Source organism: Euprymna scolopes, chromosome 6 (genome assembly GCF_053919585.1).
Source record: "Euprymna scolopes isolate OS-2025 chromosome 6, ASM5391958v1, whole genome shotgun sequence".
In the NCBI taxonomy this organism is placed as follows: Eukaryota; Metazoa; Mollusca; class Cephalopoda; order Sepiida; family Sepiolidae; genus Euprymna; species Euprymna scolopes.
The window spans coordinates 143,185,774-143,316,080 of NC_136487.1; the positions used below are offsets into that span (position 1 = coordinate 143,185,774).

Below are 130,307 nucleotides of genomic sequence, written 5' to 3' on the forward strand. Positions count from 1 at the left end.
GTATTTTTTGTTCTTTTTTTTTGTGTGATTCGCACAGTCTTCTATGTAGAGCAGTCCTCTGCCGCCGTCTTTCCTTTTCACGTAGAGTCTGTCAATATCGTCCTTTGGGTGTAGTGCATTGTGCATGGTCATGAGTTTCCTGGTCTTCTGATCGAGCTGTCTCATTTTTATTTAGTCCACTCTATAAACGGTCAAGAGTATTTTACTAGTGATACTATCCATGTATTTATACTTTTTATTAGGTTTCTGCCATATATTTTCGTTTCCAGGAGTTTTCTTGTTCTCTTGACGTATTCCTTTCCAATTCTCTCTTTCATTATTAATATTTACTATATTGAGGGCGTGTCCGTAAATCATAAAAAAGTTCAATCTTCAGGGATCACTAAGGTATATATTTTTTAAATATCTTAGCTTCGGACCGTAAGATTGAACTTTCTGTATGATTTACGGACCCACCCTCAAACGCACGATCCGAATACTTGCAATGTAGAGCTAGCCCCTTATTTCCTTAATAGAGAAAAGAAAACCTGGATTTAAAACCTGAGGAAGATCGTAGGTTACAACGACCAAAACGTTGTGCCAATACCACCCAAAATGAGAATAATTATTCGAGTAACCAAAACAATACAAACGTTCACATCTTATTTCAAAAATTCAGAATTGAATTAAAAATCTTATTTCGCGGAACATACAACTCATTTAAGTAACCTTTATTCTGTTCGAAATTTATTTCTTTGTCACTATCTCGGTATTAATTCACACCGTTGATTGGATACGAGGGGCGTCTGAAAAGTATTTTTATTCCACGCGAATTGATTAAAGTGGATTGAAAATTATATGTTTATAATGACTGAACTCATGCATACTTGACCTGAAATATTTATCTCTCTGTTGCAGATATTGACGATTTGAGACTAAGAAAGCAACTCCTTGTCATGAAGCAGATATGCATCACTGAATCCCTGGATTAAGTGTATAAAGAATGGTTGTGACAATGCAAAAATACATTTTAAAGCACTTAAGGTCTCCTATTTTAAAGGTACAACTCCCATATCCGTGCCTCTTTAACTTTTAGGGTTAAAAAATCGGAGTAATTTACTTTTTGAAGGCCTTCGTATATTAATATTTCGTATCTTTTGATATTTCTTTCTTTAACTTTGAATACATCTTTTTATATTTTCTAGTTGGAGATTCGTTGCTGATATATCTTCCAGCCTATGCGGAAAGTATTGGACTGAGCAGGGAAGAAGGAGCTTTGAATATGTCAATCTTTGGGATCACTTCCACCATCATTCCGATTTTAGTTGGATTCCTCGCCGATGTCTTACACATCCCCATTAGTTATCTTTTACTGACGTGTTTAATTGCAATGTCGTTTAGTATACTAGCTTTACCCTTTTGCAAAACATTTGTAACACTTGCCTCGAGTACAGTCATCCTTTCTATCGGTTATAGTAAGTATTTTTTTACTCACGTTCACCCCTAACAAGGCATATAGACACTTGGACGTAAGCGACTACTATTTGGGATCATGCCTTGGAAAGATTAACACGATGTTCGTTTACGTTACATTTAAACTTCTACATATCAGTAAAGGCAGGAAATCAGATAGAAGGAAGAGAATTCCAAAGTCTAACTGTTGGAGGGAAGACACTGTTAGATAGGAAGTTTTCTGGCATTTAGAGGCATCAACAGTGAAGGAGTGTGATTTTGTTGCTAAGCGGGTTTGTCGAGGATATGTAAGATGGTAGTGTGTGGGCAAAATGGAAGAGATCAATTGTGTCTGCTTTTCTCCTGCGGTCGCCTGTTCTCTGGTTGTCTGGTTGTCTCTCTTTTATTGAGAGGAATGACGTCAGAATATTATTCCACTTTTTTTTTTTTTTTTACTGCGTATCTCATTTATTCTCAGTTATTGCCGGCGAACCTCAATCAAGGACTGTTGCCCTGACCGACTTTCTGGGTCCAGCTTCTATTGACGTCACCTTCGCAAGCCCAGACAGCCGATTGTCCTCTCCAGAATTACCTCTGCAGTTTGCAACCCCCCTTGTAACACTTCTACTCGAATGGGACATGGATTAAGGCTTTAATATGTATATAAATGTAAAAAATAAAATACCAATGAGAATTTTCAAAGACAAGTAAATTTATGCTGTTCTTCTTAACAAAGTTCATGAGAGCTATTTGTAAAATGAGGAAAAATACGCTTAAAACTTGCAAGAATAAAATAAATCTTTAATGAATCTCGTCTACAACGCTAAGCATGACAAGCTGTCGTCTGAATAGCGATACGCTTACGCAATTATAATTAGCTTGAAAATGACAAAATTTTCGATTTCAATATTATCGTTATGACATCAGCAAATGACGAGAGTGTGGCTGCAGTGAAGAAAAATGTGTCAGTTTGCCGGTGGTCTGTGATTCTCCTCTCTCCCGTCGTTGTCTACTGCCTTTATTTTATTGGCACAGATAACGGCAGAACATTCCACCACATATTGTCTTGAAATGTCGGCTAGTCCCGTTCACCTAATCTCTGGGAATCTCACGCCCCCAATTTTGACTTCTTTGATGCAATTGCTGGGACAACTTGATTCAGAATCTGACCGACTTTTCTTTGACGTCATTTCCGGAAGCCCGGACACAGTCGACCGTTTTCTCTGCCACCTGCACCATCCTCTATTACACTGAAATGGGTGACAATTTGGGAACACCAAGCGATATATCTTCTCCGTGTTATCTCGGAGTTGTTTCCAGGACTTCTCCTTGCCATTGGATTCATTCACCTGGGATTCACCACTTATCAAGACCCGAGGACGACTTGAGGATAAGGAATAATGAAAGTAAGGTGATAGTGTGGTAATCGTCAATGGTGTAAATTGAGTAGAATTTGATTATTTCTGGGGACGGCTCAACAAGAACTTGTTCATATTGGATTTGAACGCTATCATATCATATTTAACCGAGAAGTATCCCAGCGGAACAGTTTTCCAAAAGCGGGCATTTGATTGAATCTGCTTGTATTCTTTATGCATAATTTGTTATTTTTGCAGGTTTTGGAACTTCTCTTCGCATTGTAATGATTGCAGGAATAACTGGAGTTAAAAAAATGTCCGAAGCCTACACTATAATGACAATGTTAATTGGAATTGGGTATACTCTATATCCCATCATTAGTGGTGTGTACTGATTAACTATTCATTTTCAATAGTTATTTTTTTTGTTTGTTATTAATGATACGAAATGACTTCAATAAGTTTTCAGACTTTTTTTACAGGCATTTAAAATTGTCGTAGATTCTTGAAAATACATTATGTTATTACTATACATCTTCTGAGATAACTAACCAATTTTTGTGATTTCAGTTTCAAATAAACAGTCACAGCAGGAATTGGAATACATCCTACTAAAGTCTGATTTTACAGCTGATGAATTTCAAAAATGCAATCTGGACGTGATGACTCTTTAGAAGAAAGATATGCAATCAAAATTCTGTTTTAAACTTGGAAAAATGTTACAGAAGCGTATGGGATGTTTCAGACTGCTTTTGGACCATTTTGTATGAATCGTGAATCAGTTTTGGAGTGCATAAGGCATTGACAGAAGGCAGGGTCTGTGAGGGATGATGAAAGGTGTAGAAAGATTAAGAAAGTCAGAACAGCAAAGTTCATTAGCCAAATAAAGAATTTCATAGAGAAAGACCGCCGTGTGCATATAGAGGCAATAAATGCACAGTTTGATGTCAGTTTATAAGATGTACACAATTATTCTCGAGGAAGTGAAAATGCGGAAGATTTGCATAAATGCACTAGTTCACAACTCCATCCTTGTCACAGACTATTGGCATTAAGACAGTGCCTCGCCCTCCCTATATTCCAGACCTTGCTCCCTGTGACTTTTGGTTATTCCTTAAGCTGAAGGAAACCCTTAGAGGCTGTTGTTATTAGACAATTGAGGAGATGAAAGAGGTTGTGACTAGGGTCATTGAAACGCTCACACAAGAGGACTTGCATGGGGCCTTCCAGAAGTTGATGGAACGGTACAACATGTGAATTGCAGCCGAAGGAGATTACTTCGAAGGGGACTAGTGGTTCACGTGTGTACTATTAATAAAATTGCTCATATGAAAAAGTCTGGAACCTTATTGAAGGGACCTCGTACATGCTGTTGTGAAATAGCGCTTAATTTACGCTGTTTACGTGAACATATCACATAAATGATTCATACTTGCTTAAGAGTTCAACTTCTCTCGTCGATAATAAATAGGGGCAGCTGCACAAAGCATCAGTAAATGTTATAAAACATCCATATTTTTTGCTAATTTACATTTTTTACAGTCGTTCCAAATGTAGTACATCCTATTTTTAACTAAAAAATGTTGAAGAGCTACAGAGACGTGGAAGGAATCGAGTAACATTTTGTGTTCCAAGATTTATGTTTTTACATAGTCACCACCATTCTCAATGAATTTTTGTTAGTGATGAGGAGGTGGCTGTGCATGGGCGTCTGGAGCGCACTTTGTTACTCACATCTCTGTCGCCACTCTGAAATCGACGGACCCATCTCCTAACTGGGCTGACATCAACCGCATTGTTTCGTAAACGTTCAACAGGTTCCGGTGAATGCTGATCGATTCAATTTTTTCTGCATATACGAATTCTGTGACGCGTTTCCCCTCTTAATGCACGTCAGTAAAAGGGGTAGCTTTTTTAAAAGGTTCAAACCGTCAATATCGGAAACAGAGTGATGAAACTTTCAGGTCATAACAATGCAATTTTTAATCCCCTCTAATCCATTCATGCGGAATAAAAAAAATAGGAGGCATTACTTTTGGAACACCCTTTGTAAATCAACATTTACGGCATGAGAACCTAAAGTCATTTAATTATCAGCGATTGATGGAATTCATAGTATAAATTAATGAGAAAATTGATTTAACCAACATCAAATCGCTGGAAACATAGGGATTCCACTTTGCATTTACTACGTGATTGTTCAGTTCATCAGAAAGCTAAAATGAATAATATGCCAATCCCATCGTCATCAGAGTAGTGACGGGAAAATTATTCCCAACTAGCATTAAGGTAAAATGCTTTTCCATATACATAATTTAATTAGTTCTAAAGTATCACAAACAAAATATAGAAATAAATTTTATCTATAAAATGTTATAGATGAAATGATGAAATGGTTATAGTACTCGCGGGGATAGGTTTAGACTTTGAGGTCATGGTACTAAATCTCGACAGGTTAAGCCTCGCTGATGAATCGTAAATAAAGAAGCATGTGTCCTAGGATAATTAAATCACACACACACACACACACACACACACACACACACACACACACATATATATATATATATATATATATATATATATATATGCTGTTGGTTTTTGTTTTTTTTGTGTTTTTTTTTGTATTTTTCAAACGATAGAATACTGTTTTAAAAATAATAAAAATAAATTTTAAAAAAGTGTTATATATACGTCCAAACAAATTATGGGCGACTTTCTAAAATAAATAAACAAAAAATCGAGCTTCGAAGCGAAGCCAATATTAACCGAATCTATCGTTTGAAAAAAAAAAAAAAAGCGAAAAAAACAAAAAAAAACAACAACAAATCTAAATTTATAAGCGATAAAAATAAACAGTAAATTCATTAGGTTCATGGCCTAACGGTTAAGGCGTCGGACTGTGAAAACATTGTCTGAAAGAGTTGAGCTACGCTGATGAGAGTTAATTAACTCGAAATACGCGTGTACGTAGATTACTGTTTTAAAAATAATAAAAATAAATAATAAAAAAATGTTTTATATATATATATATATATATATATATATATATATATATATATATATATATATATATATATATATATATATATATATAGTAGCATCCAAAAGTCAAAGAACGATCGATCATTTTTTTTTAATGGTTTCTAACTTTATCTATGAAAAAGAAAAAAAAAAGTTTTTAATGGTTTCTAACTTTATCTATGAAAAAGAAAAAAAAAAGTTTTTGGTGAATTTTCCAATGTTTAATAATGGTAGTTAAAGGGAAAAAAAATTTTTAATTTTGGATTTTAATACACATTAGTTTTTTTACATATAAATAAATTTAATTAAACTACAGGCGTCCAAAAGTTTAGGAACGCAGAAAATTAATACAAACGTTAACAATTTTATTAACAACAACAAAATGTCGACTCCGAATATTCGAAAAAGGCTATCTGTACAAGAAAAACAGCTTATTTGTGACCATTATGATGAAAAAAAGTCCTAAGGGGAGATTGCTAAAATATTGAAAAGGTCCAAAAGCGTTGTTTTTCGGATTATTGAAAATGGAAAGAAAAGTTTACCATTGACTGAAAAGAAAAAATCGGGCCGACCCCGAATAACAACTAAAAGGGAGGATAGAAAAATCACTCGATCATCTCGTTCTGATCGCTTTAAAATTATAACTGCGGCTTCGATATCCCGGGATTTTACATTCGAAACTGGACACAAGATTTCCCGACAAACGATCTCACGAAGATTAAACGAAGTTGGATTATTTTCAAGAAGTCCATGCTCAAAGCCTTTAATTTGTATTAAGAATAAAAAGGCCAGATTGTTATTCGCCGAAAAACATTTGTTTTGGGAAGAACAAAAATATGAAAAGGTTCATTTTACTGATGAATCTAAATTTAATCTTTTCGAATCAGAACAAAGACCACATGTCAGAAGAAAAAATGGAGAAAGACTGTCCCCTAAGTGCGTTAAAAGTACAGTAAAATTTTAAGGCAGCAGTATAATGGTATGGAGCATGATATCTTCAAAAGGAACTGTCCCCCTTGTGAGAATTCATGGAAAAGTTTATGCCCGAATGTACAGAGAATTGATTAGAGAACATGTGGTACCTAATCTTTCTAATTCTGATATCTTTATGCAAGACAACGCACCGTGCCATAAAGCAAAAATAGTTTTAGAAGAGCTAAATAGATCCAATATTTGCGTTATGGATTGGCCAGCTCAGAGCCCAGATCTGAATCCAATTGAAAATGTTTGGAAAATTATTGGTGATAAGATCACAGACACCCCCCCCCCAAAAAAAAATCTTGATGATTTATGGGAATGTATAAAAACATCCTGGAATAATATTTCACCTATAACATGTGAACGATTGGGTCTGTCTTGCAGCAAAATATGCCATAGTGTGATTGAAAACAAGGGGCTTTTCACTAAATACTGAAAAGATTCTTTAGTTTTTCATAATGAATTTCCCTCGTTCCTTAACTTTTGGACGCCTGTAATTTAATTAAATTTATTTATATGTAAAAAAAAACAAACTAATATGTATTAAAAATTAAAAAAAAAATTTCTTTAACTACCATTATTAAACATTGGAAAATTCACCAAAAATCTTTTTTTTTTCTTTTTCATAGATAAAGTTAGAAGCCATTAAAAAAAATGATCGATCGTTCCTTAACTTTTGGACGCTACTGTATATATATATATATATATATATATATATATATATATATATATATATATATATATATATATATATATATATATAGGTAGTTATTTTTGTGTATATCCATTAGAAGCGTTGAGTGAAATTTGAAGAATAAAACATGTATAAATACATTTGAAGCCAAAACTGCAACGCGAATTTTTTTTTTTTTAAATAAACAGGTGTTTATTTTTAAAGAAATATATTTCGGAGTAAGACTCCTTTATCAATCTTTTTTTTTTCCTCTTCTTCCTCGACATGATGTAGTGGAAGATAGTTCGATGAAGAGTCCACGCGATGTTTTCAAAATTCGCGACCACGCGTCACCTATCCGGCTTCATAAAAACCCTGCAGTTAACAAAATCACGTGGACTCTTCATCGAACTATCTTCCACTACATCATGTCGAGGAAGAAGAGGGGAAAAAAAAAAGATTTTCCAATTTCCAAATATCGTTTTTTCAGTTCGTCATTTTTTACGTTTTAAATAGTGGCCATTTAATCTGCAAGTTTATACTGTTATTATTATTATTATTATTTGTTTATTCTCGCTGAAATCAAATCACATTCAGTCTCTCCAGATTATTTTGTTTTTCAATTTCTCACACATTTCCGAGGCAGTTGTTTACTTTTCCTTTGAGTTTTTCAATTCACATTTACCATCACACCATTCACTTTGTTTTAACGTAATTTAGTCTAACGCAATACGCATTCTTTAAACTATTAGTTAAATTTCAAATGAAAGGGGACGTAATTCAGGAATTTATATGTGAATTACGTCCCTTGATCACTTTTGAATCAATAACTAATCTTTGATATGTCTTTTGGATATTAATAAAATTCTTTTAAACGTCATCCTTCTAGTTTTAAGTTAGTTTTGTTAATAATATTTATTTTTCATGATTAAAAGTAACTCCAATACTTATATATGCACATCAGATCGCTCTATCATTATTTACTTACTTTCTTTTTTTTTTTTATTTAATAATTTTACGATAGTTTTCTTTTCCACGCAATCACATTAGTTAAAACCAGACACGCTCCTTTTATATTATGTATATTTGATATGTTCCTAAAGATAAGGGAGGTAATTCCTGTAATGTATATGTGAATTTATCACTTTTTAATTATTTAAATTTGTATACTTTTACGATACTAATAACTTATTTTTATGTTAATTTCAGGAATTGTTTACGATGCAACGCATTCTTTTCCCGTGATCTTCTACATGGATTTTGCCTTGGCCTTCTTAGGCGCCATTTTATCATGTGGAACCATCTATGCCCAAAAGACGGGAAAATTCGTCGAATAGTCAGTTGTGGTCAATTGGGGTCAGTTGTTAATCTGAAAAAACGACGAATTTAGGCTGTTAACTAGAACGATAGAATCGTAAACTATAATCTTATTAGCCTCTTCGCAGTTGTTAAAGAAATATCCTGCCTGAATTTTTTTTTTTAGGTGATTCATTATCACTTATCAAGACTCGACAGCCACTCGAGTATAAAAGGTAATGATCAATTGATGCATATAAAACCAAATTTAAATACATCTATTTAGTAGCAAATATATGTTTTTTTTAAAGCGCGAAAATTTGCGAGTGTTTCGATAATTAATCATGTTCTATACGCATGTATAACAACTACAATTCCATAAATAGTTTCGAAAACGTTTTGTTTCCGAGTTATAGATCATTGGAAGAAAACAAATGACCATTTCTAATTGTAAGCGTCTAACTTGTCTACTCTGTGTAATGGTAACAGTAATAAATAAATATATATTTCCGCTCGCAGAGAAATGTCCCTGCTAGGTGATTTGGTTACGCACTGATCAATCAGTTTTCAGGACACATTGACTTCATCTGTCACCTGAACAACTGCTTCTGCCTTTTTGATAATCAGGGTTTGTCAGCAGAGAGGCTCTGGAAATCTACGAAGAAAGAATTCCGCCTCACACTCTCTTTCTCCCATTCTCTTTCTCCTTTCGGTGATAAAAATATGCCTATTTTTTCTATTCTTACATAACATTTTGTAACTAAAATAACTTGTCTGACAGTGATTTATATAAATACTAGCCCGGGTGTGTTAAGGTGTGTGTTGAGCAAAAAAACAAAGAACGTAGTAGTAGGCAGGCAGTATCGAACCCGTGACGCAAATGCGGAAGAGAAAGTGAAAAACACCTAACATCTTACCGCTATTCCATGACGCGACCGGAAGTTCGGACGTTGAAATTAAATAAACTCATTCCAACCGATATGATGATTTGCAAAAATGGTTACGCCCTCCCGGTAGAAAAGTGCCTAGTTGAGGGTGAAAGAATTAATGTTTTTTGGCCAATTTTTAGGTATTTGTCGCCTGAAAGGATCAAGCTTCAAAACGATACCTATCTCGTGAGATACATACATACATGATGATTGCAACGTCTTGTCAGACGAGTGTCACTCCCTCAGACATTTAAAGTCAATGAGCCCAAAAATGACTTCTATCGCCACAGAACCATTTTAATAGACAAATGCCTGAGGGAGTATCTATACACAGATGATGTTACAGAGTCTTAGCTTTGTACGACAGCTAAGTCTTTCTCTCGGTTCAAAATGTTGAGATCCAGCAACAAGCAAGAGCAAGATAGCGAGCAACAAGTTAAACTACAGACCAGCTTAATGCGGGTACTGGTCTCCCGTTTTATGGTGTTTTAAATCAGAGATTTGCTTCTCCTAGAAAGGTTGCCTTCATCACAGCTTACGGAAGCCCTCTCCACCTCAACACACACACACATACACACAAACACACACGGTGCTAGTCGGCCGTTTAACCCGAAAAGGGATTAATTCGCCCTTTGGAAGGTCTTGTTTTTAATCCTTCAGGGAGACTAGCCACCCTACTCACCAAACAAGTCTGGTGGGGGAACCAGTTTAGTCGCCGGTAACCCGACGATGAAGCAGGTAGTACTGGGTTACATTGTACCAGTAGCATATGGCATACATACATACATACATACATACATTTAAATTTATATTATAGATATCTTAATCAGAAGCTTCTCAATTTCAAAGCATTATGTAATTCAGAAAACCTTCAAAAATTAGAACACCGAAACCATAGAGATTTTTTCCACGTAATACTTCGTATGCATTTACGCGTTTCAGCGCGGACCTCATGACTAATACATTCTAAAAACATTACTCTTGTACATCACACGGATCTTTTAGTCACAATATACTACGTAAAAAATGAAAAAGATAAAAATATTTTAATTCTTAAAGAAGATATATAAACGTCGAAACCTGACGTTAAATAAATTTATTTGTTTAAAAAATCCAATTAAAATCTGTGACATTTTGTGAATCATGGAAATATATTTTCTTAAGAGGAATAGAAACAATTATTTTACAATGAAATTGCTCCCTCTACCGATAGTCTAAAGACCCGAAATTTGAAGTAATTCTCAATCAGCAGGTTCTCAAAGCGAGGCTGATGTATTACCTTTTTGTGAATGATGTTTGGACCATTCAATAGTTTCCAGGGGGGATAATCGATGCTATACTTGTGAGAGTTTTGTGCGTTTTTCTTTATTCAATAAATCACAACGATAATCTACTTACTCATTTTCACTGTGTTTCGTCTCCCTTGATTAATCCACTGATCACTGACACAAATTTTATAATCCCAACATAAAAAAGTTCTAAAACAAACCTTAACCTTAAACCTAGTTGCCAAACTTTTAACGTGTAATTAACTAGCACAACAATACCACTATTTGCTAAGGTTCTTTTTCTTTTATGTCGTCCTCCTTCATCGTGTCTTGGGGGAGGGACAGGGATCTCTCACTGACATCTGCATCCCTGGATATTGCACTATTCTAGATTTAGGGTTTGTTGGAGGTTTTTTTCTGTGGACAGTCTGACGTGAGATGGCCAATTTCGTCACAGTTCCAGCAGGTTGACCGCCTGCCTGCTACAATGATCTAGAGCCTCTCCTTCCCCACTTCTAGAAAGAAAGGAATGTTTGAGAATTTTTCCTTATTTAATAAAATGTCGAAAGACCAAATTCCGTGGAATTCATCGCATTGCACTGAAATGATTTCACCAAATTTTAGTAGGAAAGCGCAAATATGCTCACCTTCAACGTAGTGCCGAACATAGAACACCGAACCCGTGGTTCTTCTTTTCCCCATATATTCGCTTCTTAAAATTTAATTAGTTATGATTATTTCTTTTTGGGAAATTGACAGACAATCATCCATTGAGCTGAACAGAGCATTCCAAGTGGTGTAGCCTTACACTTAATTAAACGCTGGAGTCTAACATCTGCTGTTGCCAACAAATTAATTATTTTCTCTGAAGTGACTCTTATTACTTTTTTTGGATTTTGGATCAACAAAAAAGTACTAAGCATCTTTTTTTTATTTCTTCCAATTTGGGGATATCCACAATTAGTCCAGTATTAGTCACAAAATTAAGGCATTGTTTCGCCCTCTCTAGGAACTCTGAGACGTTTATTTCTACTTTGGTTGGGTTGCTCCAGGTGTTGATGCTTGGTGAAGCATCCCGATTCGATATGATCCATTTCAATAGGCGTCTGGCTACAGAAGTCAGCCATAGCCAAACCGTTAAAAAAAAAAAAAAAACGGTAAAAATAGTTAAAAAATAAAACTGTTAAAAATAACAGTGAAAAAAGAAATACTGGGTAAAAAATCCGGTGTCGAAGATAAGTCAATAACAATAACAGTAACAACAAAATTAACGGCAATAACAACAATAACATTAGCAATATGGAGAGCCAAAGGGAAATACTGTACAGCAAAAGACTAATAATGGGGGTAAATATTTAATCGCATACACACAATGTGGCACAAGGCCAAAAAAGGGGCTGGGGGTTAATGTTGGCTTAACTAACATATTGTTAACTAAACTAGACTCTTTCACCAAAATACCAGATTCACTCCATGGGAATCCTAATTAAAACCCGAAATGAGATATAAACACATGATATGGGGAGTTGGAGATAAAATTCTTATTTAGAAAAATCGAATGAATATATACAATAAGAGCAAAATTCTTTGTTAGTTTAAGAACCCTTACTAATAAATGTGTCAGATAAGTAGTTCTGTCAGTCGAAAAGGATGTTGTTCCCCACGAAAACTGACTTTATTTAAACATCAAAGAAATGGGTCAACATCACTGACAAAACAGCCTATCATTTTTCTCAGGGAATAGTGAGTCGAGAATGGGACTGATTTTTTTCTTTTTTCTTCTCCTCAGCAAATCTTTTTTCATCCAAAGAGTCTTTTGATTTTACGAGCTCTTTAAATTTGTTGCTCCCCTCCCTAGGTCCTTGCTGGTCCTAATTTACAGTTTTTGCTATTTGGTGAGGGATTAGGTGTAAGATTTGTGAGGGGAATTTTTAATGGGAAAAAGTTTCCAATCGTCTTTTTTTTGTGGAGATTGTTTTTCCATGTTACACAGATCCTCGAATTCTTCAGGAGAGACTTCAGTTGGCGGAACAGAATCTTTTTTTTTTTTTGTAGGTGTATTTGATGTCGAGGATTTGTGTTCAGTTGCTTTGGGTTCCAAATGTCCAACGACATAGTTTTTGATGTTCGGTTTCGTAACTGGTTGTTTTTTTTTTTGTTTTTTTTTTTTGGTGGGGGGCACGTATATTTAAGGTGCCCCACTTCAGCACATATCTAACACACAGGTTTTCTCCCGGCGACGACGATAGGCAGTTTATCTCCCCCTGCTTCCTTGTCATAGGAGATTTTAACGAAGGCCTCTTTATTGAGTAGGATTTCAAATGATAAAACCCCGTTGTAATGGTCGACACTAATTCCTGTTATATCACTGAATTTCAACAGATATGCGTCTAAATACTATCCATATACCACGCCAGGTACTTAAAATATTGGGACTGTGGTCCGTCTCCTTCCCATATACACCATTTTTAGTATATGCTTCGCGGTTATTATCTCGTTCTTGGACAGAGCGATGCAGTCTTCTTCACATTTAAAAAGTGCATCCCACGTGTTATATCCTCTCGTCTTGGTAATTCTCTCGGCCCTTATGCCTACTCTTGCAATAAGATTTGTAACAGTCTCTTTGGTTGATCTGATTAACTTTTTGGACTTCCTGTCATTAACGAAGACCGAAATTGTTTTGTTTTCTTGTTTTTTTGTTTTTTTTTGCGAATTCTTGTAGACACGGCTGCTCCAAAGTGATTCCTGTTTTTGTGAGGTACGTCAGACATTTCCTTGCTTCGACAAGAAATTCTTTAACCTTGATTTGTACTGTCGGTGGTTTCTTCCACTCTACGTTGTCAGTACTTGGTTTGTCCTTTGCAGAATCCGACGGCACACAGGTTGCAGACATCATGGCCAACGGGAAGCAAATGAAAAAAAAACCTAGCTTCAATAAATATTGACGACGGGGGAAGAGAACGAAGAATAATAACAAAGTAAACAAGGAAGCACCACCACCAACAACAACAATAATAACAACAATAACACTACTACTACTACTACTACTACTACTACTAATAATAATAATAATAATAATAACAACAACAACATATAACGTTAGAAAGCGCAGTAGAACAAAACCAGACTAATAATGGGGGGATTTTATTTAATGGTTGGCCCCGACTCCGGCATTATCTACTATCAGCGCCTCATTTTGGGCCAAAGACACTTAGGCACAAGGCTAGTATGGGGAAGTGAGGGTCCGGGGTCATTTAACTACCTTGCTAGTCAAAAGATTTATTTGTTGACCCTAAACTAAGCACTCATTCTTTCTATTGCGTTTTCCTACTTAAAATATCCCCAGCTTATGCTTTGGGTTTATATACAATTCTGCAAGAAAAGAAAAAGCATGTATGTACAGCAAAACAAAATAAAAATTGTTTTTACAAACTTAAATTTTTCCCTTAAAACAAAAACTAAGCAAACAAAAAGGGCTGAGATAAAGAGAGGAGGAGGGCAAACTAAGATACGCCCAAAAAGAAAGAAAAAGGAAACAACTAAATAAAATGCCTATGGGGGCGGGTTAGTAAGGGACCCTCCCAACCTAATTCTAAGTTTAGAACGCTCATTATTTTCCGGCTAACGTCGAAAACAAGCAGGTCGTTCCCTAGTGGGAAGTGGGAGGGGACAATATTTCAGAAAAATAAATTAAATAGGGATGTGAACGCAGGGAATGAACGGCGTCTTCCAAGAAAAATGACTGTATAAGGGCAGCAGACCGGGGACAAAACAAAGGGTGGACCGGACATCTTTGGAAACTCGAACCTAACACGAACGAACTAACGGACGGACGGAGAGACGACACCAACAACGATATATAACGTTACAAAGCACAGTAGAACAAAATCAGACTAATAATGGGGGTATTTTATTTGGTTGTTGGCCCCGGCTCTGACATTATCTCCTACCATTTGGGGTTAAAGACACTTAGGCATAAGGCCCGTAGATGAAGTGAGGGTTGGGGGTCATTTAACTACCTTGCTAGTCAAAAACTTTATTTGTTGGCCCTAAACTAAACACTATCACCAAAATACTTATTCTCTCCATGGCGTTTACCTACTTAAAATATCCCTTTGGATTTATATATGCTTTGGATTTATATATGCTTTGGGTTTATATACAATTCTGTAAGAAAAGAAAAAGCATGCATGTACAGCAAAACAAAATAAAAATTGTATTTACAAACTTAAAGTAATTTTCCTCCTAAAACAAAAACTAAGAAAATAAAAAAAGGATGAGATGATGTGAGGGGGGGGGGGGCAAACTAAAATGCGCCCAAAAAGAAAGAAAAAGAAACAACTTATAAAAAATGCCTATGGGGCGGGTTAGTAAGCCTCTCCCAACCTAAGTATGGAATGGTCACTGTTTTCCAGCTAACGTCGAAAACAAGCAGGTCGTTCCCTAGTGGGATGTGGGGAGGGGCCTAAGTGCAATATTTCAGAAAAATAAATTAAATAGGAATGGGAAAATAAGGAATGGGCGGCGTCTTCCAAGATAACTGAACGTATAAGGGCAGCAGACCGGGGACAAAACAAAAGGTGGACCGGACATCTTTGGAAATTCTCCAAGTGCTGATGAAAAATTAGACAGGAAGAGGATCGACTTTCATAGTCACAACAATCTCGCACCTTATAAAGTTTCTCCAGTCAAATTGGTTACACCCTAATTAGCCTAACTCTAGAGAATACTTTGATCGATCTGGGTTCCGCAGAACTTGATCAATACACTAGGGTGGGAAAATAAACTCAAACCTTAAAGTAAGCAACCAGATCCCGATCCGAAACAGATCTAACCCCGTGCACTATGTCTAAACGCGTAACCCACGTAATTAATCTAGCTACTGCTAGGATTGCGAGAAACACCAACAGTTTCTTTCTAGTAAAAAGCGGGCCTATATTGTCGACAACGTATGCCAAATCAAGGGGCACCAACCGCTCGGTGTCGATGCGAGCTGTTACTTCTCCAACATACTCCCGATCCTAACTCCCAATATAGCCTCTTCGAAAAAAGTGCGACTCAGGAAAGCCAACCTTTCAGCATGTCGAGCACACTTCAGATAAGGTATCCCCAAGCCTCCATCGCGGAGACTTCGTATAGATACGGAAAAACGGCTTGCCCCTCTTCTAAAGAAGCAAGCAGTCAGAGGAAGTACAGACATACGGTAAAAGATCAATGGAAATACGAAAGTGGCGCACGTTTCAGCACGACCCTTTAACGACAATTTTTCCTGAATGTAAGTCCCCAGAGAGGATTCAACCTTAGCGTGTACCTTCGACCAATTATTATCCAGCTGAAGGCTCGGTCCGAACCATACTCCAAGAATCCGAATTGGGCCGTCGGTTCAACTGAAATCGCCTGGAAATGTTGTGTCTCCTGACCAGGCTCTCAACTGCAAGCCAACGGACTTGCTACAGTTGACAACGGTCCCTATAACGTTTTCATAGCGAGTGCCTTAGTCACTGCTTCTATTTCGTTGCCTAGGAAGCCGTATACGCTGATATCATAGGCGTACGCGGACACCCTGGTACGTTTTTAGTCAGGTAGAGCTACGCCGCACAGGACTGGTCTCAATACCCTGTCCCTTAACTAGCGAAGGAAGGGATCCAACGCCAGGACATAAAGCAGAGGCGACAGTGGACAACCCTAACTCACGAACCGAGAGATCCTAAACGACCAAGTGCCTACCGTTTACTTGCACCACTACCGCGGGATTGCGATACAGAACGGAGATCCACTTGCAGAAATCCGGACCAAAACCGGCGGCCTCTGTAACAGATTCCAAGAAACCATGGTCGACCCTATCGAAAACTTTGGACTGATCCAAATTGATCAGCGCCCTTCTGCATCGTCTTTTAACCCCTCTAAGATCGTGCGCACCAAGTGCAAGTTGTTTTGAATAGATCGACCCTTCACAGCGTAGTTCTGATCCGGTTCAACCAAATCACTGATAACAACTTGCAGTCTATTTGCAAAAACGCGGTACAAAATCTTCAACTCTGTGTTTAGCAGAGTGACGGACTAACAGTAATCTATGTCCTCCGCACCATGCAGATCCGCTTTCTCCAGTAATGTGACCACTCAGTTGGTAACTCGCCCAGAGATGGATCCCTGGACAAACCAGTGGTTAAACACACCCTTCAGAATAGGAACAAACATAGTCGACAGCCTCAAATACATTTCGTAGGGCAGGCCATTGAGCCCTGGGGATTAGTTATAGTCAATCTGCTTCAATGCAGTAATGACCTCACGCTCCATAACCATCCCATCACAGCTTGCTGCTCGGGCTGCAGTAAGGCGGGACGAGCCAGCTAAATAGCTGCCAAACTCCTGGCTGCGGTGTAAAGTGCTGAGACATTATGTTGAACAAAGATGGCGGCATAGTTCAGATCAGATCATGAGTGTAATTGACAGTAACCAAGATGGTGGCCATGAATCAAATGCGGTCCGTGACGTAGTTAACGGCGAACTGATTGAATCCAAAATTCGACAATTTTTATAGTAACTTTGAAAAATTTCATTGGTTGGTCTAGCACAGCCGGTGGTTTTAAAAACGATTGGAGAATTCATTGGTCTCATACCCCCACCAGTTCGTCTGATGGAGAAGGTCTCCTAGCGGCTTCGGCTGAAGGGAGACAGGGTAGACGTACTCGTCAATGATTCCTTACTTGACACTCAGCCCGACAGGTGAGGGGCCGGGAACCGGACCAGCACCTGTCCGATCGAGGTAAACCGCTTGGGTAATACCTAGGAGGTTCATCCTCCCAGGCCTTGCCACCGGGCTTTCCGGTGGAGAAAGTTCATTGCTTACTGCCCGAGGCGCCCCGACCGGGGAATGCCGACGGGGTTACTCATGCAATTTTTACAATTGCAGGAGTGCCCTCCTTTAGGGGAGCCTGCTGGATCCCCACTTTCCGGCTTTGTGCCACATTTTGTTGAGGTGGACAGCAAATAAATCTCTACCCCCCACCAGGAGTCAAAAACAGTTTACACATACCTTTTTTGATATAATGGAAAAATCCCCTGGCGTCTTTTGTTGTTAAGGACATCAAGTTAGTTCCTTTTCCTTCTGATCCTTTTCTTCTCCAATCTTCTGAAGTGCTGGCCACACTTTTTCCAGGTTTAGCAAGCCTTTGATGTCCTCGTCATCCCAGGTGAGTGACAGGTCTACTGACTGCCACCTACTCAATTCCTTCATCTCCTTCTTTGGCTGCTCTCGACCTGGAGACCTTTGTCCTTTGCTTCGTCAATTTTCCCAACCCACAACTAAACGAGAAGTGCTGCTGCTGGGTGTTTTAGAGACATCCCATCCTCATGGCACACTAGGCGTATTGTACACACACTCTGACTAAGTACTTCCGGGTGTACTCACCGGACTGGGAGAGACTCGGATATGGCTCTCCCCGCAACGGCCACAGACACAGAAACTCCTCCTGCAACTGAACATCCAGGCGACGCATAGGTTGCTCTCGTAACATGGCATTTGGGCGTAGCCTTTGGTTTTCCTGAAGCTATGCCTCCAGGCGTAGCGACGGTTGCTCCCGGAACTTGACCGTCTCCGAGAGTAGCGTTGAGGGTTTCCTCTTGTTTGGGAAAAAAGGCAGCCTGGTCCATTCTGTTGGCCTTTCAACCAAAAAGAGACCCACCGATTTGGACACAGGGAGACTGTCGCCTAAAAAGGTACGTAAGCCTCCCCGAACCTGCCGGCTATTTTAGTCCTGCCGAGTGCTAGACTATCTGGAAAAGTAGGAAAAAAAAACAGTTAGTGATGCTCTAATGGGCTAACAGTTGCAAAAAGAAAACTAAAAAAAGTCTCTGCGGGTTCAACACCCAAAGAAAGGGGCCGGTTGTTGTAGAAAAATGCTGACTTTTAAAGAAGACCAAGGAGTCAGATTAAGCACGCACATAGTTCAAACTGCGAGTATGCTTTACCCGTCATCCAAAGATAAATAATTGGGAGTATGACTCCAATCATTTGGATTATCATTTTTATAACTATGGTTATGACAATCAGCTTATGAGCTGCTTCCGATGTCATTATAAATTATCGAATTTTGGATTTAATTCAGTTCGTTGTCAACCTCTGTCTTGAAATAACTGAACCGTGACTGCATTGATTCTTCGCCCCATCTTTGTTACTAAGAATTACTCAACACTCGAGATCGTGACTGCATTGATTCTCCGCCGATTTTATTAACTGCTGCATTTTGTTCAACATAATCTCTCAACGCTTAACAGGTTATGCGCCCAGCCACCGACTTTGCTTTGGCGGATCGGAATCTAAATTCGAATTGTAGCAGGTAAAATTTCTGGGGTATTTAAGGATACGAAAACTACATAAAGTTATACAATTTCCACCAGAGAATCCTAACGACCCCGAATTTATCGAAAAGAAGGCGACTGTTTTTGCAGAACTGATTTAATGCTTAGACTATAGAAGATTGTCTCTGATTATAAAAGATGCCTTGGATGATGGACAGAAAGCCTTAAACATATCAAGAGAGAATTATTTATCAAAAGGGAAACCAAAAATTATATCCCCATATACAGAACTAACGTCTCTAAAACGTAACGAAGAGGAGACTATTACTGAGTATATTGTAAGGACAGAAACAACCGCCAATGCCTTAAAACTCTCGGTTGAAATAATAAGCATTTATAGAAAATACCCGTAAACTAAATATCAAAAGCGATAAAAGTATGTTCGTAGATTACGAGAAAAGTAGACCGGCACATTTAATCTGCTTTCCAAACCAAAGTGCCACAAAAAGGTTAAATGTGTAAAATTCAATGAATTTAAAAAATGAAGAACCAGTGGACGAAAACCGTGAGGAAATATTACCTAGTATTATCATTGATCATAACGAAAATATTTTACTGGTGACAATTGCAGTAAAACTACTGACGTAAATATTAACCGGACACGTCGATACTCGATAAGGGAGCGAAAAAGGCCAAACTTCTTAAAAATTCAAAAGATCCAAGACTACGCAGTAGATTACTGTTACTCGTTGAAAAGAGCACCAGAAAGTTATAATGAGGCGATTAATCCAGAAAATCACCAAGAATGGAAACAATCTATGAAATCCGAATTGAAAGCTTTATCTGAAAATAATACATATGAAATAATGGCAAAACCAAAGGATAAGAATATAATTCCTTCTAGTTGAGTTTTCTCAAAGAAAAAAAAAACACAGCTTTTGGCAGTGAAACTTTTAAAGCAAGATTTGTTGCAAAAGGTTTTTCACAAATTTCTGGAGTGGAATATTTTGCCACATTTTCACCAGCGACAAATTTAACGACAATTAGAATTTATTGCAATTTGCTGCTCAATACAATTTAAAAATACATCAAATGGATGTAAAAAATGCTTATTTAAATGCTCCGATTTACTGTGAGATTTATATTTACCCCACCCCCACTCCAGGGGGATTTAAAATGAAAAATAAATATTTCGTATGGAAACTGAATAAGTCACTGTACGGTCTAAAACAAAGCGCTCACAATTGGAATTTAACACTCCATAATTATTTAATAGAACAAGAATTCAAGCAATGTCCCGTAGATGTGTGCATGTATACCAAAAATATAGGTAATAAATTATTGATTTTGGTTTTTAAGTTGAGGATATATTACTCGTCTCAAATTCACAACACTTTTTTTTACATAGGCATCACCACTTATCAAGGCCCAGAGGCCACTCGAGGATAAGGGTTAAAGAGTGTGCAGTAGTCAATTGGACAATGTAGTAATCGATAGTAATTTAAATTCGATAGATTTGTTAACTTAAGTGGAACGGTTCATTAAAAACTTGTTCACGTTGGATTTGAAGATAACCATATTGTAGTCAGCTGGAAAGCAAAAAAAAAAAAAAAAAAAAAACGGAAGACGGTTCCACAGGCGTGCAGTTCTAAGAAAGAAGCTTTGTTCATGGAATCCACGTTTACGTTTAGGCACAGATAAAAAGTGAGGCGGATTATTGATAGTGTTTTCAGCTAGACGAGTGTTTCTTGTGAAAGTTTGGCGAGGAGGGACCATCAATTGAACCTCAGTCGAGCACTTGCCATGAAACTAACGATAAAGCAAAGACAAACTCGCAACATTTCTTCTGTGAAAAGAGGTTGCAGCGAAGAGAAAAGGACATCTACGAGGCTACGAAGTTTATTTTGAACTCTATCAAGGCTGAATGCCCTTTCTAACAGCTCCTGCCCAGATGTGACAACAATACTATATCTTGGGACGTACTTGGCTCTTATATAAATAGAGAATTGCATCAACAGTGAGATATTTACTATGCTGATAGAACGACCCCACCATTTTTCCAGTAGCCTTGGCAACAGATTTGATGTATACGTTCCATTTTAGATCAGGAGTAAAGGTCAAGCCCAGAAGCGTTTCAAAACATGAGGTCTCCCCAAGACGAGAACCATTCATTTCAATTGATGCCAGATCGGGATCAGAGTGTTGACGATATAAAGATAAAAGCTTGGTTTTTGATGGATGAAAAGTAACAAGCCACCTCTTTTTCCACAGTACCATGTGCTCAAGATCAGAGGTGAGAGAATTTTTTTTTTTTTTTTACACAGTGATCACCACTTATCAAGGCCCGGAAGCCACTCAGGGATAAGGGTTATTGCAAGTACATTAAGTTAGTGAGGAGATTTGCTGAAGTGTTTACTTAAGGGGGCGGTTCATTAGGAATTTGTTAACATTGGACTTGAAGACATCCAAGTTGTAGTCCGGAGGGAAGCAGGCAGACGGAACAGAGTTCCACAGGCGTGCAGTTCTAAGAAAGAAGCTTTGTTCATGGAATCCGCGTTTTGATTTAGGCACAGATATAGAGTGGGGGAAATTTTTCACAGTGGATTCAGCTAGACGGGTGTTTTTCGTGAAAGATTGGCGAGGGGGGACCAGAGATTGGAGTTCAGACGAGCATCTGCCATGGAAATAACGATAAAACAAGGACAGGCTCGCAACGTCTCTTCTGTGGGAGAGAGGTTGCAGGGTAGAGAAAAGGGCATTCCCCACTAAGCCACGAAGTCTATTTTGTACTCTGTCAAGGCAGGATAGGCTGTTTTTAGCAGCTCCTGCCCAGATATGGCAACAGTATTCCATCCTTGGACGTACTTGGCTTTTATATAGATAGATAATTGCATCAGTAGTGAGATATCTTCTGGGGCGGTAGAAGGATCCCACTATCTTTCCAGCGACCTTGGCAACAGACTTGATGTACGGAGAGAACTTGGTCCTTTACGGTCTTAGATGTGCTACCATAGATGGTAGTGTCATCAGCATAAATGTCTACGAATGATGTAAGGATGTGATTAGGAAGATCATTAATGTAGATCAGGAAGAAAGTTGGCTTAGGACGGACCGCTGAGGGACTCCAGAATTAATACTGTGAGCTTCTGATTTCTGCTCATCAGCCACTACTCTTATGAAACTATCAGAGAGAAATGAGAGGAATATTCTGTGTGGCTTAATTACCCTATATATTTTCATAACTTATTACATAATTGATAATTATATATATATATATATATATATATATATATATATATATATATATATATATATATATGATATAAAGCTGAACGTCTTTGTGTGTGTATGTATATATGTGTTTATGTGTGTGTGTGTGGTCACGAATAGGCTCCTATATGGTTGACGAATAGAAAACTGATCATATATAATGATAGAAGATGTATCGAGACACAGGAATGGGTATGTTTGATCTGGCAGAACGGTGGTTCATTAAAATTGTGGGGTCTGCATTCGCGCCTGGTCCACAAAGTATGGAAATATAAAATTTAAAAATGAAAAAAAAAACGTTTACAAGTGTTTTTGATATAGATGTAAATAATAATTCTTTGATAAGTATGTTTTAACTTAAATAGAGATGGTATAATAAAATTGTGGGGTCTCCATTCGCGCCTGGCCTCCATAGAATAGAAATAGGCACACACTTTAATAAAGACGTTTCATATCTATTTGCTCAAGTATACTTTGATAATTATGTTCCAGTTTAAAGAAATGTCTCTATATAAATAAAATGGACTCATTTTTTCCCGTCTGATTTTGACCTTAATAGGATTAAAAATCAAGATATTTCATGCAAATATAATATGCACAAACGGCACAACAATATCTGAGGTGTGTTATAGGCTTATTATTTCTCAAATTCCTCGATAATCTTAGATTTCTATACTTTTTCTGCTGAGAAGTCACGGCCAAAATCGGTTAAGATCAATGGAATAGGTAAAATATTTTCTCTCTAATAAATTCCTCCTCCCCCTGCCACCACTTAACACCGTTTGGGAATCGTTCACAAGGAACAGCTGAGAAGAGAACACCGGTTTGGCTTCGTAGTTCTTTCATGTGAAGTTATTTAAAATCACTAAACTAAGCTGCAGTGCTCTGTGACGTAGTGGTTAGCGTGCTGGACAATTCACATTATATTTTCACGTTCGCGCCGACCTACCGTAGTCGTTTTTTTTTTTTTTTTTTCCTAAACAACTGGAATGGACTTTTCTTGGTGGCCGAACTGTTAACGTTGCAGATGTTTTTTGTTTTTTTTCACACTTTATTTTCCTACTTTTACTCATGACTCCGGGTTTGATCCTTCCTACTTACCAACCATAACATTTTTTAAAACTCCCCCCCGTCCCGGAAACAAACACTCGGGCAACGCCGGGTACCCCCGCTAGTTGTGTAATAAAATTATTGGGTGTTCTTTCACGCCTGACCTCTATAGAATGGAAATATGTCGCAAAGTTTAACAAGTTTTTTTTTTAATATAGATCCACAAAATATTGTGATGTGTTTCAGTGTGAACAGGTATGGTATAATAAATTATGGGGTTTATCTATTTTATTCTTACTTTCATCATATTTTGCTTTGGTATTGATACCCCCAAATTCGAAACTATCTCTTTACAACCCTTCCTTTTCATAACCTATCATACTTTCATAAATAAGAGTCCATTTTCTGTAGGTTGTTTTTAACCCAGTCAAATACGGGGACTTTTGCTAGTATATATATATATATATATATATATATATATATATATATATATATATATATATATATATATATATATATAAATTACAATAAGTTTTCCAAGGTAATCAAAATGGTAAACTTAAAGTATATTATAAATATTAATATGTTAATATTTACAAGTAAAATAAACTCAGCCAGATGTAAAAGCTCAATAAAACCGAAAAGGAAATAGAGCTTATAATATGAACAAATGATTAATAAAACATGTTAAAAGACATATTGAAAAAGAGTTAAAAACATATTTAATTTTAAAAAAGGAAGCACAAGATAAGTGGATAGTCCTTAATCCGCGGAGTTTCGAAGAAATAATCTCTTTCTCATCAGAGGGCAGGAATTAGCAAAATGCAAGATCGGATTTTGCATATAAAATATTTAATGAAACTACAAGTAAGTCACAGATCTTACTTGGTTAAAAAAAAGGGTGAGGTAAGGGGAACTGGAGGCAAAAGAAAAATGATAAAATGATTTCACATGAATGGATAGTCCGGTGAAGGGTAAAAATCCAAAAATGGTAAATCCAAAACGGTCGAATTTAAAATTCCAATCCAATGGGTAAATTCCAAATGGTCCAAAATAATCCAAAAGGCAGAGCTCCTTGGAAAAAAGCGCAAATGGAATGAATTCCAAATCACTAAAAGAAAAGCATTGGAGATAAAATTTAAAACACGTCTGTCAAGGCTGGATGAATCAAAAAAGTTAAGGTTTAAAAAAAAAAAAAAAAAAAAACCCGAAAAGCGGTTAAAGTTTAAATTTGAAAAGCAAGGTCAAACTGACCCAGACAAAAAGCGCGAAAGTTAGCGTTAATAATTAGGTCAGCTTAGATATGCACGTGAAAGTCCCGAATTAAATTAAGAAAACTGATCAGAAGAACAAATAAATGGCCAAGTTTAAGAAATGGGGCGTCTGTTATAAAAAAAAAATTGAAAGTAAATAAATAAAAAAATATAAATAAAAAATAGAAACTTATATATATACACACACATACATATATATACACATAGATATACATACATACAGACACACAAATGCACACATGCATGTATATACATACACACACGCATATAAATATATATACATATATGTATGCATATACAATAACACACACACACACATATATACATATATATATACAAACACACACGCATGCATAAATACATACACATATCCAAAAACATATAGAAGTTAAACAAAAACATACATACTTACATACAAAATAAGGGGAGGGAAAGGCCGGTATCTACAAACTCCGGAATAAGCCAAATAAATGTGTATGTAAATGCATATAGTGAAATATAAGTAAACAAATACATAGAATAAAAATGAGTAGGTTGATGTATATATTTAATTAATAGGTATACTTATACAATAAAACGGAGACAGCAGATGGAAAACCGGCCAAAGAAATAAAGAAAAACAAATAAAATTAAAAATATAAAAAGCTTAGAAGGTAAGATTATTAAAAAAAAATTATGGGAAAAGATATATATTTGAAGGGTTAAATTAATAGCTATGTGATTTCAAATTTACCATATTTAAACTTGGACATATGTTTGCTATAGGAGATCAGTTCGTTTTTAGAGTTCATTATATTACTACTTTGAGGGGAGGTTATAATAGTTATAGCAAAAGTAGTAATATAATAAACTCTAAAAACGAACTGATCTCCTATTGCAAACATATGTCCAAGTTTAAATATGGTAAATTTGAAATCACATAGCTATTAATTTAACCCTTCAAATATATATCTTTCCCCATAATTTTTTTTTATATATAATCTTACCTTCTAAGCTTTTTATATTTTTAATTTTATTTGTTTTTCTTTATTGATATATGGTTTCTATAGAAATGTACGCTTTGCAGATATTTTCTATTCTTTATGTATGTCGATTTTTTTTAATCAAAAGTTCGATGTTTTTAAAGATATAATAACAGAACATATATAAATAAATAACGTTTTTGCTAGATTCTAAAGTTCAAGGCTGTATTTTCTTACTAATCATTTTTTCAAAATAAAAATGTTTGATACCTAAAACAAGATGGCGTCTCACTCTAAATAGTCCAATGTGAATTGCTTTTTGTTCTGAATTTTACATATTACATCGCTATTGGATTGGGGTGAAATTATAATTCTTTCATTCTAGAAGGATTTCTCCATATCACTGACCAACGACAGAGTAGATAAAGTGTAATATCAGAACAGTTTATCAAGCTTAAGTTTGAACTAAGTTTTTGTACTACGCTTAAGTTTGGAATAGTATTTTATTTTATCTGACATGCTTCAGTTTAAATTTAATTTGGTCCTTTATTTGCATCCCAACAAGGACAGACTTAGATTGGGTTTCAATGTGGGTAAAATCCAGTTGACCAAAAGAGGAACTCTGCATTAGAATAAAATAAAAAATGTCCTTAATCTAGAACTCCCCCATCGCCAACTGAAGACAGAATAGATGAAATTTAGCGCCAGAACAGATACCATACTTTGCTCCTAGCTAAAAGACAAAGGAATGCAAGTTTGGGTTCAATTACACTCTTATAACGAAATTCGGAAAACGAAAGAAATCGATTAAAAACAATAATGAATGATATCTACTGAGATTTTAACAACAAAAAAAAACAATATCTATTTAAGTGGCAGATCAGAAATATTTAAATATTAATGAATTATTTATAAAACACGAGTTATTTTTTTATCTTTATCGTAAAAACCCATTCGCCACATTCTTTGGGAACACATGACATACTAACAATGATCATATATTATTATCATGATATTCGGAAATAAGATTACATTAAAGGGAGGTCACTCTCATATTCTTGTCCAAGGTTGCTAAATTGTCCTATTAGGGCCAAATTGTGTTAATTTAACTTTTAAAAGTATTATTTAGCCCTTATTCGAAGCGTGACGTACAGGCACAACCACCACTTGAAATATATATATGAACATCTCATACCGGTTGAGCATTGTAGTACTTTAAAAAATTAATCAATCATCTACAAGAAGCCAACGAATAAATAGCCAGAGAAGTTGACTGTACTATTTAACAATGTATGTCATCAAAAACATACTGCTCATTTATATATATATATATATATATATATATATATATATATGCTTATACGTATATATATATATATATATATATATATATATATGCTTATACGTGTAAAACCAAGTAAACCATTAAAACCAAGTAAACCATTATCGTATACAACGGGTTTTCAAGTTTACTTAAACATTAATGCTGAATATAAAAATTGTCCAATTATCAGATATTGGTTTTGAAAACCCATGAGATGAAATGTTCACAAACAGATTCTATCAAAAATTAGTTGAAAATGGTCTTAGTAGTTGCTAAAATCATAAAATCAATGTCACACAGAAATAATTTTGTGTGACCAAGGACGATTTCAAAAACCGATATCATGTCTAATTTTCCACTCGAGGATTGGAGTAAGTATTGAAAGATTTGTTTTATGAATAGTGCGGAGATTATTAAAGTCTTGAGGAGACTTATTGCGATTCGTATACAAGACAAGACCAGCGATCCTGGTCAACTAGAAACCAATGATAAACGGCTGAAGCAATAAACAAAACAATTAGTAAATTACAAGGAAAGGAGCAGATTATGCTGGAAATCGGATAAGACTTGCTGTCACTCAAATTCCATGGAATACCACATGTTATTATCGGTTAAAGATCACCGATAATGCCACATGTGAAAACACCTGAGTAAATATATATATATACATATATATATATATATATATAGAGAGAGAGAGAGAGAGAGAGAGAGAGATTAAGCCACTCTGATGAGTCATAGACGACAAAACACGTGTCACTAGATAATTATATTTTAAAAATAATACATATGCCGCTCCCCACGTGAGGGTACCAATTTGGTTAAAGGGAAAATTATTCCCATCTCGCATTTAGGTAAAAAAGTGATGGTTGTGTAGTTCCAATGAGAGAAAAAATGTATATTTAAAAAAGTGTAGTCATCAAGAATTGCGGGGTTTTCAGCCTTTTATCATTTTTTTATTTTGAAATATTTTTATTTTATTTTTATAACGCGTTTCAAGCCTTGTCCAGCTCTCTTCAGATATTTTTATATAAAGTTTTTTTTAAGTGAAAGTTTGACATATTATTTTGGAGAACATTTTAACTCCGACAACACTGAATGTGTTTTTCAGAGAAATAACAATCTCAGACTTTTTGTCACCAATATTCAGTGTATTCCCAATCCAAACACACATAGATGCAAGTACTTGGTCACCCATCCATGAGTACACGCACACACATAAACAAAAAGGGAAAATAAATAACAGATGATATATACGCACACGCAAGCACACACAATCACACACACATACATATACATACACACACATATATATATATATACATACATGTATATATCTACACACGTACATACGCATGTAGGCACATATACACATACGCATATACACAGAAATACATGCAGGAGCATACATATATACACTCACCTACATATACACATATACACACACGCATACCTCCACCCACCCATATATATAAATACACACACACACATATACATACACACGTACCCCCCACACACCCAATAACGCACCACACATATATTGATTAAAGTTTTCTTTGTCTTTCCCAATCCAAACACACATACATACATAATACATGCACTCAGTCAGCCAAACATAAGTACACGCACACAGAAACAAGATGGAAAATAGATAACAGATGATATATATACACACGCACACACACAATCACACACATACATATACATACAAACACATATATATACATATATGTATAGACACACTCACATACACACGCATATGCATGTAGGTACATAGGCACATACACGCACATACGCATATATACAGAAACACTTGCAGAGGCATACACATACACACACATATATATATACACACATACACAAAACCATACATCCAATCACCCATATACATACACATACACATACACACACATGGACTTCACTCTGTTTGAACTCTACAACAACACACTGAATATTGGCGACAAAAGTCTGAGATTGGCATTTCTCTGAAAAACACATTCAGTTAAAATATTCTCCAAAATAACATTTCAAACTTTCACTTAAAAAAACTTTATATAAAAATACCTGAAGAGAGCTGAACAAGGCTTGAAACGCGTTATAAAAATAAACTAAAAATATTTTAGAATAAAAAATTATAAAAGGCTGAAAACCCCAAAATTGTTTATTGCTACATATATATATATATATATATATATATATATATATATATATATATAATTTCAAGTGTTTAGTCCCAAAATTGGCAGAGGAGTTTGGTAGAGTTCTGAAAAATCAAATCGTTGAACTTTGACCCCTTAACAGCAAAATTTCTAGCGGAAAACCGATCACAAATATTTTCCCAAATTTTAGTACCATGTATATCAAATTTCGAGACTTAATATTGACAGAGTTATCGCGTAGGGAAGTGTACACAGACACACACACACAGTCACACACACAGACACGTTCACTTTTATGGATATATGGATAGATAGATAGATAGATAGATAGATAGATAGATTTGATGCAATACATAGTAACGATTTAAATAGAATATAAAAAAAAGACTCATGCGCCACCACCGAGAATCTAAACCAAAACGTTCAGCTCACGATTTATTTTGCCTCTGCCGTCAATGACTGGGCTATGAAAAGATGTTTACTGCAAGGCTAAAAATTAAAACATGAACCAATAGCTACTACGTTATGCATTCGTAATGCCTTCACCTGGCAAATTTCAATTTTTTTTAATTTTCACACTTTTGCACCGATTTTTTCAGGCTAAACCACAAATATAAAGTTTTCTATGGATTCAAATACTTTATATATGAAGTTTCATGTCCGTAGAGAAAAAACACTAGGAGGTATTTAATAGACAAAATTTGTTAAACAAAAATATATACGTATACATAAATATATATGAAAACAATTTTGTATTTACCGTAAACTTTTTACGCAAATATTATGCAAGTATAAGTCATGTAGAATATCTGCATGAATATAATTACACGTAATAGTTAACTAAAGATGATTATCTCATTAGAAAACCGAAGCAACCAATAGGGAATTAATTAAAATGACTGTTTATAAGAATATGAAAATTAGCTAGATTATTTACTACTGAATGTAATTCCACAACCCATATATGAGAAAATTGTACTTACTTTTTAAATGAATAGAAATTTAATATAAATATCACAAAAAAGAAAAACGAATTTATAGAAGTATAAATAGATTGACTAGCATTTTAGCCCGGCGTTGCGCGGGTGTTTAGAGGTGTATGTTAAGTAAATAAAAAAGCAGTCAATTTTTGAAAACTTTGACCCTTATTATGACCCCTTAAAATTAATTGTTTTGGGCTGAAATCTAACTATTAAGTTAGATCAATATCCAATGAACCTATATCTAAAATTTCAAGTGTTTAGACCCAAATTTGTCGGAGAAGTTTGGTAGAGTTCTCAAAGGTCAAATCGTTGAACTTTGACCCCTTAACAGCCAAATTTCTGGCCAAAAACCGATTACATAGATTTCCCCAAATCTCAGTACCTTGTATATCATATTTCGAGTTGGTAGATTAAAAATTGACAGAGTTATTGCGAAGGAAATGTACACAGACAAACACACAGACAGACACACAGACACACAGATACGTTCACTTTTATAGATATACTAGCATGGGTTCCCAGCGTTGCCAGGTATTTGGAGGTGTATGTTGAGCAAAAAAAAAGCGGTCAATTTTTTTACTTTGACCCCTATTATGACCTCTTAAAATTTATGTTTTTGGGCTCAAATCAAGTTATTAAGTTAGATCCATGTCCAATGAACCTATATCTCAAATTTCAAGCGTTTAGACCAAAAATTCTCGGAGAAGTTTGGTAGAGTTCTCAAAGGTCAAATCGTTGAACTTTGACACCTTGACAGTTAAACTTCTAACCGAAAACCGATGACATGGATTTTCGCAAATCTCAGTACCCTGTATATCAAATTTTGAGCCTGTAAACTTAAAATTGACAGAGTTATTTCGTAGGGAAATGTACACAGACAAACACACAGACAGACACACAGACAGACACGTTCACGTTTATATATATATATATATATATATATATATATATATATATATATATATATACTAGCATAGGTGTCCGGCGTTGCCCGGGTGTTTGGAGGTGTATGCTGAGAAAAAAAAACGGTTAATTTTTTAAATTTGACCCCTATTATAACCCCTTAAAAGGTATGGTTTTGGGCTTAAATCAAGTTATTATGTTAGATCCATGTCAAAGAAACCTATATCTAAAATTTCAAGCATTTAGACCCCAAATTTTCGGAGGAGTTTGGTAGAATTCTTAAAGATCAAATCGTTGAACTTTGACCACCTAATAGCCAAATTTCTAGCTGAAACCCGATCACGTGGGTTTTCCCAAATCTCAGTACTCTGTATATCAAATTTCGAGTCTGTGGACTAAAAATTTACAGCGTCATTGCGTAGGATAATGTACACATACACAGACAGACAGACAGGCACGTTCACTTTTATATATATATATATATATATATATATATATATATATATATATACTAGCATTTCAGCCCGGCGTTGCCCGGGTGTTTGGAGGTGTATGCTGAGCAAAAAACAAAAAACAAAAAAAATCAAAAACGGTCAATTTTTTAAATTTGACCCCTATTATGAACTCTTAAAATTTATTGTTTTGGGCTCAAATAAAGTTATTATGTTAGATCCATGTCCAAGGTTCCTATATCTAAAATTTCAAGTGTTTACACCCCAAATTGTCGGTGGAGTTTGGTAGAGTTCTCAAAGGTCAAATCGTTGAACTTTGACCCCTTCGCAACCAAATTTCTGGCCGAAACACGATCACATCGATTTTTCCAAATCTCAGTACCCTGTATATCAAATTTCGAGTCTGTAGACTGAAAATTAACAGGATTATTGCGAAGAAAAATGTACAAAGACACACAGACAGAGAGACACACAGACGCGTTCACTTTTTAATATATATATATATATATATATATATATATATATATATATGACCTTTAATCCTAGAAATTTTCAAATACAGTATAACGCCAATAATTTGAACATCCGCTTCGTACAAATTAGAGGATGTTGTCTACGTTTCGTGATAAAAAATGTGCTGGAGTTAACTTTAATTTTCTTAGAATTAAGAAATAGTAAATGAAATTCATTGCTATATGATACTTCAATATATATTGAGTTGAGTTTACGATATATTGCAAGTAAGAATTATTACATATTATTACCTGGAACAAAAACATTGAAAATAAATTAAATCTACTCTTACTTGTTAGGTATTTATTACCTAAGTTATCATCTACAGAAATCATACATTTATGTAAAATACAGTTTTTTTAGTCATTCATTAAATGAGTCTCATTGCAGTTTCATCGATTTTCATTGATTGAACTCTCGGGCGCTGCCATTGTATTCCGTAAGCGATCACGAAAATCTACAATTTCTTGGTTCTGTAGCTTCTTTATGATTATATCTCTTCGGAATGACATTGCTTGGAAAACGTATTGTCACTAAAGTAAGGATTTTTTTCTAGAAATTTTATAACCGTCTCCACAGACTTTTCTGCATCATCCATGATATTACTTCATCAGAGTGTTCTTTGTTATTTACATTAGGGCCAAGAGAATGGGAGCTGCGCTATTTTCATCACCATTACTGCCTTCAGGATATTGATTAGTAGTTTCCTCATATTGTTGCACTCACATTTCAACATCATTTGTGATTTAGGAACAGCGTGGTTGGTCGGTAACCGTTTGGTTTCAAGAATTTTTTTAGACCAGATGTATTCTCTGATTCTTTCACTTCAGAAGCCTTTGGCGTTGGGCATAATTTACCCCATGCTTTTGTTAATGCGCGTTCCTGAACTTGATTCCGTGCACTTGCTAGAGAAAATATGGCATCTTTGATAATAAAATGGCGCTGAAAATCGCTTATACTCGCGGTACTATTTATCATATTCATCATGACATCATTTATGTAGAAACATTATAAGTTCCAAATAATCCCTTGATCCATAGGTTGGATGAGAGAAGTCACATTAGGTGGTAAGTAGCACACAAAAATATTCCCGCAAGATGACACTAGTTCTGACTCAGGAGAATGTGCTCTACAATTGTCCAACAGAACCAAGCAATTTGAATCAGGTTTACCTAATTCAAGAAAACGCCTCTAGACAACTGGCACAAATTCTTGCAAAAAACATTTTTTAAGCAACTGTTGATTCATTCATCCATTTCGTGAATAATAATAGGATACTGGCAAAGGCGAAACTCCTTTCAATACCCGGGGACACTTTTATTTGCTGATGACAAGAAGCTGAAGTTTATGAGTTCCAGAAGCATTAGCGCATACCATCACTGTTAGTCTTTCTTTATTTAATTTGAATCCTTTTATTTTCTGCTCCTCGGATTCGGCTAATTTTTTTGTAGATAAGCACTTCCAATTTTCGCCACTTTCACTAGCGTTGTAAACATCCTCTGGTGTTAAACCATAATCGGCAATTATCGTCTTGAATTTGTCACAATAATTTGATGCTGCGTGTGTATCAGCAGACCGTTGTTCGCCTGACATTGTTAGTTGTCTTATACCATGTCTACTCTTAAAGCTCCTAAGCTAGCCTTCACTGAATTTCATATGTTCTGCGATATTCAACTCTTCCTTAAGATATTTTGCTTTAGCAATTAACATGGGCCAAGATATTGCTACACCTTCATTCCATTTTGCTGCAAACCACTCATGCAATATTCGATCTAATTCAACTTGCTTTGGTCTGTGAAGAGTCCTTCTTTTGATATGTCTTTTATTTGGAGAGAAAGGAGCAGCCTTCAATATTTCCTCCTTTTCCTTTTGGATGTAAAACAGTGTACTCCTTCCAATCTTATAATCTCTCAATATAACGCTATTTTCAACTCTAGCATCTAATTCTTCTATAATTTGACGTTTTTCGAGTAAAGTCCGTGTCACTTGTTTTCTTTTAGAGTTGCAAGCCATTGTGATGGGTTGTTTTACACTATTTTAAACATAGCAATCTGAAAAAAATTACAGTTAGTGTAAATTAATTATTAATAGCTAATCTACATTAATTACATAGTACCAATATTAACATTTCTGTGCAATATGTGACTAAACCATGTAAACAGTTTTACTGCAACTCCGCATCAAATATGCTAATACAATTTCAATGAGGAGACAGTTCAAGTTTAGAGAAAGTCCAGGTTTAGAAGAAGTCCAAATGAGAGGAAGTCCAACTTTAGAGGAAGTTCAAATAAAAGGACTTTTATTGTACATCTTTAATAAATTAGTTTTTATTATGTATTACTCTAAACAGTTTCCATGTTTTTAACCAGCTTTTATCTTCTTTAATTAAAGAAAATCTTAAACTGTTTTTTTCCGAAGAACATATAAACTGTCTCTGATGAGTTGTTTGGTATTTCGTCCGCTATTTATCGAAACCCATGCAACACACAATAAAAAATATGATAGAATAATGTGAATATATATTTGGCTTTGAAATGTTGTCTACAAATATATATATATATATATATATATATATATATAGTAATTTATAAAATATATATGGCGATTAAGCTACACTGAATATTCTGCGTTTCATCCAACTATAGGATTCGTCAGGCTTATGCGCGAATTCTGTCGTTGCTTCTTGTTTTTATATATGTTGAGGATTTCTAGTCGGCCAATCAGCTTTCTAGTATCCACCGCGCCCCTTCCTACCAGCCAATGGGCATGCATTTTATCAAACAAAGGATCTGTTTTAGAACTAGGTTAGTGGTTTTAGGTAGTCGTTCTCTTTTTTTTATATACATATAAATATACCTATGTGCACAAACAATGCACAGACATATACATATATACACACATATATATATATATACATATATATACATATACGTATGTGATCGTTTATGTATATTCATGTTTATTTAATTTATTTATTTGTTTTTCCTATTGTTATTGTTAGTTTTAAAGCTATTTTGTATCGCTATCCTAGAGTAATGATTGGCCGACTAGAAATCCTCAACATATGTAAAAACAAGAAGCAACGACAGAATTCGCGCATAAGCCTGACGAATCCTATAGTTGGATGAAACGCAGAATATTCAGTGTAGCTTAATCGCCATATATATTTTATAAATTACTAACTAGCTCTACCTACGTATTGAGCACTTTTGAAGTAAATACTTAAAGTTTACGCATAAATCTATACTTTCGTATATTAAATTTATGCGAATAAATGAAGTAGTTATATATATATATATATATATACACACATACATATATATACGTATATATATACGTATATATATATATATACATATATATACGTATATATATATATATATATATGTCTCTGTGTGTGTTTGTATATTTTGGCATAAGTCATTATTCAAGCATGTCAGATTGAAATAAATAAAATATAAACTAAAAAAAGTAAAAATAAATAATTCGCCCCTACCCGTCCTGCACCCACCTTTATAACCAATATAAAATAAAAAAAAATACAACTATAAATACACCAAGCATCAATAAAGAAAAGAATGACAACAACTACTCCTAAGAGCTACAGGTACCAATAGAAAGTGCTTGATAAGAATATGACCGAACAACAACAACTGAGTGACATAATATACAACTCGCTAGCCGAAATAAGCTCGGAAAAAGAACTCAGCCGTGTTAAATTTGATATGCTTCACTATATATATATATATACATATATATATATATATATATATATATATAGTCGTAAGTTATATATATATATATATATATATATATATATATATATAGTCGTAAATTATAAAATATATATGTCAATTAAGCTACACAGAATATTCCGAGTTTCATCTACGCAAGTATTCTTCAGGCTAATGCGAAGAGTTGTGGTTATCTCGCTTTTCTATACATGCACATTCTATTGAGTTTTTAGTTAGCCAATCGCCTTCCTATTTTCCACCGCGCCCCTCCTAATCAGCCAATGGACAGGAACTTGCAGGACAAAGGCCCAGTTGACCTTAGGTTCAACTCTTTTGTTTGTTTTGATATTTTACCATTACAGATTGAAGGCCTTCCTCTAGTGTTTTTGCCATTTTCTTAGATATGTGTTCATTTGTTTTCCCCTCTGCCTGTTATAGAGTGTCGTCAGCAAATATACTCATCTCAGAAATAATTTTATCAGGGAGGTAATTCATGAACATTAGGAATAATAAAGGTCCAATGATAGACTTCTAAACTATACTCGCAATTATATCATATTGTTTAGATGTACGACTGTCGATGAAGAACTGCATTCTTCTCCTATTTAAGAATAATTTATGTGAAATATTCGTCCAGTGATACCGTAAGATCTGATTTTCCTGATAAGACTATCGTACCCAACCATGTCAAAAGCCTTAGATATATCTCCGTCCAGTGTGTAGTATATACGTTCCGAGTTTACAGTAAGGATATCTGCCGTAGAACGAGCTTGTCTAAATCCATATTGTTGGTCAGTCAGAAGTTTACCAGCTGTTAGGTGATGAACTAGAGCTTGATTAATTATAGACTCAAATATTTTAGTGAGAAGCGGAAGGAGGCTAATGGGGGCGATAATTTGATGGGCGAGTTCTTTCGCTAAACTTCTTGTAAACTGGTACTACAGAAGCAGTTTTCCAGCAGTCAGGAAAGTAAGATTCGTTGAATAGTTTGGAGAGGACTGGAGCAACTTCAGCGGATCATTTTTTCATTAGCACTGGCGGAATGAGATGGGTTCAAATGTTTTCGAGCTTTCTAGGATTTTTATGATAACATGTACTTGAAAAGGAATGATTTTCAGATTATCAAGTTTGGCATCTGTCCACAAAGGAAAGTCAGGGAGAGAATGGTTTGCTGGGCCCAATGTGGAGTTTGAGCAAACCCGACTGGTAAGTTTGTTAGCTATCTCGGTTTCCGTGCAAACAATCTCATTATTATTGGATAGTGGGGGAATTGTCGAGTACCTATTATTTACTACACTGTTGTAGATTTTCCAGAAATTACGGGTTCCTAATTTCCGTGCTTCGATGCGTTTTCTGGTGGTTTCATTATATTCTCTCTTAGCTGTCGCTATTTCTTTCTTATAATTATTTCTAGCTTCTAGAAACTTTTGTCTGTTTGTACTGGACTTTTGCCGGTTTAATCTGTGATTGCCTTTGGGCAATGGCATCTGCACAAGTAGAAGTAAATCATTGAGGAAAGTGGAGTTTGCTATACAATTTATGCGTGGGAACGTGTGCTTCAATTGCCGTTTTGACTATTCAATGGTCTCATTAGGCACTCTTCAGCGGGAAGAGAAAAGATGTTTCCCATGGGGCATCTGTGATGAGATCCCTGATAGCTTCCCAGTCAGGCTTCTTATAATATTTTGTCGTTTTGAGCAATAGCTCTTCAGTTTTGGATCAACGATTTAGGGCGATTTCTTCCATTATCACGGCGTGATCAGCATTCCCGATTGGGCTATGAGCATTCGGTACACAATCATCTGGAACTGTGTACAGAAATAGATCTATTAGTGAGGCATGTTGATATTGCTGATCTGGGAATCGCGTCGGAAACGTAACCGTCTGTGATAGGGAATGTGATATAAAGAAGCTATATACGTTATGCTACTTACTATTTGATACAACCGAGATGGTGGAAATCTTAATATTTCGAGATAACATCACTTTTTCAAAAGCAGAGAGTCAAAAGAAGGTCCTTAAAAAAAGAAAAAAACATTGAAATATTGTGAAGGCTAAAATAGTCGTACAATTTCTGAAAATGAGTAAATATTTGTGTATCTACCCCTATTAACGTGATATCGTAAAAGAAAATGATAACGTATATATATATATATATATATATATATATATATATATATATATAAAGCTAGCAAGGTACAAAGATATAGATAGACAGATAGATAGGTAGATAGATAGATAGATAGAGAGAGAGAGAGAGAGAGAGAGAGAGAGAGAGAGAGAGAGAGAGAGAGAGAAAGATTTATAGGAATCCACACCTACGAAAGTGTCCAATCAAATTCTACACTTTCTGCCTATTCGTCTTTGACCGTTTCATAAAAGAAAAGGCGACGTCCGTATCTGTTGATAAGACGAACCGGAACATTAGTGAAAACTTGTCGAGTGTGTTTAGAAGTACGAAATCGAAGTCAAGAAATGCCCCCTAACCCCACCACAAAAGAGAGAGAGAGAGAGAGAGAGAGAGAGAGAGAAAGATCAATCTTTAACTTGGCGCGGTTTTCGTTAGCTGAATATAACCTGTTGCATCTGTAACTTCAGATTGCCGTTAAAAACGCTTCGGCTGGCTGTATGCAATTGCACTACGCCTTCAAGTCATAACAGTAAAAGAAAAAAAATAAAGAGAGAGAAAAAAAAACGATAAAGAAGAAATACATAAAGACGACTCCAGACATAGAAAGGTTCAATCCAGAAAGTTGACTGTGTCTAATTACGGGATTACAGTTGGTACAATTACATTTTTAGTAATAGCGTCGTATCGTCTGGTTCGCCTTGAGAACGTAAATTGCTGTCGATTTTAAGGTAATTATTCTTTATTTATTTACAGCTTCATTAACATCTGTGTTATAATCATTTTTGTTCAGGTCTCTCTAAGAAGAGTATGGACTGTACTTTTAAGAACAATTATTGTATTACCTAAAAACGTGGACTCTCACAGAAAATAATCTATATTTATAGGACATTAGGTATGTTTATATGTTTATATATTTGTATGTACATTATTCCATTCTAAACTATTTAACCGATCATTATGGATTATAGAACAATGTTACTATGTTACGTAAGGAGTGGTAAGTTGGGATATATTTGGTTTAATTTTGTTTTATTGAACAGATATAAAAAGATATATTAGTGCAAAAATAATGCCTTTTTGGACGTTCTACTCCCTCTCTCTCTCTCTCTCTCTCTCTCTCTCTCTCTCTCTCTATATATATATATATATATATATATATATATATATATATATATATATATATATAAACGACATTATTTTTTTCATCAAATAGCAATGAATTAATAAATCTGTCTATATTATTATAAAACTGAACGACCTTGTAACGAGTGTTGTAACCAACATCCCGTTTACGACTTCCGGTTGCGCATGCGTACATGAACATAAACCCATAACAGCGTAAACAAAGAAACACAAATCGCTACTCTTGCAGAATTTGACCTGCTCACTAAAATATTAACGTTATTATTTATAAATTATTTAATATAGGAAGGTTGAGGATGTTTTGCAACTATTCTTTATTACAAGTATACTGTCGCAATTTTCTTACAAATAAATCAATTTTTACCCATTGACAACGTATTGTTTTACTGCGTACATTTTCAGCATCCGAATTGGGTTTTTTTCGCGTTTAAATTATCTAAATAATTGTTAATACTTTCTGCATTTTTTTTACACCGTTCATTTCTGTATTACATTTAAGTTACTTTAACACAATTTTCTTACAAATAAATCTACTCTAACCTTTGACAACCATAAGAGCATTTTACAATGTATTGTTTTACTGTGTACGTTTTCAGTGTCCGAACGGTTTTTTCGCGTTTAAATTAAACGATATATCACATTTTGAATAGTAAAGATTTACCTATAAGTATGGCAAACCACTTATAATTCAATGGATGTAAGTTTTTTTTTCAAAAATAAACAATTATAAACAGAAGGACTCATAGAAATCTACCTATATTCTTTTTTTCATTTTTAATATACTTTCATAGAAATGTTTCTGTTATGTCACAAAAACTATTTTCTTTACATCACAAGTGTCACGCTCATACATTAATTCCATGGCTAATATAACATACTGACCCAACGGGTCACGGGTAGTCTAGTATAATGATAAAACTCTGTGGACATTGCGTACTTGTTTGAATCTTGTCTTCACGATCTGGCGATTCAATCTTTTAAAAAGGGTAGGTGAATTTATGTATATATATATATATATATATATATATATATATATATATATATATGCATTTATGTATATATATATATATATATATATAGTCTGTTAATTATGCAAACATTATTGTTTACATATGTACATACATGTTTCAGTGAATCCTAATTCAAAGAGACCACGTCTTACATTCATTTTTATAGGACATTCGGGTGTGCTTTCCGATTTGGAAGCAAGTGGGGTGTATACTTTGTGGATGTGAGCAGTAGTGATTTTGGAGGGAGGTGTGGTGAAATACGGAAGTAGAGGTCAGGGTTGAGGGAGGAGGGGGAAGTACGATCTTTGTTTTCTACCTGTAGCAGCGGGGGTATTGGTATTTTTTTTTATTTGGCGGTTGTTCATTAGCCTAAGTTTTCGGTTTGATCTGAGGTAATATTATGTCCTCATTGCTGTTAACTTCCCTATCTTTGGTTTCTATCCTTGTTCTTTTTTTCTTTTCTGGCGGCGACTACATTATCTATCTATTTTACTGTTAAGTTATATTTATATGTTTATGTTATTCCTCGCCTCTTTTATCCGTTCATTTTCTTGTCGTTTTTTTAATTATTTACTAATTTTTTTTAAATGGAAATCTTTTAGTTTTTTTGTTTGTTTTTTTTTAACGCGTGGTTTCCGTTTGTTTTGAATCTTCAACGTAGAATGAGTCCGTGTGTCAATATATTCCGAGGATTTTTTTTGATCTTATAAAATGAGGCTTAACGTTTTTTTTTTGTCGTTGTTTTTTTATATTCGCATTACAATATTGATTCGCCATGAATTCCATAATTCTGTTTATCATTATTGTCTATTAACTAGTTCTCACACAAGTCACCATCACAGATTGCACACTGAAAATAAATGGTTTTCCTTAGTGTCTGAGTGACATGTCCTTACAGATTCCCAATAGGCTCCATTTCTTTTAATAACCTTTGTAAATGACATGTGTTTTCGAAACAACCGTTTATCATTGACTTTCTTCTGACATGTATTGGTCTTCACTACAATTTGAATCGCAATAAACGTCCTCAATATCTCAGTTCTCTCCGCACTGTTTAAGTGGAGGTCTAATTAGTGCTCACAATATATATATATATATATATATATATATAAATATATATATATATATATATTTATATTTATATTTATATATATATATGTATATATATATATATGCGTGTCTGTCTGTTTATCCTCCTTTACATTTACAGCTATTTTGTGTGATATCAGCTGAGACTAATATCTTGCAGTTTCAGTTCACAAGGATTTGTTTTACTTCTGTTGTAGTTTTCTTAGTGTTTATACTTTATGTGCGTTGGTTGCTGCATTCGATGATTTTTCTTTAGGAGTTCAGTTGTTTTTATATCCTTGCCTATAGAGTCTTAGACTTTCCTTTAGTTCCAATTTCTCCTAGTTTTTTCCTACTTATTTTGGGACGATTCTTAGTATTCATAGCATTACTGGTGTTTATATTATACTGACACTCATTGCTCCATATTTCTTTGAATTCTTATTAGATAAGACTATTATTATTATTACTATTAATATTATTATTATTATTATTGGCACTCAAGAAGCTTTCACACAGGTTATCAAAGATCTCATTGAAAACAGCCTGTGGTGTTCCCTGGAAGCTGAGTGACAACAAGTCTCCCCAGATTCTCCAGTACTCTCCACCTTTTTCGATACCATTTGCCGGATGGAGAGTGGTGTCAAAAAGGTGATAGAAGCGGGGTACGAATCAAAATAACAGTTCTCCCCAGGTGGAGAGAGAGATTTAAAAAAGTGATAGTAGTGCAGGGGAGGGGAATCAAAACAATAGTAGGCAGCCCGGGGGGGTGTTAAATTTAAGAACTTTTTTTTTTAATATAAAAACATGTTCAGTTGTGTTTGTACTGTAATTGCTTGAGGTATTACCGTCTGTGAATTACTAGATTAAAGAAAATAATCATGTCATACCAAACAGTTAGTTTAAAGCAAACTTAGTTAAAAAAAAGTTTTATTTGAAGTTTTATTATTTTAAGTGACTTGAGTGAAATTCAAATGTATTTTTTTCTACGAAGAAATCATCTTTGCTGAGTTTACAATATTGTTTTTTCTATAATCAATTATGAAGTTTAATTAAAATACCGTAATATTCCAGTTTCATATTGTAAAAATAATAAATATTCTTAAAATATACACGCACATATAAATTTTCCAATCTTATAAATAAACTTCCTTCCATTAAACGAAAAAAAAACATTAAGAAATCTATGTGCGGGGTTTGAACCTGGACCACGTCATGCAAAATTAAAAAAACAAAAACAAAAAAAAAACACATAAATTTTCAAGTCTTATAAAATTCTTTGCAGTTTAAGGACAAAAATATTAAGAAATTTAGGTGCGGAGATTGAACCTACAGACCACATCACGCAAAAACTAAATATAAAACACTCACTATCAATTTACCCACAGTAGAATTTCACTGCCCATTGTTCTATCACTGTTGCTGTACGACTACATAGAAAAACATTTACCGATGATAGATAGGCCAATGGTACAATGTTCCACATGCGGGTAGTTTTAGGAAAGACGCCTTGTTCATGGAATTGGCATTTAGATTTAGGCACAAATAAAGAGTGGGGGAAAATCTTGATAATGGTTGTAGCTAGTCGAGTGTTTTTGTGAAAGTTTGACAAAAGGGGACATAGATTGGAGCTCAGACGAGCACTAGCCATGGAAATAGCGATAGAGCCGAGACAGACTCGCACTGTCTATTCTGGTGGAAAGAGTTCGCTGAAAAGCGAAAAGGGCATCACCTACTAGGGTTCGAACCTGGTTAGATGTGGCAACAATACTCTATGAATGGGCGAATTATGATTTCATAGAGATACAGAATACTTTTTGATACAATCAGTATCCTCCACCCCCAGCTTTGTGAAGTGGGGGAGTAGCAGTGTCAGGAATTAAAATAATGATTATCGGTTATTATCGGGGTTATTCTGAGACAAAACTCAACTAAGATTACTATACACTAAAGTTCTGTAAATTTTAAAGAAAGTTATTTCAGCCGTTTCGGAGTCTATCAGAAACGATCTCACACACAGAGACACAAAGTTGCATTTATATAATTGTAGAGTAGATAGATAGATAGATAGATAGATAGATAGATAGATAGATAGATAGATAGATATTATATATTACGTGGAATAATTGGACAAATTAACTGAGAAAACATAAATTAAAGAATAATAATAATAATAATAATAATAATAATAATAATATCGTTCATCGAATTTCGTCTGTGTTTGTTTACAATATCACGTCAGCTGATATTTGGGCTTGACGATGAATGCTCTAGAAAAGGTACTTCTGATTAATGTTTTAAAGCATTCTAACGAAGAATGATTAGTGGCGATTTGGTCTCCTTTTATTGTAAATTGAACTCATTAATAAGAAAAAAAGGGCACTTCTGTTCACCGTATCAAAAGCCTTAGTCAAATCAACAAAAACCTGATAAAGCGGAACACAGTGTTCAGTAAATTTCTCCTGCAACTGCCGAGCAGAGAAGATCATGTCCGTGGTTCCTCTACCCGGACGAAAGCCACTTTGGCTTTCTGGAATGACGGATAGACAAATATACTTTAACAATCTATTGAGTAGAACTCTGGAAAATACTTTGCCAACTGCTTCCAACAAACTTATCCCACGATAACTTCCACAGTCGGCCCTGGGCCTCTTTCCCTTGTACACTGATATAAGAATTGCATCAACCCAATCCTGATGAACGGGAACACCCTTCCAGACATCAGTGATAAGATGAGGAATTTCATGAACAAGTTTATCACCCCCACGTAAGAGGGCTTCCACAGGAATACCATAAAGCACTGGCACCCTCCCAACGTTCACTTCCTTGATTGCATCGCTAATTTCCTTCTCAGATGGGAATGCAGACATTTCATGGATAAGCTTCTGTTGTGATAAAAATTCATTGATGACGTCCTCATCAACATTAGCGGGGTTGTCAAAGAGATCAGAATAATGCTCGTCCAACGAAGGAGAATCTTGTTAGGATCCTTTTTAAGGGCAATTCCATCACTTGATAGTAGGAGAGATGTAGATAGTGTTTGAGGACCAAAAGCTTTTTTAAGCAAATGGTACAATCAAAAACCATCTGTCTTTGGTTGGCGAGTTTAGCCCACCACTGATTCTTCATTTTTCGGAGTCGCTTTTGGAGAATACCCTTGTTTGCTTTAAGTGAGTGTTGGAGGGACTCTCGACCTTCATGAGAGGCAGACAACATCTTATGGTGCAACACATTTTTAGCACTTAAGAGTTGAGTAATTTCAGAATCATTATCATCAAACCAATCCTGATGTCTAGATTTGCGGAAGCCAAGAACATCTACACTTATTTCATAGATTGTATTTTTAAAATTCGCCCACGACCCATCAAAATCAGCAGAATTAACTACGGACCGAAGCCTTTCACGTACACTTGGATCACTCAGCCAGGACAAATCAACCCGCCTGGGAATCCCAACACCACCCAACCTACACTTCCTCATTATACAGATTTTCAACTTCTCGCGTACCAAAAAGTGATCTGTGCCGCATTCAGCTCAACGCATAACATGCACAATACAGACGCCCCGCAAATCTGCCTTCCTGGAAATAATGTAATCAATCAAGTGACCTTGTTTTGAACGAGGATGGGTCCAGGTAAACCTATGGACCTCTTTGTGGCTGCAGAAAGTGTTATAGATACCAAGATCAAACTGAGTGCATAGATGAAGAAGATACAGACCATTACTGTTGACCCTACCTACACCAAACGGACCGAGTGAGTCCCAGGTATGATGGTCCTTGCCAACTCTTGCATTTAGATCACTCATGAGTAAGATCTTCTCAGATAAAGGAATATAGGAAATGGTACTGGTACGACTGAAGTCTCGGTAAAACGCCGTGATGGTGTCTTCATCATGCCCAATGGTAGGGGCATACACAGATAAAATCGTCATATACCTACTGTGTGCAAGACGGAAGCGCATCATCATAATTCTGTCACTTACACAGATTGGCTGTTCAATCTTCTTCACCAAATCAGAACGCACTGCAAAGCCAATTCCACCTTCTCGTCTCAGCCCCGATGGTTTTCCTTTCCAAAAAAAGGTGTATCCCAAGCCCACTTCCACCAATTGATCCTCACCACTCAATCGTGTTTCAGACAATGCGGCAATGTCTATGCTGTACATAGCGAGCTCTCTTGTAACAATAGCTGTCCTACACTCAGGTCGTTCATCATCCAGGACATCTAGCAAAGTTCTCACATTCTACGTAGCAACAGTTAGGTTATTCCTCTCCTGATAAAATATTGATTTTCCTTGTTTATTATTTTTCTTCAACTTTATCTTGTTTCTCCTGCAAATATAGAGCAGCCGTAGACCGCAGGAAGCCGACCAGCTAATAAAAGAGTAGACAATTTATAGGTCACCTTTTCTAGACCTTTCGCAAATTCATGGGTGAACAGTGTATCTCTAGAAAAGGCTGCTCAGCCGCTAGATCAACCACCGAAGTTGCTTCCACCCTGTAAGCGATTTAGTCAACGATGTTAGATAAATCACTGGCCGCCTATGTGCAGATTTGCAGCTATGCACTTCCAGCCCGCTAAGCCTGTGCACGTCGCCACTCACCTATCGCCACAGGACTTTACTTTTTTTTTCTTCGAAAGATATCTGCACATAACGATCGCAACAAAGCATACTTGTGCTACACATATTGTACCCTCTCGCACCCTACCACTGGTTGTACACTGACAAACTAATATAGTGAGATGACTGAGCAGTGGCATAGTTTGCATGGTTTATTATCACGGAGTTTTAACCTCTCCGGCAGCTGGACATATACACGCACATACACATAAGAAAGCAAGCATGCATATATATATATATATATATATATATATATATATCCCTAGTTCTCACAATATAGTAACCCTCCAGAACTTGAAAGAGAGGCTAACAGGTACTACACCTTGCCCAAGGGTGACCTGAAACTATGCAAGGCAGAGTCGTTCATCTCTCTGAGGTAGTAGGTATACCCGCATACCCAAACATACATACATACATGCATACATACATACGTACGTACATACATACATGCATACATACACACATTTTCGCTTTTATATATATAGATGGACCAGTTTTCTTACCAACCAAAAATGGACGAGTTTTCCATGGGCTAGTTTTCCGTGGATGTGTTTTCTGACAACCTAGAAAACATTCTGAAGATTTTCTTAATTAAACAGGAAATTATATCAACATTGAAACTTATACATATACCCCAACAAGAAAAATTGGGTTATGGACAGTTATTACTCTTATTAGCAGAAAAAGAAGAGAAATAATAAACAAATGTGCAACAAATAAATGTTACCAAAGGCAAGACTCTTGTTGTTGAGAAAACTTGAAGCACTTACCTGCGACTCTCAGGAAGAGTGGCAGCAAAAACCTTTTGTGTGGGTGATGACTCTTTTTATATTGGTAGATGTTACATTTAACTTATTTGATTGGCTAACTGGATTATAAGAGGGATGGAGTGAACTGAATTTTGGTTGTGATTTCAGTTTGGGATTGGAGTTGAAGGAAATTGAATCGTTACCCTTATTACCAGACCGACAAGGTTCTACAATTTTTACCTGATCACAGGTCTCAACAAACCATTGTTGCAAAATCCTTGTTAACCTCGACCTTTCAGTGGAGAAAGTTTCCACACTACATACCCGAATAAGTTTATTTGTGTTGAAACTGCATTTAAAGCGTTATTTCGGTTAAAAAAAAATTATTGCCTTCAATTTGAAAATTATTGCCTTCAAATTAGAATTTGAAAAATGGCTGCCCAATAACCCTATCAGAAAGACCATTGATATCTGCTTAAAATTGAAAATTAAACAAACGTTGCAGAAACACATAAAACAATGTTAACAATCACTTGAAAATGTTATTCTGTACGAGTATTTTGTTTCATTTTCGATTTTTATGCGATTGAGCAAGAATGGGCCGAAAATGGGTATCATTTTATGTTAATTTTATGTGCGAAACTGTTTCCCGTGAGAAATTTTAAAAGAATTACGTTTTTTTCTTTTCGCCACATAATCATTTAAAAATGTAGAATCCCATTTTGGGGAAGTGATTTAGTTAAAGGTATTAATATATTTGCTGCTTCTGTTATTATTATTATTATTATTATTATTATTATTGTAGTAGTAGTAGTAGTAGTAGTAGTAGTAGTAGTAGTAGTAGACTATAGGTTGAAACCTTTTTTTACACAGGAATCACCACTTATCAAGGCCCGGAGGCCACTCGAAGATAAGGGTTAATGGGTATACATTAGTCAATATGATTATAGCGTAGTTAACATATGTAGTGCGAATTTTGTAAATTAGATTACTAAGGGGGAAGATTCATCAAAAACTTGTTTACATTGGACTTGAAGACAATCAGATTGTAGTCATCTGGAAAGCAAGCAATAGGAAGAGAGTTCCACAGAACAGATGTGCAGTTCTAAACGAGTGAAGCTTTGTTCATGGAATCTACGTTTAGGTCTAAGCACAGATAAAGAGTGTTGGAAATTATTGATAGTGGTTACGGCCAGACGAGTGAAAGTTTGGCGAAGGGGGGACCACAGATTGAAACTCAGACGAGCACTTGCCATGAAAATACCGATAAAAAAGATACAGGCTCGCAACGTCTCTTCTGTGGGAAAGAGGTTGCAGGGAAGAGAAAAGGGCATCCCCCACTAAGTTACGAAGTCTATTTTGATCTCTGTCAAGGCAGGATAAGCTGCTTCTAGTGTTACGTACTGGCCGGTATTTTTCGAAGGTACCAAATATGAGAGTATGTTTCGTTGTTCTTATCTACATGACGACTTATATATTTGTTGTTGTTCATGTTAGTAAGAGTCTTAGTGTGTCACCGAGACAGTCTTAGGAGTGTTCATGTTGTTGAGTGTTCATATGTCTTAAGATGTTCATGTTTGTGGAGATAGCATATTGGAGACATAAACAGGGTATATATAGAGAGACAGTTCTCATATATAACGAGACAGACAGGGTACAGATTACTACAGGAGAGCCGACGGCATGTAATACAAAAGGAGAGATTTGATATATAGATAAATAGACCGAGAGATAGTGCGTTTGGCATTTACGTTTGACAGTTGTATATATAATATAACACGTTACCTTTTTCGTTGTAATGATGAACACAGAAAGACGGCAGTTATAAAAACATGATGATCATTTAGTTCTTCTTCGACCGGTCGAATATGATTCTGAATTTCAGGGATTCAAAGAGGTTACCTCTAAACCTTTCGCTTCCTAGAGGGTGCCTTGACTCTAACGGAGAATCGGTCTGATCTTCCTCTGCTTCTTCGCACTGACTGATCTAGTTCCCTCTACCTAACTTCGAACTCTTTCCTATATTGAGAAATCACACGTATGTCTAATCAACGTTACCATAACTCACGTGTTTCAAACATGCGCGATTTGCGCATTTTGAAACCATTTCTGACGTCCAGGAAATTTCCCATTCTCTTTGTTGTTTTACGAAGGAATTTAACCTACTTGTCTAATTCTGTAACCGATATTTTTATTATGCATTCTTTCTAAGAATGTGAATAGTTTCCAGCCAAATTCGTATTTATTAAATATTTTAACAGTATCAACAATTTAACTAGACATTCCATTTAACCTATTGTTCTTTAAGACTTATCTACAGGGTTCAATCCCCGCTTATTCTGATATCATTTTCATTTAACTAATTACCTATTTTTTTACTCACATGAAAAAGAGGAAGCCCTTATCATGTAACACTAGCAGCTCCTGCTCCGATGTGACAACAGTACTCCATCGTTGGGCGTACCTGGCTTTTATATAGGAAGAGACTTACATCAGGAGTGAGATATTTACTGGAGCAGAAGAAGATTTCCGCCATTTTTCCAGCCACATTGGCAATGGATTTGATATACGTGTTCCATTTCAGGTTAGGAGTAAAGGTCAAGCCCTAAAGCTTGTCAAAACATGAGGTCTCCCAAAGACGAAAGCCGTTCATTTCAATTGATGCCAGATGGGGATCAGAGCGTTGATGATGTAAAGATAAAAGTTTGGTTTTAGATGCATTAAAACTAGCCAGCCACCGTTTACTCAACTGTACCATGGACTCAAGATAAGAGAAGAGAGAATCAGAGAGAACATGGTCGTTTACGGTCTTTGATGTGCTACCATAGATTGTAGTGCCGTCAGCATAAATGTCTACGAATGATGTAAGGATGTGATTTGGAAGATCATTAATGTAGATCAAGAAGAGAGTTGGGTCCGGGATGAATCGCTGAGGGACTCCAGCTTAATACTGAGAGCTTCTGATTTCTGCAAATCAACCACTACACTTATGAACCTATCAAAAAGAAATGATTTAATGATTGAAAAGACATTTTCAGCTATACCATAGCTGGAGATCTTGTGAAGTAGACCTTTATGCCATACCTTATCAAAGGCCTTTGTTATGTCAAGAGCAATTGCCTTAGAGAGATAGCCTCTGTCGAGAGATTTGCTAATCCTATGAGATATAATTGTAAACACGTCTCTTGTAGATCTAACAGAACGGAAACCATATTGCATGTTACCAAGAAGGTTATTTTTGCTGAGATGGTAGATTACTTCTGTATTTAACACAGATTCCAGCAACTTACTCATGACGCATAGGAGACTTATTGGTCTGTACTGAGAGGGAGATGAGTGATCACCTGAATTCTTAAATACTGGTCATAGTGATAAGATTTTCCAAGGTGTTGGGAAGCATTTCTCCTAAAGACAATGCTTAAATAACTTTTTAAGTATGGGCGGTAGTTCTGGTTGAAGCTTTTTGGGCACTATAATTGGTATGCCGTCAGCGCCAGTTGTTATACTGGAATCAAGGTGTATGATTAGCTTGGCAACATCACGTACAGATATTTGTAGGTCATATAGCGTGTTTTCAGAAACACGAGGAAATACTGGGGGTTGGTAGCCTTGTTCGTAAAGGGTAAAGTTAGCTGCAAAGATCTTGGCAAAGGGTTTGGCTTTGTCTGATGCTGATGAGATTACCTCAGGTCCATTGATGATTGTTGGGATAGAGCACACGCTAATGTTCAAGATTCTGTTTGCTATTTGCCAAAACTGATGGGAACCAAGCCGCTGCTCAGCTACTTTGGACTTGACAGAATGAGCATATCAACTCTCTCGCATGTTTATTACTTTTTGCAGTAGTTGCTGGCGGCCCTGAAAGCGGCTTTAGTCTCAGTATATCTATTACTTTGGACCAAATGCAAAAAAGTGATTTCTGTGCACAATGTGAGCAGAAAATTCGAGAAAGAACCACGGTTGGCTGTTAGGTTTTCATTACTCACATAAAATTAATATACGAGAGTATAAATTTATGCGTAAACTTTAAGTATTTATTTCAAAAGTGCTCAATACGTAGATAGAGCTAGTTAGTAAGTTATAAAATATATGTGGCGATTAAGCTACACTGAATATTCCGCATTTCATCCACTCTAGCACTCTTCAGGCTTATGCGCGAATTTCGCGCATAAGCCTGAAGAGTCCTAGAGTGGATGAAATGCGGAATATTCAGTGTAGCTTAATTGCCATATATATTTTATAACTTACTATATATATATATATATATATATATATATATATATATATATATATATATCAGGGATATCATCAGAGACGCCCCATGGCGAAATATCTTTTCATTTCTTGCTGAACAGTGCGCAAATGAGACTACTGAGTGATTCAAAACAGCAATTGAAGCACATGTTCCCACGCAGAAGTTTTATAGCAACTTCACACTGGACCCTGCTAACCACACCCTCCCTAACTTTCCTCACGACTATCTGGAAATGACTCATTCTCAGGTGCCTGCTATGATAAAAAATCTTGACACTTTAAAAGCATGTGGACCTGATCTCATCACGGCTGTGCTATTAAAAAAGTTCTCCGCCAAAGTAGCTTCAGTTTTCTCCAAACTTTACAACAAATGCCTTAATGAATCTTGCTTTCCGGACTGCTAGAAAACTGCTTCCATGGTACCAGTTTTCAAGAATTCTGGCGAAAGAACTGACCCAGTAAATTACCGCCCCATTAGCTTCACCAACTTTTCGCTAAAATATTTGAGTCCAAAATTAACAAAGCTCTAATCCATCACCTTACAGGTGCTAAACTTCTGACCGACCAACAATATGGATTCAGGCAAGCTCGTTCCACGGCAGACATCCTAACTGTAATCTCTGTGCGCGTATATACCATTCAGTTGACAAAGCAGGGAGGGTAGAGCGGTAGCTCTAGATATACCTAAGGCTTTCGACAGGGTATGGCATGAAGGTCTTCTCAGGAAAATCAGATCATACGGTATCACTGGAAGAACAATACTTAACATAATTATACCCTTCTTAGATAAGAGAAAAATCCAGGTTGCCCTCGATGGTTGTACATCTAAGCAATATGATATAAATACGGGAGTGCCCCAGGGGTCTATCCTTGAACCACTATTATCCCTGATATTCATAAATGACCTCCTTGACAAAATTGTCTGTGAGATGGGTATATATGCGGATGACACCACGCTCTATAACAGACACGACAGGAAAACAAATGAACTCATATCTAAAGAATGGCAGAAAAACTAGAGGATGCAATCTGTAGTGAAATGGGGACAAAAATGGATGGTCACATTCAATGCTGCCAAGACTAAACTTCAATTACTACAAGAAACCTTCTCTACCACCAATAGAAATGGCCAAAGACTCTTTATCTGAAAGTACATCTTTAAACTCCTCGGCCTAACGTTCTCAGGAAACATGAGTTGGAAAAATTACATTGAGAGCATTGCCAGGACCGATGCAAAGAAATTAGGTTCTCTCTACCGTGCTAGAAAGCTACTAACGCCCGAAAGTATCCTATACCTCTATAAGGCCACCATTGCCCATATATGGAGTATTGTTGTCATATTTGGGCTGGTGCATCTGCCACAAGTCTCTAACTCCTAGATAAGGTTCAAAAGAGACTCACCAACCTAATAGGTCTTGAACTGTCATCTAAGCTTCAGCGTCTGTCCCATCGACGAAATGTAGCATCCCTCTGCCTTTTCTACAAGTACTTTAACGGTGAATGCTCCGACGAACTGCAAGTACTCGTACCCCCTCGACGTAAATACCCCCGACAAACACGTCAAGCAGCAAAATCCCACCCCTTCACAGTTGAGATCCCTAGATGTAAGAGAGCTTTCTACTTCAGTAGTTTCCTCCCCAGAACCGCTAGACTTTGGAATTCCCTTCCGAGTTCCTGCTTCCCCTAGTGTACTGTCGTTGAAGGAGTATGTGGTTAGAAGTGAGGAGAGGATACTTAAGGTTGTGGCCAATGAAGTGGAGGTATGTGAGATCAAGGCTGATTATATGAAAAGTATAGATAGAGAAAGGGCAGAGGAACTAGCTAGGAAGAAAATCTACTGAAGGTTCTTCTAGGATATAGCAGAAGTGGCTGATGAAAGATCATGGCAATGACTTAGAGCTGTCTATCTGGGTAAGAGGACTGAAGCTTTTGTTTGTACAGCACAATAGCAGACTTTAGGAACACGATTGTTCAAAAAAGTGGTTCTAGGAGGGGAAGTTGCTGCAGAATGCCGGATTTGTGGTAAGACGTCAGAGTCAATTGCGCACCTTGCAGCAGGGTGTAGTGGATTGGTCCAGAGAGAGTACCGCAAAAGACACGATATGATTAGACCTACATGGTAACTTATAAAAGTATATTGCAATTAAGCTACACAGTACAAATCATCATTAAATATATATGCATGTAACTCATAGCCAAAATAATGATCATATGTATGCTTTTCTACGCACACACACACACGCACATATATATACATGTATATACGCATAATATATATATGATATATACATGTATATACGTATAATATATATATACATATATATATGATATATATATGTACAAGAGTATATATATGATATATATTATATATGAAAGCTAAGTTTTCTCTCGTATAAGCTGTATCGCCTGAAGAGATCTCTAGTTACTGGTAACTAGCTGACCGAAACATGCTCATGATTGTGTAGCAACATATTTCTGCTTATTTAATTCCAACAAAGAGTATACCATACTCTACTTCAGTGCCCAGCAGATAAACAATTTTCTATCTTTGTACGTTATTGTTAATTAACTTGTTCCTTAACCGGACCTCGACTTGATTGTTCTTATTTTCACTGTTGTTCCATACCACAACAGATTGGCGACAAGGAATCGAAATGACCGTCACTGCAGAGAATCATAAAAAGTGATTGGAATAAAGATTCGTAAAATCTTTACGGCAGAATACCTTCGTCATTTCAACAGATATTTGGATACGCAAGGATTAACAGCGAATTAATTACTACAATAGAATTTGGTGACGGGGGGAAAAAACTCGCTACCACAATCTACAGCGAAAAACACGAATGTTGTCAATTATTTAATAATTGAACACACTTACCAAGTGTTTTAGAAAGGGAAAAAAGGTTCATTTTTTTCTTCATCAGAAGCCATTTTTCTTCGGCAAAGTTAAATGTCCAAAACACGTTTTCATATCTTTGTACATTATTGTTAATACACTTGTTCCTTAACCGAACATCGACGACTTGATTGTTCTAACTTTCACTGTTGTTCCACAACACAACAGTTACTTAACCTCTAGAAATCAATAACCTCAGCTTATAAATATATATATATATATATATATATATATATATATATATATATATATATAAATATATATATATAATCTAAAGAAGGTTTTAATTTTTTTAAAATGTAAAAAAAAATATGCAAAAAAATAAATAAATAAATAATGCAGTTTAAATTCCCGGAAGAAAAAATATATATTAATTTTAACCTATCGCAGACTAAGCACCTTAATGACAAAAGAGAAGTCATTCATATAAGGATGGAAAAAAGCCTTAACTAAAATTGTTAAATAGAAATAGACTTAGTACTTGCATAAGCCGATTTCGCAGAAGTCTTCAATTTTAAAACAGAATTTAACTACATAAGAATGAAAAGAGAAAACCTTAACTAAAATTTTGTGAATAGAAAACGGGGATCATCAGCTGTGTACCATGTAGCTGTTAAATGACATGACAGCTGTTAAATACATGGCTCTCAAGTGGATAATAGCAATTCCACAATAAAAAAAATGTAAAATAATATGGTTACTATTTTTATTAATATATGAAAAAAATGGATAAATGAAATAAAATAAAAAATAAAAAGATAAATTATTAATAAGTACATTTAAGATTACAAATCCATTCTGCGATATGTTAATTAGCATATAAATTTTACGAGAATAAAAATGCATAAAAGTTTATATACCTTAGGTACCAGAAGGCAAATAGATAAGAGGAAGGAAACCTAGCCATACATACATACATATACATATATATATATATATATATATATATATATATATATATATATATATATATATATATATATATATGATTACTTCATGTAATCACATAAATTAAATATACGAAGATATAATTTTATGCGTAAATTTGTCAATATTTACTTCAACAGTGCTCAATATGTAGGTAGAGCTTGGTAGTAAGTTATGAAAATACATATGCCAATTAAGCTACACATGATGTTTCGCGTTTCATTCTGGTTAGAATTCGTCAGGCCTATCATTATATAAGCCTGAAGAATTCTCACGAGAATGAAACGCGGAATATTCTGTGTAACTTAATTGCCATATATATTTTCATAACTTACTATATATATATATATATATATATATATACTGCGTGTCAAATTATTAACAAGATAAAAAAATTTTCCCAGTTTTAGAATCTTAACGTTGGCAATACTTAGCTGCGCGCACTGTGAAATTTTCGTACTGCTCTGCGCAATGTAAAAAAATTGCCATCGTAATTGCTGAATCCACGGTATTTGAGGCGTGTCAAATTATTAACAAAGCAGTTTGTTTCGTCAATAAAATGGGCCGCAAAGGTGGTTTGAGTAGTTCTGAAAAGAGTACTATTACAGAACAGCTAGCAAAAGGTAAAACCCCCTCGAAATATCGAAAATGATTGGAAGGTATCATCAAACTGAAAAGAAATTGGTCAAGGACCCTACAAAGGTACGTGAGCTGATAAAGGTAAATCTAGAGTTGTTTCACGCAGTTCTCTACTCCAAATTAAACGTGAAGTGATTACGAACCCTGGGCAGATAAGTTGAGAAATCTTTGACCAGGCAGGATTGAAGAATGTCTAAAATAGTACTCGATGTCGCCTTCTGAAAGAAGTGGCAAGGTCTGTGAAGCCTGTAACAAAGCCTCCATTAAAGCAACATCACCTACAAAACCGATTGAAATGGGCAGAGGACAACATGAAAACGGATTTTTCCAAAGTTTTGTTAACGGATGAAGTGCGTTTCACTCTTGATGGCCAATATGGCTGGATCAAGGAATGTGTCCTAGATGGACGACATCGTCATCAGCATTTAAGGCGCCAACAAGATGATGGTAGGATAATGATTTGGGCTGAGATTATCGGACGTACTTTAGTTGGCCCATGGAGAGTCCTAGAAGGCGTAAAAATGACGTCAAATGCTTACATAGCTTTTCTGAAGGAGCACTTTGAACCATGGCCGAAGAAGCAAAGGTTGACGTTCAGAAGAACCATTATTTTTATACAGGATAATGCTCCCTCGCATGCAGCAAACAAAAGCAATGAGTATTTGCAATAACTGGGGTTCTCTGGGCTACGGAAGATAGAGTGGTCTGCGAATTCACCGGATTTGAATCCAATTGAGAACTTTTGGATTATCATGAAGCGACGACTCTATGCAAATGGACGCCAATTTAAGAGCAAAGGTGAGTTTTGGGATGCTCTCCAAGAGGTATCACGAGGAATAACTGTTGACGAAATCAAAATTTGACTAATTCTGTGGACTAACGTCTTTTACAAGTCATTCATAAAAAAGGATCGCATATTTCCTACTAATTATGTCAACGTAGAAATTGCTACTATTGTGTTCTAAGGATTGTTCCTAGTTCATTTAATGTTTGAAAATTATTTCACTAAATAAGTTACGGATTATATTGTTTTTTTTTTCTCAACCTCGTTAATAACTTGACACACTGAAATCAACAGATATGCTTATCTCCTTCCATAGTTACGCTAATACTGCTTTAAATACTTTTATTTTCTGACTGGAGTAGCTGAATAGTATTGTAAGCACTTTCTTAAAGTTTCGTGGATTTTTATTCACTCGTTTCTTAAATATCTAAAAAAAAATGTAAACTCGTTAATAATTTGATACGCAGTATATATATATATATACATATATATATATATATATATATATATGCGCGCGCGTGTGTGTGTGTGATATAGTATTTATATTACATACAGTGTATATATTTTACCTACGTGTATATGTCTATAGTTTAGGGCTGAGGAATGTTATTCATTATCCTATTTTCTAACTGGTGATTGTTATCGTGACACTTGGATAGTTTTAAACTTCCTTCTGTTTGAGGTGTCTTGTGTCGAAGGGCTAATTCATGTAGCAATGGGTGTTAGTAGTTCGCATTCTTTGACTTAGATCTTGTGGAGCGTAAAATCTGGCTGCTTTTGTTCAGTATTAAAACTCACGATGTGAAAATGATCAGCACACTACAGCTAACGCCCGAGTCACATCAACCATTTGTCTCTTTAATAGATTGTGTTACAGAAGATAATGTTTCTGAAGTCTCAAGATAGTTATTGTGGTTAAAAGGACCAACGCGCAAAACAGTTGAAATATAGTGACAACAAAAACAGGATCCAGAAACGAACTAAAAAACTGTAAATAATAACACACGCACATGCCGACTGTCAAAACGACGGCTCTAGGTTCAATCCTTGGCTTGGGAGAGATGCTAGTCTAGCGACACTGATGAGTTGTGATACAACGAAACAGGACTGTATGTCGATGACTATATATATATACATATATATATATATATATATATATATATATATATATATATATATATATATATATATATATAGGCGAAATTTAAATTCACAACTTTACTTTTTTTTAATTGCAGATTTGGCAACTATCGGTTATTTTGAGTCCATCTTAGTTTTGGCACTTAATCATGAAGGACACACAAGTAGCGTTTGCAAATTGAAAACCATTCGGCTAATTTACTGAAAATATTTGATGAATGAATAATTTCACGAAATTGACCTGTTCAACTGACAGCATCATTCGTGCACTTTAAATGTCATAAAATTATAATCTTTGGGGATATTTAAAGTCCCGTCTTCGATGATAAAATAGACGCAATAGACAACTTGGAAGACAACATTCGACAGGTTCTTGCCAAAATACAGCCTAATATGATGCATAGAGTTTGTGAAAATTGGGCCTCTTGATTACGTCATATTTGAACGAGCCACGAGATTTATAGGCCTATAATTGTATTTTAATTATAAATGACAATAACTAATATTTGAAATAAACCAAATATTTATATAATAAAACTATTTTACGGTCATTTATTTTAATTTAAATTTGCCGTCAAAATTTACCCTTTATATATATATATATATATATATATATATATATATATATATATATATATATATATATATATATATATTTCTATCTCTACTGTTAAAAAGTGAATTTTGTGTGTTCGATTTCGTCCCCTATGGACTCAGAAAACGACTGACCCAATCTTTATAAAATTTCACACGAAGTTAATTTATCAGCTTGGCAGTGTTCTTAGATAGGTTTTGTATCGAAATTCTTCTATAAGTATCGATAATCGATAATCGAAATAATCCGATGAAAGAAGGAACAGGCGAGTTGACAAAAGTTAACACCTTACACAGCCAAACATCACAAGTGCACCTGAGAAATTTTATTATCACAAAGACCGAAAGGTTCGACATATAAAATGAACACTAGGTCCTTTTATATATCAGGGGCGCGTTCGAAATGAATGTTTCTGTTAAGAACGCGATTGAAACATGACACTTGATTTTTGCATTTTAAACTTTAATGAAAGCGATTATGTATTAAAAGTATTGTAAAACCAACAGTAGGTTCTCTACAGTGTATGGCGATTGCCGGGAGCTGGTGTCTTGTTGAAGTAGGAAGTGCGAAATACAGAAATAAAGATTGCTGAACTCACACAAGAATTGGAGAAAATTATGTATATTAAATTGAAAATATTACAAAGAAAAGGTTCTTGCAAAACTAATTGTGTTTGCGGCTTTAGAAGTCCAATAAAAAGTTCTTTATCGTCCAAAAGTCTTGGACGGCTCCCTGAAAAAGTTCAATCAAAATTCGGCGGCAAATTTAGGAGAGATTTTCCATAGTTGTCTATAGGCCGACGATTGATTCAAAAAGAGGGCGAATCTGTTTTTCCAGAATTCTGCTTATATTAAATGTTTGTTGATTGGCCAAGGAGCTTCATCCTAGCCAATCAAAATAGGGCTTTCAGAAAGGAGAAGTGGTCGATATAATTAGTTTGAACAAAGGGAGGTAACTACTTTTTTTATAAGTGCAATGTAGACTACAAATCATTGTGAATTAAGTCAGTGCAAGAGGCATGTGAGCTTCCACCCGGTGTACGCGATTGGGCCCCAACTTGAGCAAGTATTCAATCGATTTGACTGAAAATGGGCGATTTCCCTCATTTCCCTCGAAGATATAATTTTAGCTAAGTACATTTTTTCTTTGCACACTTTATTTTATTTTATATTTTATTTTATTTTATTTTTACTTATTTATTTTATTTTATTTTATTTTATTTTTTTAAACCAAACAAATCTAACCCTCTTTTTTTTCGTTTGTGCTCATATCATTCTATGTAATTTTATTTTATTTCTCACACATCTTGACCATTCTTGATTCACTTATTTTAAAACAATTTCCTGACAAATTTTTCTTTCTTTTTACCATGTCACATCGACGTAGTAGTGGGGAGGGGGAATCCCTATTTAGCTTATTTATATGACAGAAGAACTTTATTTAAGTACGATACTTAATATTAACAGCCATGATAAGGTGCAAAAAAAAAAAAAAAAGAGTGCCGCCCAATTTAACTTTCACTATTCGTAACCTAAATATGCAGTATCTTAGCTGTGATACTATGGCTATTCTTCCTGAGTGGATGCTATGCTCTGTGCGTGACCTTAATGTCTGCCTATAAATACAAAATACGAATTTCCGATTCGCCGTGAACTAGTTCTTGTAACTGGAAAAAACACCTAACTGCTAGCTACGAAATCCCAATATACATTTTACCTCCAAGACGATTACCTCTGTCTAACCTGCATGCGCAAAAAAAAAAAACTTACCTGCCACTCTAAATCCTAATGTAGATCTGTTTCTTGTAAATTAATAACCCCTGTCTCTTGAAGGCTAACAATCTGCTCCTTCCCACCAAACCGCCACTTAACTCCTACATTTCACACCGTTTTGTACTGGAATCTTTAACTTCCAGCCCCTAACCTTCACATGCTAACTGCTTAGTCATCACTAAACATCTATACAATTCTACCCTTTAGACATGCATTGGAGTTCATTCCTAATCCAGTTAGGTATTTAACAGCCAAAGTATGTACTCGGAAGCAAAGCACACCGCACTGCATTACACAACTATGTATCCTCTTAGATAGCTTTGCAACGCTAATACGAAACTGAACCAATGCTTCTTGCTATGCTAAATTTCCTTAACTCTTACTTGAAAGCTGAAAACATCTTCTCTCAATAATAGAAACTCACTTTGTACCTTCAACTTTATTCGCACCTACTAAAACCAGCCCATATATCTATTTACCAAATTACACATGACTCAAAACTTACTGTTTTATCCGTACTATATTGCACTCGCATCTCATGCCCTGCTGTCATCTAAAATATAGTTTGGGCACAACTCGTAGTTCAAATCTTAACACCTACTCACACTTTAATGTTATCCTAGACCCAAGCTAACATGAATAAAAAAATAATAATAAAATATATATATATATAAAAGGGAAAACCTCGAACCACATTATCTCCTCCTAACAAGCCTCCTTACAATCATAGTTGCTTACACTGCATGAGTTCTACTCAACCCCTTTATCCAGTAACAATGAAATAACAATATCCCTAATTCACTTTGAGGAGTGTAACTATTAAGCAGATATATAACCTCTACAAACTAACTTTTCAGCAGATATATAACCTCTACAAACTAACCCAATAACATTAACTAACCTCGCGGGGTCGCAGAAATACCTGGATTAGAACCCAGGCGCGGAGCAAACCCTCTCAGTGGTGACGGACCCAGTAGATCTGTCCAGATCCTCCGTCTAGGAGAAGGAAAACTCTGAAACTAAACCAAAGAGGAGGGAGGCCTCTTCAGTCTTGGATGACAACCTTCCTAGAGCTGGTGACTCAAACAAATTACCGGTTTGCAAACCTAAATTGCTTAAGGAGTAGATAGGTCCTGCCTATCGCCCGGCTTCCATACTCCTTCTTTGCCTATTAGTCAGGCGCAGAGGTACTATCACAGTGATTCGACAGAAACACCCAGTGGTAGATCTTGTTTCTTGTCTAGGGCAATGAACGCCGTTTCCCCTCTCCCGACACACCCCACCCCTAAAGCTGGGCACTTGAGAATGCTTGAGTACCATATATGCCTGATCAATTAGATTGGATTGACCTTCCTCTGATGGGTTGAGGGTACCGGATTGACAGTTACTGGCTGCTGTTTCCGACTGGTAGTACAGGAGCCCTAACTCTTTGGTAGCGCTTAGAGCGGCTGCTCCATCAACAGTTGTATAATATCGGGATGTTGGCAGTGCCATGGGGCGCATGGAAAGGGACCCTGCACTCATCCCCGGTGGGCTTTCCTGAGGCCACAGTCCTAGTTGATGGAGGGTCAGCTGATGGTCTACTTGTGATGCATGTGTGATATTCTGCATAACCTCCTGTTCGGCTCCCCCTAACCTAACTGAAACTCGTTAAAAAATATGATGACAGTACAATCTAAAAATAAGCTTAAACCAGGCTTAGGGTCAAACAAATCCAACTTGCCTCCTCCCTTGAGGCTTGCATTCACAAATATCCGTGGGCTTAGAACTAATTTAGCTGATGTTGAAGCATTTCTCCTAACAAATACCCCGGATATCTTAGCACTAAGTGAGACTAACCTACACTCCTCCATCCCCTCTAACTACTTTAACATGCCTGGATATCTCCCACTCTGCCGTAAGGACTCTGACAGACATATGCACGGACTTGGAGTTTACATTCGTAATACCCTTCCCTTGACTAGAGAAACAAACCTAGAAACGGATGATCAAGCCTTTATGTGCTTTAGACTAATCATGCAACACAACATTAGCTACTTTTAATTTCTCTACCGCTCTCCCTCGACCCAAGACTGCACCATAATAAACAAAGTATCTGACAGCATAGACACGGCACTCTCCTTCGACACTAGCGCCCAAGTACATGTATTTGCTGTCCATCACAAAAACTGGCTTGGATTCTCTACTTACGCAGATGCAGCAGGCAGCGCAACTCATAGCTTCTCTGTATCTCACTTCCTAACGCAAATTGTTACTTTTCCAACCCGTTTCCCTGATCAGGAAGAATAACACGCATCACTATTAGATCTGTTTTTGACCACAGTTCCTGATGATTGTGTAACGAAAGCCGACAGCCCACTTGGGAACGCTGATCATGCAGTGATAATGGTTGAAATCGCCCTAAACTCTAGACCCAAAACTGAAGAGCCAGTGCTCAAAACAACGAGATATTATAAAAAGGCTGACTGGGAAACCATCAGAGATCTTATCAGAGACGCCCCATGGGGAAATATTTTTTCTCTTCCTGCTGAACAGTGTGCAACCGAGACCACTGAATGGTTCAAAACTGCAATTGAAGCGCATGTTCCCATGTGGAAATTCTATAGCAAGCTCCACTCTCCCCAATGGTTTACTTCGACTTGCGCAACTGCCATTGCTCAAAGGCAGCATGCATTCCGCAGGTTTAACTGACATAAGTCCAGTTCAAACAAACAGAAGTACATAGAAGCTAGAAGTAACGTTAAGAAAGAAATAGCGACAGCTAAGAGGGAATTTACGGAAACCACTAAAAAATGCATCGAAGCACAAAAACTAGGAACTCGTGACGTCTGGAAAATATACAACAGTGTAGTAAATAATGGGCAATCAACAATTCCCCCACTAACCAACAATCACGAGGTTGTTTGCTCAGCAATCGAAAAGGCTAACATGCTTGCCAGTCGGTTTGCCTCAAACTCCACACTGGACCCTCTAAACCACCCCTACCTCAATTTCCTATGCGGACAGACGCCACGCTAGACGATCTAAAAATATCCTCTGCTCAGGTGCATGCTATCATAAAAAACCTTGGCACTTCAAAAGCATGTGGACCCGACCTCATCCCAGCTGTGCTATTAAAAAAGTGCACAGCCGAAGTAGCTCCAGTTCTCTCCAAACTCTACAACAAATGCCTTAATGAATCTTGCTTTCCGGGCTGTTGGAAAACTGCTTCTGTGGTACCAGTATTCAAGAATTCTGGCGAAAGAACTGACCCATTAAATTATCGCCCTATTAGCCTCCTCCCACTTTAATTAACCATGCTCTAGTCCAGCACCTTACAGATGCTAAACTTAATTAACCATGCTCTAGTCCAGCACCTTACAGATGCTAAACTTCTGACCAACGAACAATATGGATTTAGACAAGCCCGTTCCACGGCAGACATCCTCACTGTAATCTCTGAACGCATATACCATTCACTGGACAAAGCGGGAGAGGGAAGAGCGGTAGCTCTAGATATATCTAAGGCTTTTGACAGGGTATGGCATGAGGGTCTCCTCAGGAAGATTAGATCATACGGTATCACTGGTAGAATACTTAATATAATTAAATCCTTCTTAGATAAGAGAAAAATCCAGGTTGTCCTCGACGGTCGTACATCTAAACAATATGATATAAATGCGGGAGTGCCCCAGGGATCTATCCTTGGACCTCTGCTGTTCCTGATATTCATAAATGACCTCCCCGACAAAATTGCCTCTGAGATGGGTATATATGCTGATGACACCACACCCTATAGCAGGCACGACAGGAAAACAAATGAACATATATCTAAAGTAATGGCAGAAACACTAGAGGATGCCCTCCAATCAGTAGTGGAATGGGGACAAAAATGGATGGTCACGTTCAATGCTGCCAAGACTAAACTGGTTTCATTCAATAATTACAAGAAACCTTCTCTACCACCTATAGCAATGGCCAACGACTCTTTATCTGAGAGTACGTCTTTCAAGCTCCTTGGCCTAACGTTCACAGGAAACATGAGTTGGAACAATTACATCGAGGGCATTGCCAGGGCCGCTGCGAGGGAGGTAGGCTCTCTCTACCGTGCTAGAAAACTTCTAACACCCGAAAGTATCCTGTACCTCTATAAGGTCACCATTCGCCCATGTATGGAGTATTGCTGTCATATTTGGGCTGGTGCATCAGCTACTAGTCTCTCGCTCCTTGACAGGGTTCAAAAGAAAGTCGCAAATCTGATAGGCCCTAAACTGGCATCTAAGCTTCAGCCTCTGTCCCATCGTCGAAACGTTGCATCCCTCTGCCTGTTCTACAAGTACTTTAATGGTGAATGCTCTGATGAACTGCAAGCACTTGTGTCCCCACGACGTGAACACCCTCGACAGACCCTACAAGCTGCAAAATCCCACCCCCACACTGTAGAGACCCCTAGATGTAAAAGATCTTTCTACTCCAGTAGTTTCTTCCCCAGAACTGCTAGACTTTGGAATTCCATTCCAGGTCACTGCTTCCCCAACAGTACTGACATGCATAAGTTCAAGTGCAACGTGAACCAACATCTTGCTGCCCAAATCCCTACATAGTACCCCAGTAGATGTTTCCCCTGATAGTAGCCCCCTACACCAAAGTGGCAATGTGCCTTGTTTGGGGTGAAAATGTAATAAAAATAAAAAAAAATTTGATGACAATAAAAATATGGGAGTGTGAAACATTCGTTGATCATCATTCAATCCTAGCCAACGTGGGGTCACCCTGCTTATATATATATATATATATATATATATATATATATATATATATGTGTGTGTGTGTGTGTGTGTGTGTATAAAGAGTAAGTAGTAAATGGTAAAAACACCCAAAGAAAGTGCTCAATACTGCTGTAGAGAAAAATATGTTTTTATTACCGTTTTTAAACTGCTTGGTTAGACATGTTTCGATTACCGAGTCGTGTATACGATCCGGTAATTTTATCAGACTTCATAGAAATAAATATTTATTATAGTGAGAAAAAGAGATAAATTAGAAAATGTACGAATTCGAATAAAAAACCCCAGCAGCAGCAGCAGCAGCAGTCAGTCAATTATAAAGTAAATGAGATTTGACAAGGTGCGAGGCAGGGGAAGTTAAAATATCAAACCAGACGTCGATAGGAATAGAGAGGGGAAGAGAGAAAAGTGAAAGAAAAATGCGAGATGGGTAAATAATAAAGATAGAAATAGAAGAAATAAAAAAGAAAAGAAAGAGGCAAGATGTTGTCCTACTATGTTAAACTTAACTTCCCAACCCTCATACACTCCACACTCTTCTCCTCACTCCATTTTCCATTCTTTTATATATTTGCCGACGCTGTCATATATGTGCACTTATCTGTTGTGTATTTGTATAGAAATGATATCTATATACCCACCTTCTTTATGTGTATGACTCTTTTATGCTTGTCTTTGTATGTCCATGAATATATGAGTATATAGGTGCATACTTATGCTCTTTATATTGTTACACTGAGAGATGGATCGACACTAAGCAGTCATATGTTGTATAGTGGGTGAGATATTGTTCTTATAACGACACCAGATAATCGAATAATTTGTTTGCATTGTGGTTTAGCTAGGGGATATAATATCGACGCATAAACTGAGTCATGTATTGTCAGAGATTTATCACGCGGTAGATATTACAGTTCATAGATACATAAGGTACACTTTTTTATACGAATAATAATATATGATTAATACCTTTCTTTCTCCAAGAGTGTTTCTATCCTCATTCCTGAGCTCCGTGATGAAACATGAAATGACCAACGCTATAACCAATTGAGACCTCTGTGCTTTCTTCTTTTGTGAAACCACAGAACAACACTATATTTTTATAGTATAAACTTATTTCACCTCTGTCGAATGGTCTTCACCAAGAGTCTGCATTTCGTGTCTGCATGCTTGTTCTTCACAGCCTCGCTTCCTGGCTTGAGGTACGTCTGTTCACTTCCGTAACCCAACTCAAATGTTTCGACTGACTAAACCTTCCGACCTTTTGAAAGTAAACAAAGATGCCGCTAATGAGGTATCTCTTGTTGATCCAAATTTCTCAAATCTTCAACAGAAATGTGGATATCCTTTTTTATGCCCTTTCAGTCTTTCACTTACTCTAGCGACCAAGTCAGCATCAACCTTATGAGATGTCCCTCTTGACCATGTACTTGGCTAAAACTTTGTAGCTTCTTGAGGATTAGGAGTCACTGTTTTGGTTTCACCTCCTTCAAGATTTCTCAAAGAAATTGACTGATTTGTTTTGAATAGCTTGTCGTCGTTAAACTGCTGAGCTATGCCTCATAACCTTGGAAGCTTTTGCAATAATCTGGCTTTCAGTTTGTATCGTCTATCCAAATTTTCTTTTTCTCCTTGTTTGCATTTTTCCTCTTGAACCATACCTGAATTCGACTAAGATCTTTTCTTAACATCATAACACCTTCTATTCTCCTTCTCCAATATGGTTCTTTTTTTCTCTTTCATTTTGGGTTCTTCCGCACATACCACATCACCAACCAATACAGCTCCTGCCTGCAAAATATCTCTGACATCTGTTATGCTCTCCAGTGACACCTTATTCATTACCCTGTTCACTTTATTTGTCGCATTCTTTAACTTTGGTCAACATTTTTGCAATTAAAAGTCTTTATTACTTCTAATTAGTTCTTTCAGTCTAACCAGCAAATTTAATTCATCATCTGTTATTTCTGCACTGAAAATAATACTATTATTAAGTAATCTATCCCCCTCATTTTTAACTATATCATTATCTATCATTCCCATAATGTCATTTCTACTTTCTTCCTCTATCCTTTGGCACACTTGAGACATTTCTGGAATAGTTTTAACAGGATCAGATTCGAGCAAGATTTCAGCATAGTCAATGCCACTGGCTGATGCACTGTGCGATTGGCTGTTTACTATCCTCCTCTTGATTGATTTTATTTCAACTGATGGAAGCCATCCTTTTCTAAGTATTGTTATTATCTGATTCATCAGCTTGATTTTCGTAATTTCAAACATATCTCCATCATCAGTGTCACCTTTCCAATTTCTCTTGCATGACTATCCAATTCTGCTCTTAGTTTACAATCCACTGCAAACTTGTGCTCTTCCTTGTTCCATTTTCCTTTTACGACAACAGATCTTTTCGCCAATTTCCGACTAGTGTGATATTGATTTTCTTTGATTTAAGTCAACTCGATGCTCCTGTGACAGAAGTGCTGCCCGTTTGAACTTCTGACCCGGGGGGCGGGGAGTCCTGCACTAAAGATGCAGTCCTCCCCAGATTCAATTCATTTGTATTTGTATTTATCATAAGAATATTTGTGGAGTTTTTTTTGTCGAGACACCATCTCTAGAGGATTGCCAATCAAGGCGAACGAGCACTTCACTTGGCTGTAAAACTCGGTTCTTCTTCTTCTTCTTCTTCTTCTTCTCCTTCTTCTTCTTCTTCTTATTATTATTTTTGTTATTATTATTATTAGTAGTAGTAGCAGTAGTAGTAGTATTCTCACAATGGTCATTAACAGGTCACTACTGATCATTATATATATACGGCATAATCACGTTGACACACCGGTTCTCGTCAGATCACCAAAGTTAAGCAACGTTGAACCTGGCTAGCACCAGATGGGTGACCATTTGGGAATTCTAGGCGCTGTATATGCTTTCCGCTTATCTCGGCATTGTTTCCAGTCGTCCTGGACCTCCACTTGCCACTGGGATTCAACAATGTCGAATCAGGAGAGCAACTTGCCACAAAACTTTCCCGCACAGACACCCTTACTGTGGGTATCCATAGTCTGTCAAGACTGAAGGAAGCCTTCCTTACTGATCATTAATACTGATTACTCACTGATAATGACCAGTAGTGACCACTAGAATTTTGGTGACAAAAAGTCAATTCGGATTTCTAGTGACTATTTCAAATGATTTTTCCTTATCGTCGCTTATCATTGATTTTTTTTGCTGGCAACAACCATTAGTCTTATCTGTGATTTACGTGGGAATAAGTCTCCACAAATTTCTGTTATTTTCTGCAGTTTCCCATTGAATTTTGTGCTTTCCTCCTAGGTCTTTCCATTTATGTAATGCTTCACAATTATTTTTTTTGTAGTATCAGCGCAGGCCGATTATTTTAAGGGGTATACAGTTTATAACGTTTATATCAGTTTCAGTTCTTTTGGTTTCATGTGATGGTCCTTCCACGGTTTTGTTTTACTTCTCTTGCAATTTCCATTGTGCTGGTTAGTGTTTTTTCTTTATGTGTGTTATTTCTCGCATTCGAAGATTATTATTATTATTATTATTATTATTATTATTATTATTATTATTAGCAGGACCCGTTAACCGGCGTTGCCCACTGGAAGCCTCTCCCATCCCTCGCAAAAAAGTAAACTACGTTTGTTGATAACCTGCATGTACTATTTGAATCTGAAAAAAAAACAAATAAGGGAATGCATAAATCCGTATGCAATAATGAAATTAGGAAACTCCCCATGTTAAGAAGAGCTTTCGGAATAGACACTGGGGTGGTAGATACATAAAACCTCCAAATTTAACCATGAAAATCGTAGGCAGCGTACCCACCCGTAAATGATATGGTTGGTGACTGTGTCGATAGGAGAAAAGTGGATTTTGTATCGCGCGCGAGTATGAATCTGCCAGGCATGGGTAAATGTCGATATCAGAATACCCTGTAAAATCATCGCTAAAAATCGTTCGCGTCCATAAAACTAAAAAATCGAACTGGAAACTCGAAAAAAAAATGAAACGAACTTTATTTTCATTATTACCAGAATAGATGCATTAAAACAAAATGAAACTGAATTTATTTTTTTATTACCAGAAAAGATGCGTTTTCCCTGTTATTATTTTAGTAATAACGAATTATTAATCCGTTATCTTTCTTACTAAAATGAAACATTATTATTTATTCTTTTATTTTTTTCCACTACATAGTTCAAAGAAAAATCTACTTCAAATAACAGAAATAAATAACACGATGTCATTGGTCAAATAGCACTACAAGTAAGTAATAAACAAGAATTATGTGATCTTGGCCCGAATCTCCCAAAACTATCAATGTTCTAATTAAATTAGAATTTGCTAAGAATTTTGAACCATGACTTTTTAATCATGACTTTTTACCTATTTCGTTTATTTTTTTTGTAAACGAAACCACTTTAATCGTTTATTAATATTTACTTTATGACTCCTCAAAAGCCTTTAAACTGTCGAATTAGAGGTCATGGCTTTAAAATTCTTAGCAAATTCTCATAAAAAAATAAAGGTCGTTGCATTTTTTTTCGAGTTTCCGATTAGATGTTTAACTATGATGGACGTGGACGATTTTTTTTATCGGTGATTTGGCTGGGGGTAATCCGATACTGACAATCATCCGAACATGTTTACATTTGTAAACCATGTATGTGTTCAAATTTGTTTTGATATTTCCCGACGTAGTTAACTGTGCGTTTTTGAGTGGTTAATAGTTTACATTTTCTTTTTAGTGCTCACTAGTGTGCCCTGTAGATAGCGACAGAAGCGTAGGTAATGAATGTAGAAAAGTACGACCGTAGTTATGTAAGTTATTACACATGACTGACTGTTGCGTTATATGAGGCTAGCAATATGTAAATGTCGGATTCTGAGGTTAATATTGTTTAAGTGATGTTGTTTTTAGCCCTAGTGTCTCCTGTGGAGGGAGACATCATGTTTGGCAACTTTTAGAAGTATTCGTTTATGTAGGAATTCGGTTCATACTGGAATATGAGAATGTCCGGTTTCAGCCAATCGTAATAGACGGAACATTGTCGAGGAGATGTTATTAATTTCGAATTGGATAATCGGAGGGAATATGTTAGTTCTGTGTATGTAAGTATTCAGTTATGGAGGGTATAATCTCACTGTAGTAGTAAAATGGAGAATAGTACCGAGTGATAACTGGTAGCAGTGCTAGGACAGAACATATATATAGAGAAAAGCAGGGACTCCTTCCACTTATAATGTTGCGATTGTTGTTCTCCATGGATCAAATGCAGTATTTTAATATCACGACTGAATGTGTATGTAACGTCGGTCAAAATTTACAAAAGACGGTGGGTTTAAGCATAATAAATTTGTATATTGAATCTGTTATTGCAAACCTACGGTAATTTGATCCAGATGGGAATTTCTGCAATCAAAATATTATATACTGGATTATTATCATTAGTAGTAGTAGTAGTAGTAGTAGTAGTAGTAGTAGTAGTAGTAGTAGTAGTAACAACAACAACCTACTTTCAGTGATTGCAAGAGAAGAGATTGAATGGATGGTTAGGAATGAAATGAATAGCGAAAGTAAAATTGATGAAACTAGCTCTGATGAAAGAACTAAGAGAAGGGAAATGTAAGCGATGATGGGAAGCGGACAACCGAGGAGGTATGGAATCTTATGGTTAGGGGAAGTAATGAGAAAGAGTTTGAAGGATCTAAGGCAGATGAAATCATTGACTCTGAGACAATGGAGCCAGTGTAAAGAGCAGATGTATGGAGAAGTGGTGATGAAGTTCGAACTTTGACTTCTGTAGAAAAAGAAGTACTTCAGAAGTTAAGAGAGGTTCTTCTTAGAGACGATATCATAGAGATTCCAAGTATGACGAGTAGTGATAGGCGGAAGGTGAAAAACGAGGTAAAAATAATTCAAGGAGTAATTCACAACATCATAAGAAAGAACATATCGATTACGGAACTTAACAGACTTCTGTATGCAGCGTCATACGTTGTTGCGAATTGACTTGGCTTACACAAAGTTAAGGACGAGCTTGAAAGCAGGTATAGATTGCTGGAAAAGGGAACGATAAACGTTCTAACAATGTTGAAAGAGAAGGTCCACACTGGTGGTATAAAAATTAGGAACTTTGTTGGAAAAAGTGTTGCATTTCGGCAAAAAGTGTTGCATTTCCAGAACAATCAGTCTCAGCTGTATAAAGAATTAAATGGTAGTAAACAGGCAGGAAATAACAACACTCCAAATGCAAAAGAGGCAAAGAAGTCCTGGAGTGGGATTTGGTCCGTCGAAGGGCGATATAATGAGAAGGCTAGCTGGTTGGGAGAGGTCAGAGAAAGGCTATCAGAAATGCTGCAGATGAAGAACGTTGAGATAACCATCGATGACGTTAAAGCTGGCATACGAAGGATGACAAACTGGAAGGCACCTGATCCAGATGGAGTGATGGGTTTCTGGTTTAAACAATTCCCATGTCTTTATCCACTTATAGCTGCTGCTCTGCAAAGGGTTGTAGAGTCAGGAGATGTCCCTGATTGGCTTGTGAAGGGAAGAACAACACTGATTAGGAAAGATCCTGCAAAAGGAACAGATGCCAATAATTATAGACCAATTACATGTCTGCCATAGATATGGAAACTGTTGACTGGAATATTTGTGGAGAAAATTTATGAACATCTAGAGAGTAATGGTGTTGTTCCTGACGAACAAAAGGGGGTACCGGAAAGGCTCGAGAGGTACTAAAGAACAACTACTAATTGATAAAGCAATAATGCAGGATGCGGAGAAGAAGAGGAAGAAGAAGAAGAAGAAGAAGAGAAATCTGAGTGTAGCATGGATCGATTACAGAAAGGCTTGTGCCATGGTTCCTCATTCACGGATACGTGAAATGCTATTGATGATGAAGGTTGCTGAGAATGTGGTAGGGCTTTTGGAGACAAGTATGGCTCAATGAAAAACGGTCCTGACAGCAAGCAGAGAGGAGATGGGGCAAGTTGGCATTAAATGTGGATTATTTCAAGGAGATTCGTTATCGCCACTTCTTTTTGTAATGATAATGATGCCACTGAGTATCCTCTTGAAGACAGAAAAACTGGGATATAACTTTGGATCAACCATCTACTGTTTATGGATGATTTGAAAATATTCGGTAGAAATGAAAACGAAATGGAGAGACTGGTAGAACTCAAAAGATATTGGGATGGAGTTTGGGATTAGTAAATGTGCGGTGCTGCTGATGAAAAGAGGAGTAAAGGTTCATTCGAATGGAATAGTGCTGCCAAATGGAGAAATCATGAAAGAAATAGAAGATACAGGATATAAGTATTTGAGAGAGCTGGAGGGTGTAGGCATCATGAACAGAGAAATGAAAGAAAAAGTCAGGAAGGAGTATCTTAGAAGAGTGAAACTAATTGCTAAGTCGAAATTGTATGGAGGAAATCTAATGAAAGCAGTAAATGTATGGACAATAAGGGTTTTGAGATACAGTGCGGGAATTTTAGAATGGTCTGACAAGTATTTGCATGACATGGATATCAAAACCAGAAAAGTTTGAACAATGTTTGGTATATTTCACATTCGAAGTAGCGTAGCAAGGCTGTATCAAAAGAGGAAAGATGGTGGGAGAGGATTGAAAAGTGTAAAAGATTGTGTTAGAACCGAGGAGATGTCGTTGAAGGATCATGTGGTTAGAAGTGAGGAGTGGATGCTTAAGGCTGTGGCCAATGAAGTGGAGGTATGTGAGACCAAAGCTGATTATGTGAAACGTATGCATAGAGAAAGGGCAGAGGAATTGGCTAGGAAGAAAATGCATGGAAGGTTCTTCCAGGATATAGCAGAAGTGGCTGATGAAAGATCATGGCAATGGCTTAGAGCTGGGTATCTGGCTAAGAGTACTGAAGCTTTTGTTTGTGCAGCACAAGAGCAGGCATTAGAAACACGATTGTTCAAAAAAGTGGTTCTAGGAGAGGAAATTGCTGCAGAATGCTAGATTTGTGGTAAGACCTTAGAGTCAATTGCGCATCTTGCAGCAGGGTGTAGTGGACTGGCCCAGAGAGAGTACCGCAAAAGACACGATCGCATGGGACTCCGGATATATTGGGAGGTGTGAAAGAGGGTTTGGGTGAAGTGTGCTGGAAAATGGTTTGAGGAGGTGCCTGATGAAGTGAGAACAAGTGAGGATGGCAAGGTAGAGGTATGGTGGGACAAAAGTGTCATAACGACCAAGCAATTGGAACATAACCGTCCGGATTTGGTCGTCATTGACAAGGTCTCAAAAAACTGGCAGATTGTAGACTTCTCAGTACCCTAGGGCAGGAATGTGAGAGAGGAGGAGAATGAGAAGTGGAGCAATTATGCTCCATTGGCCTTGGAGATAAGGCGTATACACGGGGTTAAAACACAAATAATCCCGGTCGTAGTTGGTACACTAGGAGTAGTATCAAGTCGCCTGGAAGGATAATTGAAAAAATTACAAATCCCCGATGTATTAGGCAGCTTTCAAACCTCTGCAATTATAGATACCACCAACATCCTTAGGAAAACCCTTGATCCTTGAAGCTCCTGGTTTGAAGCCGGGATCAAGGGAAATCCTCTGGAAATGAATCCCATCCCTTTCCAAAGAGACGTTCATAAGCGAAATCAGAATTATTATTATTATTGTTGTTGTTGTTGTTGTTGTTGTTATTGTTGTTACTATTATTATTGTTGTTGTTGTTGTTACTGTTGTTGTTATTATTATTATTATTATTATTATTGTTGTTGTTGTTGTTGTTGTTGTTATTGTTGTTATTGTTGTTACTATTATTATTGTTGTTGTTGTTACTGTTGTTGTTGTTATTATTATTATTATTATTATTATTATTATTATTTCTCTTTAAGGCCGTATGTGGCCCGATCAAATGGAAGATAAGCAGACAACAGCGGAAGTTGTTCTGACACCAGAAACAGAAATACGACCCCCAGATGGTGGTTGGGGATGGGTCATTTGTTTCGCGACTTTTATGACGAATTTTACAACATCAGGAATGGTGGTTTCAAGTGGAATACTTCTGTTAGGTATTATTGACCTTTACGAGGAATCTGTGGCGAAATCATCCATCGTCGGTTCAATCTTCACCGGTTCTACAATGTTTGGTGGTATGTACTTTATTAAAATTATTTTCTGTTTTCTGGTTAAAAAATGTAATAGTACTAATGATATTATGTATGTATTTTATTGAAATTATTTTCTTTTTTCTGATTAAAAAATGTAATAGTATTAATGATATTATGTATACATTTTATTGAAATTATTTTCTTTTTTCTTAATTTTTTTAATTAGCATATTATATATTTATTTTCTTGAAAATATTTTCTTTTTTTCTGATTAAAAAATGCAATTACATTGAAATTATTGTTTTCTGATTAAAAAAAGCTAAGTATATGAATGATGTATTTTATTGAAATGATTTTCCTTTTTTTCTGATTAAGAAAAATGAAGTAGTATTAATGATATTATGCATGTATTTCATTTGAATTTTTCCTTTATTCTGATTAAAAAAACTGTATTATTGAAATTATTTTCTGTTTTCTGGTTAAAAAATGTAATTATATTAATGATATTATGTATGTATTTTATTGAAATTATTTTCTTTTTTACATAGGCATCACTACTTATCAAGACCAAGAGGCCACTTGAGGATAAGGGTTAAAGAGTTTACAGTAGAAATTGGACAATATAGTAATCATTAATTATGGAAATTTGTTAACTTTTATGGAGCGGCTCACCAAAAACTTGTTTATGTTAGACTTGAAGACAACCATATTGTAGTCAGCTGGAAAGCAGAAAAACGGAAGACATTTCCATAGGCGTGCAGTTCTAAAAAAGAAACTTTGCTCATGGAATCTACGTTTAGGTTTGGGCACAGATAAAGAGTGCGGGAAATTAGTGATAGTGTTTCCTGCTATACGGGTGTTTCTTGTGAAGGCTTAGCGATGATATAGTTTGGAGCTCAGCCGAGCACTTGCCAGTAAAATTACGATAAAGCAGAGACAAGCTCGCAACATCTATTCTGTGAGAAAGAGGTTGCAGGGAAGAGAAAAGGACATCCCCTACAGGGCTACGAAGTCTATTTTGAACCCTATAAAGGCAAGAAAAGTCCTTTCTAGCAGCTCCTGCCCAAATATGGAAACAGTACTCCATTCTGAGGAAAACCTGGCTCTTATATAGATAGAGAATTGCATCAGCAGTGAGATATCTACTTTATCTCTAGAAGGATCCGACCATTTTTCCAGCGGCCTTGGCAACGGATATTATGTATGTGTTCCATTAAGATTTTCTGATGAAAAAATGTAATAGTATTAATGATATTATGTATGCATTTTATTGAAATTATTTTCTTTTTTCTGATTTAAAAATGTAATAGTATTAATGATATTATGTATGTATTTTATTGAAATTATTTTTTTCTGATAAAAAATGAAATTATATTAATGATATTATGTATGTATTTCATTGAAATTATTTTATTCTTTCTGATTAAAAATATATAATAGTATTAATGATATTATGCATGTATTTTATTGAAATTATTTTCTTTTTTCTGATTAAAAATATTTAACAGTATTAATGATATTATGCATGTATTTTATTGGAATTATATTCTTTATTTTTCTGATAGAAAAATGTAATAGCATTAATGTTATTATGTATGTATTTCGTTGAAATTATTTTCTTTTTTCTGATTAATAAAAATGTAATAGTATAAATATATTATGTATGTATTTTATTGAAATTATATTGTTATTTCTGATAAAAAATTTAATATCATTAATGATATTATGTATGTATTTTATTGAAATTATTTTTTTTACTGATTAAAAGATTTAATAATATAAATGTTATTATATGTATTTTATTGAAATTATATTCTTTTTTCTGATTAAAAATGTAATAGCATTAATGATATTATGTATGTATTTTATTGAAATTATTTTTTTCTGATTAAAAGATGTAATAATATAAATGTTATTATATGTATTTTATTGAAATTATATTCTTTTTTCTGATTAAAAATGTAATAGCATTAATGATATTATGCATGTATTTTATTTGAATTATATTCTTTTTTTCTGATTAAAAAATGTAATGGCATTAATGATATTATGGATGTAGTTTCTTGAAATTTTTTTTCTGATAAAAAAAAAATGTAATAGTATTAATGATATAACTTTTCTGAATTTTTGAGATGAGGATTAATTTTCGTATTACTTTAATTATTTGAACTACTGTTCTCATTTTGAACGTTTCTTCATATTGTTTCGATCGATGTAACCTCCGAGCGTCTTCAAGTGTGTATTTTCGGACTCAGGAATCATTCTGTCGAACTTAAAAATCTTTCTTCTCGGACTCAGAATCTTTCTATCGAACTCGGGAATCTTTTTGCCGAAACTGTGAAAGTTGGCTTTCTACATAATGACAAGAAGTAAGATTGTGCATCCAGAAGGCAAAACAGGTCCAAGGCTCCTCAAATTCTAACTAGAATTGTCTGCAATGACAAGTGGTGTAGTGTAAAAACTACTTGGTATTATTTTACTGTAAAGTTAGACTCTTTTGAAAGTTCAATCCTCAATGCGGGCGACACTAGGAATGCAATTTCGAATTACTTATGATTTTTATCCTGGCATGGCTGACGGATCGAGAACATACTACTAATATTGAATTAAATAAAGGGTTTCGACCGAAATTCCATGTAGATTCCAAATTTTGACATAGAATAATACTCAAGTTTAATACACTAGTTCGAAAATCCAAATAATTTGTATATCATTGATACTTGCGTTGCTACGATTATGAAGTGCATTCAATTTGTATATTTCATGAGTCAACGTGTTCAATTTTTGATTTGTGACTATTTTACATAAAATGCGACATTAGAGTAATAATCTCACGATAACTTGTTTTTGATCATTAGTTTTCGCATTTTTAAAGTCTTATTATATTTCTATCATCTGTCTGTCCTTATTTTCATTAACTACTGGAATGATATGACTAGACTTTAGTATGAACCTTTGTTTTTATAAGTTTCAGCAAACAAAGTATTATGGTATCCGTTTGATGCGTAGTTAAAGTTAATGGATTATAAATTTTAGCCGGTTTCAACGGGATAAGAATTCTAGTATATATATATATATATATATATATATATATATATATATATATATATATATAGATGATGATTGCAACGTCTTGTCAGACGAGTGCCACTCCCTCAGACACTTAAAGTTCATGTGCCCAAAAATGACTTCCATCGCCACAGAACCATTTTAATAGACAAATGTCTGAGGGAGTATCTATACACAGATGATGTTACAGAGTCTTAGCTTTGTACGACAGCCAAGTCTCTCTCTCCCTCTCTCTCTCTCTCTCTCTCTCTCTCTCTCTCTCTCTCTCTCTCTCTCTCGGTTCAAAATGTTGAGATCCAGCAACAAGCAAGAGCAAGATAGCCAGCAACAAGTTAAACTGCAGACCAGCTTAATGCGGATGCTGGTCTCTCGCTTCATGGTTTTTTAAATCAGAGATTTGCTTCTCCTAGAAAGGTAGCCTTCACCACGGCTTACGGGAGCCCTCTCCACCCCAACACATACATACACACAAACACACACGGTGCGAGTTGGCCGTTGACCCCGAAAAAGGGTTCATTCGCCCTTTGGAAGGTCTTGTTTTAAATCCTTCAGGGAGACTAGCCACCCTCCTCACCAAACAAGTCTGGTGGGGGAACCAGTTTAGTCACCGGTGACACGACCATGAGGCAGATAGTACTAGGTTACATGGTACCAGTAGCATATGACATGATATGACATGACCTGACATAGATAGATAGATAGATAGATAGATAGATAGATAGATAGATAGATAGGTTAATCATTAACTTGAAACGTACTCGGTTTGTATGTCCCAACCGTAATGGATTAAAAACTTGTTGGTTACATGATATCAATTCAATGTCTGCTCTAAAATGTAAATATTGGCTTCTATTTAACATTTAAAATGCAAAAGTATCATGGTAAAATCTTGCTCTAAATATTATAATTCACTTTGAACGCGCCCTTGTCTTATCAAAGAACCGACTATTGAGTTTATATGCGGAGCTTTCTTTCGACTTGTGCGGCGATAAAATTTCTCAAATTAACTTGTGATGTTAGGATGTATAAAAACGTTAATTCATACTTACTGCTTTAATCGTATTATTTAATAATCGATTTTCGATATTCATCAGAGTGATTCTGATACAAAACCTTTGTAAATACACTCCAAGTCTTATTAAGTACTATTCGTGTGATATCAAAAAATCGTGTCAGCCGTTTCCAAGTCTTAAGGTAACAAATTCACACACCCAGAGACAAAATTCCCATTTATATAAAATAAGATAAATATAAAGGTAGATTTTTGCTAATATTCTCTTTTTTATAAACATTATGTCAATATTAACATTTTTATAAACATTATGTTTATATTATCTTTTTTATAAACATTATGTTAATATTATATTTTTTATATAAACATTATGTTAATATTATCTTTTTTATAACCATTATGTTAATATTATATTTTTATATAAGCATTATGTTAATATTAACTTTTTTATAACCATTATGTTAATATTATATTTTTATATAAGCATTATGTTAATATTATCTTTTTTATAACCATTATGTTAATATCATGTTTTTATATAAACATTATGTTTATATTATGTTTATTTATATAAACATTATGTTAATATTATGTTTTTTATATAAACATTATGTTAATATTCTCTTTTTTATATAAACATTATGTTAATATTCTCTTTTTTATAAACATTATGTTAATATTACCTTTTTATAAATATTATATTAATATTCTCTTTTTTTATAAACATTATGTTAATATTATCTTTTTATAAATATTATATTAATATTCTCTTTTTTTATAAACATTATGTTAATATTCTCTTTTTATAGATATTATATTAATATTCTCTTTTTTTATAAACATTATGTTAATATTCTCTTTTTATAAACATTATGTTAATATTATGCTTCTTATAAACATTATGTTAATATTAACTTTTTTATAAACATTATGTTTATATTATCTTTTTATGAACATTATATTGATATTCTCTTTTTATATAAACATTATGTTGATATTCTCTTTTTTTATAAACATGATGTTAATATTATGTTTTTTATGAACGTTATGTTAATATTCTGTTTTTTATAAACTTTATGCCAATATTATCTTGTTGATAAACATTATGTTTTTATTATCTTTTTTATAAACATTATGTTAATATTATCTTTTTTATAAGCATTATGCTAATATTCGCTTTTTATAAACATTATATTAATATTCTCTTATCTTTTTATAAACATTATGTTAATATTCACCTTTTTATAAACATTATGTTAATATTCTCTATTTTATATAAACATTATGTCAATATTATCTTTTTTATGTAAACATTATGTTAATATTATCTTTTTTATGTATACGTTATGTTAATATTATCTTTTTTTAAATAACCATTATGTAAATATTATCTTTTTTATGAAAACATTATGTTAATATTATATTTTTTATATAAATATTATGTAAATATTAACTTTATTATATAAACATTATGTTTATATTATCTTTTTTATAAACATTTTGTTAATATTATTTTTTTATATAAACATTATGTTAATATTATCTTTTTTATATAAAGATTATGTTAATATTATCTTTTTTATATAAACATTATGTTTATATTTTCTTTTTATATAAACATTAAGGTAATATTATCTGGTTTTAATAAAAATAATGTTAATATTATTTTTTATATAAACATTATGTTAATAACATCTTTTTTACATAAAAATAATGTTAATATTATTTTTATATAAACATTATGTGAATATTATCTTTTTCATAAAACATTATGTTAATATTACGTTTTTTATAAACATTATGGTAGTATTATCTTTTTTATATAAACATTATGTTAATATTCTCTTTTTTATAAACATTGTGTTAATATTCCCTTTATTCATATAAACATTATGTTAATATTATTTTTTATATAGACATTGTGTAAATATTATCTTTTTCATATAAAATTATGTTAGTATTCTCTTTTTCATATGAACATTATGTGAATATTCTCCTTTTTATATAAACAGTATGTTTATATTATCCTTGTCCTATAAACATTATGTTAATATTCTCTTTTTTTCATAAATATATTCGTATTCTTTTTTCATATAAAAATTATGTTAATATTATGTTTTTATATAAACATTATTGTAATATTATAGTTTTAAACATTATGTTAATATTATCTTTTTTTATAAACATTATGATAACATCGTTTTTATATAAACATTATTTAAATATCATTTGTTATAAAAAAATATGTTAAAGTTCTCTTTTTATATAAACATTATGCTAATATTATCTTTTTATAAAAACATTATGTGAATATTATCTTTTTCATATAAACATTACGTTAATATAATTTTTTCATATGAACATTCTGTTAATATTATCTTTTTCAAATAAACATTAGGTTAATATTAGTTTTTATTATAGAAACATTATGTTAATATTATCTTTTTAAAATAAACATTATGTTTATATTACCTTTATTATCAACAGTATGTAAATATTATCTTTTTCATATGAACATTATGTTAATACTCTCTTTTTTATAAACATTATGTTTATATTTCCTGTTTAATATAAACATCATTTTAATATTATTTTTTTTCATATAAAATATAAACATTATGTTAATATTATTTTTTTATAAAAATATTATGTTAACATTCCCTTTTTTATAAACAGTATGTTACTATCTTTTTCATATAAACATTCTGTTAATATTCGCTTTTTTATATAAACCTTTTGTTAATATTATCTTTTTTATATAAACATCATGCCAATATTTTCATAAACATTATGTTAATTATCTCATTTTTCATATAAAGACTATGATAATATCATTTTTATATAAACATTATGTTAATATTCTGTTTATTATAAACATTATATTTATATTATCTTGTTTATATAAACATTATGTTAATGTCCTTTTTATAAACACTGCGTTAATATTATCTTTTTATATAAACATTATTTTAATATTATTTTATACAAATGTTAGGTTAAAATTATTTTTTATATGAACATTATGTTATTATTATCTTTTTCATAGAGTCATTATGCTAATATTATCTTTCTCATATGAACATAATGTTAATATTATCTTTATAATATCAACATTATGTTAATATTCTCTTTTTCATATAAACATTATGTTAATATTCTCTGTTTCATATAAGCATTTTGTTAATATTATTCTTTATAAAGATTATGTGAATATTCTCTTTTTCGTATAGACATAATATTAATATTATTTTTATAAAGTTTATGTGATTATTCTCTTTTTCGTATAGACATTATATTAATATTATTTTTTCATACAAACATTATCTTAATATTCTCCTTTTTTTAAACATTATGTTAATATTATCTTTTTCATATAAACATTATTTTAATATTCTCCTCTTTATTTAAACAATATGTTAATATCATCCTTTTTATAGAAACATTATGTTAATATTTTTTACATAAACATTATGTTAATATTATATTGTTTATATAAATATTATGTTAATATTTTCTTTATTTATAAACATTATGTTAATATTCTCGTTTTTTATAAACATTATTTAATATTCTCTTTTTTATATGAACGTTATGTGAATATTATCGTTTTCATATAAACATTATATTAATATTCTCTTTTTATATAAACATTATGTTAGTATTCTCTTTTTTATATAAACATTATATTAATATTATATTTTTATATAAACATTATGTTTATATTATTTTTTTGTATAAACATCACGTTAATATTATTTTTAAACACTATGCTAATATTATCCTTTTTATATAAACTCTATGCTAATATTCTTCTTATTTATATAAACAATTTGCTAATATTATCTTTTTTTTTATAAATCGGATGCTAATATTATCTTTTTTTATATATATAGACAGGAGGCACGCATTTTAAAAAAGTATAAACCTATCACTGAATAATATTTTGCATTTCCATATTCGGCCACGTTTCCAAATTATCTTTTACATAATATGATGACACTACCTCTATCTCTACTTTTATCTAAAAGTCACTTTGTGTGTGTTTTTGTGTGTGATAGTGGTCTTTCCTCATAGGTTCCGAAACGGGTGAGCCTATCTTTTGCTAATTTCACACAAAGGTAACTTATATTTCTGGCAGTGTTCTTATATGTTTTTAAAGGTGATTTTTTTTTTAGATAAGTATCGAAAATCGAAAAAAATCCGATTTTAATAAATAGTTTTTATCTTTTATAGTTAAAAAAGAATTTATACAGAGAAATAATTTACGTTACACCGGTTACAAGGTTTACAAGGTAACATATTCCCCTGTAAAAATTCTTCTTTTTTAGCTATAAGAGAAGAAAGACTATTTTTAAGATCGTCAACCCCAAATATCAGCTGACGTGATATTGTAAACAAACACAGACGGAATTTGATGGACGACATTATCATTATTATTTTAATTTTATTATTTTTGCGAATTAGTCCACTGGGCAAATTATTCCTCGTAATATAAAATATTCAGTAAAGGATTAATTTAATAATGCATACATACGCAATATGAATGAATTAAAATATCATGTTTAAGCGTCTTGTACGATATAGTTTCCGATTAATATATTAAGTTGTAATAATTAAGTTATAAATCTCTATCTTTATCTCTGTGTCTATCTATATGCTTACTCTTTTATAAAAGTCACTTTGTTTGTGTGAGTTCCTTCCTCATAGGTTCCGAAACGGCTGAATCTATTTTTTTGCAAATTTTATCAGATTGGTATCGAAAATCGAAAAAATCACATTCTAAAAAAATAGTTTTTCTTCTCTTATAAGCAAAAAATAATTTATACAGAGGAATATTTTATGTTATACCGGTCAAGGTTACACCGGTGTAACGTAAAACATTCTCCTATAAAATTTTTTCCTTTTTATCTATAAGAGACGAAAGACTATTTTTAAGATCGCCAATCGCAAATATCAGCTGACGTGATATTGTAAACAAACACAGACGAAATTTGATGAACAACATTATCATTATTATTAATTATTATTTTTGCGAATTATTCCACGGGGTCAATTATTCCTCATAACATAAAATATCCAATAAAGGATTCATTTAATAATAGTAGTAGTAGTAGCAATGATAATAATAATAATAATGATAATAATAATAATAATAATGATAATAATAATAATAATAATACATACATACATACATACGCAATCTGCATGAATTATAATATCATGCTTAAGCGTCTTCTCCGGGTGTCCAGCTGATATTTAATATATTTGTCTTTTTATTATTCAATTTTAATAAATGTCGTTTTTTTATGGTTTTGTTTGCATTTTTTTTTTTTTTTTCATTCGAACTTTTCATGTATTTCCAGGTCGATTACACTTATATCCGGGTTTCTTATATCAGGGTTTCTTATATCTGGGTTTCTTATATCCTGGTTTCTTATATCCGAGTTTCTTATATTCGGGTTTCTTATATCCGGGTTTCTTATACCCGGGGGGGGTTCTTATATCCGGGTTTCTTATATCCGGGTTTCTTATATCCGCGTTACACTATACATTAACACAAGCTCTAATTTGGGACGAAAGAAAATCTCTCTTATATCTGTTTTTCTTATATTCGAGTCTCTTATATCCGGGTTATACTGTATCCTTTTTTTTTTTTTTTTTTTTTTTTTTTTTGCTTTTTTCTTGTATTCGCACCTTTAATATATTTCCAGGTCCATTTGTTTTGATATTGATTATGTTTAAAGCAAGCCATCGACAGGTCATGATGGCCGGAGGATTAATTGCTGCAGTGTCGTGTGTGGCCAGTGCCTTTGCTCCCAATGTAGAAACTCTAATCGTTACATATGGCATATTAACAGGTAAGAAATATTTAAAATATCATAAACCATCAAAAATCGTAATCGTTTCACTGTCTACATTAGAATAAGCTCGTTGAGATAGTATTTCGATTTTTTTTTTACATGGGCATCACCACTTATCAAGGCCAAGAAGCCACTCGAGGATAAGGGTTAAAGAGTGTACAGTAGAAATTGGACAATATAGTAACCGTTAGTAATGATGAGTCGGTAAATTTGTTAACTTATATGGAACGGCTCATCAAAAACTTGTTTACGTTAGACTTGAAGACAACCATATTGTAGTCAGCTGGAAAGCAGAAAAACGGAAGACAATTCCATAGGCGTGCAGTTCTAAGAAATAAGGTTTGCTCATAGAATCTACGTTAAGGTTTAGGCGCAGATAAAGAGTGCGGGAAATTAGTGATAGTGTTTTCTGCTAGACGGGTATTTCTTGTAAATGTTTCGCGAGGGGGTGGCATAGAATTGAGCTCAGCCGAGCTCTTGCCATGAAAATAACGATAAAGCAGAGACAAGCTCGCAACATCTCTCCTGTGAGAAAGAGTTTGCAGCGAAGAGAAAAGGACATCCCCACAAGGCTACGAAGTCTATTTTGAACTCTATCAAGGCAGGATAAGTCCTTTCTTGCAGCCCCTGCCCAGATGTGACAACAGTACACCATCCTTGGACGTACCTGGCTCTTATATAGATAGAGAATTGCATCAGCAGTGAGATATCTACTGTATCTCTAGAAGGATCCCACCATTTTTCCAGCGGCCTTGGCAACGGATTTAATGTATGTGTTTCATTTAAGATAAAGAGTAAAGGTCAAGCCCAGAAGCTTGTCAAAACATGAGACCTTCCCAAGACGAGAGCCATTCATTCCAATTGATGCCAGATGGGTGTCAGAGTGTTGATGATCTAAAGATAAAAGCTTGGTTTTAGATGCATTAAAAGTAACAAGCCACCTCTTTCCCCACTGTACCACTTGCTCCAGATCAGAGAAGAGAGAATCAGAGAGAACTTGGTCGTTTACGGTCTTAGATGTGCTACCATAGATAGTAGTGTCATCAGCATAGATGTCTACGAATGATGTAGGGATGTGATTTGGAAGATCATTAATATAGATCAGTCGGGCACAGGATGGACCCCTGAGGAACTCCAGCATTAATACTAAGAGCTTCTGATTTCTTCGCATCAACAACTACTCTTAATGAATGATTGTTCACTATTTTAATGGAATTAATGTTGCTTGTGTTGTGAATATGTATTATCTCCCTTGATCATGCAGGACTATAAAAGCTGTGCATTTCCGCTTGTCGACTAGACAAGTAGTCAAATTCTTAATTGAATAATAAAGATTACTAGACGGAAACTTATTGTTCTGTTTTCATTACAGTTTATTCAATTAAAGAATGGAACAATTTATGCAACCGGAGCAATTTACAACAGATTCAGAAAGCGATTCAGACGACAAGTGCTGGAAAAATTGGCGGAAGACCTTTACAAGATTTATCGAGGTTCTACATTCAGAAAGACCGGGACTTCCTATCAATAAGCGTGCGCTGCTCTCCAACTACCTGTCTCACACAGTCAACAAAATTATCTCGGATGGCGTTACCTACGAAGAAGCAATCGATATATTGGACGTTACATACATAAAACCCAAAAGTGAGATATTTTCTAGACACCTACTTGCAACTCGCCGACAAGAAGCAGGCGAAACACTGGACCATTTCCTTAAGAGCCTTCGGACACTGGGAAAATATGGCAATTTCTGCCCGATGACAGCATTAGAAGACAAAAAGCAACATATTTTGGCCGTCTTCATTAACGGCTTACGTAATGCTCAAGTAAAACAACGTCTTTTTGAAAACAAGACCCTTACACTTAGAACAGCTTACAAGCCAGCCTATACCGTCGAATGTGCCTTACAGCAATCTAGTTCTTACTTGCAGCAAGACATAGTGGGCGTCGCGCAAAACGCATCTGGTCCTACTGTCCCCCTTAATGCCGATAGTTTCAAGAATAGTCGGTCAGTGCCGCTTTAAAAAGGGACACCTGCTATTTTCATGGCTTATCTAAATACCTACGAGTTTCATACCCTGTCAGAAATACTCGTTGCTATAAATGTGGAAAACTTGGTAATTTTTCCAAGGTATGCAAATCTTCTAAAATCCGATATAAAATCACTCGTCAAAATATATCTGCAACTTTAGTCGCCACTGCAGACTAGCTTTCAAAAACTATTGTTCAAGTAAAAATTAACGGGAGGCCTGCAAATGCTTTGCTCGATACTGGCAGCTCAGAAAAACTAACGAATCGCATGTTGTCCCCGCTCCCAGAAAAGTAAAAATTGCAAATGCGTCATTGTCTGTACATAAGTGGTTATTGTTTAGTGGATTTACTATTTAATGACGTCTCCGATAATATCACTAAATTCGTAATGAAAGCCTTTGTTGCGAAATAATATTGGAACACGATTTTTTGCAATAACACTCGCAGATTGAAAATCCGTTTTTGCGATTCAATGCCCGCATTGAAAATTTGTGGATTGGCGACAGCAAAAATTCAGTACCCGTCACTTTTCGAAAACCTAACTGAAAACTGCTAACCCAGTACAGTGAAAAGCAGACTTTTTTTTTTTTTTTTCAATAATGATAAAAATTTTATTGATTCGGAGATAAAACAAGTAGAGACGCAGGCATTCGAGGGACTGAAAAAAGATGTTGCAAAATCAGCAATTACAACAATAAATCAGATATTTCTCTGCTTGTTGAAACGGGTGCGTTAAACTGTGATATCGCTGCTTCTTTGAGACAAGCTAATTGTCATGTAGCTTTTTTTCAAGGACCCTCTCACAGGCTGAACGACGACACCCCTGAAATTGAAAAGGAAGCCTACGCCATAGTCGAGGCATTAAGAAAATAGCAGTACTGCTTGATCGGACGCCACTTTAAACTTTTTACTGACTAAAAATCAGTTGCTTTTATGTTTAACTCAAGAATAAAAAAGAGAAAATAGCGAGGTGGAGCATTGAACTATCATGTGTCTGTTTTGACGTCAGCTACCGACCCGGCAGAAAGAACTTAATAGTTAATATACTGTCAAGAGTATGGTGTACGGCATCAATCGAAGACAAACTCTAAACGCTACATAACAATGTCTGTCACCAGGGCATGTTGAAATAAACTCTCGATTTTATAAACCCAGAACTGGCATTTTAATAAAAGCAACACAACCGTTCGAAATATTCAATCTTGATTTTAAAGGATCGCTACCAAGCAAAACAATGAACCGATATATATTAACTGTTGTTGCCTTCCCTTGTTCAGACATATCGGCTACTGTAATTATACAATGCCTCTATTCATTATTCGCTGACTTTGAAGTTCCTGCCTACATTCGGACCGAGGGGCTTCTTTCATGTCAAAGCAGCTTCGAAAATTTCTACGGGAACGAGGATAAACCATAAGCCAGACAACTCCCTACAACCTAAGGTTAACAGCAAATGCGAAAGACATAACGGCATTATTTGGAAGACAGTTCAATTGACTGCATCAAATAACGCATGTTTGATTGATAATTGGGAAAATTTCCCTCCTGTCGCATTATACGCCATACAATCCCTATTGTGTACCGCCACAAATGCCCTTGACACGACGTCTAATGACACTGGCTCTATCAGATACTTCGGATGGGCCAACATCTGGATCCCTGACAAGTGAAAGACTAGCACCGGAAAAGCGTATTCATCCAGGAAATGACGTGCAGGAGGGTTTGTTCCTCTGAGAAGGAAACATGTCGGAGCAAGGTATTTTAGGGCTCACCAACAGGATCGTACTGAAGAGCCTGTTTGAGTACTCCGGCCCTGAATCATGGACTGCTGAGGCGGTCACTGCGAGCTGGTAGGGAGCCCGGACATTTAAGGGACTGTCTCCTCTATGAGTGAGACATTTGATAGGGGAGAATGTTGTGAATATGGATTATCTCCCTTGATAATCCAATACTATAAAAGCTGTGCATTTCCGCTTGTCGAGTTGACAAGTATGTATATATTATTTAATTGGAATTTATTATTAAGATGAGTATTAATTATTAATTCTATTTATTACGGACTTTTATCCTCATCTTTCTTAGTTGTTGTTTCCATGACGTTTCGGTCAACTATTCCTCTGGCCTTCGTCAGGTGGTAACCGCGATGGGATAGGAACTTATAATCTCTTAACTGCATCCTCAGCAATTAATACCTTCCATAGTTATTGTCGTCTCACCACGTCAAGTAAGCCTCTGGTCGGCTTTGGGTAGGATTGAAACCGCTATCTTCGGACAATTATGGGGAGACGACAAAAACTATGGAAGGCAGCAATTGCTAAGTTCCTATCCCGTCGCGGTTACCACCTGACGAAGGCCACCGGAATAGTTGACCGAAACTTCATGAAAACAACAACTAAGAAAGATAAGCATAATAGTCCGCAATAAATAAATAAACGAGTAGACAAGTAATCGAACTCTTAATTGAATAATAAAGATTATCGTCCTGTTTTCATTACAGCTTGTTTACATTATTGATCTTTTAAACTAACGCATTTCAGGTGAAAACATTATTACGTACTTACTTGTACGTTTCAAAGCGAAATTGGTAAAAATTCCAACATTTACAAAAATTATTCAGTAGAAAATTAATTACAAGTAAACATTAAATTTATCAAATTGACAAGTTTTATCGTGTTCTTTAAATTTGAAGATTTGTGCGACCAATTCACTAATAAACAAAGGAGATACTTAAATTGACTTAAATTAAGGGGCCGCCATATTTGACCAACCTACCTGAGAACGTAATTTTGGCTGAAATTTTTTTTATTTGACCTTCTTTAAAATTCTGCTAATTTCGCAATGACACTTAAGTACGAAATAATATTTTCACCTGAAATGCGTTGGTTCAAGAGATCACAAATGTAAACAAGGGCTAAATTAACTTTTATTTTCATTTTTTGTTTGTTTGTTTTGTTTAGGATTTTCTATAGCAATGAACTTTTTCGCTGCAAACGTGATGTTAGGATGCTATTTCTCTAAAAAGCGGGCACTTGCATTAGGGATAGCTGGAAGTGGAGCAGGTTGTGGTGGCATCTTACTGACGTACCTAACAGAGAAAAGTATCTCATTCTACGGCACACGAGGAACATTTCTTTTAATTGGCGGTCTATTCTTAAATTTGACAGTCTACGGAGCCTTGTTTCGTCCACTTAAACCGGTCATCAAAAAAAACTCCAAAATTCCAGGTAAGTATTCAAATGTTTCCACACACACACACACACACACACACACATGCACTTACAATTGAATAAAAAATTACCATTGAATAAAAAACAGATATCGTGAAAACTTGAATTGCACATGGAAACACTATTTACAAATAGTGTGGCACCAACAATGCATACGCACATTTTAGGATCATTCTTGACGGAGATATTGTTTTTAAAAGAGACTACTCCCCCCCCTTATATTTTTTTAGGAATATTTTAGTTAATTACTGTTGTTTTAAAAAAGGTCAAATCGATTTCTAAGTGTTCCTTTTCTACCTAGCTGGCTAAGTTGTTAGTGGTTTAACTTATTTCAAAGCGTTTATTCAGTTCAAAAACGAAACTACATACCGCATAATATTTTTTTATATTTATACTTATTTACTGTTGTTTTAAAAGAGGCAAAATTGACTTTTCTACATAGCTTGCTAAGTTGTTAGTGGTTTAACTTATTTTAAAGTATTTATTTAGTAAAAAAGAAACAAGTCCAGAAGGATTTCTCCTCCCCTAAACGAGGACGGAAAAAGTGGTGTAGTCTCAGAACAGACACTAAACTTTGCTGCTAATAATAAATGATTAAATAAATGAATTTACCTTCAGATGAAACAAAATTTTAGTCACTGACCGTATTAAATTTAAATAGTTAAACTTAACGAAAGTTATATTCAGAATTCATTATAAATTGAATGCAACGTAAAATTTAGGAAAACTCGTCCATTTTTGATTCGTAGGAAAACTCTCCATTATTGAATACATATCGATTAGAAACACATTTTAGGGTGGTTCTTGAGGGGGGTATTGTTTTTAAAAGAGACTACACCCACATTATATATTTTTTAAAAATGTATTTACTTGTTTTAAAATATATAAAATCGATTTTCTAAGTGTTCATTTTCTACCTAACTTTATTTTAAAACGTTTTTTATTATTTTTTAAAAAGTAGTGTCGTGTGTTACTTTAGAACAAAAAATGTTCGGCATGAAAGTATCACGTCTTGAGAATCTCGATAATCGCTCAAAAATAGAAATTTAAAGAAAATACTGAAGTAGATATAGTTTAAAAATCGCCCCCCCCCCCTCCAAAATAAAAAAAAATTGTATATTTTTTAAACTGTCTAAGATCAGTGTTCGGCAAAAATCAAACTATCGGAAGTGGATACGGTTGATTATGTAACGCAACTGAACGAAACAGTCACGAAAAACAAGACAATATATTTATTAAAACAAAAATTATTTATTTTTAACACATGTTGTGTTATTACGAAACAAAAAAAAGAAAAATCTTCTTGTATTATTGAATAATAAAACAAATATTACATTATGTGATGATACTTTTCATGTTATTCTGAACATGTTTTTTTAATTAATGAATATAATTTTATTATTTTTGTTGTTAATTATGTTGTTGATAAATATAATTTTAAAAAGTTAGGTATTTTCTTGAAAAAAAATTTCTGCCTCAATAGAAAAATATTCACCAAAATTATTTTACCGAAAACTATTAATATTAAACTTTAAAAAGGAAGAATAAAAAATAACTATTTTATTAACACTCAATCAGATGTGCCTTATGCACTAATAAAAATGTAATTGGCATTTTGTTGCACTTTTTAAGATTTTAAATATTTATAAATTTTCTCATTATAAAAACGATTATTATATTGACTATAATTTTTTGACAGAAGAAATAAAATTAAATGCATATAAAGCATTAGAACAAAATTTTAAATCGTGAGAAAAATCTAGAATCATTAAATTATCAAAAAATTTTGTCTTCATAAGAAGATGATTATTAGATTAATTTTTATTTGCAAAAAAACATTGCTAAAAACATATCAGCATATTATCAATATAGTGTTATAAAATTATTATTGTGTTATTTTAATAATTATAATGAGAAAAATGTTTTATTTCATTAAAAGTAAATAGTATACATACATGATGTCGAATGCACATGAATAAATTTTTTATTAAGACAAAATTTATTGATAATTGTCTGGTTTTGGATTTTATCGTTGTTTTTCTTTTCCCAATTAAAATGCATTCAATCATCTTTTTTTATAATAACAATTGATAATTTATTGATTTAAATTTGTTCAATCCATATTTTTTTCTTTTAAAATCAAATAAATTTCAGATCAATTTACTAAATAATCATTTAAAAAAATATATTTACATAATTTGACAAAATGTATAGATATAATTGGATAATTTTGCATTTTTTATATATTGAGAAAATTTATAAATATTTAGCATCATCAAATACTTTTGTATGCAAAATCCGATCCCGCATTTTGCTAATGATGAGAAAGCAAGTATTTCTTCCAAACTCCGCAGATTAAGGACTATCCACTTATCAAGTGTTTCCTTTTCAGATTAAATGTTTTTAACACTTTTTCAAAGTGCTTTTTAACATGTTTTATTAACTGTTTGCTCTTATATATATATATATATATATATATATATATATATATATATATATATATATATATATATATATATATACTAGCGGGGGTACCCGGCGTTGCCCGAGTGTTTGTTTCCGGGACGGGGGGAAGTTTTAAAAAATGTTATGGTAGGTAAGTAGGAAGGATCAAACCCGGAGTCATGAGTAAAAGTAGGAAAATAAAGTGTGAAAAAAAAAAAAACATCTGCAACGTTAACAGTTCGGCCACCAAGAAAAGTCCATTCCAGTTGTTTAGGAAAAAAAAAAAAAAACACTGTGGTAGGTCGGCGCGAACGTGAAAATATAATGTGAATTGTCCAGCACCCTAACCACTACGCCACAGAGCACTGCAGCTTAGTTTAGTGATTTTAAATAACTTAACATGATAGAACTACGAAGCCAAACCGGTGTTCTCTTCTCAACTGTTCCTTGTGAACGATCTCCAAACGGTGTTAAGTGGTGGCAGGGGGAGGAGGAATTTTTAAGAGAGAAAATATTTTACCACTTCCATTGATCTTAACCGATTTTGGCCGTGACTTCTCAGCAGAAAAAGTATAGAAATCTAAGATTATCGAGGAATTTGAGAACTAATAAGCCTATAACAAACCTCAGATATTGTTCTGCCGTTTGTGCATAATGTATTTGCATGAAATATCTTGATTTTTAATCCTATTAAGGTCAAAATCCCACGGGAAAAAATGAGTTCATTTTATTTATATATATATATATATATATATATATATATATATATATATATAAGAGAAGAAGAAGAGAAGAAGATATATATATATATATATATATATATATATATATATATATATATATATATATATATATATAAAATAAAAGAAGCAGTTTTCCCCTCTGGACAAAATACCGTAGGTTTACAACATTACAACAACACATGGAACATATAAATTTATTATGTCTACACTATTAGGCACTAAATTATGTAACTATAGATGGCATTTGGACACATTAATTCATCATAATAAAACCTTGTAATTAACTCTAAGAGTGACACCATCACGATCGCACAGATATACAGTGGAAGTAGCTGTTTTTCCCTCTCTAAAAAAAGTACTACTCATATTACCATTTAAAATCGCCGCAAATCGTTTATTCGTTTGCATATTTCAAAACCAAACATTAATCAGAGGTGACTTTACAGGGGCATTCATCGTCAAGCCCAAATGTCAGCTAACGTGATATTATGAACAAACAACGGAATTTGATGAACAGCAAGAACATTATTACTTTTTTATTAGTAGTATTTATTTATTCATTTATTTTTGCGAATTAGTTCACCGGGCAAATTATGCCTTATATCGATAAAGGATTGATTCTATAATAATACTACACAATTTGCATAAATTAAAATATCATGTTTAAGCGTATTGTACGACCTGGCATATAATAAACTAGTTTATTATAAGCGCTTATATTAAATCAATGACATCACATCACACTTATAATTTTTTTGGTAAGGTAATGTTTGAAGTTCTGTTTTAGCTGAAGATCTTAAGGTTTCGGCTTCGATTTACTGTCATGGAATTCGTTTTCTTTGTTGGGAAACTATTCTTTACTGTTTATGCTATATATATATATATATATATATATATATATATATATATATATATATATATATATATATATATTTTTTTAAACTATTAAAAATCTCTACGTCTATTTATTATGTGAAATGAACCTTGTGTGCGTGTGAGTTTGTTTCTTATGCATTCGAAAACGGCTGGGCCGTTTCTTATGAAATTTCACACGAAAGTACTTTATGTGCCTGGCAGTGTTCTTAGACAGATATTGTATCAAAGTGTCTTCGACAAGTATCGTAAAATCGATAATCGAAATATTACGATGAAAGAAGAAACAGGCGATGTTGACCAAAGTAAACACCTTACACAGCCTATCATTAGCAGTATCAGAATTTTCAGCCGAGTCGCCATTTTGAATAGACACCTATCTGTCTATCAGATTATAACAATATGAAAACGTAATTTAAACCCGTAAATTTTATTTCAATAAAACGAGCAAAGACCAAATTTTAATATCATAAAAGCTTTAATAGAGAAATAAACAATTTTATTTATTTTTCCTTCGATTTATTCACTTAACATTACACGGAATGTCGAACAATAACATTACTTGAATCTTACGATAAATATTTAACGGGCAAAATATATAACTTACCTGGTTAATGAGTAAGATATGCTTTCTTTTAATCTTCCTGTATGAGAATTTATTCATATTTATGTATTATAATCCATGTATTTTTTAAATTGAAGGATTTTTCCAACACATATCGCTCGCGACAACGCGTGTCTTTCAAGAAAGTTGTAAAGAAACCGGATGTTAAGATTATCACTTTGTTATCTACGGAAGCCTATAAGTGTAAAAAAACACTAATTCAGAAACCTTAGTAATCTCGATATTGGATTATATTCCTTCAAATTTTCCACTTTTAAAGGTTTTCGGGGGCGCTGAAAACGGAAATAACCATTTATATATACGGCAAACGAAACTAGTAGTTTCCAAGATAAAAATTTTTACAAATGGTCACAAAGTGGGGGGTCACTTTTCTATAATGATGTGACGTCAAATGGGCACCCACTTTATGACCACATTGCAATGAACAGATTTGGCCGTAATTTTAAAGGAATTTTCGAGGGTGTCCGACTTCCAAAGGGAGATAACTTATCGTCCTTTTTTTAATGTTGGCGCCTTTACGCTATCGTACATGAAAACTGGGATTTTTTATTTTTGGATTTACACGGATTACGAAATGACGAAGATATGCAATGTAATTTTTTTTTTTAATATCTTAAAGAAATACCTGAATTTTTTATTTATTATACTATAAATTTGCATTATATGGTTTCGTCTTTTTTTTTATATCGAAAGAAAGGAAACCAGGAATTAAATATAAAAATATACACTGACCGAAAAATAATGACTGGAAAATTCTAAACAAAAATTAAGCTTCTACGTTAAAAAAAAAAAAAAAAAAAAAAAAAAACACGTGGTTATCGAAAAAAGAAGGATTTACATTTTGGACTTTACCGGTAAATTTACAGATAAGTGATATTTTTTTGTTGTTTTAAATTTGAGTATTTTGTTTATTGATGCTTTATCTTCAATTTGTGATATATAAAACGTGTAAACCAAAATTAATTATTAAAATTCTCATAGACATTTCAAAATGGGGGGTGAATTTATAAAACAACGTTTGTCTAAAATATTATATTCAGTTTATCGGAAAGAGCATAAAATTTTACATTTACCCTGAAAAAAACGTAACAATTGAACGAATAGGAAAATTTTGATAGATTTTTTAAGTTTAAAAATTGAAAAATATTCATCTCATAAAAATCAATTGATTTCATTACGTAACAAAATGGCTCCCTGAGCGCACGCACGCATTTTGTAAACACTGTTTTTTAAAAAATGAAAAATAATATTTCTATTATTTTTTAAACAACTTAAATAGTTTAAAATTCTGATACTGCTAGCCTATCATTACAAGTGCATTTGAAAAGTTTATTTACTACACAAGCTGAATGCCCAGACATTACAATCAATAGTAGGTTCTTTGATAAGATAGAGACGCGTTCGAAATGAATGTTTTCTTTTTAAAGCAAAATTGCACCATGATACTTGACTTTTTCATTTTAAACTTACATTCAAGCACTAATCACAGTTCAACCAGTAAGACAAGGCATATAAAATCAATAGTAGGTTCTTTGATATAACAGGGACGCGTTCGAATGAATGTTTCTATTTAGAGCACAATTGTGGCATGATATTGACTTTTACATTTTAAACTTAAATTCAAGTCATTATATATGAAATTATTTCATAAAATCAAAAGTAGATTCTCTACAGTGCAATGTCGACTACAATGTAGCGTGGAATAAATCACTGCGAGGAGGCACATGAAGCGTCCTCCGAGTGCACGGCGATGGGTCCCAACTAAAGCAGGCAATCAATCGATTTGATTGAAAAATGGACGATTTTAACGATTTCGATGACAATAAAATATACAAGGATGAAACCTGGTCTTTGTCTTTTTTTTTGGGGGGGTCGCCCTGTATGATTAAGATAGTATTTAGAAGAGCCGGAAAAAAAGCCTGGTTAATACCTCATTACGTTATGTTGTCGGAGGGTGTTCATATATACGTGTGATTGTGCGTCGTTTTACTAATTTAAATATAGTGGCTTCTTCACTCTCTGAACCCTAAGTTATTGTTGCAGTCTATTTACGCTCCATGATCGTCTAAATGTGTTGCAGGCGTGTGTGGCAGACATAACATAAACACGTACATGTATTTCGACATACTTCATCAACTTATCGACAACGTCGTTGGTCTTTTGGTCCACCTGAAAATTCATCTTTTTTTTATTACATTTTCACCCCAAACAAGGCGCATTGCCACTTTGGTGTTGGGGGCTACTATCAGGGCAGCAACTACTGGGGCACTATGTTGGGATTTGGGCAGCAAGATGTCGGTTCACGTTGCACTTGAACTTCTGCATGTCAGTACAGTTGGGGAAGCAGGAACTTGGAATGGAATTCCAGAGTCTAGCGGTTCTGGGGAAGAAACTACTGGAGTAGAAAGATCTTTTACATCTAGGGATCTCTGCTCTGTGGGGGTGGGATTTAGCTGCCTGTCGGGTTTGTCGAGGGTGTCTACGTCGTGGGGGCACAAGTGTCTGCAGTTCGTCAGAGCATTCACCATTAAAATACTTGTAGAACAGGCAGAGTGATGCAACGTTTCGTCGATGGGACAGAGGCTGAAGCTTAGATACCAGTTCAGGGCCTATCAGATTGGTGACTCTTTTTTTAACCTTGTCTAGGAGCGAGAGACTAGTAGCAGATGCACCAGCCCAAATGTGACAACAATACTCCATACATGGGCGAATGGTGGCATTATAGAGGTACAGGATACTTTCAGGTGTCAGCAGTTTTCTAGCAAGGTAGAGAGAGCCTACCTTTTTCGCAGCGGTCCTGGCAATGTTTTCAATGTAATTGGTCCAACTCATGTTTCCTGTGAACGTTAGGTCAAGCAGTTTGAAAGATGTGCTCTCAGACAGGGAGTCACTGGCCATTGCAATTGGTGGCAGAGAAGGTTTCTTGTAATTACTGAAGGAAACCAGTTTAGTCTTGGCAGCATTGAATGTGACCATCCATTTATGTCCCCATTCCACTACAGATTGGAGGTTGTCCTCTATTCTTGGATGGAAACTGGAATCTGTTTCACTGCAAGACAATGTTTGGTTTTATACAGTTTTTATTCTCTTTCAAAGTGTCGATCGCAGAAGAATGCAAAGTTAGCATTTTTGCTTAGGTGTTTAATTCTAGTCTACAATTTTGAGACACGTCAGCTTCCTCCCAAGGAAGCGGGAGACAGTGGTAAACCCACCCGCTCTTCTCAACGTCCAAATTCCAACTTGACTTTATGTCTAGCCAACCTGAGCACGTGACAACAAACACGTCCGTCCGGTCAGCTATTTTTTGAACTTCCGGTGCAACTTGTCCATTTTACACCTCAATATGTTTTGACAACGTTTATCAAAACATAGCTTCACATCTCATCTCTTGTTTACTTTGCCAGTTAGATAGATAGATCTAGATAGATAGATAGCTAGATCGAGATAGATACACATAAATATATAGATAGATCGACAGACAAACAAATAACAGATAATCTCTCATGTTCCACAACTATATGACTATTAGTGTGTTCTGTAACTGAAAAATAAACATGATTTTCATAAATAAATAATCATAGATCCAACGTAATTTTTAATATTAAAAGACAAAATCAAAGTTGTAAATTTCTTTTAACCCTGCGTTAGTCCCATGGGGTGTTTTGTTAGCCCAATTTTGCTAAAAAATGCTTATCATTGGTAGTTAGCATTTTTTCCTCTCTCCCAGTACTCTCCTGACTAAGTGAGGGTATATCACATGTGGTATGGTGTAGTTGTATCTCAGTTATTTTTGAAGTGAATCAGATTGAAAGGTTATATTTATGCAATGAATTCATATTTATTTTTCTTGCTATTTGAATCTATGGAAAAATTTTGTGTTTACATTTGAAAGCACACATTCATTTTTCTTGCTATTTCAATTTATGGAAGCGTTTTGTGTTCATCATAGATATTAAAAAATAACACAAACTGCGGGTATTTTTAAATAAATATGATCTAAATCTAAGATATGTTTAATTTTTCCTTAGTTTTATAATTTATTTTATTGTATTATTTTATAATAATATCAACAAGCTACAAGTGAGTCAAACTATTCAACAAGGATGCAGATATATCCTTAACCAGCATGCTAATTATGTTCCTCTAGAAATATTAAAAATTAAGACAAAATTCTACTAAAATGTATGTCTAGAATCGATAATCGAATTTTGATAAAATTTATTCCATGATTTTGATTCTAAATATATAAAATTTAAGATGTTTAAATATAGTAAACATTAAATATTCACATTATAAAAGAAAAGTATAAATATTTTTTCGGTGCATGCTCAACGTAAAATAGTAAAAAAAAAAAAAAAAAAAAAACACATTTTATGGAAATCTGTCCCGACAAGGCACGAAGCCATTTTGTGTAAAGAGCTAAAAACACTACTTCAAGGAGGTCAAAAAGTAGCCGACGGTAAATATTAGATTTCGCCTCCGGAATCAGTAATTTTCCTCCTTTGTCAGAAACATCGCTTATAAAATGTGAAGAGTAAATAACAATATATTGGAGCCAGATTTACTAAGGAACGAGATTTACTGTCGATTTTGCTGACGACACCACGCTCTATAACAGGCACGAGAGGAAAGCAAATAGATCCAAGGCAATGGTTGAAAACCCTAGAGAATGACCTCCAATCTGTAGTGGAATGGGTCAAATATGAATAGTAACATTTAATCTGCCCAGACTAAGCTTGTTTCCTTCAATAATTACAAGAAACCTTCGCAACCACGAATTACTATGGCTAAAGATATATTACCTGAAAGTACTTCGTTCAAACTCTTCGGCTTTACGTTGACAGGGAACATGAGTTGGAACAGATACATAGAAAGCATTGCCAAGGTTGCTGTGAAGAAGGTGGGCTCTCCCTACTGTGCTTGAAGGTTACTTGTGCTACCATTCCTCCATGTAAGGGGTCTTATTGTCATATTTGGGCTGGTGCATTTGCTACTAGTCTCCCAATCCTGGACATGGTTCAAAAGAGAGTCATCAAACTGATATGTCCTGAACTGTCATCTCAATTTTCAACATCTGTCCCATCGGCGAAATGTTGCATTCTTCTGTCTGTTTTACAAGTTACAAATACGAACTACAATCCCTTGTACTCCCTTGACGTGAATACCCCCAACAAACCCGACAAGCATCAAAGTTCCACCTCTACATAATAGATATCCCTAGATGTAAAAAAGACTTCTACTCTAATATTTTCTTCCCCAGAACGGCTAGACTTTGGAATTCCCTTTCAGGTTCCTGCTTGACTGTACTGACATGCAGAAGTTCAAGTGTAATGTAAACAGACATTTTGCTGCCCACCTCCCTACATAGTATCCCTGCAACTTATGTCCAAGATATTAGATCCCTACATTAAAATGCCACTTTGCCTTGTTTAGAGTGAAAATGTAATAAAAAATAAATTAAGCTCATGGTCAATTTTGTATTCTAATTTATTTAAGTAAATATACTTTTTTCTATAATTGAGTGTAAAATATATGTCATTAAGCGGTTTTAATTGAAATTAAGGGAATTTTCATCAGTTATGTCTTATGTGTATGGATTAAATTCAAGTTGTAATCTGAAATATTTGGATTTTTAACTGGGGAATTTGTGTGCTGCCACCATCTGTTCGAGTTGCCGGGTAACATCCTTCAAACATACCCCACTTTAGAGTCATAATCTGCGACAGCAACCAGATGACCTCGTCAATGCCACCATCAACCTAGCATCACTTAAGGATCGAAATAAATGACGCGGTGGTCAGCTAAAAACCTGCCAGTATGGTGAAGCAAGATGCCGATCTGAGCAGGAATGGCTGGAGATGATATCGACCGCAGCTTCAAACCGACGCGCCTGGGCTGCGTCTATACGAGATATGAAGAATTCAGTTGGAGAAACCGATTCAACCGACTCACGGTAAACGCTAACAAAACAACAATTTGTGTGCATAAAATACCTCTAAAATTTCTTTTAAATGATCAAAAGAAATTTGGAAAATATTCATTAATTTGTCTTTAATATCTTTTTCTTTTTAATCTCATAAGAATCAGACATAACTGAATGTAATGAAGGACTTTAATTCCATTTTAATTCCATTGTACAAAACAAAATTAAATTAGATATAAACCAAATTCCTACCTTACATCAAACAGCCGTTCTTCAAAATTCATAATAATCAGTCAATTAGTTTAGTATTTAATCCGATACATAAAAACATGAAAAATACACATAACCAACTTTATATGAGTAGATGATGATATATCAAAGAGTGTGTATATCAGGTTGAGCGGAAAGTTCTTGCGGTTTACAACTTTTAAATTGTGATGAACATATATCGGCCCAAACAAATATTTATTGATCGAAATAAGCACCACCAGAATCAACACATCTTCCCCAACGTAGAACAATCGTATTTATGCCAGTAACATAACAAAGTTTGAGTTCTGGTGACGATGAAGTCGTTGAAGAAGTTCCTGATATCGCTTAGGGTTTTTAAGCATTTTTTCACGCAGAAAGCTGTCGAGATGCTTGAAAAAGTAGTATTCAGTAGGTGGGAGGTCTAGAGAGTTTATAGCGGATGAGACAGAGTTTTGTAGCTCAACCCGTTCAACCTCTGCAGGGTCGGTTATACAACATGCGGTTGGGCATTGTCGTTGAGAAGAATACGGATTTTTCTCTTGACTAATGCTGGGTGTTATTTTCAAAGTTTCTGATGCATTTCATCCATTTGTTGACAGCACTCTTCCGCCGCTATGGTTTGGCCGGCATTAAAAAAAACTGTAATGGATAGGACCGATCACAGACCACTAAACAGTCAGCATGACCTTTTGGTACAACTCTGGCTTCGTCGGAATTAAACCAGTAAGCTGAGCCTCGCCGGTTGTCATAAATAACCAACTTTACATCGCAAGTCACGGCTCGTTCGAGAAACAGGTCGTTCTTGTTGCGTAAAAGCATAGAAGATAACACTTCATAATGGCGTTTCTTTTTTCTGTCGTTCAATTCGTGAGACCACAAACAGCCATTTATCAAGTTTTTTCTCCTTTCTTATCTCTCTCAAGTGGTTGGAAATCGTCGTGTATGTTACGTTAATTTCAGAAGCAAGCTCTCGAAAAGTTGTGCGTAGATTGGCTTCGACTAATTCGACGATTGATCGTTGTCAACTCCGATGGTCAACCACTACGCTTACCATCTTCAAGAATTTCGTGGCCGCCACGAAATTCTTGAACTGCCAATGAGCTGTACGTTCAGTAGTGGTTCCTGTGTTTAAACGCATCGTTAGTATCGCGAGATGTTTCAGCAGCTTTTCGGCCTAGCTTGATTTGAAATAAGAAAATTGTGCGAAATTTCCTATTTTTTTTATCTCGTGTTCAACATTCTGAAAAAAAACGATTGTAATTTAAACGATTATATAAAGTTAAAAATGCCTTTAAAACTGATATATAAGTAAAAGGAGTATAATTATAACTTATTTGAAAATATGTCATTTGAAATCAAAATTAAAATTTCGCAAGATCTTTCTTGTTAACTTAATATTTTGACTGATTGCAGGAATTTACTTCCATTTCTCTTGCGACGTGGATTTTTGTTAACCTTTGACCTTAATGCTATGTATGAGGAACAAATTGATTTTAGATCATTTTTAATGCCTAAATCTTAAGTCTATAAAATATGTAACGTGAATCGATTTGAAAATAAAAGCAAAGGAAGGGAGACTTAGACGATATAGATACAAATGTAACAGTGCAAGCGAAACAGGACATTTGAAAATAATTAAAGCCAATTCTACCAAACTGTGAACAGAGGAAAGACAAAAACAGAACAACCAAACCCGACAGAAACAAAACGTTACTGGAGTAAGATATGGGAAGAACAACGGGATAACAATAGAAACGCCGAATGACTGAAAGACATGAAAGAAGAGTTACAACAAATCGAAGAAGCAACAGTAAATGAAATAAGTAAGCAAACCACAAAGAAAACAATAGGAAAAATGGCAAACTGGAGAGTACCAGGGAACGACGGGATACATGCATATTGGCTAAAAATTAGGTGTTTATAATACGCTGGGGCAAGTCCTAAAAGATAACGAAGTTGCTATTATTTATTACAAAAATTGCTGAAAATGTATTTTTGTGACAAAAAATGATATTTTTTGTAAACATTTAATAAGAAATACAAATGAACAGTAGTTTTCTTTGTGTTTTTTTTCCTGTTGATGTTTCTACATTTAAAATTTTACTTTACTTTTTCTTTCGCATAGCATTGTTATTATTTCATCGGCAACGCTCGGCTTTATCCAGCTGTTGACGGCATGCGCCGGTGAAAGTCGAACGCTGAGAAAATAATTACACAACACTTAAAATTTAATTCATTCAATCAGTCTTTGGAAAATAAATATTTAAAATGAAGTGGCGCGTATGCACTTATGTTACCGTGCTATGTTTTAAAATAGTATTTTCACGTTAAATTCAGGTTTTACAATATCTTTTTGTTTATTAAATTATTAGGTGAAAGTACAGATAACCCAGTCGGTTTCTAATGTGTGGAAAATCTAGCTCCCAAAAAATAAGGGTGCTCTGGATAGTAACAAAAATAAAAATTGTCTCAGTCTCGAAAGATTTCTCCTCTGCTGATCGAGGAAAAAAACGGTGAAGTGTATTTCACCCTCTGTTTCTCTTCCCCTCTCTTCCTCTTTTAATAACTCTCTCCATCGATCTCCCCCCCTCTCTCGCTCTCTTTGAGTCCCTTTATCTCTCTAATTTCCTCTATCTCTCTCCCCTTTTCTCCTTTCCTCTGTCTCGCTCCCTCTCTGTTTCTAACTCTCCCCTCTCTCTGTCTATCTCTCTCAATCCTTCTATCTCTCTCTATCTCCTTCTCTTTCCGTATTTCCCTCTCACTTTCTCTTTTCTATCTATATATATTCCTGTCTATCTGTCCATTCCTAATCCCTCATCCTATTTTAGTCTCCTAAATTAATTACAGTGAATAAGGCATTGTTAAAACATGGATAAATCCTATTTTAGTCATCTAATTTACTTATTGTGAGAACAGAAGTTATTTGGAAATTAATGCTACCTTGAACAGCACCAGGAGTAATCGGTAAAACCTTTCTAATTAAATTGATTTTGGCACTCATTCGGTGACAAAATGACATAGCCCTTGCTGCATATGGAATGCCTGCGACCTTGTTACCAAGTAGAAGAACTACTTATTCTACTTTGAAACTACTATTAAACATTCAATTTTTCAAAAATCTCATGTTCAACATCTCCAAAACATCCAGTATGGGGGAAAGTATTCCAGAAAAGCAAACTTATTGTTTGGGATGAATGCGCAATATTACGCAAAAGAATCACTTGAGGTCCTTGGTCGATCTTTGCAAGATGTGCATGGCAATGTCAGACTATTTGGGAATGCAGTAATGTTGCTTGCAGGAGATCTCAGACAAATGTTATCTGTAATTCCTCAATCAACATCAGCAGATGAAATAAATGCTTGCCTCAAATACTCTACTTTTTGGTGCCATGTGAAGACATTAAACTTAACTCAGAATATGAGGGTCCAGTTGCAGACTGCTCGATTTGCACAGAAATTTTCACATCACTTGTGGGAAATTGGGTATGGAAAAATGCTGGCTGATCCGAGTTAAGGGCAACACTTATTGACTCTTAACTTCTGTAATTTTATTACATCAAAAGAAGAGTTGTTTAAAAAGGTTTTTCCAGATATTCAAATTAATTATATGAATTCCACTTTACTGACTGAACGAGCCATTCTTGCAGCTCAATCTAAAGACGTCCATGAACTTAACGCTATTATTCAACGTAAAATTTCAAGTGAGGTAGTCACATATAAATCCATCGACGCTGTTGTGGAAGCAGATAAAGTGGTTAATTATCCAACAGCTAGCTTTGCCAGGGATGCCACCACATGCACTGCAACTGAAAATTGGTGTACTAATTATCATGTTGTGAAATATAAACCAATCCAAGCTTTGCAATGGCACATAGCTAGCAGTAAAAAAAAAATTAACAAACAATATCATAGAAACAACAATCTTTACAGAACCTTTCACAAGTAAATATATCTTCATTCCACGCATTCCTATGATTCCACCGAATACACCATTGCACTTTAGAAAATTGCAAATTCCAATTTTATTTTCGTTTGCAATAACCATCAACAAAACTCAAGAAACAATCTTTACAATTGTGTAGCTGTAAGCTACACACTGACTATTTTTTTACATGGACAATTTATGTTATGTGTTCAAGAGTCACCAAACCAGAAAATCTCTACGTCAGCTAAGAAAATGGAACAACAAAAACTGTGTACACATACGAAATGGGAAATTAAACCTATAAGAAACATGCTTTTTCTCATTCTGGAACTTTTTCTATTGCGCCAATTTCAGCCACAGCTACGCGTGGCAGGGTACAGCTAGTATATATATATATATATATATATATATATATATATATATATATATATATAAAATTCCAATTAGAGAAAGATGTATATCAACTGGGTGCATAGGGAAGCAAATAACTTTATAATACTATAAAACAATACATACATTCTTCAAACCAATAAAAGAAAACACACACAAACTCACATACCCATACACACACATCCTACCATATGCACCCAGTTGGCTAAGTATCACTGGGCCCCTCACCTCCACCCAAGTAAGAGTAAAAAAGGAAAAACAAAGAAAGATAAATAGAAACACAAGCAGAGAGAGAGAGAGAGAGAGAGAGAGAAATAAGACAGCAGTGACCACAGTCCAGCCCAAAAATTGAACATACGAATGAAAAGTAGAATCATTTACACATGTTTCCACCTCTCGGAAACATTTCAAATTAACTACAAAAATGTTCTTTTACATTTTTAACACATCTTGAATATATTCTAAACATTTTAAATACTTTCTGAAGAGGACGCTTCACAGAACGTCTGAAACGCGTTAAAAACGATTTCAATGATTTAAAAACATTATTACAATGATCTAAACATAATTTTCAATGAAAAACCAAAACACGGAATAATAAAATAATGTTAAAAAATACACATTGTTGGTGACCACCCCCTTATTTAAATATATATATATATATATATATATATATATAAACGCATGATAATATTGCACGCATAACATATATACTGTATTGTACCAGAACAAAATCATCTTTTTTACTTCTGCCTATTAAATTTTCTGTCAATTACGATGCATTTTATGTTTATAATTATAGAGAATAAAACGTCATCTGGTGATAAATATGAAGGCGTGATAAATCCTGTCTTCGTGGTAGAAAATGAAATCGCTGAAGTTAATATTAAAAAACACGTAAGTATTTGATAATATTATAGCATGCATAACTTTCAGTTATTTATTTATTTATTTATTTATTTATTGCGAACTATTATTCTCATCTTAATAGTTGTTTCACGACGTTTTGGGCAACTATTCCCCTGACCTTCGTCAGGTGGTAAACCACGACGGGATAGGAATACCGAGTCTCTTTAACTGTATTCTCAGTAATTACTGCCTTCCAAAGTTGTTGCCGTCTCGACACATTTTAGCCACCTAATCCTCTGGCCGGCTTTGTGTAGGATTGAAACCGCTATCTTCAGAAATGCTCACCTCCAACCGTAGAGATTCAAGTCTCTACTACTGCGCCACGGAATGCGAAGATGGTTAGACGACAACAACTATGGAAGGCAGTAATTACTGAGGATACGGTTAAGAGACTCAGCATTCTTATCCCGTCGCGGTTTACTACCTGATGAAGGCCAAAAGAATAGTTGGTCGAAACGTCGTGAAACAACAACTATGAAGATAAGGATAATCATCCGAAAATAAATAAATGAATAAATGTATAAATTTTTCAACTCCAAAAGGAATCCAATAATAAAAATAATATAACTTTCATTGTAAATAGTATTTAAGGACTAGTTTACCCATTTCGTCAATAATAGCGGCATATTTCAGAATAAAAGTTCTCATAAAATTCTTTTACAACAATCGCTCTTTTCTGACAATAAGTTTCTTTGAGGATTTGACTGATTAAATCAGTCTCTAAAGCGCATACAAAAATATATTGCTTCCTTTCATATAATTAAATATACTAACAATTATATATTCCTTTAGTGTTGGGGCGATTAATCGATATACGTTCTTTACATGAGGATGTAGGGAATGTCTATTCCAAGGGGAGGTTGGTGGTGTCTATTCCGAAAGCCGTTCTTAATATAGGAGTTTCTATCAATCTAAACAGTCCATATACAGTGAGAATCCCTACATTCTAAAAAAATCTGTTTCTATTTTCTATTCTTATCCTAATGGGCCATTATTCCCAATTTTTCTTTCTTTAATATAATTAAATGCATTAACAGTCATATATTCATTTAGTGTTGATTTACAATTAAAAAGGGCACTTGTTGCCAATTTCTCCTTAAATCTAATTCACTAACTATATGGATTGCAGTCATTTAAATATTTATACAAATAGATATACGTCTGTTGTGTTAGTCATAAGACTAGTGGGATCGCTAGTTGGGTGTTGTTTGAAATTCGTACAATAAAACGCGCCGCCACAATCAGACGTAAACACAAAAATGTCTCTTGTACTTTTAAATAACAAAAACCACAAATGTAAGTAAGGAATAATTGTAAACAAGGTTTATTTTCAAGTGACAACACTGAAAGCCTGGGGCGTTAGGTGGTGTGTGTGTGTGTGTGTGTTTGTGTGTGTGTGTGTTTGTGTGTGTGTGTGTGTGTGTGTGTGTGTGTGTGTGTGTGTGTGTGTGTGTGCTAAATGGTAGAGAGATAATGTGCCCGCTTTTCTTGCCCGCGATCGCCGCTTCTCCCCTCGTTGTCTGGCTATCTCCCTCTTATTGGGACGGATAACGTCAAAACATTCCTGCACGCATTGTTTTAAATGTCGGTCAGTCTTGCTGATACAATATCCCGGGAATTCTACGACCCCCATTTTAACCTTCTTTGACATCATTCCCGGCGCACCTAGATCCAGGATCGCTGCTTTGATCAGCCCTCCTGGGTCCGGCCTCTCTTGCTGTCACTCTCGCAAGAACAGACAGTCAACTGTCCTCTCCAGAACCACCTCTGACACCTGCAACTTCACCTCACCTCTGTAACAAATAGACAAACGGAAAAAACCCGTTTATGCACATCCGTTAAACTAGTGAGTAGAAACAGTGAAAAATAATAACAGTTTTGTATCAACAGGAAATGAAATTCACAAAGGTTGGTCAAATTAAAATTATGCATTGCTTATTTATCTGCGTGTAGGCTAAAGGCAGCTATTTTCCAGCCAACAATGCAGTGTCCAACGTGTTCCGCCTGTTACTGCCCCCTTTTAAAGTTCGCGCCTTAATTTTGCATTGAGTCACCCTCTTCCGACTTAACCAAGAGGAGATAACCTATACATTTTCTATCTTACATGGTCACTAAACAAGTGATTGCTAGGATCTTAAGATTATAATTTGATGGATGTCGACAGATGTTGAGGCTTAATATTGAATTTGCCTAGAGAGGTATAGTTATCGTTGAATTTAAGCCAAATATAATCCCAGAACAAAATCAAACTATAAACACTAGGGGCAGTGTAAAAAAAACAAATCAATAGTCATCGAATTAACTACAGTGGATTATCAATTTCCCTCCCGTGCCGGCGTAAAATGGCCGTAAAATCAATGCTGAACCTCTATTAAAGATTATGGGTATTTTGCAGTATAAATAGCAAAAAAAGTGGTAAAACACACACACATGCACACACACACACACACACATATATATATATATGTAGAGAGAGAGAGAGAGAGAGAGAGAGAGAAAGAAAGAGACTGATGAGTTGTGATACAACGAAACAATACTGTATGTGGATGACTATTAAAGACTCCCTTATTGGGCTGAGCAGTGTCGCAAATGTACTTTCAAACGATGCTTCGATTAGCTATTAAGAAAAGCTCACTTTCCGTTTGTTTGTAAACAAACTAGCAGTTTGAGCACTGTGAAGTGATGGGCAAGTTCTTCTTTAATAGGCACTTGATGAGGGACATTTGCAGACACCGATTCGTAGCCTTGTGGGTAGAGCTGCCGACTGTCAAATCGATAATTGTAGGTTTGATACACGGCTGGGGAAATGTGCTTGTCTAGCCACACTGATGAGTTGTGATACAACGAAAGAGTACTATATGTAGATAACTATACATATATATATATATATATATATATATATATATATATATATATATATATATATATATATATAATAAATGCCACGTTAATATTGTTTGGATAGATTTATACACGTATTTTGGCTAATGTTCGATTTTTGATCAATTATGGATACTCCCGAGATTACTCTCAAACACCAGCTAGCTTTTCTTTTCCTAACTTAAGACTCAGCACTACATGTGCATCGAAGTAAATAAACCTTTTCAAATAAGTTAAAACAGACAAAATATATCTAGATCGGTAAAAGATAAGCAAGCTTCTCTTTGGTAATATTTGTATTTATATATTTGTATTTTTTAAACCATTATTAGTTTTGTTATCTATATTGCAAAATAATACGAATTATTATTATTTAATGATCTCGTTGGATGGATTATTAATCAATTTACTTTAATTAACAACATGTTTACTTTTCCTTTAACTTATTAATATATTTGAATTTCATGTATAATTTCAGGATGGTTCCTTTCGGGAGAATAATGATGAGAAGGAAACTCGGACAAATAATGAATTGAAAAGAAGAAAAATGTCAACTTTTATGGATAAAGTAATCACTGGTTTGGAGAGGCTGAAGACTAATTATTGTGACGTAACGATGTTTCAAAATAAAATCTTCTGCCTTTTGTTGCTTATTTATTTCTTATGGGCAGGTTAGTAAATTGTCTTTTGCATTTTCACATTTGCGGCTTGGCGGACATAGATTCGTGTACATGCTTAGAAATGTTAGGGTTTTTCAAGTGCCGCACATCGATAAAATATTATTTAAAACTTCAACAGAGTCAGCGCTAATTTTTCAGATGCCGTGATGCTTTTAGAATATGACACACTCATTTAAACCGGATATTAAGCGATAAAATTGCATTTTATTTTGTTCAAAGTGAGCCAATATTATCAAGGTCAAATGTCACCCGAGGCTAAAAATTAATAATGCTGGTCCATCCTGGTCTACATTAATGATCTTCGAATTAACATCCTTACATAATTCGTAGACATTTATGCTGAAGATGTTGCCATCTACGGTAGCACATCTAAGACCATAAACGACCAAGTTCGCTCTGATTCTCTCTAATCTGATATTGAACACGTGGTACAATGGGGAAAAAGGTGGCTGATTACTTTTAATGCATCTAAAACCAAGCTTCTATCTTTAGATCATCAACGCTCTGATCCCCATCTGGCATCAATTGAAATGAATGGTTATTGTCTTGGGGAGGTTTCATGTTTTGACAAGCTTCTGGGCTTGACCTTTACTCCTGATCTAAAATGGAACACGTACATCAAATCCGTTGCCAAGGTCGCTGGGGAAATGATGGGATACTTCTATCGATCCAGTAGATCTCTGATGCAATTTTCTACCTATATAAGAGCCAGGTACGCCCAAGGATGGAGTACTGTTACCACATCTGGGAAGGAGATGCTAGAAAGGACTTGATAGAGTTCAAAACAGACTTCGTAGTTTAGTAGGGGGTGCCCTTTTCTCTTCCTCGCAACCTCTATCTCACAGAAAAGATGTCGCGAGTCTGTCTTTGCTTTATCGTTATATTCATGGCAAGTGCTCGTCTGAGCTCCAGTCTATGGTTCCCCCTCGCCAAACTTTCACGAGAAACACTCGTCCAGCTGAAAACACTATCAATAATTTCCCCACTCTTTATCTGTGCCTAAACCTAAACGTAGATTCTATGAACAAAGTTTCTTTCCTAGAACTGCACGCCGGTGAAACTCTCTTCCGTTTGCCTTGTAGCTGACTACAATATGGGCGTCTTCAAGTCCAATCTAAACAAGTTCACGATGAGCCGTTCCACTTAAGTTAATAAATTTACTTAATTTCCATTATTAACGAATTCTATATTGTCGAATTGACTACTGTATACACTTTAGCCCTCATCCTCGAGTGGCCTCTTGGCCTTGATAAGTGGTGATGCCTATGTAAAAAAGGGCTTAGTTTGATACTATAGGATCAAGATGTAAAAAAACACGATAGGTTAATAAGACTGTTAATTTGATGCTATACTATTAGAGAGTAAAAAAAACACGATTAAGGAGTAAAAAGCACGATAGGCGGAAAGAGCAAGATTTGATTACCTAAGAGGAATCTTCAACAAGTACCCGTTAATATTGAACTTGCGGGTGACTTCATTGTAGTCTGCAGTGTTATTGTATCACGACAATGTGTTCAATAAATGCTAGGATATTGAAAATAAATCCTGCCCATGGAATCTCTGTTTGGTTTTAGTCACACAGAAGACAAAATGAAAGTTCCTTTTTGTGGCTGTAGCATGCTGGGTTCTTATATGTGTTTTACAAGAGGAAAAAAGGTTGGATCTTAGTCAAGCATCTAGTATGGCAATAGCGACAGAGTACATTAGAGCAGAGCAGAACAGAGCATATATATATATATATATATATATATATATATATATATATATATATATATATAAGCATATGAGATATCAACGGATACACACTCAAGAGTCAAACAACGAAAAGAATATACTGTTGTCAGAGAGACAGAGAGATAGATAGAGAGGGAGAGAGAAAGAGAGAGAGAGAGAGATTAGCAATGTCTCTTTCATGGAGACTGCGGAGAAGATGATTATGACTGGGGTTATGACAACAGCATATTCTTTTCATTGTTTATACTCTCGAGTGTTTATCCGTTGATATTTTATATGCTTTTATACAAAATTATGTGGTTCTCGGTTGATTAACTGTGTATAACTGTGTGGTGTATATACTCGAGAGTCAAAACAATGTTAAGAATATGCTGTTGGCATAGCCCTAATTATGACCCACTACAACCTTAGCAACGTATTTTATGGAAGTCTTCCATTTAATATCTGGAGTGAAAGTCATCAACAAAGAAGCTTCCTGAAGTAGAGAATTATTCATTTCAATTCAGACAATTGAGGATCCGATCGTTTTTAGTGAAAGGAGAGGAGCTAGATTTAGGAGTTGTTTAAAGTAACTAGTCACTTCCCGTTCCATTGTACTACGTGTTCTAAAATAAGCTTGACACGCGTTTCTCTTTATTCCGACCGCAAGCTGGCTACTGCCAGTCCATTTTCCCCTTCACTTTATACGTCCATCTCCATTCGGCGTCGACTTTTTTTCTCGTTGACCATATGGTGTCCTTTTTTTTCTCTTTCTTCGGGAGCAAGCCTGAGCACACTTGCCAATTTGCATACGCGTTTAAACGCTGCTCCTGTTGCTAATACAATTGCTTGCTATCCATCTTCCGACTGCTGCTGATATTCCATACGCGCTCATTTGCGCTCTGTTACATAGATACATGCAAACGAATGATGACAGAATGTGATTTGGAAGATCGTTTATGAAGATCAGAGAGTTAGCTTAAGGATGAGTTCTTGAGGTTAACCTGCATTGATGCAGTGTACTTCGGACTTCTGCCCTTCAGCAACTTCTTTTATAGAGGAAGTATTTTTTAGTCTCTCCCCACTTATGTTGTTCAAAAAATGTCGAATCCATGCCCCTCAACAGAAAAAAAAACTTTCACAGCAAAAACTCACCAAGCTCAAACTAAAAGCACGAACTCTCCTTACTTTTGATCTGCCATCAAAATTAAACAAAACATCCACGAAGAAAGCTTTTTCTTAGAAACATCCAAACTGTTGAACAAAATACCACGAGGCTGTTTCCCAATAGACTACAACATGGCCGTTTAAAGTCTAATGTAAACAAATATTTATTAAGCTGTTTTAGAGTAATCAATTCCTCTTAAGTAATTTGCATAATCCAGCCCACTGATTTTAATCTTCCTGTAATGGCGTTCATCGCTCAACACACACCAGCATACAAATGGTGCTATGCTAGAAGTAGCGAAGCAACATAAAAATCAATCGACTGACCCATCGACAAATCGAAATTCTTACGGAGATATGTGGACTAATGTAAAGATGTATTTTAAACTTTACGATTGGTTGTTAAGAACACCACTGCTTATAATTAGAATACACAGACGTATGTACGATGCATCACGTTGATAGAAGAATATATTTGAAAGCTATGATCACTCCGGAAGCGTCCTGTTTTGCGCTAAAACTTAATACATTTTCCATTTCTTTAAGCTGCTGTTTATAGTTAAACTAGAATCCACAGACGTATGTACGATGCTTCAATTTGATATAAGAATATACTTGAAAAACTATGATGATCTGGAGGCATTCTGTTTTGCACTGAAACTTAATTCCTTTTTCCATTTCTTTAATATTCTTTAGTTTATATTTTATGTTTATTAATTTCATTATGTTTTTATTATGTTTATTTTGTTTAATCCGACTATTATGGTTTATTATTATTATGATTTAGTTTTTATCATATTCATTATCATTATTAATAACTGCTGGGGTTGGCTGTTATTATTATTATTATTATTATTAGTAGTAGTAGTAGTAGTAGTAGTAGTAGTAGTAGTAGTAGTAGTAATAATAATAATAATAATAATAATAATAATAATAATTGCTGTGGTTGTAGTATTATTGTTATCATTGTGATGTTTAATATTATTATGTTTCTCATTATTATTTCATTTTTAATAATATTGTTATTATTATTAGGTTTATTTTTTATTATTTTATGTTTTCATGTGTTCATTATGTTTTTATTATGTTTATATTGTTTGGTTTTACGTTTTATTTTCATTAGATTTATTAATTTTATTTTTATGTTCATTATGTATTATTTTTATTATGTTTTATGATCATTACGTTTATTATATTATATTATATTAGTATACTTATATTAGTTATTCTATTTTATGTTTTACAATATACGGGTCATATTCGGCTCATGGGACTCTTTTTTTACACAGGGATCACCACTTATCGCGTGATCGGGTATTGTAATATAATATATGTTATGTTTATTAGGCTTTTAGTAGTATGTTTATTATTATGCTTATTGTTATTTTATAAATGTTATTGTTACTCTTGTTGTTGTTAAGTTTATTATTTTTATTATTAATATCATTATTATTATTATACATTTTCTTATTAATATCATTAGTTTTGTTATTATGAGTATGCTTATTATTAATTAAGGATACGAGTTAATGCTTGTAAGGTGGTAGTGTTGTAATGTTTAATGGTGCAAATTTATTTTATTATTTACGAGGACGTCTAAACAAAAATTTGTTTACATTGGATTTGAAAGCAACGATGTTATATTTAACCGGAAAGCAGGCATGCGGAACAGTGTTTCACATACGGGCAGTTCTGGTTTGTTCGAGGAATCTATGTTTAGATTTAAGCACAGAGAGTGAGGAAAATCGTATATAGCGGTTGTAGCTAGTCGAGTTGTTTTATGAAAGTTTGGCAGGGGGGACAATAGATTGGAGTTCGGTCGAGCACTTGCCATGAAAATAACAATAGAGCAGAGACAGGCTCACAACGTCGCTTCTGTGGGAAAGAGGTTACAGGAAAAAGAAAATGGCATCACCTAATAGGTTTTGAAACCGATTTTGAACTATATCAAGGCTGTATAGGGTGCATAGCACTTCTCTATTTTAGGGCGTACCTAGGTCTTATACAGATAGAGGATCGTATCGGCAATGAGATACGTACAGGAGTGGTGGAGTGATCCAACCATATTTCCAGCCACCTTGGCAACAGATTTGATGTATGTGTTCCATTTCAGATCAGGAGTGAATGTCAGTTCCAGAAGCTTGTCAAGACATGAGCTATTCACTTATTATTATTATTATTATTATTATTATTATTATTATTATTATTATTATTATTATTATTATTATTATTGTTATTATTATGTTTATTATTATTATTATTATTATTATTATTATTGTCATTATTATAATTATCATTATTTTTATTATTATTATGTTTATTATTATTATTGTTATTATTATTATTATTATTATTATTGTCATTATTATTATTATTATTGTTGTTATTATGTTTATTATTATTATTTTTATTATTATTATTGTTATTATTATTATATTTATTATTATTATTATTATTATTGTTATTATTATTATTGTTATTATTATTGTCATTATTATTATTATTATTATTGTTATTATTAATATGTTTATTATCATTATTGTTATTATTATCATTATTATTATTATTGTTATTATTATTGTCATTATTATTATTATTATTGTTTTTATTATTATTATGTTTATTATTATTATTGTTATTATTATTATTGTCATTATTATTATTATTGTTATTATTATTATTATTATTATTATTGTTGCTATTATTATTATTATTGTTATTGTTATTATTATTGTCATTATTATTATTATTATTGTCATTATTATTATTATTATTATTATTGTTTTTATTATTATTATTATTATTATTGTTATTGTTATTATTATTATGTTTATTAGCAGCATTATTGCTGTTATCATTATTATGTTTATCATTAAGTTTATCAATCTTATTTTATTAATAATAATATTGCCATTAATACGTTAATTATTATTATTAGTAGTAGTAGTAGTAGTAGTAGTAGTAGTAGTAGTAGTAGTAGCAGCAGCAGCATTATGGAGTTATCATTATTATGTTTATTATTAAGTTTATCAATCTTATTTTATTAATAATAATATTTCTATTGATATGTTAATTATTATTATTATTATTATTATTATTATTATTATTATTATCATTATTATTATTAAAAAAATATATTTTAATGACCCCTGAAAATTGAACTTTATGATGTACGGACACACCCTAAAACTTACGGTCCGAATTCTTGCAATGCAGAGCCAATCCCTCTTTTCCTTAATAGAGAAAAGAAAACATGGATCTGACACCCGAGGAAGGTCGTAGGTTACAACGACCGAAATGTTGTGCCAATAACACCCAAGATGAGAATAATTGACCTAGTAACGAAAACAATACAAACTTTCTCATCTCAAAAATTCAGAATTAATTTAAAAATCTTATTTCGCGGAATATACAACTCATTTAAGTGATCTTTATTCTGTTTGAAATTTATTTCTTTGTCAGTATTTCGGTAGTAATTCACACTGATGATTGGATATGAAGAGCGTTCGAAAAGTATTTTTATTCCGTCTGAATGGATTAAAGTGGATTGCAAATTACATGTTTATAATGACTGAACTTGAAATGTCTATCTCTCTGTTGCAGATATTGACGATTTGAGACTCTAAGAAATCAACTCCTTGTCATGGAGCAGATATGCGTCATTGAATCCCTGGCAAAAGTGCATTAAGAATGGTGATAACAATGCAAAAAGATATATTTTAGTGCGCTAAAGGTCTCCTATTTTAATGGTACCATTCCCATTTTCGTGGCTCTTATACTTTTAGAGTTAAAAAAAATAGAAGTATATACTTTTTTAACGTTTCTCGTATATCAATATTTAAAAAAAATTTTTTTTTCGTATATTTATATTTTTGCATCGGATATCTCTTCTTTTTTTCTAAAAACTTTGAATGCATCTTTTTATATTTTCTAGTTGGAGATTCGTTTCTGATATATCTTCCAGCCTATGCGGAAAGTATTGGACTGAGCAGGGAAGAAGGAGCTTTGAATATGTCAATCTTTGGGATCACCTCCACCATCATTCCGATTTTAGTTGGATTCCTCGCCGATGTCTTACACATCCCCATTAGTTATCTTTTACTGACGTGTTTAATGGCAATATCGTTTAGTATACTAGCTTTACCCTTTTGCAAAACATTTGTAACACTTGCCTCGAGTACAGTCATCCTTTCTATCGGTTATAGTAAGTATTTTTTTACTCACGTTCACCCCTAACAAGGCATATAGACCCTTGGACGTAAGCGACTACTATTTGAGAATAGGGATAGAAAAGATTAACACGGCGTTGGTTTATATTATATTTAAACTTCTGCATATAAATACAGTCAGGGAAGCAGGTAGCAGGAAAGGATTTACAAAGTCTAGCTGTTCGAAAAAAGAAACTATTAGAGTAGAAACACTATCTGGCATTTAGGCGCATCAACAGTGAAGAGGTGAGATTTTGTTGCTAAGCGGATTTGTCGGGCATATGTAGGTCGATGGGGTCACAAGTGCAATGAGTATTACATGGCGTTTGACAAAACTATAATTTTATGTTGGTATTATAGTCTTCTCTATTATGGTTTGTAGTGGCTGCCTTTTTCTTCAATATAGCAAACATAGGAATGTATATAATTGACTTAAATAAACATATTTGAAATTCTAGTTTCTCGTTCTCTTCTCTGCAAGTTGTATATATCCTTTTAACCATATGACTTTATGTCACTATTAAATCAAACCACTTCTTCTTTTTAATTTGACTTTGGTTCAATATTTTAGCTAATAACAATAAGTGTAGTCGTAGGGTCGTAAATCGGCGTGAAATTGTGCGCTTGGAGTAGTGTTGCTTCACTTCGCTAATCCAACGCGATATTACAATGTGGCATAATCGTAGAAAAATAAACAAAACATATACGTTTTTCTATATATGCTCTTGAAATAAAACTTAGTTTTTCTATATATGCTCTTGAAATAAAACTTACATATTGCACAATCATGTTGGTACACCGGTCCCCGTTGGATCATCGAAATGAAGCTACGTTGAACCTGATCAGTACTAATATTATATATTCGTTGCAGCCGGTCGTCCAATATGCTTTTCAATCTATATTATTTCTGAAAATCAACCTTTGTCACTGTCTCGATATATACACTTGGCAACGAAGTAAAACACACACAGTTGGGTTAAAAAATATTGTTTTCATTGGCAATTACCTTTCGATTTCAGCATGACAGTTGTGACATCAGTAAAGGCACGTGACGGGATGTAGTTGCTTGGTAGTGAAGAAAAATGTGTCCCTTTCTCCTCGCTCTGGGACTTCCCCTCTCTCTCTCTCTCTCTCTCTCTCTCTCTCTCTCTCTCTCTCTCTCTCTCTCTCTCTCTCTCCCTCTCGTCGTTGTCTACTGCCTCTATTTTATTGGCACAGATAACGTAAGAACATTCCACCACATATTGTTTGAAATGTCGGTCAATCCTGTTGACCTAACCTCTGGGAATTCCACGCCCCCCCCCCACACCCCATTTTGACTTCTTTGATATTATTTCCGGGGAAATTGGATTCATGATCTGACCGGCTTTTCTTTGACGTCATCTTTGAAAGCCCAAAGACAGCCGACTCTTCCCTCAACCACTTGCAACTCGACCCTCCTCTATAACACATAAATATGTGATAATTTGGTAACACAAGGTGATATATCTGCTTTGTGCTTATATCGGCGTTGTTTCTAGGACTTCTCTTTGCCATTGGATTAAGACAGTGCCGACTCAAGAAAAGCGTGGTTTGGAATTACGCAAACCCTGCTTAACAATAACACGCTAAGACACATTTACAGAAGGCATTCATTGAGGCTTCAGCCTGAACGGAGGACATAAAAAAAAAACATATTTAAAATGTTGCAGATTTAATTTTTTGAAGATCAAATTGTTTTTTGTTTATTGTTTTTTTTTGTTTGTTTTTTTTTATTTGGGATTCACCACTTATCAAGGCACGAAGGCCATCTGAGGATAAGGCATAATGAATGTAACGTGGTAGTGTAGTGATCGTTAATCGTGTAAATTGGGTAGTATTTAATTATTTTTGTGGACGTCTCAACAAGAACTTGTTTACATTGGATTTGAACGCTATCATGTTATATTAAATCGGGAAGCAGGCTAGAGGAATAGTTTTCCAAAGGCGGGCATTTGATTGAATCTGCTTGTATTCTTGATGCATAATTTGTTATTTTTTGCAGGTTTTGGAACTTCTCTTCGCATTGTAATGATTGCAGGAATAATTGGAGTTAAAAAAATGTCCGAAGCCTACACTATAATGACAATGTTAATTGGAATTGGGTATACTCTATATCCCATCATTAGTGGTGTGTACTTATTAACTATTCAATTTCAATAGTTCTTTTGTTAATGATACGAGATCACGTCAATAAGTTTCCAGACTTTTTGTACAAGCATTTTAAATTGTCGTATATTCTTCAAAATACAGTATGTTATTGCTATACATCTTATGAGATGGATGACTATTTTTTTATCATTTCAGCTTCAAATGAACAGTTACAGCGGGAATTGAAATACATTCTACTAAAGCCTGATTGTCACAACTAATGAATTTGAAAAAATGCAATCTGGACGTGATTACACTTTAGAAGAACGATATACAATAGAATTCTGTTTTCAACTTGAACAAAAAATGCTAAATAAAAATATGGGATGTTTCATGCTGATTTTTGAACATCTTGTATGAATTGAGAATCAGCTTCGGAGTGGCATAGGAAATTGAAGGTAGGCAGGAACTCTGTAAAGGGTTGATGAAAGGTGGGAGGAGTAGGGAAGTCAGAACACTACAGTTGATTGAAAAATAAAGAATTTCATTGATAAGGACCGTCCTGTGTCTATAGAGAAAATAAGTGCACAGTTTGATGTCAGTTCAGGATTTTTACACACAATTATTTGTGAGGAACTGAAGATGCGAAAGATTTGTTACAGACTATTTGACCAAGATAAGCATCAAGACTATTCCTCATCCTCCTTATACTTCAGACCTTGCCCCCTGGGACTTCTGGTTATTACTTAAGCTGTAGGAAAACCTTAGAGGCTGCGTTATGAGAGAATTAAGGAGATAAAAGATGCTGTGACTAGGATCATTGACAAGCTCACACTAAAGAACTTTCATGTGGCCTTCCAGAAGTTGATGGAACGGTACAACATGTGAATTGCAGCCGAAGGAGATTACTTCGACGGGAACTAGTGGTTCGCGTGTGTATTATAAATAAAATTGCCCATATGAAAAAAAGTCTGGAAACTTATTGAAGGGACCTCGTACATTCTGTTGAGAAATAGCATTTAATTTACGCTGTTTACGCGAACATATCACATAAATGATTCATACTTGCTTAAAAGTTCAACTTCTCTCGTCGATAATAAATAGGGGCAGCTGCACAAAGAATTAGTAAATGCTATAAAACATCCATATTTTATTCTAATTTACATTTTTACGTTTTGTTAAGGAGCTGCGAAGACGGGGGAGGTACCATTAAATCGAGCAACCTTTTGTGTTCCGAGATTTAAGTTTTAACATCACCACCATAACGTCACCACCATTCTCAATGCATTTTTACTAGTGATGAGGAGGTGGATGTGCATGGGCGTCTGGAGCGCACTTTGTCATCCACATTTCTGTCGCTACGCTGAAATCGACGAACAAATCTCCTAATTGGGCTGACATCAACCGCATTGTTTCCTAAACGTTCCACAAGTTCTGGTGAATGTTTATCGGTTCAATTTTTTCTGAATATAGGAATTCAGTGACGCATTTCTGCTAGTGACGCACGTCAGTAAAAGGAGTAGCTTTTTTTTAAAGGTTCAAACCGTCAATATCTGAAACAGAGAGATGAAACTTTCAGGTCATAACAATGCAATTTTTAATTCCCCTCTAATCCATTCGTGCGGAATAAAAAAAATAGGAGGCATTACTTTTGGAACACCTTTGTATATCAGCATTTACGGCATGAGAACCTAAAATCATTTAATTATCAGCGATTGATGGAATTCATAGCATAAATTAATGAGAAAATTGATTTAACCAACATCAAATCACTGGAAACATAGGGATTCCACTTTGCATTTACTACGTGATTGTTCAGTTCATCAGAAAGCTTCTTTTTTTTACATAGGCATTACCACTTATCAAGGTCAAGAGGCCACTCGAGGATAAGGGCTAAAGAGTGTACAGTAGAAATTGAACAATATAATAATCGTTAGTAATGGAAATTCGGTAAATTTGTTAACTTATATGGAAGGGCTCATCAAAAACTTGTATACGTTAGACTTGAAGACAACCATATTGTAGTCAGCTGGAAAGCAGAAAAACGGAAGAAAATTCCACAGGCTTGCAGTTCTAAGAAAGAAGCTTTGCTCATGGAATCTACATTTAGATTTAGGCACAGATAAAGAGTGAGGGAAATTAGTGATAGTGAGCTAAAATTAATAATATGCCAATCCCCATCGTCATCAGAGTAGTGACGGGAAAATTATTCCCAACTAGCATTAAGGTAAAATGCTTTTCCATATAAATAATTTAATTAGTTCTATCGTTTTCTCAGTGGGTCATTTATTACGTTGTAAAAGGTGGTCATTACAATATTGTTTCGTCTTGCGACTAAAAAGTCTGCAAATTTATGCTGCTGTTGTTGTTGTTATTATTATTATTATTATTATTATTATTATTATTATTATGCATATTTATTTGGTTTATTCTCGCTGAAATATGATCAAATTCAATGTCTCCAGATCATTTTTCTTTTTCAATTTCTCACACATTTCCGAAGCAGTTTCTTACTCCTCCTTTAAGTTTTTAATTCACATTTATAGTCATATCACTCGTAACGTAAGTTAATCTAACACAATACGCATTCTTTAAACTATTTATGTTTCAAATAAAAGGGGAAGTAATTCAGGAATTTATACGTGAATTACGTCCCTTGATCACTTCTGAATCAATAACTAATCTGTGATACGTCTTTTTGATATTAATAAAATTCTTTTAAACGTCACCCTTCTTTATTTTTGTTAATTATATTTATTTTTCATAATTAAAAGTAACTCCAATACTTATATATGTAAATCATATCGTCCTCTCACTATTTATTTACTTTTTTTTTATTTAATAATTTTACGATAGTTTTCTTTTCAACACAATCTCATTAGTTAAAACCAGACATGCTCCTTTTATATTATGTATATTTGATATGTTCCTAAACATAAGGGAGGTAATTCCAGTAATGTATATGTGAATTACCTCCCTTTATCACTTTTTAATTACTTAAATTTGTATACCTTTACGATACTAATAATTTATTTTTATGTTAATTTCAGGAATTGTTTACGATGCAACACATTCTTTTCCCGTGATCTTCTACATGGATTTTGCCTTGGCCTTCTTAGGCGCCATTTTATCATGTGGAACAATCTATGCCCAAAAGACGGGGAAATTCGCTGAATAGTCTGTTATGGTCAATTGGGGTCAGTTGTTATTCTTAAAGCGGTGACTTTGGATTGTTAAGTAGAACGATAGAATTGTAAGCTGTAATTTTATTAGCCTCTTCGAAGTTGCGAAAGAAATATCCTGCCTGAATTTTTTTTTTTTTTTTTTTTGGTGATTGATTATCACTTATGAAGACTCAAGAGCCACTCAAGTATAAAGGCTAGTGACATGATCAATTGATGCATATAAAACCAAATTTAAATATCTATTTAGTAACAAATACGTAAGTGCTTTTTAAGAGCTCGCAAAGTTGCGAGTGTTTGGATAATTAATTACTTGCTCCGAAATCATGTTCTATACGCATGTATGACAAATGCAATTCCACAAATATTTCTGAAAACGTTTCGTTTCCGGGTTATAGACCATTGGAAGAAAACAATCAACATTCTTAATTGTAAGCGTCTAACATGTCTTATGTGTGTAATGGTAACAGTAATAAATAAAGATATATTTTCGCTCGCAGAGAAATGTCCCTGCTAGGTGATTTGGTTACGCACTGATCAATCAGTTTTCATGAAACATTGATTTCATCTGTCACCTGAACAACTACTTCAGCCTCTTTGGTAATCACGGTTTGTCAGCAGAGAGGCTCTGAAAATCAAAGGATAAAGACTTCCGCCTCACGCTCTCTTTCTCTCCTTCTCTTTCTCCCCTCTCCCTCTTTCTCTTTCCTCTCTCTCCCTCTCTTTTTCTCAATTTCTATCCATTTCTTTCGCATCCATATCTTCTAGACATTAAAGCATCAACTAACTTCTAAAGTTAACTTTTGACAGATTTCCAACAGCTAAAAATAAATATTCCTGTATTCACTCGAACACTATCCAACTTTCTTCAAATTATACCAAACAGTATTTGTAATGGAATAAAAGATGCATTATTCTTATATAAAAAGGGTTTAGTTTTCCTTTCCGTTTCTTTCTAATTTATATATCTAAAAAAGTGAAATCGTCTTCTGTGTGTATACATTTCCCTACCAAACTACTCTGTCAATTTTCAGTCTACAGACTCGAGATTTGCCATAAAGGTTATTGAGATTTGGGAAAATCTTTTTAATCGAAAGCAACTCCTGGCATTTACGTTCGTCAGAAAAAGAGATGCGTCATTGAATTCCTTCATAACGAAAGAATTTAACCGAGCAACATTCACCGGCGCCTGATAAACGTTTACGAAGCCAATGCAGTTGACGTCAGCACAGTTAGGAGATGGGTTCGTCGATTTTAGGGTGGTGTCAGACATCTTAGTGACAAAGTGTGTTCCGGATTATTATGACCGAAGCATTGTTCATCGCTGGCAAAAGTGCATTGAATGGTGGTGACTATGTAAAAAACTAAATCCCGGAACACAAAAGGTCGCTCGTTTTCGCAGCTCTTTAACGTTTTAGTTTTTGAGTAAAAAAAAATTAGGACTTACTTTTTTAACAATCCTCGAAAATCACATGAAACAATTTATTTTATCATTAAAACTCTCTCTATGCAAACCAAAATGTTTTATCTTCCTCAATTTTTCCCTAAACTTGATCTTCATTTCATTTTGATATTATGAGGATCCTTCAATAAGTTTCCAGACTTTTTTGTACAGGCATTTAAAAATTGTCAAAGAGTCTTGAAAACGCAGTATGTTATAGTTATACATCTCATGAGATGACTGACCAATTTTTATGATTTCAGCATTAAACAAACAGCTATAACAGGAACTGGAATACACAGTACTAAAGCCTGATTGCCACAGCTGATGAATTTCAAAAATATAATCTGAACTTGTGGACACTTTAGAAAAACGATATGCAATAAAATTCTGTTTGAAACGTAAAAAAAATTCGCAAAAATACATGAAATCCTTCAGATCAAATATTTGGTACTCGTATTGCAGACTATATGGAAAAGGCCGACATTTTGGTATCTCAACAAGTACTTTCTCGATAATAATACCAATATTTGAATGGGGGTACATTTTCTCGTAAAAACCTTAGACTTTTGCGCTAATAGTTAGAAAAAGAAACTATGTAAATGGAGAATTTATGCCCAAGCATTGCTCAGACTTTTTGATTTAACAAGTTGGCTCAGGAACATTCACTTTCTCTAATTCTCAATCAATCATTATTTACCTCTTGAAAAATCTCTTACGGGAGATTGTGGAAGTTGAGCAATGAAATCAGTGTTCACATTATTTTTAAACTTGTGCAGTTTAGTACAGTCAGGAAAGATTGAAACAGGATGGGAATTTCAAAATCAAGTAATCTGAGTGAAGGAACTAATAAAATAAAGGCTTTTCAGCATCTACAGACCTGAACAGTACAAGGATAAGATTATCTAAAATAAAGAACCCTGTAATTTTATGTTGAAGTTAAATGATCGCTTCTTATTTTCAAAAATAAACATTTATTTCATTGTTTTATAAATCCTCAACACGGTAGACTTTGAATGCATTTCATATTTAAAATGTGTATATATCATACATTGTCTTCGGTTAATAATGCTCGGTCGAGATACGTTTTGAAAATAATATAAGTGTAAGACATATACAGGGTTTGACGTTTTGATGTTTTTATTTTTTTTTTTTTTGTCTGGGGGGGGGCACAACAATATAAACAAAACAATATCTGTTTTTTAATAAAATCGAAATAAAAATGTAAAAAAATAAAACCCTCAATTATGAAATTATTGTTCCTGAATAGTGCTAGGTTTCCACTTTTGTGAACGCAGATATTTAGAAAATTTCTAAAACGTGAGAACCCGAAAACAATGCAGATATTAAAATAAATAATTGAATTTGTTTGAAGTGAACTAAATTTTACCGTTTATACTTCATTTTCGGTGATAAAAACATGCCATCTTTTTCTATTTTTACATAACATTTTGTAACTAAAATAACTTGTCTGGCAGTGATATATATATATATATATATATATATATCTTAATTAGAAGCTTCTCAATTTCGAAGTATTACGTAATTCAGAAAAACTTTAAAAATTATAACCCAGAAAGAATAGAGATTTTTTTCCACGTTCTACTTCATATGTATATACGAGTTTCAGCGCAAACCTCATGACTAATACATTCTAAAAACATTACTGTTGGACATCACAATATACTACGTAAAACAATGAAAATGATAAAAATGTTCTCATTCTTAAAGAAGATATATAAATGTCGAAACCTGACTTTGAATAAATTTATTTGTTTAAAAAATCTAATTAAAATTGGCAATATTTTGTGTATCATAGAAAATATATTTTCTTAAGAGGAATAGAAACAATTATTTTAAAATGAAACTGATCCCTCTATTGATACGAAGTTTGAAGTAATTCCCAATCAGCAGGTTCTCAAAGCGAGGCTGATGTATTGCCATTTTGTGAATGATGTTTGGGCCATTCAATAGTTTCCAGGGAGGGGGGCATACTTGTGAAAGCTTTATGGTTTTTCTTTATTTAACGGATTACAACGATAATCTACTAACATCTTATATCTGTGTTTCGTGTTCCTTGACCAATTCACTGATCAATGACACAAATTTTATAATCCCAGCCTAAAAGAAGTTTTAAAAGAGAAGATAACTTTGTTGCCAAACTTTTACCGTGTAATTAACTACTACAACAATACCAATGTTTCAGTCACTTGCAGCCTTTATTTACGTTCCCTTAAATGTAAATTATTATTCAGTAGTATCTCTTGTTGGATTACGGATGATTCGTAAGTTAATATGAAAAAGGCACTCGCACGCAAGAGTATCATCCTGTATCACTACAAGACAACCGTTCGTCCATGCATTAAGTATTGTTGCCAGATTTGGGCTGGTGTATCTGCCACTGGTCCGTCGTTCCTAGACAGGGTTGAAAAAAAGAGTCACCAAACTAATATGTTCTGAACTATCAACTAAACTCCAACCGCTGTGCCATCGCAAAAACGTGGCATCCTTACGCCTGTTTTACAAGTATTTCAATTGCAAGTGCTCTGATGAACTCCAAGCACTAGTACCCCCTCGACAACAATACCCTCGACGAATCGGACAAGCACTAAAATCCCACCCGTACACTGTAGAGATCCCTAGATACCGTAAAACTTTCTACTCGAGTAGCTTTTTTCTCACAGACTTCTGAACTTCGGAACACCCTTCGGGGCCCCTGATCCCTGACTGTACTGACATGCAGAAATTCAAATGTAATGTGAACAGACATCTCGCTGCCCAACTCCATAAATCGTGTTCCTGAAAGTCTGGTGTAAAAAAGTAGACCCCTCACAATTAAGTGGCTGTGTCTTGTTTGGTGTGAAATGACAATAAAAAAAAAATTGCACGTGTGAATCAATCCAAAGTACCATGAGCGCTCATACGTGAAACAAATAGATTTCACAGGTTGAATCATAGACTTATCTCGCCTGATGTTCAGAAATTTCAGAGTCAAAGCGATATGAGAGCATAATAAATGTCACAGCACTTGGAAACAGATGAGAGAAAAAGATTGGTTAATATGTTTTTTGTGGAAAAAGTCTGCCCTTTTGTAATATAAACCATTCTCCCAATTCTTCTTGAGATTATGCCTTCTTCCCAAAAACTCTTCCCTGCCCGATTATTTTTGAACAAAACTTTATCCCCGTCACTGTAAGTCTTGTACCTTACATTATCCTTGATACTTTTTACTTTTTCTCTTGGGGTTAACCGGTCGAAGACCAAACGTACCTTCCTAACAAACATAATTTCAGCTGGGGATAATTTAGTATTTGGATTTGGATTTGGTGTTATCCTATATATTGCTAAGAATTTTTTAATGCTTTTTTCTTCCGTGTCGATGTTATTATTCTTTTCTAAAGCTCGTTTAAAAGTATCGACAATTTTTTCCGCTTGTCCGTTTGATCGAGGGTTAAAAGTTGGTATTGTAATGTGTTCAATGACCAGTGCCTCATAGTAGTGCTTGAATCCTTGACCTGTGAACTTAGTGCTATTATCACTAACAATTGTTTTATGAGCTCCGAACCGACTAAATACCTCGTCTAGTGCTTTTATTGTGTTTGCCGCTGTAGGGTGTTTGTATTTTAAAATTTATGGCCATTTTGACATACTATCTACGATTACTAGGTAATAATATCCCTTTAGAGGTCGTGCGTAATCGATATGGATGCGTGTCCAAGGTACATCTGTATTAGGCCATGGTTACGTCCGTATGGGGGAAGATCTTGCGCCTAGTTGGCAATCTTTACATAAACCATAAAGTTATGGTTTTCAGTAGTAAATAAAAAACGCAAGAATTTATTTTTGCTTTTTTTATATAAATAAAGCATCGTAATTTGTAACAATAAAATAAAAAATAAAATAATTTTTACAGGAACATTACGAAAAAAAGCCCCTGAAGTCCGTATTAATGAATTCGATATAACTCGAAGAAAAATTAATTTCTCGAACTACCAATATTATCATTGAATTCAACATTGTTTATTTAATATTTTCACCAAAATAAATTATAATTGCAGAAATTATCTCTACTTTTTTTTACGCTTACATTTTTAACGTAATCTTTACATGTAAGATTCTAATATTTCCATTGCACGCAAGAACGTATAATTATCAACGTAAAATAATGTTCATATAATCCTGGAAAATAAAGTAAAAAAAAATTAAATTGAACAATATGAACATAGAAAAATAATTTAAATAAAAAAATGGCAAAAATTATACGAACGTTCCATGTCGGTAACTACGGATGCACAGAATTGAAACGAAAACCAGTCTGTTTTGACCACCCTCCTCCTCTTTTCAACTACATGCCTGTTTGTGTTTATCAAGTTTAAATTTAACGTAGACATTATGATAAATGTTGACGTAACTCTGCATTTTTTTAGTGTATCATTTTTTCAATGATTAAAAATTGTTTTCTTAACCAATTGTAATTCTGTATTAATATTAATAAATAATGGTGCTAACTGTTTTTTTTCAAAGAATAAATTGTCAGTAATATAATTAATGAATTTAATTAACTTTTATGCATTTTTAAATGAAGAAAGGGGGGGTCTTCGACTCAAAAAAAAGTCGCTCTGTATGCCGGAATAAAGACATAAATTATGTCTAATTTGTCCTTCTATATATATTTCAAATTTGCCGCGGGAGTTTATTTTGATACGATGAACGAGTCTCTTCGTGCCAGCGATACATTTTTGGATAATTATTACTTTTTTTTTTTGCAAAAGTTAAGTACATTTATTGTATTAATTCATTATCTTTAAGACTATGACTTGATATGTAACTTGGAAATAATTCCAGAAAACTGCGATTTTTGTCATAATGAATTTTTACGTGAAATCTACGATTTTTCAGATTTAAGATAAAATTATTCCATGTATATTTTTTATTTCACACACTTTTTTTCTTTGAGAAATTAACTTTAAACTATAATCTTTCAAATACAATAAAAAAAAAGGTACTCGAAAATTAAAAAAATATTATTATGATTAACCGGCGTTAAAAACCGTACCCCCAACCGAAGCAGCTATTAATTGCCGGTACCTAATTATAACTGCGCTATATCTCCAGATGTCGATAATTCTTTTTCTTGATAAGAAACAATTGCTAAGATTGCAATGTCTCTCTTGCTGGTGTGACGTATAAAAATTCCCCTGTAAAAATTATTCCTTTTTATCTTCAAAAAAAAAAAACTATTCTTGAGGATCGGATTTTTCGATTTTCGATACTTATCGGATGAATCTTTGCAAAAAAAAAACATATCTAAGAACACTGCCAGACATATAAATTGCCTTTGTGTGAAATTTGCATTAGATAAGCGCAGCCGTTTGGGAACCTATGAAGAACGAATTCAGACACACACTAAGTTGCATTTATATATATATATATATATATATATATATATATATATGTGTGTGTGTGTGTGTGTGTGTGTGTGTGTGTGTGTGTGTGTATGTATGTATGTATGTATGTAGATATAAATGGTTTTTAACTTTAAATTTAGATGGACATATCTCGACTCAAACAAAAATTTATTGATTAAAATAAGCACCATAAGCACCATCAGATTCAACACACTTTTGCCAACGCAAAATAATTGTATGTATGGCAATTATTAAAAGTCTTGTGTTCACATGGCGATGACGTCGTTAAAGGTGTTTTTGATATCGCTTAGGTTTTTTATGTATTTCTCACGCAGGAAGTTGTCAAGATGTTTGAAAAAGTTACCGTCGGAGAGTATGGCAGATGAAGCAGAGTTTCGTAGTCCAATTCATTCAACTTCTGCAGGGTAGGTTTAGCAACGTGCGGCCGGTTATTGTCATGGAGAATTGGGCCTTACTGTAAACTAATGCTGCATAATGTTGTCGAAGTTCGATGCATTTCATCCATTTGTTGACAGTACTTCTCCGCCGTTACACAAAGCAAATCTTTAATAACGTATGAATAATCTATTCAAAAACCATTTTCAAGCTCTTTGTACTAAGGTTTGTCAAGATGATCTGTATATACTTCACCTGGTTGGATCATCCTATCGTTTCAGTAGATATCTCACTGCATATACAATTCTCTACCTGTATAAGAGCCAAGTACGTCATAGAATTGAATATCGTTACCACATCTGGGTAGAAGCTGCTAGAAGACCTTATCCCGCCTTGACAGAGTTCAAAACAGTTTTCGTAGCCTAGTTGGGGATTCCTTTCTCTCTTCCCTGCAACATCTTTCTCACAGAAGAAATTTTGCGAGCCTGTCTTTGCTCTATCTTTATTTTCATGGTAAATGGTCATCTGAGCCTCAATCTATGATCCCCTTTGCTAAACTTTCACAAAAAATACTCGTCTAGCTGAAACCACTATCAATAATTTCACCCACTCTTTATCTGTGCCTAAACCTAAACGTAGATTCCATGAACGAAGCTTATTTCTTAGAACTGTACACCTGTTGAACTCTCTTCCGTTTTCCTGCTTTCCAGCTGACTACATTATGGTCGTCTTCAAGTCCAACGTAAACAAGTTCTTGACGAGGCTTACCCTTAATCCAATTTATCAAATTTCCAAGAACGCTTACTAAGATATATTTCATTGACTACCGTACACTCATTATCACTAATTTACAAGCGGCCTCCGAGCCTTCATAAGTGATGAATTCTTTATAAAAAAAAATGAAAAAAATCGCAAGTAAATCCTGATCGAATATTCAAAATAACATGGTACTCAAGGTCCAAATAAAATTCCCTTACCCCAGCTATGTGCAAGGAAAGCATGACTTCCAATGATATTACCTCAAGTAATAACATTTAATGAATACTCCACCAAACCAGGTGAATTATTGTTTTGCAATTCGGTAGAACCAAGTAAGAAAAAATAAATATATACTCTAATTACCTACTAGAGACCATCTCAAAATGTCTTCTATCTCTCTGTAAAGAGGTTTGCAGGATAATCTAACATGAAAATACTTGTAAGCTGTGATTAAAAATGAGTACAAACCTGCTTTTTTGTTGTTGTTTTTTTTTATTTTTTTGTATAGCATGCCGTGTTCACGTCAAGTAAGGGAAATGAAAAAAAAAAGGCCGCTGCGTTTATTTATAGGCTGGCGATCTCATGAGATAACGAAACTTGAAGGCATCTAATATGCATATGAATGGCAGACGGATTCAATAAAAACTTGTTGATCAGAAAAGGACATCCTTTTTGGCAGAAGTGAGTTTTAACAGATGCTTATGGACTTTTGAGACCAGGAATTGTGAGAAGGAGAAGAATTAGTTGTGTATAGAAATTTCGATACCGAGAATTCTGAAGAAGGAGAAAAATAGTATACCGCATAGACTCTGACTAAACATCCAAAATATCGTAGTATTTGAAACCTAATAACATCTCCATTATACACTGGATCAAACAAGAAATGGTGCACCCTATACAAGTGATAATACTTCAAGTAAGAGTTCTCAATTTAATATTCCATCAGATTAGATGAATTCTTGTCATGGAATCCAGTAAGACAAAGAAACAACAAAAAACGAAAAAAAATATGAAAAAACCCGTATCCTAGGGCCACTGTATCCAGGGGTTCTACTGTACTTGAGTAGTCAATTGTGGAGAAGAAATTTAATGTTTTTCATTGTTTACTAAACATTTGTGAAGTAGAAGATAATCTGGATTAAACACTCGGATATATATTGATCTCTTATATATTGATCTCATATCGAAACCAATCACGCGCTGTCAACCAAGCACCAATCCCTGTTTCATCGCCACAACCTTATATCTCTGTGCTTGATTTACAAGTATTTTAATAGATTGTGCTTTAATGAACTCGTAGCACTTGTTCTCTCTCAATATAAATACTCCCGACTAACCTCACAGACACCAAAATTCTACCCCTTCATTGTAGATATCCTGAAGTGCCGGAAAGCTTTCTACTCAAATAGTTTATTCCCGCAAACTGCTTGACTTCGAAATTCTTCTTTCTTTCTTTCTTTCTTTCCTTACTGTAATGTACTACGCTCAACTCCCTACATAGTGCACTTGTAAATAGTAGTCCCCCTACATCCTAGTGGGAATATGTCTTGTTTGGAGTAAATAAAAGTAAAAG

The 130,307-nt window shown here is 34.4% G+C and overlaps 2 protein-coding genes and 1 pseudogene across 3 annotated transcripts; all 3 read left to right on the plus strand.

Annotated features, from left to right (window-relative positions):
- The first annotated feature begins 1,188 nt into the window (after nucleotides 1–1,188).
- On the plus strand, nucleotides 1,189–8,837 carry LOC145278336 (monocarboxylate transporter 9-like). The gene is made up of 3 exons (XM_080130629.1): nucleotides 1,189–1,454; nucleotides 3,048–3,173; nucleotides 8,674–8,837. The coding sequence occupies exons 1-3, from the start codon at nucleotides 1,262–1,264 to the stop codon at nucleotides 8,799–8,801; spliced, it is 447 nt and encodes a 148-aa protein (XP_079986755.1). The 5' UTR covers nucleotides 1,189–1,261; the 3' UTR covers nucleotides 8,802–8,837.
- Nucleotides 8,838–38,300: 29,463 nt separating this feature from the next.
- On the plus strand, nucleotides 38,301–121,658 carry LOC145278017 (monocarboxylate transporter 9-like). Of its 2 annotated transcripts, XM_080130209.1 has the most exons (9): nucleotides 38,308–38,741; nucleotides 73,291–73,548; nucleotides 83,299–83,445; nucleotides 88,437–88,703; nucleotides 104,685–104,779; nucleotides 108,150–108,342; nucleotides 115,166–115,435; nucleotides 117,463–117,588; nucleotides 120,599–121,658. In XM_080130209.1, exons 2-9 carry the CDS (start codon nucleotides 73,296–73,298, stop codon nucleotides 120,724–120,726), a joined length of 1,479 nt encoding a protein of 492 aa, XP_079986335.1. In that variant the 5' UTR covers nucleotides 38,308–38,741; nucleotides 73,291–73,295; the 3' UTR covers nucleotides 120,727–121,658. The 2 variants fall into 2 exon arrangements, with proteins under 2 accessions (XP_079986336.1, XP_079986335.1); XM_080130210.1 differs by lacking the exon at nucleotides 115,166–115,435 and having other exon boundaries at nucleotides 38,301–38,741.
- LOC145278606 (5S ribosomal RNA) lies at nucleotides 67,192–67,308 on the plus strand (annotated as a pseudogene).
- Nucleotides 121,659–130,307: the final 8,649 nt, after the last annotated feature.

Coding starts and splice junctions, on each gene's coding strand:
- LOC145278336 (XM_080130629.1), top strand. CDS start 1,262: ATGTCAATCTTTGGGATCACTTCCACCATCATTCCGATTTTAGTTGGA. Junction 1,455..3,047: donor CATCCTTTCTATCGGTTATA/GTAAGTATTTTT, acceptor TTATTTTTGCAG/GTTTTGGAACTTCTCTTCGC. Junction 3,174..8,673: donor TCTATATCCCATCATTAGTG/GTGTGTACTGAT, acceptor TGTTAATTTCAG/GAATTGTTTACGATGCAACG.
- LOC145278017 (XM_080130209.1), top strand. CDS start 73,296: ATGTGGCCCGATCAAATGGAAGATAAGCAGACAACAGCGGAAGTTGTT. Junction 73,549..83,298: donor CGGTTCTACAATGTTTGGTG/GTATGTACTTTA, acceptor ATATATTTCCAG/GTCCATTTGTTTTGATATTG. Junction 88,704..104,684: donor AAAAAACTCCAAAATTCCAG/GTAAGTATTCAA, acceptor TTATAATTATAG/AGAATAAAACGTCATCTGGT.